This window comes from Haemorhous mexicanus, chromosome 2 (genome assembly GCF_027477595.1).
Source record: "Haemorhous mexicanus isolate bHaeMex1 chromosome 2, bHaeMex1.pri, whole genome shotgun sequence".
Classification (NCBI taxonomy): Eukaryota; Metazoa; Chordata; class Aves; order Passeriformes; family Fringillidae; genus Haemorhous; species Haemorhous mexicanus.
The window spans coordinates 28761169-28905347 of NC_082342.1; the positions used below are offsets into that span (position 1 = coordinate 28761169).

The 144179-nt window shown below is 45.6% G+C and overlaps 1 protein-coding gene across 1 annotated transcript; it reads right to left on the reverse strand.

Annotated features, from left to right (window-relative positions):
* Positions 1 to 10243: 10243 nt before the first annotated feature.
* Positions 10244 to 113181, reverse strand: IGSF11 (immunoglobulin superfamily member 11). Its single transcript, XM_059838038.1, has 7 exons — positions 113065 to 113181; positions 17559 to 17722; positions 16168 to 16375; positions 15201 to 15356; positions 14053 to 14175; positions 13671 to 13821; positions 10244 to 13063 (listed from the first exon to the last, which is right to left on the reverse strand). Exons 1-7 carry the CDS (start codon positions 113135 to 113137, stop codon positions 12613 to 12615), a joined length of 1326 nt encoding a protein of 441 aa, XP_059694021.1. The 5' UTR covers positions 113138 to 113181; the 3' UTR covers positions 10244 to 12612.
* Positions 113182 to 144179: the final 30998 nt, after the last annotated feature.

A 144179-nucleotide genomic window follows, 5' to 3' on the forward strand; every position in this document is an offset into this window, starting at 1 on the left:
GCGCTCTGCGGGACCCCTTCAGATCCGAGGGTCAGAGCGGCCAGGCCAGGGGAGCCTCTGCGGGGCTGTAGAGGTGACCCAGAGAGAAATCGTCATTTTCACGGTCTATTAAAAGTGACAACTCGGTGCCCTCCATTTATTTCCTGTCACTGAGATTTATTTTCTGTCCAAGGATATATAGATATAGATATTCCCCCCCCCCCCCCCCAAAAAAAAAAAAACCCTCCATCTGGCAGCTGAGCATCAAACTCTGGTTTTGATACCTTGCAAAAAGGATATGGTTGATAGTTGAAGCTGCTGCCTTGGCAGCCTTGGAGACCCAAGCTCCCTGTCTACCAGGTAACCATGTAGCATAGACTGTCCATACAGTATCATGTCTAGCTTCTTCCAAACACTGGCTCCTGCCCACTCAGCTCACTCCTTGTCTAGCACAAACACTCTGTACCAGCTCATGGGGCCAGCTGGTCTCCACGTCCTATCTGGCCTCCCTGCTAAGCCTTAGGGGAGGTCAGGAACACAGCTGGCTGTTTTCATTACTTCTTTTATTTACCATCCTCGGTCAGCTACAGGTGACATGAAGGCTATTTATAGCTCATGTACATCCCTCTAAGGAGGGGTGGATTTGGATGCAGATCTCATCATCTGGGACTTCAGGGGCTGTTATCAACATTTGGTCAAGGGATGTGATTCTGCCCCTCTACTCTGCTGTTGCAAGACCCACCTGAAGTACCATGCCAAACTCTGAGGCCCCCAGCATGGGAAAGATGTGGACCTGTTGGAGCAAGTCCAGGGAAGGGTCACAAACAGGATCAGAGGGCTGGAACACCTCTCCTGTGAAGCCAGGGTGAAAAAATTGGGGTTGTTCAGCCTGGAGACGAGAAAGCTCCAGTGAGATCTTGTAGCAACCTTCCAGTACCAAAAGGGGGTCAACAAGTAAGATGGAGAGGGTCTTCTTACAATGGCATGCTAGGACAAGGGGGAATGACTTTAAACTGAAAGAGGTTAGACTTAGATTGTATATTAGGACGAAATTTTTCACTGTGAGCAGGGTGAGACACTAAAACAGGTTACCCAGAGAAGCTGTGGCTGCCCTTGGAAGTGTTCAAGGCCAGGCTAGATAGGGTTTTGAGCAACCTGGTTTAGTGGGAGGTGTCCCTGCCACAGGCTGAGAAGTTGGAATGAGATTATCTTTGAGGTCCCTTTCAACCCAAATCATTCTGTGATGCTGTGATCCACACAGAAGCCCTGTACCTCGGAGGCAGGGCAAAGCCCAAGGGATAAGCCTATTAGACAGGCATCACCTTCCCTGCCAGCTGTGCTGCCACCACCATTGAATTACAGAGGTGTGGACAAGACTAAGCTGCCCTCTGCAGAGAGGGTAAAACAAAGCCATTGGGTGCTGGTGAGATCACTGAACTCACCATTGTTGCCAGCCATCCCCTGAGTTCCTACAGAGACTCACACAGGGGCTAAATGGACCTCCCACACCACTGGGAAAGTTGAGGGAGATGGAGGCAATTGGTAGGAGGCAGAAGATGGATGAACAGAGGAAGGATGGGTGAAGTAAAAACCCACAGAGTTGAAAGCCAGAGTGAGGAAAAGCAAACTGAACAAGAGGCTTCAGCCACACAGACTAGAGAGGACAGGACTAAAGGTGGTCGGAGAGAGGGAAGAGAGAAGGATTGGAAGAGAAGGAATAGACTCTACAGAGAGGGAACACACTTTTCAGCAGTAGGAGAGGCAAAGCTGTGGTGGGGAACAAAAGTCCTCTCCGAGGCCAACACCAAGAGAGGATAAAGGGATGGCAGAGGGGAAGAGATGGAGAAAACCAGAGAGGCCTGGGAGCGGGAGGCTGAGGGAGCAGGACACTGTGCCTTTGGGAAGTGGCTTGAAAAGACAACTGTCTTGGGAATATGAGGAGGGACAGCGCTGAGAAAGACGCAGCTGCCCCTGTCTGTGCTGTGGCTGTCACTGTATTCACTGTGAAGGCTCTCAGCAGCTCTTCTCACCAGCTCACCCCAAGCACACTCCATGACTGCAAATAACCAACATGGTGGGAATCTCTAAGTGCTGTAGGCACTGTCAGGAGCAGCCCAGGGAACAGAGCTGATGCTTCTACCTGGTATCCTGAAAGAAAGCTGGACCACCAGTGCAGCACTGATAAAGTCCTGACACCAGTTTACAGAGAAGACTGGGTTTTGTGCCACTCCAAAGAGCAGCAGTGCTCCTTCTGGAAGCAGTGCAAGTCTTAAAAGCCACCTGCTGCTCCCCAAAACCATTGGATGGTCACTCTTTCAAGGTCATGCAACATGAGAGAGCCAAACATGCAACAGAGAGCCAATGCTCTCTATTTTCTACAGGGAGCACCAGAAACCCATAATTTATGAAACCCACACCTTACTCTTTTTATCCAATTAGCAAAGCAAGTTTGTCTTTCCATTCAGGCTTGAGGAGGGCTCTGGGGTTAGCTGGGAGCCCAGAGCTCCCTGCCATACCTGAGAATGATAAGACTGCTGGCCAGATGTACTCTAATCCCAGCCCTGCCCTGTGGAGACTATACACAGCTCTCCTGTGCTCAGGGAACAGCTCTGGGACTGAGTTTGCTTGGTGCTAAATAAAACCAGCCCCCTCCCCCCACCTCATAGCTTTCCTGTCCACTGGATGAAGCCACCAGATATGCAAAGGTTACTACAACTGAATTAAATCCGTTCTCCCATCTCCTAAGAAAACATTTGAATGTGGCTGGTCACCTACTTTGAAGAGCTGCAATGCCAACAGAGGAGGTGAATGAACTAGGCAGTTCTTTGAAAATATAGGTTAGGATTAAAGAAAATCCTAGTCTCTGAGTACAAATCAATGAAAAACACAGAGTTCTGTGTATTCCTATCATATCCTCTCTGCAGCTTCTGGCAAAGCTAACACTTGGAGCTGGCAATGTGCATATGAAGAAATATGTAGATTATTGTTCAAATATAAAACTCTTATGAGGCAGTCAGTCAAAACCAATGTTGGAAGCATTTCCTTTTATCCTTGTGCCTAGTAAGACTGTGGAATCTCTGAGCAGAGATCTTTAAGAGCAAGCTAACCACCCTTCAGCAGGGGATCAAATATAGTTGAACCTCTTAGGTCAGACCTTGGGGGGTTGTGTGTGCACATGCATACGTGCATGTGTGTGTAGATTATATGTTGTTTTTTTTTTATATAAGTCATTCTCAATCCTGCTCCTTATGATTATATTCATTTTCCAGCTGGGGAACAAAAGTCTCAGTGAGACTAGAGCTAATATTTTCACTCTCAGGCTCCTACACTCAGATTAACCACCAGGTCTTCCTCTGACATGCACTCCAGGCATCCAGCTGTGGCCCCCCAGGATGAGTGCCAGCATTCCTACTTAGCTCAGGTAATGCAGCAAGTCAAAGGCAAGCTGAGAGTGAAACCCAGATCTGACTAGAACCCCAGCAGCACGTTTGCTGGATCATGAGCACCCGATCTATTTGTCTTCGTTTAATGTACTATTTTTTCTATCCTCTTGAGTAATTTCCTTCCCTTAAAGGACATAAATCACATACCTACAAAGTAAAGAATTATTTAAAGAACAGTTATACTTAAGCTTGAAAAAGGAGTTTGAATTTAACTCCCTAGTGGCTGAGATGTGACTGGCTGGTGAATATAACTTGGCTTAACTATATGAAGGTGTTTTATGGCTTCAATACCACTGGGCCTGCAAACCAGTGTTCCATACACTGGGGTGCTACTGTGGATGAATACCCTTGCTGCAAGTTAACTTAATGCTGCCTTCACTCATTTCCCCTAAAGTGACCTACCCTGCTCTCAGCCCCAAATGCACGCTCACACACACATTGGGCTTTGCCCCAAGTTAACTCAATCAGTTTAACAGCTCCATTTCATTGTGTGCCACTCTCAGGTGGAGGTTTCTCTTTACTTCTCTAAGTCACACCACAATTTCATTTTGTCCCTGATCTTATTGTTGATAAGACAGGAGGAAATGTAGGAGTGGAGCGATTCCCAATGGAATAGCATTGACTTCAACAGCAGTAGTGAGTGTTAAAGGTAATCTGTTAGTATGAAAAGGAATACTCTTCCTGCTTATTAAGTATGGCTTAGCAGCAGAAAATCCACCAAAACCTTTAAATGAACAGTGAAAAGGACATGAAAGAAATTGATACATTGGGAAGAATCATAGTGACCATGTTTTAAACAACTTAGCAACTGTTCTCTCCCTAAATACCTTGTGTAGCAGTTGCATTCATGAGGTCTATTCCCTTTCCTCTGTGCTTCAGTCTAACAAGCAATGAATTTGCTCTGAATAACACAAGTCTAATGCTGAAACTTCTGTTTATGAGAGCTGAAATATGATGCAAACCACTGATAACTTCCAAAAGCCTTTGGAAAAGCAAAGAAAACACAAATCTACAGTCCAAGAATCCTTTGTGGCCAAAGAGAACCAATTTAAAACAGGCAGAGACTGATTTGATCAATTTTAATGCAGACCTTGAACTCTGTGCTTAGAAATATGACAGAGCCTTCAGGAGCTGCAGCTCCCTCCCAGTCAGTGGACAAGGAACTTCATGTCACTTGAAGGAAAGGTTAGACATCCTGTGGGTCTGGTGTGTGCTGGGGACAGATGGGGCCAAAATGTCTATATTAAAACTCAGCTGAAAGGCTACCAGAAAAGCCCCATGGCTGAATGCTCTTGATTTGACCAACAAGAATAGAAATGAGGGCATGACACAGAAATCCTGATTATGAGCCACATTTCAAAGAAAAACAGTATTTTTTGGGTAGATAAACTTTAAAATGTGGTTTGGACTATTTTATACACCATCTTTAGTAAACACAGATCTAGAACAAAGTTTTGATTTCTAGTATCCCAGGAGTCCACTGCCTGGGGCTGGAGGTGGCTCTTTGTCAAATCCAAAATCTGTGAGGGTCATGTTTCCTTCTTTCCATCAACACAGAGCTGAAAAGAAAATCAAATTTGGGAGGTTTGCATGTAATCACCTTGCCTTCTGAACCAAAGCCTCGCCGGACTTGCATGAGCAAGTACTTTGCTCACATATCTGACCCCAAACTCTGTATGTCCTTGCTGTTGCAACTAATCTGGGCCCATTAATGAGCAGGGATATGGTTGCTGGTTTCACAAGGACGGTAGATCCTTGAATCCCCAGAGCTGGCTGGCAGGCACATAAAAGCTAGTTTGCAGTGGTTTTTCCACTGGGCGCTCTCCTAAGCTCTGAAGCATTGCCCCAGTATGGAGGAGGCAGAAAAGTCAGCAAGGCAGATCCTCTCAGCCTCAGCAGGGCAGCAGGACAAATTTAAGTCAGCTGTGAGCCTATAAGAAGCCAGTTGCACTGGTGTATACAGTTAAATGTGGGGCCAGCAGCTCTTTACACTATCCCCTCTGTTCCCTGGCACTGCCCCAGCACCAGCCCATTCTCCATGCCTTTGAAGCACAGACCATCGTAACAAGAGCAGCAGCTGGGAAGCGAAAGGCAGGCTGTGGTCAAGACCATTTGCCCCTGGGACACAAAGTATTCAAGCCTCTTCATCACAGCATAGCAGATACCGCAGTAGTGAGAGCATATCCTGAGAGACAATCGCAGGAGAAAAAAAGGAAGAGGTGCTCCTACTCAAAGGGCAGAGCACTTTATTCTTTGCAGGACCACGGCGGGAAAAGCCAGCCCGAGAGGTCGAAGGAGGTGCAGCCCTGTGCAGGCAAACTCAGCAGCGGATGGGAGTCGCTGAAGTTCTGCATCCCTCCAGAGGATGTCAGCGTAGAGCCACCGAAAAAGGCGATCTTTGTGACCCAAATCCGGCGGCGGTGAGGGAATTAGAATGTGCAGCTGCTCTGCGGACATAGCCCCGAAGCTCCCCGCCTGCTTTCCCAGAAGTAACCAACTTTCCCTGGCCAGTGTGCAACTGGTGGAATGACGGCAGGAGAGGCGAAAGCCACCGCGATTTGGGAGCTACGCAACAGGTTATCCCGGGAAACAAACGGGATGCGTGCTCTGGGTGGCTGGGCTGAGAAAAGCATGGGGCATTCTCACCCCTTACTGTCGTGCTTCCACCTCCTGCGGTGTCCCCGAGCGTGGATGAGCCAGTGGAGGATGCAAGCACACGCAAGGAAGATGGGCAAACAAAACGATGGAGATTGTGTTCGCAGATAGCAGCAACAGACTGCAGCCATTGAGCAAGTACCCCCTGGAGAGAGCTGGTGGGAGATCTGTGTGCTTGTGCACCTATTACTGACGTTTGTGTCACCAAAAGTTAGCCTTTGATTTTATACATATTAATCCCAGCAGTAAACCACAGCCAAAAGAAAGAGCTGCTTTCTGTCAATGGCTCATAATAGTTTCTATCCCTAAGAATCTTAATTTTGAGAGCCTAAAGTCACACTGGATTTTCTATGGAGCTAATTCTAGCCCTGACTGCCTTTGGTCATTCACGTGGAGCACAGGGGCAAATGTGCCACAAGCCTCAATCTAAGAAGAGGGGAGAGGATCGCAGGTGGAAAAGCTGTACCAGTGATGCCAAGCACTAAAAAAAGTCTCTGGGCTATTCTGCAACCTTAGAAACTGCCACAACTTAAAGAGTGCTGCTGCAACCCATATCTCACGCCTTTTCCCTGTCTGAAATGTCCACATGGACAACAACTGGGTGATTGCTTGCCAAAGGGTCTTGTGATCATTCAACAAAAATTAGCTACCTGAGAGAAATTCTGCAGATATTGATAGCATTCAGGAAGGCAGACTCTACCAAACATAGTGGGCTTAAATTCCAGCAAGAAACTACAGAGCCTCTGGGTTTTACTGTATCCAGTCCCTGAGCCAATGTTTCTCTTTGAGCATGCAGCACATCAGTTTTCCCATTAAAGCATATCGACTGGAAGCAAGTCATCATCCCTTCCCAAGTATGATTTAGTAAGTCCAAATCCAGGACCTGACCCAGGCTACATCCACTGCTAAAGCATCACTTGCCAGCCAACCACGCAAGCTGAGTCTTAATCTCTCTCCTTTACTGCTATTTGTTTTCTGGGGTTGGGTTTTTTTTGCTTGTTTTTACATGGACAGATTAAATTTCCTGCCAACCCAGTTTCTCATTCAAACATGTTACAGAGGAAGTGGGAGGAAGAAGAAAACCAGGAACAAACAACAAGCAGAAAATGGCATTAGAAGGCTTAGTGAGGACTCTGATCCTTAGCCACATGCACTGCCCCATTCCTGCACATCAGCAGTGGTCTTTACTACAGGGAAAGGAAAAGTGCTTTTTTAGCTGTCATTGTCCATGGAAACACATCAAAGAAAATATGCCAGAGCTCTAGTGTCAGGAAGTCCCAAGACTACCAAGTTTCTCCTCCCTAAAAAACAGCATTCACATGTCCAAAGCTCTTGCCACATATTATCTCCCACCCCCCCCCTCCATGGCTGTGCAGGTGACCTAAGGAAACCTTTCTCTGTGCTTTCCACCAGCCAACAAGATCCCTGAGATAGTGCCAAGGCTCAGGAAATGCCTTGCATGTGCCCTCCCTTACTTAGGAGGTCACAGACCTGGTAATTCTCAGTAACATCCTTCAGGCACGTGCAATGCATAGAGGAAGACATGGAGGGAAGCAATGTGAAGGAAAAGAGCCACAGCTTTTCATTCTCCCTGCTTTCAAGGCTTACTTTGTCCCTCATGTCCATCTACTCCCCAGCCAAGAAGAAGCATGTCTCACTGAGCTCAGTGACACTGTATTCCCGCTCTCAGCACCCATATTCCTGATCCTCACCAGCACCTCTTGCCTTTCTCATGGCACGAGCAGACCTGTAACAAGGGCATAGTGGGTAAGCACTGCTTTGCTGGCATCAGGAAAACAAGCTGCAGGCAGAATAGCCAGCAGTCCTTGGAAAAAGCACAGAAAGAGAGGCAACTCAGTCATGGAGAAACCTGACAACAGCTCTGCTCCAGGCCTCTGGAGGCCATGAGTTAATGTCAGTGCTTGGAGTTGCTCAGAAGTGAACTTGTGAAAGGCATGTACTTCCTCAGTTTTCTGCGAGCTAGAAATGTTCAAGACCATCATAAGAGAATCTGATGAACCATTTTGGGTTTGCCTGGTGCTGGCAGACACATGCACAGATTCATCCACCTGCTTACAAACCAGTGGTGCCATGGCTGGGAAGATCCAGGTTAGAGTGCAGACACTGAGAGACGCTTGCATGCCTGAAGTGAATGAGGCTAGGATGCCAAATGTTGCTTTCAAAAAAAAATCCAGTAACCTGCAAGAGCTTACCAATGTACTTGATGAAACCACGATAATCATGAACATTCCTTCAATATAAAAATATTTGTTTGATTTCCTCTGCCCAGTACCACCAATCACCCAGTTACCTCCTGGGTGTCATCTGAGGCTACCCTGATTTGATGTCTTATTAATGAGGGCCTAAACCATAAGAAAGACTGATGTCCTGAGCATCCCCCATCCTCATAGGGAAACCAGGCAGTTTGGACAGGATACCATCTGTTAGACTGGTTTCCGCTGGAAACTCATCTGTGTTTCAGCAAGAGTGTGTTGAAGTGCATGCATCTGAGTAATTTAAATTTTTTTTTAGTTCAGATGAATCAGCAGATATGAGTCCAAAAGCTGTGTAAGTTAAAAAAAACTTCTGGCAGTCTGCAGACCAGTTTTCCCAAATATTTTTAACTGAGCTCTCATCTACACCAGCCTCTAAAAAGATATCCACTTCTAAAGTGTGAAGCATCCTCTCATGGTTATTTCTGTCTCAGCACTCAAAAGTACAGTTAATCCTTGTTTCAGAACAAGTTCCTCTCTCATATTCTTTGGTAGAAGGTGACATAGCCATAGGTACCAACATTTAAAGTAACATCCATGGCATGTGATGGACAATCCCTCTGGCACATCTGGAACCGAAGGCTGTCAGCAAACTCGACCATTGCAATGGTGACTTTCACTTACTGCTGCAATATCTTGTACCTCTGTTTGATTTTTAGTGATAAATTAAAACTCTGGAGCACTATCAAGTTATCTAACTGGTAATGTTTTCTTTAGTTATTTGTATTACAGCAACGCCTCGCTAGGCACAATTTACAGGTTAAAACTCCAGCATTCCAGGTGCTGCACAAACCTAGTAAACCATCCTGCATCCTAGGAAATCCTGCTCTGGATCAACAAGACATGCAGAAGGATGATGTAAGGAGCAAACCAGTGGCAAGGGATGGATAGTATAGCAGAATACTGGCAGGGCTATCATGGGAGTAAAATGTAAAGATGCTATTAATGTCACATCAAGATTGCACAATCAAAAGGTGATAAATGGAAACATTAAGATTCCTGTGACAACTTCCTGAAAATGGCAATGCAGCTGTCTTATTTACAGTAAGGTCTATAGCTGAAAACACACTTACAAGAGCATTTGGAAGTAGGTTTTGAAAAATACCCAGGAATGAGAACATGATGCATGTGCAGCGGGATTGAGTTACCACTGCTGTTGGATCTGCAGGTTTTTGGTTTTAATAATCACTCTCAGAATATCTGTGGGATTTTAGAGAAGAAATAGGGAAAATGAAACATGAAGAGAAAAATGCAAAATCCCTGGCAAAACATCAGGTTGCCCTAACTAATTATAATCTTCTGGTAGCAGCTGTTGATACAGACTAAGAAGTCTATGCTTTGCAGTCCCCTAATGCCCTGAGAGTGTGAATGCTCAGACACTGAAACTTCACATGCTCTGTCCATGGGGATCAGCACTTCCATTAATTTCCTAACATTTTCCCCCTTCAAACTTATTCAAATGCCCAAGAAAGTCAGTGACTGCCTTAGATTTTGAATCTGGGATAAACATGCCGTGGTTTTGATTGGAAAACCAATACGAGAGCAAAATTTGGCAATTATAAAAAGCATTTTCCTACATCACTCAAGCCAGCATAGAGTCTCCCCTGCCAAAAGACAGAAAATAAAACTCACCTTTGTCTAGAGAAGTAGCGACCTTGCAAGCCTGGGAAAATGTACATTCAAGGGCAATGTGTCAGACTATTATGAATGAGAAAAACAAGGCTCTAGTACCAGAGCTCACTACCAAACAGGCTGGCCTAATAACATTCAGCTCTCGGTTGCGTGGTCACTGCCTACTGCCAGTCACATCAAGGATAAGTATTAATGGCCAAAGTCATTGTAGTTACAGAATTAGGTAGGAGGAAGAAAAAAGCAGCAGCAGGCAGGCAGAAATCCTTTTTTTATATGAATAAAATTTTATTGAATTTTATACAATTAGAAAGAACAAAGAAAGAGGAGCAAACAGTCTTATGGAGGGTAGGAACCAGAAGAGCTTTCCCAGTAGAGGAGGGCACCTGCTGAGGGCAGTGTTCCTGTAAATGTCACACTGGGGTTGTTACAAAAGCAGAGAGAATGTGTCTGGGCTTTTCTTTGATTGTTTTGGTTTTTTTAATTCCCACATAAGGGTTTCTAAAGCCACTCTTCTTCCCCCATCAATCCTACCACCCAGCAGCAAAGTGAGCAGACAGGCAGGAAACAGGACTGCACAAGTGAAATGCGTGCACACACAGAGTAACCACCTGCCTGCACCGCCAGGGGGGTTTGCACACATTCTGGATGCAGTGCTGTAGAGGGGGAAAGAAGGGATTTTGGATTTTTTTTATCTCCTTTTTCTTTCGTTTTTCCTTTTTTTTATTTTTTTTTTTATTTTAAGAAAAGAAGGCACAAAATCTCAGCCAAGCTTCAAACCTAGTGCTGCTTGGGAGCTCCCAGTCTCCCAAAAAGCCAGTGTGTCCACATGGGAACCCAGCCCTCACCTCTCCCTCCTCTTCCTCAGAGTCTGTGCTTGCATTTGTACTGCTCAGGTAGAAGGCCCTGCCCAAGGTTTGTGCACTGCTAGGGAAAGTAAAGCCGTGCCAGGACAAGGAAAGTGGGGATGAGGAAGAGTCTGTTGGCTTAAACAGACCCTTTTTTCACTGTGAGAACTATGGAAGTCACCTGTGACTCCCCACATTGTTTTTCCAAGAGCAGACCTGGGAGGGCTCTGGTGCTTTTTTGAGGTGATCGCTGCCTTTGCCTGTGCAAGGCTTGGTGTTATGCAGGAGGGCCAAAACACCTATCCAGGTGTGGCCCCTTTGAACCAGCGGTCTCTAGGAGAGGAAATCCCAGCCCTCAGTCCAGCCCTCCAAATGGCATCAGGTTCCTTCAGAGGTTTCAACTCTTGGCTTTGATTAAGGCTATTTAGTTGCAATAGAAAAAAAGTAGAGGTGCCAGCCACAACCACCTGCCAGGCTGCAAGGAGGTGGCAGGGCCACTGGCAGATGCCACCAGTACCCAGTCCCAGGATGTCGAGGGAAGTGGGGGAGGCTGAGAGATAGTGTGGGGGCTTTCATTAAGCCTTTGCATTCTAAAGCAGGAAACAAATCCTGCTAACATGTCTGTGCATGTGGGAGAGCAGGAATGAAAACTCTGATGCCTCTCTGTGAAGGCTCCAAGCCCTGCCATGCTGCCCAGCCCTGCATAGTCTGATGAATAAAATCCACCATGCAAACATCAAAGTTACGGGGTTTTAAGTCACTTGCCCCAAATCAGGGCAGCCCAGGGGCAACAGATGCCTCATGAACCTGCCTGGTGCTCCACCACACCACCCTACTCCTCTCTGCCTTCTGAATAACCCCAGCAACATCCCAAGAAAAGGAAAAAAGAGATCCAAGCCCTAGAGCAGCAGCAGCAGCAACAGCAGCAGCAGCAGTGGTGCAGCCTTGCCCTGCACCGAGTGTATCAGCGAAAGATGCTCAGACGGCTGCATCCTCCACAGCTTTAAATAGGGCTCTGGTGGCACTCCAACCTAGTGCAGGAGAAACACCCAGTCTGAGGATCTGCTTGTGTCTGTGTGTGTGTGCCTGTGTGTGTCTGTGTGTGCTGAGGTGGGGGGAAGAACTGCAAAAAATAAAGACAAATGCTTCCTGGCCCACACCCTCAGCCAACCATCCCCTTGCCTGGGCTGGTGGCCGTGCCTTCATCTCACCCCTCCAGCCTGTTCCATGCCTCCCCACACCCAGCCCCAGTGCACAGTACTCCCTAATCCAACAGCGGAGCCAGGGCCATGGGAAGCTGGGGCTGCCCAACCTTCCCTGCCCCAACACAGGTCATCATCCTCTTGGAAAACAAAACAGCAACAACAATGGAAAAAATAATATATATATATATATCTCCCCAACCTCCCTGAAAGACCCAAATGGATGGAATCAGTCCCCAACAAAACCAACAGGAAATAAAAGCAAAAGCTCCCCCCAGGGTCAGGCCCGAGTGCATGTCCCAGCTGGGGCCCAGCAGCCCGGGAGCATGCCCCGACCTCCCTGCTCCTCTGGCCTTGGCACATCTGTGGCGTCCATTGGCACAAGGAGCTCCGGCAGCTGGGGGGAAAGCGGCTTGGCCAGGGCTGTCCCACCAGCTGGCAGCAGCCTCGAGAGGGGAGGGCAGGTGGAGAGGTAAGTGAGTGAGCCCCCCACCGCCTCGCTGCCTTTCAGGAAGGAGTAGAGTCTCTTTGCCCCACCAGGGATGAGAGGCCCCTTGCTCAGCTCTCAGCCACCAACACGGTCCTACACCAGGGAGCCAGCCCGGCTCTGGGCGGGCACCATGACGGGGACAGCCCCGATCCGCTCCAGCGTGGCCTGGCTGACTGCATAGGAACGAGTGTGCGGCAGCCGTGGCTTCCTGCTGACCGAGCCATTGCTCCGGATCACCTCCTGAGGCGACGGCGCCGTGCTGGCCGTCACCACCAGTGTCTTAGTGGGAGCCGGGGACGGGTGGCCGCCATTGGCGTAGACGGGGCGGGCACTCGTGCTCCCTGAGCGGGAGAAGGGGGGCTGGTGAGCATCATTGCTGTTGCTGAAGCGGGTGAAGGAGTCTGTGGCGTGGTTGGCTTTGGGGTCGTTCCAGTAGCGGCTGTTGTAGGTGTTGGAGGAGGTGAGGGTGTCGTTCTCTGATGAGGACGCATCAGCGTGGAACGTCTTTGCGGCAGAGGAGCATTTGGGTGGCAGTTCATCCTCTCTGGGAAGAAGAAGGTATGAGGGCATATGGAGGACACTGGCCCACTTGTTCAACACCCCCACCCCTAACTACCATGCTGGGGTCATAGATTCAAAGAGAAGGACAGCACCAATGTGAATCAGCTTTGCTCCTTGGCCTGTTCACTCGTCCCTCTCTGCAGGACGTACCTTTGTGCTCCATGTGCCAAATTTGCCACTGAGGCAAATGACCCATGCTCATGGGTCTACAAAGAAAGGCAGTTCCAGACAATGATAGCTGTGACTGTAACCTCTGTGACGGGAGAATATCACAGCTCCAGAGCTTTTCAGGTATTACTGTATGGCATTATGTGCCGGAATTCCCACATCACTCTCCTACAGAGCTAACAACATAAAGTCCCATCCCTCCTGCTGGCAGAGGGATTAAAGGCATTAAAGGCAATACTGAAAACAAAATGTATTGTTTCCATTTTTCATTTTCTCCCTCCATTTTCTGAATATATATGGACATCTTCCCCTGACCCGGGGGAATGCACCCAGGATTAACAAAAATGAGGTTTCCAATTTCCCTCCTGTCAGCCACAGCTTAACTTGGAGGTCCCCCATCACCAGCTTTCCCTGACCCTTACCTTATCTCATTGGGAATTTCCTCCTCTTCTTCTTCTTTGTGTTTATTTTTCCAGTAGAACAGTGCTACAGCCACCAACACAATGCAAACAACGAGCACAACGGCACCTGTGGCCACTGCTCCTGCAATCAGGCCGATACTCCGTGGGTGAGCTGTGGAGATGATTGAACAGAGCATGGAGAAGAAATCAGGCATGGGCTGTGGCCATCTGTAAGCACGTGAAACTGATGTGGCTTGGGAGGGGAGAGTGGCAATATTCCCATTCCAGGGCATGATTGTCTCCTGATAGAGAGGCATGTGGTGGCTCACAGCAAACATGGTTACACACCTTACTGTCACAAGACAGAAACAGGTGGCCAAGCCTCCCCTGGCAAAATACTTACGTGCAATGACTTGCAGGTCCAGAAGGCAAGTGCTGGTTCCAATGGCATTTGAAGCCACACATTGGTAAAGACCTGAGGACACAGTGCTGATATTTCGGAGAGTGACAGTGCCCTGGACTTGGTCTAGTCAGAGAGAAAAGAAGGATTTAAATCCCTCCCCCCCTTGAGGAAAACCATGAAAAGGCAAAGCCAGCAAATAGAGAATTTTGGTGTGAGATTATTAAGAGAGAAATAAGTTAGGAAAAAACCTTTAGATGGAAGCATTGTGTGTGCACATACACACACAGAGACAAGATTAGGCCTTAAGGAGCTTACACTAGATGTTTCTTTCTCTTCTTATAGAGGAATTTCTGCAGATGAAAACTTGGGACTCTCAGCGTTGTGCGAGAACAGGGAAGAAAGAGATGGAAAATTACCTATACTCAGATCTACTTGTTGAATTCAGTCTTGCTCTGCAGAACCCCTACTCTCCCATCCCTGGGCTCCCCATCTCCTGCTCTGCCAATATTCCTCATTCCTGAATTATATGAAACTGAAAGGTGGCATATTCTTAGAATACAGCAAGATAAAGGGCAAAAGTACAGCTATCAGTATTTGATCAGGACACCTAGGCTAAGAAAACCTGACTTGTGGCCAGGAAACACCAGTTTGATCAAAGCCCTACTTCTACATACATCTGAAAAGCAGCTCTAATTTATTGGAGGCAGTAATTTATTGGAGAATTGTGGCATCGTTTCCTGATGGAGAACTGTGAGAAGCTGACTGTATTTTCCTGGGATGATTCTGCCTCTCTTTTCCCCGCTTCCATTCTATAGGTCTTTCATTTGGTTTAAAATGCAGGTGAGCTGGCAGCTGAAATTTCCAGCCACATGCCAACATCTAGAAATCACTCTCTCTCTCTTCCATTCAACCCAATCCTTGTTTTTCAACGGAGAACATGTTTCTGGACAAAAAAAAACCCACAAAAATTTAAGTGGCCTCTGGAGGGTACCCCATCCACCATGGGCTTTAGGAATCTTCGTTTCCAATAAAGGGACCATGCAAATGATGGCAGACGCTCAATGAGCCGTGCCCCCTCTGGCAGCTCAGACAAGGGACAGCCCAGGCTGCCACCTGGGAAATAAGAGGATAATCAACAGAATGAGCACCTTGTGTGGCAGTTGGGGGCAACTTGGGGACATTGTCCAGTTTCTCCCAGAGGTATGTTGGCCGGGGGATGCCTTCTTCCGAGCTGCAGGTCAGTGTGATATCGCTGCCCACGTCCAGGGACCCCTGGATTCTGCAAAGCGGGGCAGAAGGAGGAACTGCGAGAGAAGAGGGGAAGGTGATAGCAAATAAGGAAATGTGACCAACAGTGGAATGCAGGCTCACTCTGGACATGTGCTGCTGGGGAAAGCAAGGACAGTGGCTTGAACTGTCAAGGGGACAAGAAGGAGGCAGCAGACAAGAACTCATTATGGTTTGGGGGGAGACAATTCACACAAAGATTCCTGACCCACCAGCCCATCGGGGTTACAGACTAACTGCTGACTTTCACAGGACCCAGTTCTCTTAGATCCCTCCCTTGAAAAAAAAGTGACAATTTCTGTCTTTGAAATAGCAAGGATGGTGAAAGTTAACAGAACTGCAGACAAAATTTACTATGATTGAGTTTTGCTTTCATATCCCTATAATGGCATGCACTTTGGAGTATTTAACTTCAATGGGAGTATCCAGAACTAACAGCTTTAATGGAAAGGAAGCAAAGATATAAAGTCATTCTCTCCTCCTGTTGCTATGCACCAAACCCCTTGTGCTCCTTTCAGCCCTCCAGGATGTCCTCGTACTTTATTCCTGCTACTTTGCAACTCCATATCACAACACCACCACAAAAACTTTCTCTCCACCATATTTTAAAACTTCATTACACACTGCCTGCATATGAAGTCTATGTGCCCTACAGACTCCCACAGTATCCACAAGGCAGCCCATTCCTCACCACGGGATGTCTGTGGGCTCAAAGGCACACAGTACCGTGTTGATCATGATGCACTGTCATGAACAGAGGTCCCCTAATCTCTGCCCTTGCCCTACCCCCCCACCCCCCACCCCCCTCCATAATACCAATAAACACACCCAAGACAGTAAGTCCAATGACTCCAATATTCCTGACACCTCGGTCGGGAAGATTGTTGACCAAACACTGGTAGGTGCCAGTATCCGACAGCTGAGTGTTGTTGATGAAGATGGAGGCACTGGTGGTTGGCATTGTCACAGCAAACCCCACTCGCCCATAGAACTGGGGTGCACCACCAAAGATCTGACCCCCTTGGTAGAGAATAACCTGGAAAAGAAAGAAAGGCTCAAACAACACTTTGCAGGAGCTGAGAAAGGAGGAAGAACAGCAAGCAAAATATGAGCTTTCAAAGCCAAAAGGACCAGTTACTAAAAGATCTCTGAATAAGCAAACCTCAATATACATCCTAGCACAGATGTTTTTCCAAAACAGGAACACACTCTGTAGCTCATTTTACATCAATAAAAATGTTCATAAAGGTAACAGACCAGAAAGGTACCCAAATCTTCTGGCGTAGCTGGATTGGCAATACCAGCCTCCTTCATATGGTAGTCATTACCCACCTAGAAAGGATCAATGTACAGAAGCAGAGGCTCTCTGCAGGTCAGTGAATACCTTGATGAAAAGCATCTGTCCAGTGGACAGTATCACTTTGAGTCTCCGTCAGTAAGATCCTGCCATGATTTGACACTGCTTACTGAAGATCTTTGGGATGAGCTGGATGACAGGCAATGCAACCTTTGAACCTGCACAGCCTCCGCCAGTCAGACTGTGCTCAGACCAAGTCCCTGAGGAGCAAGTATTCTTCAGTGCAGGCTCTTACACTGAATACAAAATGTGATCAGGGCAGTGTGACCCAAGATGTATTTCAGAGAAATGGCATTCTTCTGTTGTCAGAGTATGTGGGCAAAAAACAGGCCAGCAGATCTCAGGTTATGATTCCTGTGCCCACCATTATATACTCTCATTTGCTAGTATTCATAAGAATGGACTTGCTAAAGCTAGTGCCTAGTAAAAAAATAAGAAGGGAAGTAAAAGGGATGATGAGTCTATGAGAAGTTATGTGCTAGAGGACATTTTACATAGATTTCACAAGTTAAAGCTGCAGCTACTCCCAGGCCCTCCAAATTCCACATCCAGTGCACCAAAACCTGGATTACATCTCCTGTGCTCTTTTGAACACACAAACCACCAGAGGCCCAGGGCAGTAAAACAGTTCCACACACACTTGCCCCAGCTGCACATCCAGACAAGGACACAATGTGCATCTGTTAACAAAACACTGAAGAAAACAGATTTATGTGATACCCAGATGGCATGTTCAGCAGTGAAGGGACAATGAAATTCTGGGACAACCACAGACTCAGCATTTTAGAGGCCCTACATCCAGAACACACTGGGGAACAGGAAAGCCCCAAGGAAATACCTGCTCCCAAAAGAAAAGACCTACCTGTTGAGGCTGGTTGGCGTTGGAAAGAGGAATGACCATCCAGATGACATTAAGGTTAGTGAGAGCAGCGTTAGTGGTGAAGGTGCAGGGCAACACTGCTGTCTGGCCTCGGGCAACCTGGATACTCCCTGAACTAACTGACACCTCCAGAGGACACACCAGACCTGGGAAGAGAAGGACACACAGTTCAAGCATTTCAGGAGAAGGACGCACAGTTCAAAGCACTGCAGATGGTCTCATACACTTGCAGGTCACAACTCAGTATCCCATTCCTACACAACTGTATCCTACTACATCAGTCTAAAAGGATTTATATTCCTCCCTCACAGATCACTCTGCTCTCATGCAGACTTTTTTTACAGACAAATGTAGATATGTGGTCCTTTAAAGTGTGGGCTTAACTGTAGTTTCAGAGCCTCTGAGAACAGCCGTGATTTTTTTTGGCAACAGGCAAAGGGCTATGAGAACAACCAAGCTGTGTCTAAGAGAAAGATATGTTTTCAAACCCATCAATCTTAATGATACCCAACACTAGGAAATGAGAAAAAGAAACTGCAATATTAACCAAGAAACACAGTTCTCCTCCAACTTCTATGCCTCATAAAGTACAGCAAGACCAGAAGTATTTTAACAATATTTTTAATTTAAAAGGTTAAAAGTTGAAATATTTTCCAGTCCAGTCATTTCTATTTAAGTGATGAAAAATTACTATTGCTTCTGGAGGATCTCATCAAACCTCATTTATTTTCCAGAATTTCCACCATTCACTTGTTTGCATTCCACATAGACAGCACAAAGAAGAAAGCCTGATAAGCCCCAGCTTCCCAGTACGGCTGGTCGAGGCTGCCGTTTTAAGACTCAAGTCACACAGGGAAATACCTCTGTTCCTACCACCAAAATCTTGTCAAATGAAACTAACCAAGGGGTCTCCACCACCACTTTGAGTTGCACTAAAATGCTTTAAACCATTTTTCTCCACAAAATCAAAATATTGACTACAAAAAGCTATGTCTCTATAAGATAGCTCACCGTTTTCTTGTTCAAAGCATGTGGGAGGGTGCTGGAGAAGAAGGCAGAATACTGCTAACATCCAGGTGTTGTCTGCAGACCACCCTATTCTCTTGCTGAATCCAGGAAGGGCTGCCTGCAAAGTTTCTATTTTCTGCCAAGAGACAGTGGTTTGCTGAAGGTGAAATGCTTCATGAGAAGAGTTTTCTATCTGAACTACCAAGATATTGAACAGGCTGATGTCTGAGGAAAAGGTGAGTGTCCGCACATGCTTGTCTGTGAGATCCTTCCCAGGCTGTCTAAAGTAGAAATGCAGCACCAGAGCCTGGAAGTGCTGAGCTTCAGACACTATGAACCCAAAGATTCTAGCACCTGCACAGCCTTCTGTGTGTTCTGGTGTTTGAACTGACTGCTCCAGAGTTGCAGTACTCCATGACTTGGCAAATACTCAGCTGCCTCTTCCAAACTTCCATTCCTTCATCCATATCTCCTACCTTTAAAGCCCCAAGTAGTTCAGGGAAGCTCAGAAATGCTTCAGAACAGAGTCAGACAAAATTTCACTTAACCTCTTCAGGTGAAGCTCACAAGTTTCTTACTTTGGGGGAAAAAAGCACCCTGTGTCTGACTTTCCTCATTGTCTTGAAACTTACTTAAAAATATGGAATGTTTTGGAAACTCCTAGGGAAACAGTTAATCTCCAGTGCTAACATCTCAGAGAATTAGGTGGCTGGATGAGAAACAGCTGGTGGAAGCTTAATCCATCAATCTCCTCTGCAAGTCTGTCAGTAGCAAGCAGAAGTAAATAACTTGAAGAGCCAGTAAAAAGCATCACCTTTATCACAAGGCATCTGCCTTCCAGCTGTGTCTGTGGGCAACAGGCTGGGAATGGATTTGGACTCCTCATTTTCTAATGGCTGGCCAGGCAGTGGCAGTAGCCCAAAGCCCAGAAGTGATCCACGTCAACTTTGGAGATCTCTTTTGCTGAATGTGACTCCAACAAGGAATTGTCTTTTCTGCAGGCTGAAATTTGAAGGCTGTCTTGCCATGACTACTCATCCAGTCTAGCATCATGAATGTGCTAAACAGCATGCAGGGAGTCACAATGATTTGAACATCTATTGCATTGACCTCTCTCTCCAACATGGTGCAGGAAGATCCTCTGTTATGTCCAGTGTACATTTAATGAGATCCTCTCCAGGAGAGGAAAAGAAATTACTCATCCCATTTGGAACAGCACTGTGTGTTTTTCAACCTCATTCCTTATCGCTTCCACTTTCCGTTCCATGAAAAACCCACACATTCAAATTCTTGTCATTCAGAAAAAGCAATACTTAAGTGTTCCAATTTACTGGAAAAGTCAGACTTTGCAGTTTGCTTTGCAGGATTAGTTACTTAAATCACTCAGTCATCAAGATGATGAGGTTTTCATGTCTAATCACCCTCTTCCTACTCCTAATATTTATTATTAGTTGATTGTAAACATCCTGCAGAATAATAAAAACACTAAAATAGAACATGCGTAATTTATTCAGCGTAAAAATACTTTTTGCTACATTTGAGAACTTTGCAATGCACTCCTGAGCAATTTTAAAAATGAAAGAAAACACATATTCCATTTTCCCCGCCAGTACCCCACTCTTATGCTGCAACACCCTACAGCCCACACTATCTCCCTTTCCTTTCAAGGCACCACAGCATCCCTTTTAATTTGAATGCCACAGAGCAAGGAAGCACTAAGGAGGAGCTGAGGGCTCCATTAATTTCTCTTGTCAAGGGGAGCTGCTTTGAACCTGGCCTGCAAGATGAGCTATCTCATCTTGCAGGCCTCACTGTGAGCACACCTCACTGTGCTATCTCTGCCTTGTTAAACAACCAGACAAGCCAGCTCCTCAGGCTTGCCTTTACCTCAAGCAGCCTAGGGCATGCCAACTGCTCCTTGGTCCTTTTATTGGCTCTTTTGGTGTATAAGGCAGGGGGCACTTAAAGACTCATTTTGTTAAGCTGAGTGACACCTGCAGGGCTACAGCTGGGGAAAACACACACAGCCACTTCTGACAAGGAAGAGTGAACAAGGCATGAGGAAACGTAAGCAAGGTCCTCTTCCAGCAGCATGAACAGGGAGTTAGGGTGGTGTGTTAGCACAGCACTGGGCAGGCAGTACTGTAACATGACTACTTTCCTAGTGAGACAGCCAAAAGAGCAAAGACCAAACCCTCTTCAGAAGCTGCACCATCTCAAGACTACCAGAAAATGTAATATTTACACATGCACTTGTCCATCTATGCAGGTATCTTTGTGACTGCATTCTTCCACACATTTAACAGTCATGGCCCAAAACACAGATGGATGCATGCAAAGTCACATACACTTAGAAACTTGTATGCCCAGGGTGACACCTACTAGGAAAACTCAACCAAATGATTTGTGTTTAAACATTTCAAAATTGGGCATTGCAAAAATGTGGGTTTGTATTAATGCAAGAGGAGGGAGGCAGAGGAGAGAGGGGAAAAGAGATTTCAAATTTAGCATATCTATTGGGATAAGGATTTTTCAATGCAGCCTAAGGAATGAGGACTTCAATTCCCTTGAGTAGATATAAATGCAAATATAGATATATGCACACACATACAGCCTACTAAGTCAAATTACATATAAGAGGTCAGAAAAATCAAGCAAAGGATATTGTAAGAAGTCTCCTTCTGCAAAGTTACACAATCCAGGTATTTTCTAAGCATTCAGAAGTTTAATGACTTCAGAGAGACAAAGAATCGATCACCACCAAACCATCTCTCAGAATTGGATTACAATGGCCATTACACCCTCTCTTGTGACTGCAGTCTCCTCCTTACTTAGTAATTAAGCAGCCCTGTAAGCAGCATGCCCAGAGGAGGAGCAGGGTACACCACCGTCAGCAGAAAGAGGAATGGGCCCTTCCTGTACGTAGGACACTTTGATCTTGGCTTGATTCAGCAAACAGCGTTCTCCTTTGATCCTGAGGCAGCAAGCTCCCATCACTAATTAGAAGGGATGCTCCATTTTTCTGTCCCCTATCAGCAAACCAGTCAGCAGAAGAATGTTTTGGCTGCAGAGGCTCTTTCAGAATTTCTTCACATTTTTAGGATCAAGTAATTATTCTGGCAACAGAACTGATTCCATTTTTGATGGCTCGCTGCTGCTGCTGCTTTTCCAAGTAGCTGCTTTTCCAGCTCCCTCCCTGCTAAGCATGAAGGAGTCTATGTAGGTAATTTATACATCATGACATAAGCACATAGGACACAGTCCCACAGTATGCATTGCCCTCCCTGGTGAGTGTAAGGAGGAGTCAGATGCTGCCACATTTTCTAGCTGCCCTAGAGGGGTTGCAAGTTTCACCGAGCCTTCAGAATATACCAGATACAGTGAAGCTGAAAGACATGGGCAAATCTAAGCACTTTGACTCATTCTAAGCTGGTAGAAAAATGTTCCCAGCTCCCACTCACTGCCTCGCCTTTCTTCCAGAGATCACCAGCAGAATCAGCAGCTTTTGGCACTTGCTAGCAGCAAAGTCCTGATACCCAAAGGTAGAGACCAGGGTACAGGTTCACTCTGCAGTGCTGGCAAGCCAGGGAAGAAAATGTCCTGGGGGAGGAAGGCAGGAAGAAGGTGTGAAAGGGATGAAAGAAACCCTCAACTGTGTGCATTCTGCATCTCCAGACCCCAAGGGAAAATGTGCAGGAATGTGTGTCACTGTGGGGAAAATGAGAATAAAGCTTCAAGCTGATTCAGCTTGCATCCGAAACCCAGGGAATGGCTGGAATGGCTCCTGCCTGTCCCAGCACAATTAGCAATCCTGCTGCCACATGCTGGGGAAGATACCTTTGGCAGTATGACATTTTGTGTCCCTTGTTAGAGAGGCAAAGATGAGGTCACACAGAAGTTTTAAGAATAGGGTAGAAGCACAGTGTTCCATCTGGCAACCGGAGGCAATGGAGGGAGAAACTGCAGAGCAGTCTTTTTCCTGAGATGAAAGGAAAAGATAAGTTGCTGTGCCTTTTGCCTGCCTCACATCTCTGAGTCTGGGACCAAAGCTGCCCCCTGTGCTAAAGAAGAGAAATGTCTTCCACCCTGAATGAGCTGAGGTACACTGCCAAATCAACGCACTGAGCAGCAGCAAAACCTACAACCCAGGAAGGAGTGACTCACAGCAGGAGGAGATGGGTACAGAAGCAGGCAGAACACCTGCCATAGGACCTGCCTCTGCAGCAAGCACTCAAAAGCCCCTGAAGGCGCCTGGCTTGCAGTTGCAAACACAGAAAACACCGAAGTCATCCGGCATGATATGACAGCATCCAAACTGGCTGCTCAACAAGATGCTTGAATACTGGTCTTCCCCATTCTCACCAGGGATGGTGTATCCTGCTTTATTCTGGACATGGCACACTTGCTAGTTCAGAGTCTATCTGACCAAACACAATATTTACCCAGCCTAGTGTCTGGAGGCAGCTTGCAGTAGACTCCACCCTGCTTGAGGAACCAACATCACCAAGCACTGCAATAGAGCACAGATCTGAATATATGCCCAGCTAGACTATTTCCAGTTCATTAAGGAAATTCTACCATGGAAAATCTTCCAGGCTCCAAAGTCATTGCAGGGCAGGTATTTGGGACAGATTCACACTGTCATAGTACACTGCATCCTGGTTCAAAGGTGCTCTAGCACAAATTTTCCTGGGAAGGATGCTTGGTAGAAACCCTCTTGGAACAATAATAGTGGGAGTAATGGAGTGAGGAAGGAAGGGCTCTAGCAAACAATAGCCCCTCTGCCAGCTCACAGCAAGAGGGCAAAGTTTGCTCCAGACATTGATAGGGGGATTGCTTCTGTACCCCAATTTGAGGGCACGTTACACAAGAGGCTGACAGGTTAGCAATGGGATAGTAACCTGTGGGAGACAATGGAACAGTGCATAAGGCAAAATAATTTCCCACACTCCTTCCTATCTTTGCTGGCTCTGCAGGACAGACTGGAACAAACAGCAGGAAAACCATCCCATCTAACATGGTTTAGAGCGAGGTCTCTGTAAAACAGCTATTAAAACTATACTGATGCTAACTTTTCCTCTGAGGTGTTTGTAGTGTTAACATTCCTGTTAAATGCAGATCAATAGGCACCTTTATCCCTGGAGAAACCATCAGATACAGCTGGTGGTATCAAGTCATCCCCTCAGCATAGAGCCTCCTAAGTAAAAAGATCCATTTTACTCTAGTAAGAGTAATCTCAGGATTGCTGCCCAACCTGTAGGATATGCAGGCTAGCAGACACTAATCCAGGGAGAAAACACAGTGTCAGGGTCTTGAAGTTGAGCCCTGCAGTGTTTCTTGCCAAGAACTGGACTAGCTGTTCAGTACCTCTGAAACTGTGCTGATCACACTGACCCTTCTTCCTTACCATTTATAACCTCATCTGAACTAGACAGAAAACTAACAGCGGAAAGTTCCAGCTGAGCCACTCCACTCTGGCTTCAGCTGCTGACCAGTCAGCAGCAGTCACTACCACCCCTGCCATCTTCTCTTTTGGAAATAAGTCTTTCTCTGTAGGCCAAATGGGAGGAAGATTTCAAGCAACTGACTGATTGGGATGACATAGAGCATATCTCCCTGTGCTGACCTCCCCAGTCTGCAGCCATAGACAGGATGAAGAATGGACTCTATGACCAAAATAAAAATGGCAGAAGAACTTTCAGCTTCACATACTTCCAGAATTGTGTCAGTTCCCTTCCATGTCCTTGTCAGAGGAGCTGGATTAGCTCTTGCAGGCGTAGGAAAGGGGGCTCTCATGACATACTGAGGAATTTGATTCTTTCCCTGTTTCTGGCAGAGACTCCCTGGATCCTGCTGAGCAAGGCAGACAGCTTCAGGTATCTTCAGAGGGTCCCCATTAGTGTGAGATCCTCATGTGCTCAGGTTTAGACCTCAAGAGTGTGATTTGCTGAACTGCTGAGTACTCAAACCTACCAGGGAAATCAAGAGGGGCTGTGCTCTCCAGGCAGCAGAGTTCACGTGATGTTAAGCTCCCTGAGCACCTGAACTGTGCTTTCCCAATAGATGCTTCTGTTTAATTAGTCACAGACTTGAAATGCAGAAGAAGTTTGTGAACAGTAAGAAGAATATAGTGTTAGAGAGGCTTGTTGGCGTGAGCTAAGTGGGAACAAGAACCCAAATCTGGTTTAGTGATGCAGCCTCCATGGGGCCAATGACTCGAATGCTCCTTCCCAGTTCTGGACTCCTGCTGTGATCCCAGTACAGGCTTCTCTTATGTGCTCCTACCAAGCCTTGCTGAAGCTGCCAGGAGAGCTGCCACCTTTGCAGCTCAAGCAAGCTGGGATGGATACCTTGCATCTATCTCTGCTGCCTTGCATGCAATATGTGTGCAAGTTAGAAGCAAAAAAACAACTGCATTGTATTATAGCAAGATTATAAAAATACAAAGGAACATTGAGAGGAACAAAAATAGCGTCTACAATGACATTAGCTAGGATGAAACTAATCAATGTCTGTGCACAGGGCATGCGTTAATCCCCTTTCCATGGTGTAGTGTTGCACTATTAAGTACATTATGGGAAGTTTAACACTTCCCTCCGATGCATGCGGCACTGGCTGGAAACAGAAACTGCTGTGATCTGAGCTGGCAGTCCTTGAATTCACAGCATTTGCAGAGGACTCAAGGAGCAGCTGCACTTCGGAGGTTGGGATTTTTTTTTTTGATGTAGCAGATGAGCAAGGCCAGAGGGTATTCAGGGGGGAACAGGAACTCAAGAGCTCCCTCATTTCTCCCCTAAATTGAGAGGGGAGGAGTGGGTAAGGCTATTTCAGCCCCCTCTGTGGGACCATTTGGTGTCAATTTTGTCCATCCCTGGCTGTGCTTAGAATGAGAGTCATCAATGACTCATACCCTGGGACTCAGGTGGGCAAATCAGGAGCAGGCAATCTGTCTACAGAAGATAGCTTAAGGCCACACAAAGCAGGATACCCAAGGTACAAACAGAGTGGTGCATCCTTGCAACAGGATGCCAGTCATTTCCCTCTCCTCAGGTCCTTCAGGGATGCCTGAAACACTATTTTCCAAATAGCAGGCACAGACAAGGAGGAAAGCAAAAGTGTAATTGGGCACAGAAAGTTATTTCCCTATTCTTTGTCTTTTACAAAACTGAGACTGGAAAACACAGTTCCATTTCCTTCATCCCCTTACTCCTGTGATAGATCAGCTCTAGGGAATCCTGCTTCAGTAACTTAAGATGTTGTCATCCTCTGCTGTTTGCCTTGCTGCTCAACACAATGTTATTGCCCCAAAGCCAGCAAAAGCTGAAAAGAAACAGTTCCTCTACCTCATAGCTAGGCATTAAGCAGCATAACCTCCTGAGGAAGGAGTGGGGACATTCTAACTTCCTTTGCTGTGAGAGGGGAAAGCTGCATTGCAGACACACTGTCCTGTCCTGCTCACTGCTACAGCAAAGGCATCGTCCTACAGTAAAGGATGTCTAGGAATGAGAACATTTTAAATGACCACAGCCTGTTACTTCAGCTGAAGTGACTTGGGGATGAAACTTTATCAAACGTTTCTATAAGTACATTTAAGGTAAGAAGCTCAGCTTGAGTTTGCAAAAAGCCTGCAGCAACAGCTCTGAGCTGCAGACTTACCCATTCATCTAGGTGGGATGCCAACATAAACCTCCCACATCCCTCCTCCTAATTATCTTACTGCTTGTCACAGCACACCAGAAATGAAAATTCACCTTTTACACGAAGATTGGTATTTATGTTTCCTGAAATAGAGAAAATGCACGGAACTGACTAAGAGCAGTGAAGGTACGCATTGGCTTAATTTTCCTAAGCAGGTTGCAAAACCTCACTGAAGTCAGCTCTTAACATTTGGGAAGCTCCACCATGGCCAGCCCTTGTCTCTGAAAGCATCCTCAAGCAAATACCCTGTGGGTATTTGTAACCACACCTGAGCCCACATATGAAAAGTATAGGTTGAGGCTGCATGGGATGAATTGAGAGCTGCATGTAACATGCTTACCCCAGAGTGGGCATCTAATTAGAGCTCTTGCCAGGCTCTAGAAGCAGAAACAGGCTTGAGTTTCCACCCTCCCTGATCCCATTTCTTTGCTAGTATTCTCCCAGCACAGCCCAGTCAGCAGAGATTTGTCACGCTGCGGATCAGTGCCAAGTGCAGGCAACAGCACGTGACACTGCTGACACAGCAACGTTGTCTCCTTGGGGAGAAGGTATCCACTGGTGCCTCTACAGGAGAAATGTACCTGCTCCCAAGACTGGGGAACAGAGAATCAGGGTTAGGAAGCTGAGATTAAAACAGGTCGGCAAAGCTTTACTAAGACACTCACTTCTATTTTCTGTTTGCCAAGATATAAAAAATACATTAACAGCCCAGCAGCTTTGTAAATGATTTATGGTCGAAAGAATAAATTTCCTCCTTCTCTTCTGGCTAAAAAAAAAAATACAAAAAAGATTGCAACAGTGATAAACTGCTTAATAAGGAAAAACAATTCAAGGTTTAAATATATTCAATGGTATATTGAGTGGGAAGGACAGAGCCCATAAGGAATAAGATTAAAGTCCAGCGAAGGGAGTTGGCACAGGGGAACGCAGGATGAATGGGTGGACAGGCTGGAATATACAACTCAAGTGGGGGGGAAAGGCAGCAGCATGGAGTGCATCTGCCAGACAACCATCCTTAGGTCAAACTCCAGTGCAAACATCCCAACCTATGGTTCATCCAACTAATTTCACCCAAAGTATCAAAAGTTATGTCCACCCTCCTCCAAAAGGAGGAAGAGCAGTGGGTGATGAACAAAAAAGGTGCAGGGCTTGCGCTATTAAACACAGGCTGGGTGAAGATCCAGGGACTTGCTGGATGCTGCATCTTGTCTCCCTTCCTGCAGACACCACTGACATCATCTGGGAGTCCTTAAGGAAGTCCCCTGCAAGGGTGGGGTTAAGCTGGACCAGACATAGCTCAGGTTGAAGGGAGGGGATGAGGACAGCTTCAGGAAGGAGAGCTTTAGGGAGAGCACTGTGAGGCTGCAGTGGTAGAATAAGAGATGGGATTGGGGTTTAGGAAGTTCAGGGGACTGTGGGCAGTGGGGTGTGGGGATTGGAAATAACTTCCAAGAAATGGCTTCACTTCTCCAAGCCAAATGCAGGGGAGCTCCTCCAAATGCTTCTTGGGACCACCTCACCTGTCTTCCCCTGTTACTGGAATATTCCAGCATCATCGTCAGCCCATGGTTGCTTATATTGGCCTGTGGGGGACTATGGTGGGGTCACCCCTTAACAAAAGGGTGCCTAAGACACAAAAAAGTAATATTAAATATTTTTAAATATTTGAATAACATAATTTAAAAGATTTAAATATATGAAAATAAAAGCAACCACCAAGGAATCAACCTCACAAGCCCTTTCTGGGAGGAAAAGTTCTCATTACTAGACTGATCCCATTTTCCTGACCATTGAGGTCAGGAGGGACTGTCACCAGGGGGAGTACCAAATTCTTGAAGGATCTGGTCCAGCAAATCATAAGTTTTGGCTGATGCAATGCCAAATAGTTGGCTGTCTGTTTTCCACACCCATTTTGTGTCTTATGTACGAAATGCTCTCATCCTGTGGAGTGCTCAAGCTTTGCAAGTGGAAGGATACTTGGCCAAAGTTTGTTGTTCATCACACCTTTGAGCTCCCTTAAAAGTTTTCCTGCTCTGTGACCTGACTGAGTCCTGCTCCACCAAAGCTGCCACCTGCATGGCCAGCAGGAGCCCACCTGGAGCCAGGGCTGCTCAGCCGGGCACTGATGCCTGGGTGAATTTGATATGTCCCAGAAATTCCACTAAAAGCAGCTAAGTCAGTGGAAATATATGTTTAAAAATTAGGCACATGTTTAAGTATCTTGCCAAACTGGGGTTTAAAAAAAAGACTCCTGTAGCTTGTTCATAGGAGAGAGAGCCTTTAAGGCTTAAGAATGTGGAAAATCACTGTGAAACTTCCCTGTCTCCAAAAAGACTGATTAAAGCAAAGTCTCTCAAAGCAGTCACATTGAAACTAGTTTACATGGGCATATTCAAAGACATTAGACCTCCATATCTTAAATTTCATTAATCCCAAACTACTTTGGATTTAAAATTATTAAAATCATTAAAAACAAGCAAAAAGAAAGGAAACACACACAAAAAAAGCAGAATCTTTTTAATTTAAATTGAAAGAAAGGAAAACCCAAATTTGTCTTTTGCTCTGGCAAATGTCAGGTCAGTAATTGAATGTTTCAGATTATGAGTTGAGCTGTCTAAAAAAGGTTGTAAAAGGACAATATTCCACTGGGAAAAGAAGAGTTTTCAATAAAACCAAAACAGGTTGTAAGACTATCAACTTTGACGACATTTTCAGTGAGTGAAGACAAAATGAATTGCTTTGACTTCCCCATTTAATTATGGTAATATTGGCACACTTCAGTTCAATAAGGTAAGAACACTTTATTTCAACCCATTTAAACTTTTGCCATCTATTTAGATATTACATAAATTCTGACTTTGCATAATTTTATGCAGTACCAGTGCAGTGAATACACACATGCCTACTTAATGTGCTATGGCCTTTCAACATCATGTGAATAGAGTCTTTTCCCAGTGGAAATTTACCCTGATTTTTGGTCCTTCCATTACACGACCTGATCTCTCACTATGAGAAAATGAAATGAAACAGAGAGGGTATATTAGGACTTCCCTGCAATAAATGTCCAGTTTGTTACCTGCTTTAGCTACAAACAACTTCATCACAATCTTCTCATGGGAACACCCAGAGTGCTGGAGCTGTAGATGTTTCCATGTGAAGTTTGGTCCCCATGTGGCTCAAGGTGAGAGGGTCAGGCACAGAGACTTCCACACAAAAGCCACGGCAACACATCAATTTAAGCACTTTGCAGTCCTTTCCCAGAAGGAGAGTCACTCCATGCTCTCTGCCCTCTGGAAGTGCAATCTTTTCAACCTGCTTGCACCAAAATCCAAAGCTCTGGTGTAAGTGTTGCTGACTATAAATCAGTTCCCGACACTCCAGTCATTTGGGCTGATCATTCCCACATTGTATGTTGGAAGCAGGACCAACAGATGAAATGTACACAGCAGATTAATACAAATCTGCTGTCCATCTGCTATGTGTCCTTTTGGCATGTGCCAGCACAGGGTGCAAAGAGAAACACATCCCAGAGCTGAGAGGCTCTCCCTGCTCATCGTGTACCCGGAGCTGAAGCATCTGCAGCTCTAAGCATCCAAGCCAAGATCACTGAGCCTGATTTTTCCCAGATGCTGTGCACTTTCCCCTCCAGCCAGTGCCAGCCCTCTGGCACTTTAGTTGTGTACACAGCATCATGTTGAAAAACTCAAATGCAGAAAGTTGCACTGGTAGCTCTAAAATATGCCAGGAAGAAATGCAGAGTCTCCATTTTGCAGTGAGGAAAACCAAGATGAAGCAAGGATATAACTCACCCAAACACCATGCTGCAGGTCAATGGCAAGACAGGAACAGGACTTTAGAACCTGATTCATGGGCCTTGCTCTGCCTATTAATCACTCTCTCCACCACTGTACTAAGTATTAGTATTGATTTCAAATTAACACACCCACACATCTTATCAAGGAAAAAAAAGAATAACCAAGAAGGTTCACTATGTTCAGCTCCATTGGAGGCCAACATGATTCTATAAGCAAACATTTTCTGTAAGCAGCCCTGGCCCAAAGCATTCCAGGCTGGGAGGTAGAAAGCAGGCACCCTCAAGGAACTATCAAATGCTTATAAAATCCTCAAAATCTTTGAGCAGCTTTGCAAAAAACTCTGAGTACAACCATAACATGCTTGCAATGCAGAAAGGAGACTTTGGGAATGCAGATGCTGCTGTTACTGTACCTGACAATGCAGCTCCCTCCTTACCACCTTATTTTCTGATGCCAAGATCTCGAGTTAACCCCAGATGACCAAGCCCCACAGTGCCACCTGATTTTATGCTTGCCCTCTCTTCTTCCCTTCCCATGATGTCCCGAATTCCCTTTTACAACAGCTGCTAACTTTTGCAGGCATAAAACTGCCATGAGGTTCCCTTGTCTTTTAGAGTAAAAGTCTCAGGAAAACATTTTGCAAATTTTCCCTCTGTAACAGATGTAAGAAGTTGCTTATGCCCAAGCAGCAAAGTACACAACTGCTCTGAACTAACATTTTTTTTCTGCACAGCTGGCTCAGTTTTTCACACAGATGTTGTTTCTCCTGCCAAGTCTAAAAGCACACAGAGCAGCATTAATATGAAAGAGCCCGACTGGACAAGGGTTTAACAACAAGTTGAAAATTCCCCAACCATAGCCTGTGTGTTGGTGTGTTGGGTTTTCCATTTCCTTTGTTTTTGGTTTTTGGGTTTTTTTGTTTGTTTGTTTGCTGTTGGTTGGAGGTTTTTTTGTTGGTTTGGTTTTTTTTTTTTTAATCTATTTTCTTTATATTTTATGCACCCAGCAAGGAGAAAAAGGAAAAAAAAAAAAGGTAAAATAGAACAAAACCCTAAAAAGCCACTGAAGAAAGTCTTAGCCTTTCAGGGGTGAAATCCCTTTCTGAAATTTGAAACACACGTTAATCTTTAATGTTAAACCATGGATTAAAAATTAATTAAAAAATCTCACAGTTTGGAACACTTAAAAGTCCACTGCATTATTAAAATCTCAGATCAATGCTACTCTGCATAATGAAGTCTCCCCAAACTCTTTCTTTTCTCTTTAAGCCAAGAGCAGGTACTCACTGCTCTCCCCAGGTATCCTTAAAACTAGTTGTGGTTCCCAAGAGCTGGAAAAGGCTGAGCCCTCAATTTTACTTACTTTTTTGTGCTCCTTTTTGTTTTCCTGGAAGGGAAACCAAGGGACCAGGCAGCATGTGCAGAGGTGTTGCATTTTCCACAAGTATTTTTGGAGCCATGGCTCTCTTACCAGCTGCTGCCTTACAGCTCTGCAGGAGGCTGAGCAGGAGGTTTCCATCTCTAGAGTGTGTGCTACCACGTCATTTACCATAAGGGGTACTACATTCTCTTTAAGCATCACTGTTTTTAACAGCTGCCTCAGCACAGTTATGCTAGCAGTTACCATCACAAAACAACCTCTCTCCTACGCACTTTTCTGCACTCTCTGGCTCATTTCTGTCCAAATCCTCCACCTGAGACCATCCTCAGGAGGCTGCCTTCACCTGCAGCCAGCTGGGTCCACGCCAGATGAACCACGGTGCCAGCCAAGGTGAGCGCTGCCCACGCACCTCCCGGGTGAGGAAGCTGCACGGGCAGCCAGCACAACTCTTGGAGGGGACTGTCCCCCTCAGGGACATGCTGATGCCTCTCTGACCCTCCAGATGTTGTCAGAGGAGAGGTCATCTCATCTGCAGTCAGGGCTGCTACCTGCTGTGTGATAGGTACTGTGTGAGAATGAATAGGCTGCGCTACCCCACATGTGGGCACCTGTAATATCACCAGGCTCTGGGTGAAAATGAAGCAAATCTTTCCTAGCTTTAAATCAGTGTTTGTATTCAGGGAGGAAAAGAAACAAATTAAAAAAAAATAATGCACAGAAGGGTTTAAACACCTACAAATCGCACTTATCTCTCCCTTGTTTATCATAACTTTTCCTGCCATAGTTGCTAATGGAAATAATAATAATCACTGTAGTAGAATCAGGCTTTGGCTTCTTTCCCAGATTCTCCTCTTGCTCACCAGGCAGTGAAGTCATCGTATCACCAAAAGTTCACAGACACCTGTTTTCACAGAAGTGCCACCATGAAAGGTTTTGACAGCTTCCCATGGAAGCTGAGAAAGCAGAAGAGTAAAGGAGGAGAGCCCTTGACTTGGGTGCAGGGGAGTGATAGGCAGGAGGATAAAAAAGCGACAAATCTCCACTATATTTGCCAACAGTGTAAAGCAAAGAAAACAATAATTATGAATGAACAGACAATTCAGCACACAAATAGTCCTGCTCAGGATGCCGGCGTGTTTTCCCAGCAGGATCTGAGCACCCCTGGGACCCAGGGGAGACAAGGAGCAATAAGCCCAGGTGATGTGCCTATGCTTGTGCAGAGCCAGACATGAACTCTCACTTTCTGGCTTGGTAGTTCATGTTCCAAATCATCTCTCCTTCCATAAATTCAGTCTTCTACTTTTAAACTCATGTGCCCATCAAGTCAGATTACAATTAAAACTCTGCAAGTATGGGAAAATATATTCATGAACATCTGTTTGAATAATAAGCCTGAATTTGCTTCGACAATATTCATTTGACTGCTTTCCTTGCCTTCTGCGAGTGCTCACACCAGCTCTCCCCGGTTCAAAAACAACAACATGAGGGAGAAGCTGCTGCACACACTCACATAAACATGAAGATGATTTTGCCTGGTGGAGGAGGGTTTTCCAACCTCAGGTGCACAGGCCTTTCAAGGGTTGCAGGCTGCTTCTCAAACTCCATAAAAACCAGCTAAGATAAGTCAGCCTAAAGTCAGAAGGCTAAAACTTATTTTGTCAAAGTCCAGCCTGCCACTGAGAAATGTGTATGTGGGTTTGAATGCTGGGCTCTGCAGTCTGCCTGCTGGGAGAAGAGGGGTAGTCACTCCTGCTGAGGCCAAAGCTGCTCCTGCGGCTGGTTGCTCCCAGAGGTGCAGAGAAGGATCCCTCTCACACCTCATCCCTCTGCCTCCCACTCAGACCTGCCAGGAACTGCTGGTCTAATAACTCTCTCTCCCATACAGTTCTGGCAAAAAGATAATGGGTAAGAGCAGTTTGTTTTCTACCATAGGCCACACTGAGAGAGTCAGGCTAAAGAACAGGAATGCAGGCGGCCACGCTGACACTCTGAACAGAGGGCAACCTCTGACAAGGGAAGGGGGTTAGGGACAGCCTCTGGCCTCTCCATCCGCCTCAGCAGCTGTCCCAGCAGTACATCTGACTGCCCGGCTCCTTTTGCCTGGCTGTGAACTGGGGCAGTGTCCCCTCAGCCCGAGTGCTTTCTGCTGCTTGGGCGTGCGGTGTTGAGGGAAAGCAGGAGAAAAAGCAGAGAGACCAATGCAAGGAGCAGAGGCCTACCCTGAGGCCTAGATGCAGGCTGAACACAATAAATGCTCCAAGAGATAGGTTGCAAGCTAGAATATGACCCTGGCGAAAACATTTGTTGAAGAGCAGAGAGGAATAAATGCAACAGTGTACACTTGATGGCTACTTCTGGAGGTAAATCAGCGTGGCTTGAAACGCACAGCCCACAGAGATACGTGGAAAGGCTACCCACCAGAGGCTTCTGCAAGAGCCCCATATATCCGCAGGTAATTTGCTTACCTCTAAGCAGGATGTTGAACGGCTAAAGAACAATACAGCAGGACAAGAGTAGTCTCTGAGCAGGAGGAACCAAGAGTTTGAGAAAGATGCTAGGTAAATCCTAGAACCACAGAAGCTCAGAAGGAGTTGTCTTTTGATACTGCCACAGGAATGTTCTGTATGTTGACAGTAAACATACAGAAAAGGGAAGGAATTCAGCTCTAAGGACAGGATGCTATTGTGGGAGGTTTTGCTGTACTGAGACTGGCACAAACCTGTTGCCCATACAGGGATGACTTCCACCAAAGGCACAGCTTTTTAGAACTGCGTGCCCAGCTCACAGTATAGGACAACCTACTGACAGGTATTTCTGTACCCAAGCCACAATAAGGTGAAGTCTTTTCCAGGCTCTAGGAAGCAATACAACAATGGAGTAAAGCACTTCTAGGCTGGAAGACAGCATTGCTCCAGACAGCACATACAGCAATAATCCATAACCACAGAGGACAGATGGAGAAAATACATCTACCTTTGGAAATGGGAAATCTGTGATATGAAACCAAGCTTCTGCTAGTCTTTTGACAAGAACGTTCCTGGCTGAACATAATTAAATGAGTTTGGGTCATACTTTTACTTTTAATCAGTCAGGCAGAATGGTGGTGCTGCCACCACATTCCCATTACATCTAAAATGAAACACCAAGCATGGAGGTGTGGGATAGCAGTGGAGGGAAGGCACTGTGCAAGGTCCCTGCCATGACAGTACCTTCCTCCCCAGCGCACCTGAGCTGACAAGGCCATGCAGCACCAATTTGGTGTTTTGCATCCTCTGAGAAGTGAAAAACAGGAGGTGGCAGAGTGGCTTTCCCCCTGCTTTCTGGATGCTTGGGTTTCTGACAGATTTCTCTGTGAAGGGCTACCCAAAAGCTCCATGGAACTGGAGTGTCAAACGTGAACATTCAGCACTTAATTTGTGGTGCAAATCCTGTCAAACTCGATTGCATCTCTTTGCCCCTCCAAGGCATCCCAGGCTCTCTCCAGTTCTGCAGGGGGATGAGGCTTTAAGGAATGACCAACTGTTAAAGCAAGCCTGCAAACCGGCAGGATGCACAGCGTATGCTCCAGAGCCAGGCATGCCCTCTCCTCCCGCCCGCCAGCTCCGCATACGCACGCAGAGTGGTCAGCCGGGAATACACCCCAGGAGGCCTAATTAATGAACATATTTGAAAGCTCCAGGCGTCACTTCCATCCATCTTCCATCCATCAGGCTGGAAGAAATGAGTGATAACATTAGCATCTGAGCATGAGCTGTTTAGATTGAGCGAGGGAGGAGAGGGAGGGAGGCACTACCTGGGAAGCATCCCAAAAGCACAGGACCCTCTGCAGGGCTCTGACAAACTTATCTGTACCAAGCACAAAGGTACCAGAGGGAAAGGAGCCTTCTCATAACGGGAGATCAGGCAGGATTAAGTAGGAATTCAAAAAGCGCAGCAGATGCTTCTTTCTGCTCCCTGTGAAAGGAGAAAGTGATAATAGTGAAAGAAGGAAGGTAGGAAATGAGATAGAGATAGGGAGATACATCAAAGGGATAGAAAAGAAACAGAAGAAAAATAGATAGAAAAATGCTAAAAGATAAATGTAGTATGCTTTTAATTTGCATGATAAAAATAGTTCTCTTTTCCCCACCAATCATCTTTATTAGCAACAAAATTTGCAGCGAGACCTCTGACTAGCTATCTAGCTGTGACAACAGCAAAGCTCTGTAACAAACTGCTCCATGGAGGCTGAAAACTCCATCTCAAGCAGTTTTAAATGCAGGGTATAGGGCTGACTGAGACTTAGCCTGCTACTTTGCAAAGCAGCACACATACCAGAATCATGGTGCCTGACCTTCTGGCCCACAATCCACTCTTATGTTTGGAGAGTGGCTGAATGAAATAACTGAGTTTCTATTTATTAGAGTTTACCTACTTAGTGCTCACCGGTGTCCCAGAACACAGTTCACATTTCACTGGCCTAAAAATGTGCCCCAAGATCTCAAGCTTTTGCATGTTTCAACTGTAGAGACAGTCTCCAGGAGATGTGAAGGAGATCACAAAAAAAGAAAAAAAGAGATGTATAGGAAGTCCACTTCCCCAGGGACCTGAAGCTTGTTCAGCAATAGTGCATGTGTTGTACGCAGCCATGCTGGAAGGGAGAACCACTCCAGCACTTCCAAACTCCCTTCTCAGCCCAGCAACACACATCCACACCAACATACAACACTGCGCCTGAGAAGGAGCACATCAGGCTGTGAACTCTGTCAAGTCAGGTCTTGGCTAGGAGCAAGGAAGTCAATGGAAACACCCTGGGCAGGGGAACAGACTGGTAGGAGGCAGCTCTTCTTTCACTTCCTTCATGACACTCCAGGGATGAGATACATGGGAAAAGATTCCTCATTGAAGGACTTCTTTCTTGGAATATCTGCTGCAACCCAAATTCCAACCAGGAGCCCAATCATGGGGCCTGAGTCAAGACCCAGCAAAGCCTCTGCCGTTAAGAGGATAGAAAAAGCAGTGGATGACACTGCTTTGTCAGACAGAAAAAAAGCATGGCGAAGAAAGCACCTGCCAAGAAAAAACATGTACCAGCTCCCCACAACATTTCTGACATATGGGCTAGCTCCAAACCCACAAGTATCTGTCCTCAGTAGACACAGCATGTGTCTGTACTAGGTTTAATCCAAGTTGCATGTTAAAACCAGCAAGAATACCGCACTGGAAAGGACATTGTGTGCTTTCCTGATGGCAGCTCACAGTGAGATCTGTGCTACCGCAGTCTCTGACTCTTACTCATGTTGAACAAAATAGAAGCAGCAATGTTATCACATCCTCCTTTGCCCAGACAGACAGAGTCCCTACATGCACTGGTTCAGGGCTATAATGTCAACCAGCAGGTATCAAAGCCCCAGCTCCCAACCAGAAGCAACAGAGCACCTCATGTGTGTGGGGCTGCTGTCCAAGGTACACATCTCTGACAGGTTTATTGGATCCTTATCTCCCACCTGCTGGCAGGAAGTCAAGGCACAAGAATTTGTGACAATGCTAATTCAGTATTTCTGCCTTACTGGCACAAGACCTGCACAGAGCCATCAGGAAAATCTTATGACTACTTTTTGGTTGCAAGTCCAATGCTCAAGCCCAGATCTTTTGAAGGTGCTGTCCCAGAGCACCAACGGTTGACACTATAGTACAGGTCATGAGATCAGCGCTACAAATGTATTGGGAAAAAGAGGCCTGCAAAGGACCTGCAGGACACAGCCAGCAGACACCACCACCCAGCCTGGCAGCCACACTGAGCAGGCAGGTGGGTCACGTTGGTGGGGGAATACAGGAGGCAAGCTAAGCAGAGTTGGGCTGCACCAATTTTAATGGGGTTCACATGTCCTCAAGTAGCTGAGTGCACCTCTTCATGTGTTTATATAAACAGCACTGTTTCCTTTGAATTTTCCTCTAAAGCACACTGAAGAGAACCAGGGGTCAGTTCTCACCTTCTCTTCAGTGCAGTGTTCTAGCAGGAGGGAACTGAGAAGGGGAGCTGGCACAAGGACACATCTTCCTGTTGAACCGATAAAGCACTGAGATCTCTGTGGCCAAAACATTCTGTTCTTATGTGGGGCACGTACTGCTGCACCCTTAGGCAGCAGACTCATGTCCTCCTCATGCCTCCTTCTCTCTCAAAAATACCCCACTTCTCCTGTAAAAACATTTACCACCTCAATTTCTTTCTAAGACAGCCTTTACTTCACCCATGAAAACACAAAAAGAAACTGAGCTCTGATAGCCACTGCACCATTCCCTTTATTCTCATCCTTTCCCTTAGCACAATTTGAAGAGTAATGACCTGAACCAACCCCAGCTTAAGACAATGGGTGTCTGTGTACTGGCTTCAATGGAATGTGGATTAACATGGGATTGCAAAATCTCCAAAATCAATGCAACTGTAATGCTGTTAAAATAATGGCTCGGAGGTCAGGAGATCCCTGAATTGAAATGTTTTCCTTGAAATTAGGCAAGCTATACCACATATCCTGCATTACCTATGAATATACCTTCATACAGAGAATGAAATAGAGTACTGCACATCTGAGACCAAAACCCAGGAATAGAAAAGTCTGTACGTCCAAAACAAATACTAAGAGTAGATAGCAACTGCTAGCTACTTTCTTTCTTTATCTCCCAGTTGGTACTGATAGTTTGTTCACTGCAATGCCTTTTGTTCTAGTGCTTTTCTTGAAAAATTCATAAAACAAAAATGTTAGAAGAAAACTGTGCATGTAGAACAAAAACTCTTCTGACAACAGTAATTCTACTACAAAAGAGCTCAGAGAGCAACAAATTTGGCCTCAGCCTTGGCTTCATGTAGTCATGGAATGCCACCTTTGAGCCTCCTTTCCAATTCACCAGAGGCCAGGCAAAAGCAAGAGGATGTTGAGCAATGTGCCACTAACAGTGACAACTCCTTTCAGAGCTCCTCCCTCTACAGGTAATGTCCTTGTGTGTATTATTGTCCCAACTGTCCAAAGAGAAACAGAACTGCCTGGCTCTAGTTTTAATCACAACACCCCCTAAATTGTGACTGCTGACAATTATGAATGCCCATCTTTGGACAAGAGATGGCAGCCAGAGGCTGAGTACTTGCAGTTTCTGCTGAAGGCAGTGAGGGATGGAGTAGCCTTTTCTCCAGGCAGTCATAAGGCCATGATAATGTCATGTGGATGGAATCAAAGGGAAAAGCAGACAGACACAATTTCCACTAGTTGTTCATCTTTTGAAACCTGAACTTCCCCAGAACTTCCCAGGGAAATCCTGGCTAGCTACATTTATTTTGGCTGGGGTACAAGGCTATTTTTAGGCAAATAAATAAACAGCTGAATACCCATTTTTAATTTTCATTTAGGTCTAGGATTTATATTTTGTTAATTTAGGTTTAATCTCCTTGTCCTTCATTACTCCCTGGCATTCACAGCAGGGGAGATGAGAGTTGCAGGGAGGAGGGTGAGGAATAGGATCCAGTGGGAGCAGTGATGAGGAAGGTACTGAAAGGGGGAAGAGAGTGAGGGGGAAGAGTATTGTTGACAGCATCCGATCCTCCGATTAATGTATTTCTAAGCAGATTAACCAAATCCCAACTGCTCTGTGCCAGGTCTTTTCTCTAAGCTTCTCTCTCCCCCATGTAAACAAAAAGACATTTCCTCTGAGAAAATAACCAACATACTGACCAGAACTCTGGCAGGCTCCCCACCCTCATGTAGCCCAACACTGTGGGGCACTGAAGAAGGGGGAAAGTATGGGTCTATGGGAAAAGTATGGGTCTATGGGAGTAAACTCTGCTTTTAAGCCTATTTTGTGCTTTTCCTTCTTTTTTCACTTCCTCAGGTGTCTGTATGACTCCTGACTTGTCCATGTCCAGGAAGGGTGTGAAAGATGCCATGATCTGGGAAGATGAAGACAGAATGGCTTCTGGTCTCAGAGTCACATGAGAACTCATGATCTCATTATATTCTGCTTGTGCATAGCTGCTCTCCATGGCATCCACAAAGGGAGGAAATGAGAGAGAAAGGTGGGTCAGAACACCCCAAAAAGATGTGGTGGGAACTACTAAATACAATCCACTTCTTCCTGCCCTGCCCCATAAAAAGCTTCACTCTGACTCCCTTAAAGAAAGAAACACTTCCATTTCTACCCAGTTTTTTGGAGCATTTCACAGTTAGGAGTTGGCCAAAGCCCTATAATCCTGCATCACTCTCTCTGTTTTAAGAGACTGGGAAACTGAATGTGGGCAGAGACTTTTCCAAGGTCATAAGGCAGGTCAGTGGTACAGCTCCATTCTCATGAGCTGAGTTAGAGACATTTTTACAGGTCACAATATCAGCCTTGGCTTAATAGTGGTCTTCTCTAATGAGCCTCTAAATTTAGCCTCGAGGTTTATTTGGTCCAAGATCTCCTGTAAAAAACTCCTTCACCAGACATTCTCCAGCCTTGCTGCCCAAGGCAGGTTTGCCATCTCTGGTGGCAGCAGTCACAGAGGTCATGGGACATTTCTGCCCACCCAACATGCTGAGGGAGCTCAGATACCACCATGCCTGTTTTCAAACACAGCACCCTTGCCAATCTGTCTTCAAGTGGAGTTTCCAAGGATGGAAAGGTCTCCTGCCTCTTCTCCCCTTTTACAGCCACTCAGTGTTTCAGCCAAAGTTTCCTCTTAGCTCTTTGCCTTCTCCTGAGCAGCAAGTGGCTGAAACACCCCCAGACCTCCACCACACACTTTGGGTTAGAACGACTCCCCTTAGAAAGGGAGCTTTTCTTATATCTCCTACCAGGGAAGGAGAGCAGCTCTTGCAATGAGCAGTCAACACAGCACAGTGCATGAAACCACTCAGACAGCCGAGGAATTCTCATTTGCTCAGCTGCCTGTCTTGCCCTGCTCAAGCCATGGTGAGCACTTTTAGATTTTAACAGAGAAATGCTTAAGCCAAAATGCTGGCTTTGCTATGCAGTGACTGCAACAAAAATTGACCCTGAGAAAGCTCCACAACACACAACCTTTAAATGAAACATTTCAGATCATATAGTAATGTACAGCATGGTGTTTTCCTATTGATGCTTTTCCATTAAGAAAATCTCCAGAAATTCCTTTGCTGCAAATGGAAGTGGGGGTTGTGACTAAACAAGAATATACAGTGCCAGTTAAGGATGCAAGGAAGAGATAAGGGCAAGGGAGAAAAAAAGCAAATGAATTTATGTTGCCTAAGGCATTGAGGAGAATAAGACGGGATTTACAAATTCATCAGGAGGAGAAGCAGCACCAGAAAGAAGGTGGGTTCATTAATAAGTGAGGATGAGGATGAAATGAATTGTTCAGAAATGTCTGAACAGCTTTTGTAAATCTGTCTCTAGCCATAAGAATAAAGAGAAGAATTTTGAACTAGAAAAGAGGGGGAAAAAGCAAGTTTCAAAAAAGCAGAAGCAAAAAGAACTTGAAGAATTATATGGCCACAAATGAAATAAAGCAAGCAACATCCTAGAACTTAATCCAGAAAAGACAGAGACATTTTTTAAAAACATTTTTCACATCAACAGAACTAATATAGAGCTGAATGTTAGGCAATCTATACATATAAGCACCTGCATAAATGTATGCAGGATCAGGGGCCTAATTTGTTATGGTGAGGCATTGACAAACATATTATCTCAGTGACAAATAATCTGACAATTTACATTGAGCTAGGGAGGTTCCACAAAACCAGCCAAAAAGCAAACATAATAAAGATTTTCAATAAGGAATAGAGCCAGCAATATTTAATTCTAAATCAATGTCTAGCCTTAGTGAAATAATGAAACAAATATGTAGGGTCATTAAGAATCCAAAGAATAAAATTACATCAAATACACAAGTAAAAATCTTTTGCTTTTTAATACACATACACATTAGCACACAGAGGAAAGATAGTGAAGAGAATTTGAAGCTTTACGAATTTGAAGGATTTGACACTGCCCCACTGGAACCAAAAGCCCATGGATCAAAATACTGGTCAGTGGTACCAAAAGAAAATATGCTTTGTTGGACTGGGAAATGACAAATGACATGCCAAGGGGTTTTTATCCCTGGTGGCCTAATTAAAACAGTGTCACAGGAAAACAACACTAACTGTCCATGAAATTTGCAGCTGCCACCCTACAGAAAATTTACAAATATAATGGAAGACAAAGAAAGAGGGTCTCAATGAACACATAGCTCCTTAAAATTGAGCATGTGAGGGCAATGGTCTGAAAGTTAAAGCAGAGAATAACATGAGTGGGACAGAGGATGATTGCATCTGGACTTACCAAAGCCACAAACTGAACCCATCAACACAGAAAAAAGAAAACATTTAACGTCTCTGGAGAGCAGTTATCTAAAAGATGGATATGCAGCAGAAGGGAGAAAACACAGAAACTGTTTCACTCCCTGAAACTTGAGGTTACAGAAAAGAAGCAAATAAAAAAAAATCCTGCTTCATTAGCAAATCAGGCTCTGGCAATTTGAGTGGGAAGCAAAGTGCATCCCAACACAGCAAAGGAAAGAAGGGAAGGGAGGGTGTCCACACCATTTCAACACAACCAGTCCAAGGATTTAATTTGGTTAATTCCATCATTTTTTCCTCATTATTAATAGATGAACAGCAAACTAGAAAAAAATCAGAGATGGTTGATAAACAGACATGCAAGAATGTGCACAGAAGACTAAGCAGGGCTAAATGCATACAGTTTATTAAGGAACAACCCTAGGGTAGTAACTGTAAGATACACTTGATGCATGTGAACACTGCAGAGTGAGAGGAGGTAATAACTAGGAGTTATGAGATTAAACCACAAAGAAAAAAAGTAGACCTTACACCAGGAAATAGGTTGGCCTTGTTCTGCTTCTGAATCAGTTTAAATCAGAAAAAACGCTACAAAAAGGAAAGAAAGAGCGCAGAAAATAGATACTACTGCATCCAGAGAGAGCATTTTGGAGATCCTTTCTCTGTCTCCCAGTCTTTGCACTGTCTGAGATCCCAGCTCCCAAGCTACAGCAGCACCCTCAGTTGCATCGATTTGTTCCTTCCTTCTAGGAAAAGCAGACGCTCTACCCAGCACACAAGCACTGGGCAAATTCAAACCACTGCCGAGCCTTGCTGGGGGTTTGAGCAGCTCTGGCTAATCTAATGCCCATTAGCAACATGCATGGTTACATAAAAGAGATACTAAGGCTCTAATTCCACTATTCATTACCATTACTAGTACAGTGACATACAAATACATAGTAAAGACCTCCTGCCCCTAGGAAGTTCATGTTTCCAGAAGCCTGAGCATAGGAAGGGCTGGGAGAGGGGCACAGATCCTGAATTTCTCTAAGCACTGCGTAAATAGACCTGACCTCTTCTGGACAATGACAAAAATAAATATTTTCATCTCTCACAGAAATTTAAGTCAGCTCAAACTGCAGGAAGACCCACAGAGCACTTAATGCATGAGAAACATCCTTGGGGTCATACATATTTTTAAAAAGCCAAATCCAACCCCCGTGTCAGATGTTACTTAAGAGCCAATGAAGGAGAAAACAAGAGTAATAGTGCTCAGTAGCCCTGAGGGCCTTCAGCTGAGCTGCTGTGAAAGGTCTGCCCTACTGCAGGCACAGGGGAGGACAGAGCACACCGGAGAGAAACATGCAGCTTGGTGGCAGCTTGTGACAAATTTGGCTGCCCATTATGCCCACTACTAAAGAATGGAGTGCTTTGGGAAGTCTTTGCCCACTTACTGGAACAAATAGGCATTGCCTGTCTGAGAGGTGTCTTCTGGAGGTTAGAGGTTAATACACTCAACATCCTTATTAAATTTAGTCCTCGTTTTCTGATGGCTAAATCCTGGCTTGCCCTGCCTTCATATGCCGCAGTGTCAAGCAGATGGGATGCACATATGTATTCACCACCATGTATTTTGGGCAGGGCCAGATGCAGCACAGCATTGAGTGTTCCCAGGTCACCCGGTGGGAACAACACTCACTTGCACCCCGTGGTCCCAGAGAAGCAAGCTCAGCTCTTGGGGGGCTAGGAGTGAAGACCTGCCTTCATCTCAATGCCTGGCAGAAGCACTTGAGGAACTGCAACACTTTCATCCAGCAGGCAGAAAAACTTCTATACGGCTCACTTGCCCCACCCAGAGGCATTTCGCTCTGCGTCCTGCGAATACCGAAGTTCTGCAGCCTCCAAATTCCGCTGGAGAGGGGGCAGACAGCAGGCGTATCACTGAATTAAACCCAAGAAACAGCAACGATGGTATTAAGGGACTCCTACAGATCTTGACAATTACCAAGTTCAGGCCCTCTGGAGCCTTCCTTCAGTCTCTCAGAGTTGTGGAATTGATCTGGAAACCACTTTATTAATGTTCTTTCTTTTCCTCCCCTTCTCCCCAAGCAGCATCATCATTTATTAATTTATGATTAAATGAATTATTGATTCTCACTGCACCTGCAGTATTCGGCATTGTCCTTCTTCCCCAGAGAGAGCTTTGACTGATGTGAGAATGGCAGGATGTCAGAGAGATAAAAAAAAGGAGAGAAGAAACTCGGTGTGTGGGGGACCTCAGACAAGCCTGCTCCCCATCAAAGTGCTGAGCTGCAGATGAGGGGCACAGTGCACCAGGGCACAGCAATGATGCCACCTTCTAAGACAGCAGTGAAAAAACCCAGAAAGCTGAAAGCCAAATTGCTTCTGATAAGGAGGGAATGAGTAGCAGAGCTATTCATAGGCATTCGCCATGTGGGGAAGCATTAAAAAAAAAAAAAAAAAAAAAAGTCTGACCCAAAGCAGAAGCTTTTGTTTTTATTCAGAAAAGTCAAGCTGCAGTTCTTTGAATACATCATTGAAAAAACCTTCCAGGCTTTTGGCTTTTGCCTTGCAATTACAATCAACAGATGGTGATTATTTCACAGGCTGGGGCATCTGGTCAGCTCCCAACCAAACATAAATAAAAGACCTTTGCATGATTGTATTGGGCATTCCAGTCCAGAAAAAAGCCAAGGTTGGGAGTTAAAGAAAAAAAGTGAAAGAGAAGAGTTAAGTTCCCTGATTTTGGAGGTATATTTTTTCCAGAGGAAAAGATGGAGTGGGACAAGAGAGAAACAAATACAGTATCTTAATAGAAACATGCCCCTTGCACAGATGATCAGAGCCCAGCACTCCTGAAACCAATGGAAATTTCTTAGCCAGATTCTCTCTGTCATGAATTAAACCTCAGTCTTGACCATTTAACTGGATTTTGCAGGCCAGATAAACCTTCACCCTCTTTGATAGCATATTTTACCCAAACATTGCAATGCAGCTTCCCCTAAAAAGCCAGGCAAGTTTTACTACATCTTAGAACGGAAGGAATACATCAAGGTACTGCTTCTGCTTTTCATCAGGGAAAAAGGGCAACCAAGCTACCACAGGAAAATGTCCTCTCCACACACATCTTTCCTGGCCAAAAGAACTACAATATTCTCCTTGAACTAACCACACAGAAAACACGGCTCCAATTTTTCCCCTTCCTGCTGCCCTCACATCCACATGAACTGGTGCTGGCCCCAACACCAAGCAGTGCAAGCTGGCTCTGTGTGCTCTGTACCCACTGCTCACTGAGGGGCTGAACCCACAGCTCCAAGGGAAGTCCTAATTGCAGCAGACAAAATAACTCCTTAGGTGGGAGGCACAAGCTGTGTTTCAGTGATGTGAATTCCAGGATGACAGAGGCTTTGGCCATGAATGTGTGCAAACACCCCCAGAAAAAAATGCAATGAGCACCTCTGCTGTTTCTGCACCCCAATTTTGCCTGTTTTGATCCCTGTTAGCCCACAGCTCTGTTTCATCCCAAGCATATGTGAAAGGATGACAGGTTTTTTCCTTGAGCAGTGCAGGCACTACAAACCTCAGGCAGGTAAAGGAAGTTATTACCTGCATCTCTCTCTGCACCTTGACAGATTCCCTCAGTGCTTTGCTGCATGTGAAAGCAGCTTTTTTGCCACCTCCCTGCTGTCCTCTTTGCTCTTGGTGGCTCTGCAGGCCAGCCTCACCTGATCTGCAGAACAGCTTCAGAGCCCTCATCATTATTTTGTACTGCAGGGTGATGGCTGAAAGTCTGAAAGGCACACAGCCAGGGCACAATTTTGTTAGGAAAACAAGACAAACACTTTGTGTTCCTGCCTTACAGATGCCTCTGGGTTACTCAGCCATTATCTGCCAAATTAAGGCCAGCATGGCTGGCCTTGAGAGCCCGCCCTGTACCAAAGTCACGGCCAGCCATGACTTCGTAGCCATCGCCGCAGGGCACACGTGGCTGCCTTGAACTTTCCAGCAGCTTGCGCAGAATCCTCGCCCATGGCTCCTGAACACGCAAGCCCTGCTCCTATGGCAGCACAAGGAAGGAGATGAGGATCTCCTCCAGCATCCCAGCTTGCATTACGACACACCGCTGGACTGTTGCTGACTCCCTCCCAGGGAGAATCCATGGAACCTGGCCATTTCATTACACACTCGGCAGGACTGCAGGCTAGAGTAGAATTAAATGTCTGCTCTCTAGCTGAGGAGGAATAAGAGGGACGTATTCCAGCCCAATTTATACAGCAGCATCAGAAGGCAATGGCAAAACAGGCCCAGGGTGGAGCAGGCAGCATGGACAGGTAACAAAGGAGTGAAATCTCTGCAGACAACATACAAACATCATGGGATGAGGAAGGAAATTACATTGCACCCTGTGTGTGCAGGGAACAAACTTGACCCCGCAAGAGCAGCGTGCTACCCCACCACCTCCTATTAAATTGGTAGGCTACCTGGCTGTGCCTGGGGCTTTTCAAGATAAAAACGTTCATTTCCTTAGAGAACAAGGTTTTGATCTTCACGACCTTACCTGGCCTGTGTGCGTTTACCCATTTTAATTTCAGATTAGCATCTCTCATTTTCAGTACCTAGGGGATTACTCGTTTTGCCCGTGCAGCAAGCACAGTTCATAAAAGTATCGGTTACCCTCCCCCTTGTTCAGAAAATCAAGGCAGATCTGACCAGATGGCACATGCTCCTGTGCTCTGTGTCAGGCTGCATTAATTCAGGGAAAATGCACTCTCCTCCAAAACTATATTTATTTCAGACTCCGCCATGCCCAATTGCTGGGCTGTCCTCAGGAAAACCTAGAGCCAGCTATTTTCCATGAGCTTAGCAGGAAAAAAGCAAAGCAAAGGCCTTGCTGGAAGTCTCAGATGCCAGGAAGGAGGAATACCCACAGGATCCCAGGTAGCTGGAAGTATTTCAGTGGCATTTCCCCAGGGCTTTGAGGCAGTAGCTACTTCCCTAACACTCAAAGCATCATAAAGCAGAAGGTGCTCCCACACCTCATTGGACCAACCTGATTAAATCTTAAGTCAGTGCTAATGGAGCAGCCCAGCCTTTTTGGGAGGGTTGCATTACACTTCCTTGCTAGGATCAGGAATGAGATCCCTCCAAGTGACAGAGGAAGGTGAAAGATGTTCTGGTATGGTGCAGGGTGTGCAACTTGAATTACTATCTTGATCCAGTTCTTTGAAAGGCCCACTCCTGCAGGGCATAAGCAAGGCATTTAATCTATTCATAGCTCTGCCTATGCTGCCCATTTCCTTCACCTTCTGCCAGAATAATTCTGCCCATTGCTGGAGACAATATAGTGTGAGTGCTGGAAAGAATCTGATTGGGTGAGAAACGCCTTTGGTTCTCTGTAAAATGTTATTTACCTTCTTAAACAGCACATATAACAACACCTAAGTGCTATACTATAATTAGTAAAATCATGCAGAGGAACTGTTCATGTGGATAATAATACTTTTCATCCTCCCATGTGGGTAGTTCAAGGTTGAATTAATTCATGTTTGCCCAGCTTTGTGAGATCTATGGAAGAAAGGCTATTGTTATGCAAATAATTATTAATAATGACTGCTCCTGTGCTGCTCCCCATTAAGTGTGCTCAATTTATAAGTCAAAGGGTGTTTTTCTTCTTGCTGCAAGACTAACCGGGTTCCACAAATTGAAATGTTGGTGTCAGTGTACCTGGAAACAGAGGATAACTCTGAAATTAGGGTGTTTTTCTCAGACTGAAGGTTCAGCTGAAGGTTCCTCCTTTCTGTCCTACAAGCAATATACATGACTCTGGAAGTCACTTGGAAGAGCAATCACACTGCTTTCCCAAGGCACCAAATCAGGCCCAGTTCAGAAGATCTCAACATAGAGGAAAGCCCATGCAGAGTGAAATTCAGACTACCAAATACCCTATAGTATGCCTAAAGACGAATAATTATCTTCATTTCACGGGGCAAAGCATGAAGCAATGAAGCAGCTCTCGGGGGTGTGGTGAGTACAAATGGACCATACATACAGTGCTCAAATAAAACACTAAATAAGGACAGGTGTCTACCAAAGGCAACTTTTAAGAACACTGGGGGTTCAATACAATGCAGGCACGAGGAGTGTAATATCACACCCACCATTCTTTGGAGCAGATAAGCAAAACTGCTCCACAGTGGTTTCTATGGTCCTTGAGAGGTCTCCCATTCTGGAACTGAAGGCAGGACCATACAAAGTAAGTAGATAAGGAATTTCATTTTGGGTAAGCTTCTTTAAATTTTCAGAGTATATCATGAGTCACAAAGGGGTCATACCAACACACCGACAGGACTATTGCATGACCAGGTGCCCCTCAACTAATTCTTTCTTTTTAAATCTCCTAAAACCGTGAGAGCAGAAAAAGAGAAATTAGGCTGTTATCATAGTCTTTTTAGAGCCCTGTGCAGGCATAGTCTGATGACTTATAAAAAAGAACAATTCGGTACACATGCTATGCAAGGCTGCTTGCAGCTAGGACATATCAGCTTTACTGTGCTACTTCCACACAGGAAACAGCCTTCCATGCAGCCCATCTAACATACCCCAAGTCCTAATGCACACTTACTTTGGTGAGGGATTTATCAAACAAAACCAAGGAGAAGGCAGAATTAAGTTACACCTGTGGCTCCCAAGGCAGTAGTTTGTGTGCACAGGGCTCCTGGGCAGGTCAGGCTCTGATGGAGGTTAATGGGATGACCCCAAGGATCACCCTCCGTCACTGATAAACATTTTCACAGGTTTCCCACTGCACCAAAGTTAGGTGCCTTAGGCAAGACTCTGGGTAGTAAGGTTTGAGATGGATGTCTCCTGCATCTTCAGCAGCTGCAGACACTGGAGAATCTGCAGTCAGAACTGTGCTCAAAGAGCATTTGAGGACCACAAGAGACAGAAGTGATGCCTGCTCATCTCCCTTCTGTTCTGCAGATGCAATGCAGCTAACCATCAAGGAAAATTGATTTGTGCCACATGAATGAGCAAGTATGAGGTGAAGGAACTCCTGGAACTGTGGTAGAAATAAGGTTCTTCTCCATTTTATTTATCTGCTACTCTGTTTTGACGGTAGCTGTGATAAACAGATACTAATCATTCCCACAGGCAGCCCAGTTCAGATGTGTGCCCTTCCCTGAGGCTCCTGGAAGAGCGCATGTTGTTTGCATGAGAAACGCAGCCAGCCCCACGGCCTGCATAGACTGGAAGGTTTGCTCTGTCAACCATCAGTCCAAGGCACAAACCCTGCAGTCCATCCACAAATACCAAAAACCTTCAAGAATCACACCAAGGTGCTGGTGTTGCTGCCATGAAGAAAAGCGCTTGCCCTAAGCCCTGCAGAGCAGCATGTCTAGGATCTGACACTTAAGGGATTCCCTAGCAATTTCCACAGGCTGATAGGAACATCCTAGAACAATTCTTTTCTGAACTGTAGCAAAGTTCACCTAAGAAAACTTTTTGTCTTATTTTCAGTTGAGGAAAAGTCAGGTCTCTGCCTAAAATCTTTAGTCACCAACACTTCTTGAGCTCCACCAGGCTTGGTGCTGTAACCACTTCCCTGGGGAGCCTGTTCCAGTGCCCAAACATCTTCTGGGGGAAAAACCTTCTTCTAATACCCAGACTAAACCTCCCCTGACACAACTTCAGGCCATTCCCTCGGGTCCTGTCACTGGTCACCGTAGAGAAGAGATCAGTGCCTGCCCCTCCTCTCACCCTCAGGAGGAATCTGGACCTGCAGTGAGGTCTGTCCTCAGTCTCCTCTTCTCCAGGTTGAACAGACCAAGTAGTCTCAGCCCCTCCTCACACAGCTTCCCCTCAAGGCCCTTCTCCATCCTCATTGCCCTCCTTTGGACACTTTGTAACAGCTTAATATCCTTCTTATATTGAGGTGCCCCAAACTGCACATGATATTCAAGGTGAGGCCATACCAGCTCAGAGTAGTACACACAGGGATTTTTATTCCAGCCAAAACAGCTTTTCCTTAGGCTGTTTACCACAAACAAGTTTGCCTTGCTGGGGTCTGCTGTAGTAGCCCACTTTGGCTAGGATAAGACATCTTAGATTACAAAGCATTTCTGTAAGTGCACTTCCCTAAGGACTGAGAGACTCAGTCTTTTAAACATCACACCTGGTCTCTTCTATAGAAAGTAAAGATCATAGGGCACTTTCAGTTGGCCAACAAGTGTCCTATGACTGGATGAGGAGTCCAACTAAAAATCTTTAAAGATCCAAACCTCTTCTACTTTGTGCGAGCAAAGCATCATGTTACTTACACAGCCACAAGTCATTAGCTAGAAACTTGTGTCTCTTGAGGGCATTAAAGGGTCTTTAGGTCCTTTTGTTGAGAAGAAAACACAAGACTGGCCCATGAGAGAACACAAAGTTGGTAAGTCTAAGCAGGTCACAAAAATGAGAACTTCACTTTATTGCTTTTTCCTCTCTTGGACACATTTCTCTACAGCAGCAAAGAGCATATTTATTAATGGGAAGAAATATAAGTAATTCTTTGAAATGACAGAAAAGAAGCCAGAACTCTGGTGCAATTAGCCTACAGGTAAACATCAAGGTTTTCAGAGTAATATCCCAGGTAAGGATGCACTGTGCTGATAAAGCACTGAAACAACAAAATTGCCAGGGTCACAACAGGACAGCTACTTCTCAATGCTCTGGTTAAACTTATTCTTCCAAAGAGGAACCAAAAGCTTCTTGAGCAGAGTATCTGAAGCCTGGTTTCCTTTAACTGTCTAGTATGTGGCTGTCCAGGAATTCATGTGAGTTTCTACAGCAGCCATCACAGAACCGAACAATACGCTTCCACACATTTCCAACAACCTCAAATTCCATGCCTTTCTTCAGCAAGTCACTCAAAAATGACTGACCCTCAGTGAATTCTTATTTAGTTCTTCCTTCTCCTGTAGAAAGTACCTCTTCTGCAGAGGTCTGTTCTGTCACTGGAGTTCATCTGCATCCCAGATCCTGCTGGTTTCACTGGCAGGGAAGAGGCATGCACACAGACACACTAGAACATGGGTCTGAACAGAAGCATCCAAGAAACAGAGCAGCATCCTCTTTCTTGGACACAAGTTAGCTCTCTGATTGCTATCTTGTAAGACTGGCCCTGGGGGATAGCTGTGACATATGATTGCAATGCAAACACTGCAGGTGTTCTCTAAGTTGGGGGTTGCTCAGGTCTAGTACAACTTTCATGTTACTGGTTATACAAGAGCAGCATCAGGAGAAGAAACACTAATTAGATGACTTATGATCCCTGAAAAGACCAGGAAGAAGTGGAACAAAAGACTGCTTTCCAGACATGGAGGCCGGTCACTGACAAGTGAGCTGGCATCTGCCTTGGCACTTGTGTCTATCAGCTTTGCACAATACAGTTTAAGGTTCATTATAAACCCTGTCATGTAACAGACACCTCCAGCACATATGAAGGCCAGAAATTTCCCACTACCATGTCTGCCAGGCCATGAGATATGCCAACACTTTTGCTGTAGCAGAGGCACATTGAAGAGGAGAAAATCAGTTTCCAAATTTTACAGTTCAGTGATCCCTTAGACTTGCTCAAGAAGAACATCTCTGTTCTCCAAAAGTTTTGAGGAAAAGAGAAAATACCTAAAATATCCCCTGCTAGTCCATCTGTGCAGGAGATCCCCCCCCCCCCAGCCTGGTTACAGCATGCATAGAAATGCAGGACTTAAAAGTATGGCCAGATGCTTTTCCAAGGGAGGAATGTGCAGTTGCATTTATTTGCAGCAATGCTCCACACTCTTTTCCTACTCTACTGGCAGCTCAAAAGACTCACAGTCACTATGAGACAGCTGTTCCAGGACTGGCCTTTGTCACAGAAAAGATGCTGTGGACAAATCATAGTCTTATATATTACCATGGCCAACAGGATACCCCAGCATAATTAACCTTCCCATTTTACAGACTGTTCAATTGAGACATGAAGCATTGATTTAACCTGCCATGATTCCACAGGCAAAGAACGACCAAGGCAGGGGCAGCAGCCCTCCCTAGCCTCACATGGAGGCACACAGACAAGCAGGAATGGAGAAGACATGTCTGCTTTCTTGCGGCTCTGCATCGTCTCCTTGAAATCCCTCTTTCTGAGTGCAGTCTTGCAATTCACTCTTGGCACTTGTGTCAGCCCTCCACATACAACATTGATCATGGACCTGGCTTCATAGGATGCTTCCTGCTTTTTTTCTCACTAATGGATATGATTTTTTTAAAGTAAGATGTTGGGGGGGAGGAAGGACAAGGGAAACCTGAGTGAAAGCTGCCACTGTGCTCAGTCTCTATGGAAATAATCCACAATGCTAATACATCCTAAAATGGTAATAAAGCCTGTGTTCTCTTATGTAATCCCATAGTAAGAAAGAGCTCTGTCGGCTTGCCTGACAAATGATATCTCTGTAACCTTGGAGGGGATTATTACTAAAAAACACAGGGTGGAAAAACAAAGCAACACCCACAGATGCACTCAAATCCATCAGATGCAGAAAAAGGACAGACAGCTCCAGCCGGCTCCTCTGCTTTGGCCCTATAATATTATGACTCTGCCATCAAACGAGGAAAGGATCTCCTGGCATAGCAGCAGCCCTGCCCTGACTCCTCCTCTGCTCATAGCCCCTGCTCCCTCCCCAGGCACCTCAGTACCAGAACCAGGCAGAGGGCAGGTTTTCCCCTTTCCTGTCCTCCCTCCCTCTCTCCCTCCCTCCCTCCCCCAAAATGAGCATTCAAAGCCACGGCAGCTGGCCAAATCCAGTTTGCCTGCGTCACCAATGCACGTGGATTCACATCTGTCCTGCCCAGCGGTGATGGAGCCAGGGCTACGTGCGTCCCTGAGAAGGATTCATGCCCCCAAATCCATCAAGTTGTGTGTCAGCAAGGGTGGGGACAGCATTTTCCTGGCAGAGCTGAGTGCCACTGCAAGGCTTAGAGCTTGCCTTAGAGGTGTAGGGAGAGGGGAGGTTTGGAGGTAGGGGACAGCTCACTTTGGAGCTGTCCCTAAGTTTAGCTGATAAACCACAAACCAAAGCCAGGCAGCTCTTTGTTCTTGAGCCTCAGGTGCAGAACAGAAATAAGGCAGCACCAGCTGCTTCACAAGGTGAGAGAGTGTACAGGTAGCTCTCTCACTGCCTCCCTCTACTCCTCTCTTCCTCTGGAGACTGTGCCCCTCTCTGAACACAAAAAAAGGTCCAGTAGGCCACTCTGGAAACTCTAGGAGGTGTAGGTTTGCTTGAGCAAACACACCAGTCCTCATGTGGAGCAGTCAGCCCCAAGCTCCATCCTCCAGGATGTGGCAGCCAGACAGTCTGGAGGCTGATCCCAGAACACGACTCATATGCAATAATATGAGCAGCAAGCTCTTATCTCAGTGCCAGTAAAGGATGGTGACTACCCCAGTATCTCTTTCCCACAGATCAAAGCATGGGAACACTTAGTGGAATGCCAGAAAACTTCTTTGGAAACAAGAGATGACATCAGGCGGGTTTCTATGCCTGATTGAACATTCACCCTTTCATGTTGAGCTGTGTTTGAAGGAACTTTTATGTTTTCTCAGACAGCAGAAGATGCATGAATAGGGAGTCTGGAGTCAAAGAAGATTCATCAAGGCTGGAAAATCACAATCCTGAAGAAAAAAACAGCAATCCTAACACTTAAAATGATGCTATTATGACATTTAAAACACATGTTTAATGGAGTAGAGCCTTTATCAGTCAGTGCATGTAGAGAGCTCTAATTCATACAAAATATTTGCAATGTGACTATCTGGAAAATAAAGGGTTACAATCATTATTCACAGCAGTCACATTTTTTTTAATTAATAACCTTGTAATTGGTATTGACTAAAACCAACTGATGACAGTCTTATGATGAGCCATTCCCCGCCAAGCTTCGTACTCAGTTGCCCTCAGGTCAGGAAAACAGTGAACTCCATTATTGGCAGAAGCTTTCTGCCCCACACCACTCTCCTTCCTGTGCCACAGGGAGGTCACCCCACGCCACCCACCTCTGCAGCCTTCCTCCAGCCCTTCCTTTCCAGCACCATGGCTCCATGCAGCATCTGCTGTGCTGCAGCCTGGATCCCACAGGCCAGCATCTAAAACGCCAGCACTTCCTGGTGCCTTGATTTATTTCTCTGTGGCAAACTATGGTTCCAAAAGGGGAGCCCACTGCCAGGACCACCAGAGCCCCTGTCCAATGGCACCCTGGCAAAGAAACCAAAGGCAAACCCACCTCCAGGCACTCACTTCTAGGAAGCAGGAGCAAATCCTGCTCCTCTGTTAAGACGTAGGCTCAAAGGGATGGAAATCCCCCCCACAAGATCTGCAAGATATGGTAATTTTGGACATCTCTGACATAACTGCAGTATGCAGCTTGGACATGCCTCTCTGAAGCAAAAAGGGCAGCACTGACAAAGGGCAGCCTTGCCTCTGCAGCAGCTCAAGCCATGGCCTCACCTAAGACAGGTCACAATTATAAATAAAGTCCTGGGGCAACATTTCTGACCCGGAGCTCTTTTACAGCAAATTTCGGGAGAAGTTTACTTCCAGAAAGAAAAGCCCATGTCGAGTAAGTACAGCAGGCACCACAGCAGCTCCTCTGCAAGGCTGGGCCGCCAGGCTGGCCTAGCGATTGAGAGTCTGACACCTCCGCTGCCATCGGGGCGTCCCTCCAAACTACGCCCTGCTTCTCCCCGCTCCCAGCGGGACTGAAAAAACCCGCTTTAGTCCCGAAGCCTCGGCAGGGCTCCCTCCCTTCAGCGGGCTCCCTCCGGAGGCTTCCCTCCTCCACTACCGGGGAGCAGCATTAGAGGGCAGTGCGCTGCCTTGGAAGCGGGATGTGTGCCAGTGTCCCAGCCCGGGGCCGGGCCGCGGGCACCCCCTCGGGCACGGTGTCTCCCGGCTGTCCCGCAGCATCGTCGCCGCAGGACGAGGCCACCGCCATCCCCAGGGACAGGCTCCCCCGAGCCCGGCCCGCCGCATCCCGCCTCGCGGGCGGCAAGCGGGAAATCCTGCAGGGGCTGCGCTTTAATTAGAAAATGCCTGGGTTTAATTAAATAAATGTGAAGCTGAATAATACAATCAGGAGAATTGCCTGAGCTCTTTTATTTTGCAATTCAATTTGGTTTGTGCTGTACCCACACTTTTAGTTTTCTTATGCCAAAATCTTTTGCATTGATCACTCGGAGCTGCATTGCAGAGTTTGCCAGGGACAAAGCTGGAAGCGCTGGCTGTTGAATAAAGGGCAGCTGGAACTTTTCACAGCTGGGGATGCATTGGACGCAGCCTGCCTTTGCAGCAGAGGAACAGATTTTTCCAGATTTTTGAGCACCAAAGTTCTCACTGACCGCCTGCAAGTGGAGTTCAGCAACACTCTCGCAAATCAGGTACAAAAGAAGAGGACAAGAAAATACCCTGTCCTATCTATAACCGAAGAGAGTGAGCAGGTTAGCATGCATGCACACAAGTATGCAAGCAAGAAGCCCAGAAACCAACACAGCATCTTCGTTCTGCAACCCTGCAAACACTGCATTGATTTCCTGAGCACGCAATTGTTAAAGTTCCAGAAACCAAAATTACTAACAAAACCAATATTTTTGCTTTCAAAAAGCCAGTTCTGGTTGCTAAGTGACTACAATATACTTCTCTATCACAGCATTGAAAAGCCCACGCACTAAGAGCAAGGGAATTGCTAGGTTAGGACATCAGGAATGTGCCCTAGCAGGATGACGAATTTTAAATATGTATTTGTACTACTGTAGCACTTAGAGACCCTGTGAAACCACTGTCTTTGGTAACATTAAGAGTAAAATATGATTCCAAGAGGTCTTAAGCTGAAACAGGGTACAAGAAGTTAGTGTAAAATGCTAGAGCACAGACCTGGAAAAAAAACGAGGGTAAGGAGGAAGCTCTATCAGGACTGAAAAAAGAAAACACATTGCAAACAGAAAGAACTTTAAAGGGAGATATCTAGAGGCAGAAATGGTGACTGAGGCAGTAATAAAATGTGTTTGGATGGAGAACTGGTGGAGTACTTGGGGAAAAGAACACAAAAAGGTAAAAACATGCATGAGGGGCTAAAGTAGGAAAGCTTAAAAACCAACAACAGAAGTTTGAGAGAGCAAGAGACACCAGAGTAGCATCCTGTAGGGGGAACCACATAATGTCATAGGTTAAAAATCTGGAGGAAAAAATATGAAACTTTGATAGACTGCAGACAAAGAAGCAGCAAGAGCTGAACCTATCTCTTGAAACAGCACAATAAGTAATAGCTGCAAGACAGCAGCTCTAGTTTGGGTTACAGAGGCAATATATAAAAAATGCTCAGACTGAGAAAGTATGACTCCTCTGCGCTTTATCAAGCATCACACAATGAAAAGTATGAAACAACTTTACTTCCCTTTCACCAATAGCTCTGGAATTCTTAAAAAGGACTATTGATTTTATTTCCTAAATACTCTATTTTCAAGACTACTTGCCCATAAAAATTATTGTTAGTGAAAAAATTAATCAGCTGACTGTGCTTGTGAATAGTCTTTCTGCTTGTGATTCTTAGGAACGCTGGCATCTCTGTCTGGTGTAAAGTCTGCATGTAGCCACAACAAATCCTGTTGTTTTGTAAATGTCTTTTTATTCATGAAACAGTGCAATGCGTTCCCATACGGCTCTCCTACGTCCCTCTGAAATGGGAATTGCACGTGCTGTGCCAGGCAGGGAACAAGGACAAACAGGCACAGATATTTTGCCATGGGCTTTGGAGCCTCCACACACAGGGTATGTGCCTGAGGAATGGGGGCTGGCCCACTGGGCCCCTAGGTGGGTAAAGATGTGATGTGTGGGGTCACCAAGCCAGAGTACCACAGCAGCCGTGAGACCAGAGCATGGTCCAAGCACAACTGCCCACTAAATATCCACCATAGAGAAGCTTAAAAAAGACCAAGAGAGTTTGCACAAGTAATTCAGAAAGAAAAATGTCAAAACTTGACTGGTAATCAAATTAGAGATGTGGTCTTGCTTTTAAGACAAAGAGCTATGATTACTGTCTATATATACAACACTTATGTCATTTCTTGAGATCACACCCAGAGTTTGTGTGGGTGTACATCAGTATTTTGTCACCCACACCGTTTTCAAACCTGCTGGTCAGAAAATTTAACAAAGCAGCAGACATCTCTAAGGTTTCTTTCCTGTAAGATTTGTGACATTGAGGAGATGGGTAAATTTGTGACAAAGTGTTGTAACAACTCAACAGATAGCTGCCTGGTTTCTCCTGTGAGGGAGTCAATCACCACACACAGATCCCAAAGCCACACACTTGCCAGACCTGTACCTGGTCAAGTGAAGAGGAAGGAAAGGAGAAAGAAAAGGATATTTCTAAGGGTCAGAAGAGATGTAGGAAGAAGCTCAGTGTTAACAGTTTGGACAGGGGTAGGGGTGGTTATATGGAATCCTTTGGCAGGGCATGAGGTGTCTGAAGATGTGTGCACTCTGCAAGTGCTGTGGTGCTTGATCCTGGGGATGTCAGCAGAAGAAGACAGCATTGCAGCAGTGTGGGATGTAGGACAAGAACCTGCAGGCAGACAAGTTTCCCAAATGAGCTTTTTTTTGTGTGTCAGCAGGTGAAAATACCATTTTCTTTAAAGGTTTCTAAAAGAGGGGTAAGTGCAAGGCAGGTAGAGAGAGATGCAAATTGATATAAGAAAGCTCCTTCTAGGCATGCCCACACACTGCACAGTGACATTAGACACACATCTAGGTGCAGCACTGTCCTCATTCACCCATATGTCACCAGCAAGCACAGAGAAATCAGAGCAAGCCCAAGCTGAGTACATTAACTCATCATATCCCTGCCTTGTGCCTTGCTCCTAAGGCCATGAAGTCTCTTTTTCCAAACTGAGCTTCTGTACCTGAAGAACTTATAAAGTGTGCTGAACAGCACTTGACATGTGAATGATGCCTTATCATTATCTGTAGATATCCAAAATACTGTATCTAGAAGCAGTCTCTGCAACACACATTACCATCTAGCAGATAACTTACAGATCTACCAGGCCATCTGTGACCCAGGCTTTGGTCATCCCTGTGCCACAAACCCCCCACATCCTCAGATGAGTCATTTCACCATGGCTATCCATGCAAAAAACAGATCTGTATCCTCTCCCTCACTGCCAAGGAAGCACGGTAGTGGGGAGCTCAGGAGAAGGAATAATTTAAAGTTAATAGATGAACTGCTGTATGTTTCTTCAGTGCCACTGCTTCTTGGTCTTCAAAACATTTCATCTCTGCAATCATCTGGGTAAAGAAAAATGGGTCCTGCAGCCTGGCAGCTTCTTAGTCATGCTCTCCTGTTCCCATGGTGCAGCTCCTGCCCCCCTGCCCCAGTACCACACGTCTCCCTGCAGCGATACCCAAGCGTCTCTGGCATGCCACGTGCTCAGAGTGGTAACCAAACCCGGCTCCTCAGAATAGACACACTCCCCCCCTGGCTCCCACCCCCCTCCATCTTCAGTAACCTTACCCCAACAGGGCAGGGGCTGGAGGCAGGAAACCAGGCGGGCCAGTAAAACAGGAGATGCTCAAGACTCCAGGGATTAACTCTATCCACCAGATGCAACTGTTACCCAAGTCCTCACCCCCATCCTATCCCCAAATCTTCGAAACAGGTGGAGAATGAGGGGGTGGCGACCACCCTCACAAGAATCCCTGCATGGATGCCAAAGAGCTGGATATAACCAGGTACAGCCAGAGGCATCCTGGCAAATGGAAGAAGACGGCAAGCCAAATAAAGACATGGAATTCAACATCAAAGTGGAGATAAAAATACATGGACATCACCCCTGTTCTGAGTATAAGGAAGGGCTGAGAAGTCTCACTGCCAAACCCAACCAACTTCATTCTGCCCTTCCTGAAAGATTTCAAAAAACACAACAAACTGAACTGCTACACACAAGTCAGGCCAAGCGTGCCAGGAGCCCTTTAGCAGCGCTGGCAGGCACTGCTCACACACGGTGCCTACAGTGTGTTTGTATGGTGGGCAACCTGGGCCAGCCACAGGGGCTGCGGGCCAGCAAAGCCAGCATTACTGCTGGAACACAACTCACAAAGGGCAAGACTGGTGCCACATCACAGGTGAAATGAAACTGAGCGTACAAGCCCTGGCAGGTCTGCATGGACTCAGTGGCTGGGTATGTGCACAGTGCCCCAGGAGGCACTGCTGGGAGGGAAGAGTTGTTCAAGGCTCCTGGAGGGCAAGGGAGGTGAGGGCAGCCCTGGGCTAGCAGATGAACATGCTGAAGCCTGGGAGATGGCCAGGCTCCTTGGACAGGCATGACTGAAAAAGGAGCCACTGTCCTTGAGCACCCTGCCCCAGACACTGGGTGAAGGCAGGTGACCAAGAGGACAGTGTGTCTGTGTAAGTGCAAGGAGACACACAGAGGGAAGCGGTAGGAGAAAGGCAGAAGAGTAAGACCCCCTGATTGTGCATGGCTTGGAGTGGGGCAAACTGGGAGACCAGAGGGACACAGGAAAAGAATGAGACTCAGAGAAAACTAAAAAGAAGCAAGAGCCACCAGAGAGAAAACACAGAGTCCATTTTTCTACACCACTGAACAGAGTCACTTAAGTCTTTTATGAGACCAATGATGTACTAGGAAAAAAAATATAAACCTTCCCTCTGCCTGAGCAGATGAGGCATTTCTAGAGCAGAGCACAAGGAAGAGGCCAGAGGGCTACCTTACCTGAGCAGCTCTTGCAGTGTGGCACAGCACCATGATGAACACTGTTCTGCCATCCAGCACAGGCAGGATGGCAGAACAGTATTCAAGACAGCAGGACTACAGCGGTGATAAGACTGATCACATCTAACACACTGGGAAGAACTGGTGAAAGGGCCAGTTTGGTGGTCTGGAGCCCTCCATCCAGGAGCCCTGGGGGTGTTCAGCCTGATCTGGGTTTCGGTTCCTCACCTTTCTTGGGGAGCCCTGACTATGGCATAACACCCCGTTATGGTTCAGACAAGAATCCCACGTTACACCTGGTCTGCAAGAGACAGAGCTCAGCTGTGATTGCAGCCCTTTTGATGAAGCTGCTCTGCTCTGCTTTACCTTGGGACAGACTACAGATGCAGAAAAACCCAATGAGACCATGAATAGGAAAAAGGAGGGGGGAAAAAAAAAAGGAAAAAGGCTATAAAGCTGTATTTAGGTAACTCTAGGTATAATTTGTGTGTGATGTACCCGACCCAGCAGAGCAAAGGATCAGCTCCACTACCCAGTGCCCAGTGCAGGTCTAGCATAACAGAAGGCACTTTCACAAATATAACAGAGCAGTCAAGAAATACAAGGGAAGAGGAGAAGGAGAAAGCCTGCCAATAACCTGGAAGAGCACAATCAAGGTGTCACTTGTGCAATGCATCTTAGGCACAGGGAATGAGATGCATCATTTGGTAGGAGAGGGTACACTTTTAGGCTGAGCTCTTCAGGAAAAAAACAACCAACTTTTGTAATGTGGCAATAAGTGCAATCGGTGCTGATTGCTGAAGCAATCAAGTTGTGTAGATGATCCAGTACCTGTGGATATCATGATCAATAATGCAGGATTCTTTAAATACCTCAAGAACAAGAAAGTTGAGTGCCTAGATTGAGCACCATGGTTTGCTGGCACTGCCTTGCATTGGAGAAACACAGTCCTTTTCATGGATAGGGTTACAGGAAACAGGATTACGTCTAAATTTCACCAAACAATCTCCACAGGCAGCTTCCTGCCCCAGACACCTTCAAAGCATCACCAGTGTTACAGCTCAGAGGTGCCAAACTGGATGGGGCAGAGCCGGTGTACTGCGCAGCCGCTGAGGGCCATGAGAGCAGGCTGACATGGCAGCAGCTGTGACACCTAAATGCAAGACTTGAGCAAATGGAATGCAATGAGAATCACACACTCAGGGTCGAGGTATCTATGCTAACCTATGCTTTTACATAAAATGTGCTTTAGTTTGGCTGCTTCCTGTACTCCACCCCCACCTTCCATTGTAACTATCAGTGTCTTTACAAGAAGTGTCTGAAGCAAAGAAGCTGTCAGGATGCTGTAGCAGCAGAGCATGAGACAACAAAGCTCTTCACACTTCAGCAATACATTAGAGACAGTTAAGACTTGGGGCATTCACATATTTGCTGGATATTATTGATAGTGATCAAGGAGTTAACTCCACCAGCAGTTACATTTTCAGGTTAGGTCACCCCTCTTTGTACAAATAGGTCTTCTTGCCCGTCTGACAGCGAACATTGCAAATGCCTTTTGCAACTCATTGCAGAAAACCTGCTGCAAATTCGGAGTCCCCACCACACCCTCAAGCTCTGTCTCTGATGTTTGCTTTTCTCTCCTGTTTCTACCCTGTGACATGCAGGCAAGTGGGGCTGGCAGTGGGGCCTTCCTACATAGTGTGAAGCAGCAGTCATTTTGCTTGGAGCAGGATCCCAATGCTCTCACATGAAGGAGCTTCTTTATCTACTTAGTTCTGACTGTGAACTGTCCCTAGACAGGAAACAATCCAATCCCTTTCTTAGGAGAATACTGAAAACCTTTGAGCAAAGCAAACAGCCTGAAGATATGAATTCAAGAGGCAGAAGTACAAGAAAGAAACCCTATAAAAGGACAGCAGCACAGGGCAAAGGGCTCATCCCATCACCAACATGCAGCATGTTGGACTGCTCAGCTTTCTATTTCTCAGTGTCTCTAACTCAGTAACCCAGCTGCTTAGGGGAGCCCAGAGCCCCTTACCTCCCTCCCAGACAAGTATCTTCACTGCAGAGTAATCCTTAGCTCTTCTGTGGCTGTTGTCCCAGCCCCACACACATTTTGGACCTGACATGTGAGCCTAGTCCTTGCTACCAGCCTGTGTTAAAGCCCAAGTGCTAGTTCCACTCCTGCAGATAACCCTACACATTCAGCAGTGAGGGCAAGGCGTCCCCCAGGTCCTGCCCATAACTCTACTGACATGGCAACCCCCTGCCTTACCTACACACTCCTAGCATACCCATTATCCCCTAAAAACCTTTCTTTCCCACATCCATCTTTAATGAACACATTTTGCAGTGCTGTTCCTCACATTAACACTTTACTTCCAGAGCAGCAGGCAAGCTGATGGGAAATCATTCACTCCCTCTGCCACCACTTTACCATAGGTGAAGGGGTCAGAGACCTGCTGGACACCCAGCCAGGAGGGCCTTGAGTTCAGAGATATGCAACTGAAATCTGCCACTCCGTGATGGCTTTACGCAAGTCAGGTTGCCAGAAGGATTTCAGGCCAGGAAAAATTTAAAGCCCTCAAGCTATGTATCAAAAAAAATGAAAGACCATATCCTTCATCCTTAGCGTTTATAAAAACATGTAGCACGCTCAGCAGCAACTTCCAGCTGAGAGACTGACTGATGACCTGCAGTGAGGACAAAGGCACCTGAGAAATCACACAGAGCACAAGTCACAACACACAACTATCTCTCAGCTGCTGACGATTAAAGAACACCATCATTTGGGGTATGTAACCCTCACTTAAGTAAACTTCCTTGCACTATAGGAAATCTCCACAGCAGGACCCCAGCAGGTACTGATTTACACAAGTTTTTGCTGAAGTTCTTTGCAGAGAAATCCTGGTCTGCCATTCAGATCACATGTCTGCGAGACTCTTCAGGAGCATGTGCATTGCACTGTGTGTACAGCATGCACAATGTGTAGGCAGGGTCTGTAAATGCAACCTCTTCTGCTGTTCCTACTTCTCTCAGTACAACACACAGCTGCCCTGCTGCCCGTGCTGCTGACAGACAACCGCAAAACCAGTTGGCTTGCAGTCCTGCAAGTCCCGAGTGCCTGACAGAGCAGATCTATACCCTGTAGCAGAGAGACAGCAGTGCAGTAAGAAATGCCATACTGAAGAAGAGGTTATGAAGTCACCAAATATAGCTGGGAAAAGGCACACATGCCCTTGAAGAGAAGGAGCAGAAGGCTGCAAGGTAAGAGCAGGGCAAGGACAGTGTTTACAAGGGTCAGCCTCCATCAGAGCACCAGTTCCTGCAGCACACAGCCACTGGGCTCAAGTTGTACAGGTGTTTTCCTCTGGCCATGGCTTTGAAGACTACCCATTCATCAGATTTGTGAGTTATGTAATCACCAGAGGAAAATAGGGTTTGCTTGTTTGCTTTTTGCTTTAATAGAAGTCATGTAATCACTTTAGGTTTAAGCTCCAGTCCAAATCGGACTATTTTTACATTTCAGGCTTGATCTCTCTGGAAAGAGGACAAGTCCTTTTGCCTGGCTCACAAAGAATGGGCCGTGATAACATAGTGACTACAGGAGGACTACAGGAAGAGCAGCGTGTCCCTTCTCATCCTGACCCCTGGGGTGCACTCACTGGTTGCTCACCCCACAGCTCTCAGGTAGAGAGATCTGTGGGAAATGGTGTTGGAACCTGAACTATATGGGCCTGGGCAAACCTTGATTCATTTACTAATTCTTGCTCTAGCTTTCTTGAACTCATAGATCACACTTCCCCTGATCCCCAGAAGCAATTAATTCTCTATTTCATCCTACATTTTGAGCTCAGCACATTGTTCATCTCTATGAAATCCAACAGCCATTGCTTTTATGACACTTCCCTTAGCATTAGCTGTCACTGTGCATGCTACCTACCAGCTGAGGTTCCTTCAACCAGAGGAACAGACAGAAGATTTGTACAGTTAAACAAATCATCCCTTCCATTACCCAGGTGCTATTTTGCACATAGACCAAGTCTGGAATAAAACAGGTTTCTTCACCTATTCCTCACTACCAGCCCATTTGTCCCCATTTGCACCAGAGACTGCCTTCTGTTGAAGACAGTGTACACTTCAGAGATTTTTAGACCGTGGTCCAAGCCACCATACAAACAAAATCTGTGTACAGACCTTCCTCAAAGCAGAGTGTTTACAAACTGATTTGTTGCCCCAGGCCCCATCAGTAGCTGGTTTTGCTCCTTGTCAAACAATTTGGATTTCACTCGGTGCTCCTTCCCAGGCAGAAATGCCCATCATGTTGGCAGCAGGATTAAAATGGCATGTGAGCCAGCCAGGGTGAAAATGTCCCCATTAATTTTTCATCTTTCCTCAGGCAACTCTGCCTATAGATCTACACAGGTATCAAGACAGCTTTGTCAACAAAAACTGCTAGTTCCTCTTCCTCTCTGTCCCCAGCGGGCAGCCAGCAGAGCAGCAACAGGGTTAGAAGGCAATGACCCTTTCAGAGCAGCTGTGCCCCTGCCTTACCTGGGGGCCTGGGGCACCTGCTGAGGCTGAGGGCAGGTCCCCATGCACTGAACACGTGACTTCAGTCAACCTCCTTCCACAACAGCCCTGGGAATACCTGAGTTGGTTGTGGCCAGTGAGCATTTGTCATGGGGAGTCTGCTGCCAGGCAGCCCTTTGTACCAGCTACCTTTGAGGAGCCATCACTTAGAATCAAAAGTGCTTACAAAGTCTAGAGCAGCCCTCCACTGCACTGCCTCACCTCCTTCAGCAGGGCCCACAGAGGTCAGACCACACTAGGTAATCATGTCTCTGTGAATGGGCATCTCACCAAGATACACAAAGATTCTGTGACTGAAATCATCCCCTGCTCTGCCCCAGAGCTCTCAACAACAGCAACAATGGTGACAACCACCTTCAAGTTCAGAGAACTGCATTGCTCCAACCCACACTCAATTCCCTCTTTTCTGACTTCAGGTTTCCCTTCAGTCCTCCCAAACAGAGATGTCAAAAACCAACAGACATGTCAAAAACAATCATCCCTGTAAACACAAGAAACCTGTAACCAGCCTTTCTTAACAGCTTCCACAGAGCCAGGCTCCCACTCCTCCCACACTCATTGAGCTCAACCAGACAAAAGCCCATAGCAAAGCAAGGAGACCTTCATGGGGAAAAAAACAGAATGCTGTCCACGATGAGTTTTCAGTAGACTGTTTTCTCTGCAAGCCCAGGCTTCCCACAGAAGAGCCATGCTTTTGGATACCTTGGCTTTCAGACCAGAGATTAAGCTGAGAACCAGATCACTTCTAGTTATCGGAGGTCTTGTGGTCCTGTTTTTTAATAATATTAAGAGTGATGAGCCAGAGACAAGGCTTAATTCCAGCTCAGGTGCCTACATGCTCCCTATGTTAATCCCCCCACTGCCCTTCCACAGGTCTGACTGGATGTAGGAATAGTAAGCCAATACCTGCTCAGTAACTTATATTCATTTTACAGGGGAGGCACAGCAAAAGCAAAAACCAAGTTCAGGGAAGATTCTGTTCAGATGTATTGGAAGCCAAAGAGATTTTGACAAATGCCAATAAGGAAAAAAATATATTTGAAGTCTCTACCAGGCAGGATTCTCTCTTCAAAAGCTGATGTAGAGGTTTGTGTGCATTTGGTTGCATGTCTGGTCATATGTCCTATTACTATAGATCCAGTCTTAAAACACTGCTAAGGATGCAGCCTTACAACACATACTTGATGTGAGGACCATTAGCAAGGAGAACTGTGTAAGTACTAGGCTTGACCAGATGGCTGAAAGTTTTTTTTTACATTTTCTCATAATACAGTTACCGATGGCTCTGCATCATCATCATAATAGCTTTGTCCTCCAGCTGCATAGGCATAATTGCATTTTATTTTTGTATTTCTTTGCAATTTAATGCTAAGCACAGTTCTCAAAATGGCTGCTTTTGTTCCACATAGGACTCTTCCCTCTCTCTGCTGGCTTTGACTTCTATTTTGACAATATGTTTGTCTTCTCTAATATTTGTTTACCTTTTATTATTCCATCTATTTTCTTCAACATACATCTTTAATTAGCCGCACTCCTCTGCTTTCATTGCCTAATAAAACATTCATTTAGAAAGTGTGGTGCTCACTCCTGCTGGAAATCTCAGCTGTACACTTAAAAGGTCAAGTCTATTTCTTGCAATAACCTTTCTCTGGCCAAGTAATCAGTCATATATCAGAGATAAGGTGGCCCCTAAGGAGGCAACTTGTATTCAAAATGCATTGAAATATTTTTCCTTTGGCAACAAAGATTTGTAAACATGATAGGTAACTATCACACTGGTACAGTAATAATTATTTTCTACTTTGAGAGATAATACACCTTTCGAAATAGATGCTCTTCCTTCTAGACTCATAAAACTTGAAATCTCTGGAGATTTTGTTCGACATGTTGCCTTTCTCTTGGAACTAACACTCACTGCTGAGCCTCTGAGCCTCCGAGCCTCCTATGGGTAGCAAGTTTGGCCACCCTCTGTATCTTTCTCTGGAATTGTTCAGAGAACTGGGAAGAGCTGGAGCCACTTTGTTCAATGCTCCACCACAGACATTTACCTATTAGTTTTCCCCAAGCTGGTGCCTGGGATGAAGGGCAGAAGAGAAAGCAGCAGTGCTGGGAGATGAATGCTTGATCTTCATCTTCCTCCAGCCCTGCAAGTGGGACAGGGGACCACAGCATGTCTGGGGCACTCCAGAGACAGCTTTAGCTTTGCAGAACAAGGCAAGCACCAGACTTTTCCAGACTACTGGAAAGCATCTGGGGATACAGTGAGCAATACTGACCACAACAGCAGTTTGTCCCTCTCTGCCCACAGCATGGAGAGGTGATCCGTCTTTGCCCACATCAGTGGCAGAGCTAGAATCAGGATTTGGTAAGGAAGAGGACTCAAAGCAGACTGGAGCATGCTTTGCTGATGTCCCGACTTTGCCCACACCTTGTCATGCGGCCTTCACATCAGCCCCAGAAATTGTGCAGCTCTCTAAGCTGGAGGGTGATTTAAAATGCCAGTACAGAGGAAGCAGTGGCAAGTCATGAATGGGGGGCAGAGTGTTGCAGATGGTCTCAATGCAGCTTACAGCACCCAGGCCCACTGCTTGAGCAGCCCTGACTCTCAACCTTGTGCATTTGCAGCCTCCTCAGGTGTGCAGCAGTTGGACTCTGTCTTCAGCCAAGTAACTGAACCACTTCCAGCAGAAAGCCAAACTCTCCTCAGCACTGCTTCAGCACTGTAATTAATTCACAAGCCTTTCCCTTTCCCCTCCCTGTGCCAGGTCAGCAAATTCACTGTTATGCCAGTAACTAAAACTGTATCTCACCTTCTTTGGCAATTTATCAGTTTTATTGGCATGAATGTGTCTTCCCTGGCCAGCCAGTGAAGTAAAGGTATGGCAGAACAAACAACTGAAGTGTGTGCAGGACAGACAGTGAAAAGCTTGTGTGATTCATGGGGCAAGAGGCTGCCAGGGTAAGCTGAGCCCGTGCACAAGGCGGGGAAGGAAGCACACCTGAGCAGAAAGAGAAGTCACCTGTATCCAGAGAGGCCGTGACGCTGCTCCTCTGGAATTAGGGGTGGGCAGGACTGCTGTTGCTTGTGGTCACAGCCATGTGGTGGTTCATAGGAACCCAGGGCAAGCCATGCAGTCCAGGGCCGGTTTAAGCCAGCCTCTTCAATACCTCTCAAAGCACAAATTTTTGCAGCAAGACTTTTCTGGTTCCTAGGATGCTGCAGGAAGCCTACTGCAAAACACAGCAAAAGAAGATGCATCCAGGCTGCCTGTGAGTTATCAGGCACAAGTAGCCCTCCTCTATGATGGAAAACAAGTTGCTGAAATAAAGATACCAGCTCTCCAGCTGTGTAACCAGGGGTCCTCACTGTGAAGGCACATGTATACCAGCCTTCTCCACTGTCAAAACACTCCTCAGATTTCACTGTCATCTCAAAGCTGAATATATTTACCCTCCAGGTATTGTCTGCATTGTATTTTAATAATCTGCCCACCTGGTATTATTTTCTTTCTCAAATCTATAGCTCTTCAGCAGTGCTGTAATTTAACTCCAGCTGAAGGCTGCTTGGGTTTGGATGACAACATTTTCTCCATTAGTATCTGCCAGACACAAAGCTGAAGCTCATCAAATGATAAATGATCATAACTACCTTCTGCTTTATGAGATTTGTATAGACCATGATGCAGAGGAGAAATAAGTTGTTTGGCCATCATAGCTCCACTGTGGGCAAATGTTGGTCCCCAGTCATGACATGACCACCAGTCAGGGATGCCCACTGGCCTCAAAAGGCTCCTAATGACAGCTGTGGCACTAGCATACATATCCACTGTGATATTACTCCCATCTCTTCCCTCTCAGGAGAAAGTGAAAACCAATACCAGATGCTGTTTTTCTGTCAGTATGGTAAAAAGGAAAAGAGAGATGGTCACCACATGGTGTATCACATCCCCATGACATCCAGGCTCTAATAAAAGAGGACTTCATTCTACCTTGTTACACCAAAGACAGTCTGAAATCTGGTGAAAATACAAGAGACAGACCCCTCCAATAACAAATATAAACCTAAATGGGAGGAGATGCTAGGGAAAACTTCTTCCTGGACTTTGTGGTAGACCAGCAGAAGCTTCAAAGTATTTGGGTTCCTTTTGCAAAATAAAGCAAACTCTAAACTACTATGATTCCAGAAAGCCAAGGCCCCTGAAAACTCACATTTAAACTAGCTTTTCTGTGCAGGACTCATATTTTATTTGGCCAGCATCTCCTTGAATTGTGCAACATGATATTTTACATACTCAGCAATACCAGTCAAAATCTGTAGCATCTCCTTGCTGAGAGAAAAGCAGAGGAAAAAAACAATGAATTGCTGCATTGAAGTAATTCTGATCTGGCCTGGGGGTACATTATGACGAGGTTTCACTCTCTGGTATGCTTCCAGAGGTTTCCATTTCCTTGCTGTCACTTCCTTTCACATAAGCATTGTCTGCATGGTGTTCCCAGCTGTCAAGCTCTCTAGAGATGCCAGGAGACTGACAGCCACTTGCACAAGTGCACTGTCCTACAACACAGCTCTCCACCCTGGCCCCACAGTCCCTGCCAGTGCTGCCACCTCCCTCCAGCACGACACCAGCCACCAACCTGCTCCCTGCAAGAAGGACCCAGGCAAGGAACTGCCTCATCTCCTGGCAGGGAGCAGGTGAAAAGAGGAATTGTCTCTGTGCACAGCTCTGTTCCCTGGTGTGCAGACTCAGTCCAGGGTTGCTCCCTGCTGGCAGACACATCCTCAGCACTGTGTGGCCACCCTGAGCAGCCTCACCAAAGCAGGCAGTCAGTGGCTCCCTGAGTTGATAAGGGATTGCACAAAGATGGGAAAGGCTACTCTTTTTCTGTATCCACACTGTCCCACAAGGTCTTGTGGGTTTGGAAATGCCTTCAAGGAAAGGTCTTTACCTTTGCCTGCCTGGGCAAGAAGTCCAGGCTTTTTCAGGGTTCCAGGATCCTTTGCTCTTTAGGCAATCACCTGCCTTCTGTCACAGACACAGGATGACAATGACTTGATGACAATCAAGCAGCTTTTTACTACACCTTGTCAGACAAGGAAGGCAAGACCCAGTAACAAGACCCAGCCAAATTTTATCCACGCCGGTAGATTGAGAGGTTCATTAAGCATTGCTGGAGCCAGGACCAGCAGCTCGATTGCATCTCCTGAAGCAAATTAGGACCAGGCAGTACCAGAAGTGGGCCATAACACAGAGATGGGGTCTTCCAGCACATCAGCCTAGCTGCAAGTCAGCAAACATTTTGGTGTGTAGCAAGTGTGTATTGGCTGTGAAATAGCTGATACAAGTCTGCCTGAGAGAAAGATCAGTTTCTCAAGACACCAGCTCTCAAAATTTGTTTGTCCATGTCAACATAATGCTACAGACCCTGACTTTCTACATGCTGTCATAGACCATAGCTGTTCAGAGTTGCCTGCCTGTGGGGAGGAGGTAAAGGATCAGTCCTACAGTTGCCATTGGTTGCCATTATCTGATTATTCAGTCAGTGCCTGCCAGTGGCAGGATTCTCCTCTCTAGAGCTGTTCGGAAATTTTCCAGGCTGAAAGCTTCTACCTCTTAGCTGGTGCTGTTACCTCCCCAGAAAGACAAGGATGCACCCCTTTGTTGATGGTTCCTGAGGTGACAGCAGCTGACAGACCCCAGCAGAGAAAGTGGATTTAACAGCTGAAAGAAACTGGCTATTATTCTGTCAGGTAAAATGTCTACATGGATGCTGAAACAGCTTGACTGCTCTCCTGTCAGTCTTGTTAGGAGCTCATTTTATTATGCTTTGTTATTGAAAGACTGAGTTCATTTTGGGACCTCTTAATTATAATGTTGCCTACTTTGGAAATAAAACCTGCAGCGTTGTCTGCAAGCAGTCACAGAGCAGAGAATTATACAAGGCAAGCTAAAAAAAGATGTTGGAGGCAAACCTTCAGTGTAAAGGTCTCCAATTTATGGCGAGGCAGGTTACTGCAGGGGCAGTGGAGCCGAGTCACTCTGTGTTAGGATGATGAAGATGGGGAGCAGCTGCCCCAGGTAAGAACCATGGTAGAGCACAGGCACTCTGTCAGCATTTGCCATGCTAGTACCTGGTGTCACAGCCTTTGGGCAGCAGGTGTGAAAAACAGGAATACAGTTAGGGGATCATCCTGCAGGTTTGGAGAGAAAGGCAGGCAGGAGCAGGAGAACAGATCAGGTACAAGGTGAGGAATTTGTGTGCATTACAGATAGCATGGGTAGCTGCAAACTTAGTAAACACATTATTGTGGAGATCATTGAGGTGAGATGCTTGCAATGGGAACACATTCTCAGCAACATTTCCAACCACAGGTCCTCTAATGCTTCCAACAGCACAGACAGGGTTTGCAAACCCCTCATAAGGAAACTCAAATCCTTCACAGCCAAGATAAGGGGGAACCTCCCTACACTGTGACAAAAAGACAGGTCTGCCAATTTTAGGCCTTAACTGTAAAGCAGAGCACAAGCACTACAGCATGATGGGCACACTGATTCGCCGTACCAAGCTCTACATACAAAATCAATACAGGCATGGTCTGATGCTTTTCTATCTCCAAACAATTCAGCACCACCAGGGCTCCCCCCATTTCACTGAGGACAGCTGCTCTAAGCAGAGTCTGGGGGCGTTGGGTGCTGCTAATGTCCTCCAAATCCTTCCCAGACCTTATCAAAGAGACATGAGGACTGACACCCCACTGCAGTTTGACAGCAGACAGATTTTACACTGACAGTGTGGGGTAAAGTGTTACTGGGAAATGTAACATTTGCAACATGTCTCCACTGAAAATCACAAGTGCTAGTGCTGTTTTTTCCTCCTAGATATATATATTTGTAAAGAACAAAAAAGATGTGGAGAAAGGAACAAAGCATGCATGGACACAGGCAGTCCAGCCCTTGTTGTTACAGGATAATTTACTACTAGAGGGTCTCTCCTTGAGCATTTTTCTGTCTGTATAAATGCATTCCAAAAAATCGTATCCTTACCATTGTCACTCATTACCAAAAAATGTAATTAGGAGTTCGCTTGATATTCTACCTACATTTCTTTCCCTGAGCTGTATTACATCCCTCCTACTTGTATACCTCCTGCTACCCTTCTGATCAGCTCCTCTACCTCAAGTTCACACCCTTCAAATTACAGGAAGACAGTTAGGTTTCCTCCTTAATCACCAGTTTTCCATGATAAACACACTTAGTTGCTTTAATCTTTCTTCATACCTCGGCTCCCCTCCAGCACCCTAATCGTTGCTGTTATTCTTTGAACTCCTTCTACCTTGCCTGCCTCTGTGCCAATGAGATGTGTGCAGCTGAGCACCGAGGTGTGGGTGGGATCTGACCAAAGCTGCACGCTAATTTCACCATTAGGAAGATTAAGTGTCTCTGGCAGGACGCGGGTGTTCCTTCATTCACACATCTCATTGCTCCTGGCGGGGCTGTCCTCCAGCCGGCTGCGGTTTCCTACTGCCACTATCATTTGCTGGTTTTATTTAACCAAGGGATTAAAAGCTTCCAGGATGGTAATTACAATGATCGTTCGAGTGGCATGTCCTCTGGCACGGGAAGTGCCCGCGGGGATGGGTCAGCCAGCGCTCCCACACTCCCAGCCTCTGCAAGGGGATCCCCACCTACGGCCAGCTGAATGCAAGTGCCAGGGCACATGGCCTGAATGCCGTGGCCACAGGCAGAAGAACCCCGGGGGAGTGTGGAGGGACTTGGTGCCCTTTGAAACTTGGGGCCCTGCAAAGGGAGGCTGCCTGAGCATAAGTCCGATAGCACTATCCACAAACACAGCCTGAATCTAGGGCAGGAGAGGCAGCTAGGGATGCTCTGAAGTGGCAACTGCAATCTTTTACTGTCAAGGATATGTAGCATAAAAGCCACCCACACGTGGCTGTAGAGTCACATTAGCTCTAGCATCCTAAGCCAGAATGAAAAGAGTTTCTGGTGATGCATGACTACAGTATGGAATGATAGCCTGTCAGCCTGAACCACTGAGCACAGGCTGGGACATGTCCCACAGGTAAACGACAAAAGTCACCTGGACAGAAACACAGGGATGTAATATTTTCAATTTGTTACCTTTCTGCATGTGTTCCAGGAACAAATTTCCATAAACAGAGGTAATAAGTCTTGCCTGGTTTGAGACACAGACCTGAAAAGCCCTCTACGTAAGGAACAGGCAGTATTAATAATATATTAGACTTCTCTTCAATACCGTTCTCATAGCTGGGAACATACATGATCCTGCACAAGCTTCATCATCTCTCATCTCTGTGCCTTGGGGGCTTGAGAGTAATTTCAAACTTTGAAAGTCTTCCCCTCCACTTGCTCCAGTTTCTGTTGTTCCTCGAGAGCCGTCTGAATTTCACAACATCACCTGAGCAGCAGATAAGCAAAAATTGCCTCAGCCGTAGAGGAGAAATCTAGGTTAATTATGTTGATAACTTAACCCCCAGGCTAATCTCTAGTCCATTAAGGTAAGCAGATGGTCAGCTCACTGCAGGGAAGAGGAAGGGAGGACAGAGTAGCATCTCTCATTCACAACATGCAGGATCAGACGTGTCCCCAAGAGGATGGGCATTCCCAGCCCGCTCCCTTCCCCCACAGACAGGTTTTGTTTGTGCCATAGCTGGCAGGGCCATGCGGAAAGGGGAGCACAGAACCACAAGCAGGAAAAAAAAAAAGCCCACACAAGGTGAGAGTTTTATGATTCCAGTAAGCAGTGCACTGGCATAGGTTGAAAGCAGGGAGGGATAGGGAATGGGAAGCGCATAAGGATGGGTCTTGCAGGCTGACATACTAGAAATGGGGTGGTGAAACAAAATATCTGTAAGAAATACAGGTCAGACACAATGTCATTGCAAGAATGGAGGAGACACATCTGCAAAAGAGTCTCCTGACCAAAGCAGACACTGAAATCCCTCCCAGGAGCACTGCTGCATGGGCTATGTCCCTCCCAAGGTGACAGGGAGGGAGGACCTTGTGGTCAGTGCTATGAATAGGTGTCCCAACTTCTGTCCTCAATTCTTTCAGTAATGAATGGATCAAGCAGCAGTGAGGCATTTTGTCTCAGTTTCTCCATCTGTAAAAAAATTCCTCCTACACCTTGCAGGGAGACTTTGTAAAGCTTAAATGCCTGTACAGTGTTTTTAATCCCTTGGATGAAAAGGAACTGCGACATCTCACATCTCTCATAGCAGTCAGCCCATTTCTTCAGCAGAGACACAGGAATGCCAGTCGCTGTTCTGCCTGCTTAAAAGCTCCCTGCCTTCCATTGAAATTGCAGAAGAATCTTTATTTGTTCTCCTCCATATAAACAGCAAATCCCAGGAGGAGAATAGATGATAGGTTTGTGTGCAAGCAACTGCAGTGTATAGAAGGGACTCTCCAAATCCGCAATTTTGGGGATCATTCCTCAGGGCAAACCCACCCCTTCTGAACTTAATCCTCCAACCAGTGTAGCAAGTGATTTCCCAAACACTGACACTCTGCCGGCCATCTGCTAGGACAGCAAGGGTGTCCACAGCACGGGAACATTCAACCTTGCAGAGAAATAGAAACTGGGATCTGCAGTCTAACTGTTCTTTTAAAAGGTGCAGTTCAAGACAAACAGTCATGCTGCAATGTTGCACAGTGATATTTGGGATTCCTGGTTGAGCCACAGCACGACTGTCAAGTTGCTAAGCTGATGTACAACATGTACATTAAACAATTACATCAGAAGGTGATGGGACCAGCTGGTGCACATTAGAGCCATTTTACTCATTTAGGGGACAGCCTGAGTAGCCTTCCCTTAAACACACACTTGGTGGGCTCCAGGTAAGCTGCACTTTGGGAAAAGGGGAGGGTTATAAGCAGAAGGTGGCACCTGCAATGCCACAGGTATATTTACCCGGAGTATTGCAGGCAGAATCACTTGAAGGAGGAGCAGTGCTTTGGATTCAGCCAGGATGAAGCTGCACAGCTGTGGTTGGAATGCTGAGATGCAAGGAGCATGAGCCTATACCCAGTCCTGCACTGAAGAAATCTCATGGCTTTCAGACCAGTGCTGGCTTTCATCCACAGGCTCAGAGAGAAGGTCAAGTGAGCTTACTTCTGCCTGCAGTATCTCATGTAGGCATTGTCCCCATCACCTCCCTGTGAGCCTGTAAATCCCCTGCTTCTCATCTTTCCTTTCCCCTCTCTGTTCCCCTTCCATAGTGCAGGTTCTTTTGGGAGGCAGGGACATATGACACTGAGTGGCAACTCAGAACCATTTACACGGGCACACACAGAGCAGTGGTTCACAAAAGGAACTGCTGCTTCCCTGAGGAAACTGCACACAGCTTCACCTCCCAGCAGCACCCTCCAGGCAGTCATCCTCTCTGCACTGCACCTCACAGAGCAGCAACGAAAGTGTAGCTTCTGTCAGAAAAATAATTGCTACCAAAGGACCCCTTCTCACTGCTGAGATGTGCTGCCTCTGTGTGCACCCTGCTTTGCTCACCCAGATACATTTTAATGGCTCCCTATTCCTTCTGGTACTGCATAACCAACTAAGCTGTTCCTCTTCTGGTTCAAATTTCAACATTAATAAAACACATTCTAAAATAATGCCTATAACCAGCTGCACCAGCCTTTTATACAATACTATTGGCTTATGACTGGCCTGAGGAACCAGGCATCTCCCTGGATCCTCCAACTGGGACAGCTCACTGCCTCCTTCCCCACCATCCCAGCCAGCACACTGACTTCTCTAACTGAGGGACCCTGGGCATGTGCTGTGCCCCTTGGCATGTCAGCACTTCTGTAGGTAGGCAGATGTCATACCCTCAGTGTCACTGACAGGTGCTTAAACCACAGGTTCCTAAATACTCTTCCAGATACAAGATACAACTGGGAAACCTCAAGAAAAAGCTAGCAGCACTCACTCTGCTAAAACTGGCAGTACCGGCAGTGGGGTAGGAGCAGGAAAGCTGCCTTATTGTGTTCCAGAGACCTGGATGCATTTGTGGCACAAAGGCACTAAGCCTGCTCCAGTGTCTGGGTGACACCAGCAGCATCATGCACCAATCACTCTGTACTGAGCCTTACCACCCCATTTTGTGTCCCCTGTGGAAAGAATGTCTTTGGTGCTGAAAGAAGAGGCAAAATATTTTAAGCTGCAAGGAGGCATCTGACAATGCAACACTGATAACATGGACATTAGAAACAGTACATGGAAAGGAAGTATTTTGTCTCACTCCTCAAAATATCTGGGCTTGTAAAAACACAGAGGAAAGATCCATTTCTCCTTTGATTCCAGAAAGACTGATAATGAGCAAGTGCAGGACTCAGAACTTCTTCCACATGTGCACAACCATCGAGCATGTTATTTAGCAAAGGCCAGACTAGAGGAGAAATTAGCAGTTGTGTTCCTCTCCCAGCACTTGTCCTGCTAAATCACGAGTGCTATCCCTTCTACCCCTGCACATGGCATGGGAAAATATCAAGACACAAAGCATAAATCTAGCTCTACCATTCCAGGATGCTTCAAGATGGGCAGGTGTGACCCTGAAGGGCCCTGAGGAGGAGGGAAGATACACCACATTTCAGCGAGGCTTTCCTCTCCTCAATCACTTGAAGGAGGAACCCTGCTTTGGATTCAGCCCAGCACTGCATAGTGATAATTTCTAATCCAGCAGCTGAAAGATTACAGAAAGCTGAAGAAGACAGATGGTGTGGCAAAGATGCAGAAGTCCTGATTGCTTGGCTACAGCCTGTCCTTGCCAAGGTTAGGTGCAGGATTTCAGAAAGCTCCAGCCTCTGTGTAAGCCACCACTTGCCTAGAACCAGCCAGCCCCAACATACCACTGAGTTGCTGGCTCAGTGTGGGAGCAGCAGAGGCTGCTGGCAGGAAGGATTGCAGATGGCCTGCAAGGAAGAGGGATCCCTCCTCTGCACAGCCTCACAGGGTTTTTGGTTTGGGACCAGACAGGGAATAAAGACATTTTACATCCATCCAGCACTTCACAGAGGCACAAGCACAGCTCCCACCAATTCACACACTGCCTCCTTTTACTACGAGCAACAGTCACCCTTCCCAGTTTTATCTGCTCGAAAAGGAGGCGCTCAAATTTTGTAGCAAGTCAACATCAGAGCCTGGGACAAAGTGATGGGAGCTGCCTTGGCTCCCTGCAGCTGGCTCTGCTCTCCTCTCTGCAAGGAGAACCCACACCCGCCTTGCTCTGCCCAGCTGGGGCACAGTGGTGGCACAGAGAAAGCTCATGTGCCAGCCAACACCAGTCTTGTTCCCAGCAGGGCTGCAGGAGAAGGATGATTAGGTCTTTGGATTTTTGTTTTTGTGGGTTGGCAATAGTCTGAGGCCTAAGTGAAAATTAATTTATGGATGGGGTTTTTTTACACCTGCTCTTTTAGTTGTTTTTAAGACACATTAGAAACATTAGATGTCAGCTTCTTAATTTTTGCCAAAGACATCTCCAGTGTCACATCACAATCAACAGAATAGAACCTTGAGCAAGGAAACTGAAAGAAACATTGAAAACTCACCTTATGCTTTATGTGAACACTTAATTAAACCAGTTGCCTGACAAATGCTATGCAAAATAGCTCCTTTCCTGAAAGCCAGTGCAATTTTCAGACAAGGATGAAGAAACTTAATGATACACTTTTTCAGTTTTCCAGGAACACTCCAGGAAAACCTAGGAGACAGCTTCCTGATATTTCTCACGTGAGTAACAAGTAGAGAAAAAAAAAAACAAATGTACTCCAGGAGATTTCAGGCACCCACAGATAATGGCACAGGCATCAGCAGCACTGCAGTAACCTCAACAAACCAGCAATGGATCAGTGAAACATGCAGAAGTTTGACAAAAGAAACTTCTCTGCTCCTGATGGCAGCATCTATTTCTTTTTATAGGACACCTTTTAAACAAGGCAAAGCAAATAAACCTGAGTCATGGCATCCAGTTCTGCTCTTAGATCTCTGCAGGCTGCATGAACCTTGGCAAAACCTTTCCTATTCTTAACTCCTAGTCTTGCCTCCTTCCAAACAAGGATCTCAGGGACACTTTGGATGTCAAAAGAGGAAAATTCATTTTGACAGATCCAGGAGGAATAAGTGGCACTCCCAGATTTGCACTGGCATAGCCAGGGCACAAGTCCCCCTTCCTGCCCACTGAGTGAAGATGCCAGTCACATCCGGGACAAGGGTGACACAGGCTTCTTGCACAACTCCAACCATCACAAACTGAACATGCACCCATGCCCTTGATTTAATAAATAAAACATTAGAAAGCCCACATAGAGCTCCCTGCCCCAGTTTCAAAAAAATCAAAACAAAACAAAAAAACAACAACCCAAAACTTAAAGCTCAGTGGACCGAGGTCCCATTGCTGAATGTGAGCGTGGTCTGAGGGCAGACAGTGCTCTATACCTCCGTCTTCTGCTTCAGTGGAATGTGCTGAGGGCGTTATTTACAGCACAGGCATTGTTGCACACCAGTTACTCGTTTTTTGGGAGCTGTGGAGGCTGCAGGAATAATGAGATAATTATCCCCATTTTTCCCAGCAATGGTGGGAATGAGACGCCTTTGTCCCCTGCTCCAGACTGCACAAGCTTGGACGGATTTGCTCCACCAGCAGAGCCACCTCAGCGGAGGCGCCCAGGACACTTCAGCTGAGGCAGCACCCAGTTGTTCATGCAGGGACACAAAGACCACAGCAAACACTGGATACCCCCACACAGCAGAAATTCTCTGACAGGGAAATGTCAGCCCACGGAGAGCCCAGCATGTCTCCACTCCCCTCAAAACACACGCTGTGCCCTACTTGGGTGAGGATCGTCGGGAAATGCAGACAGCAGATGGGAGGGAATTAAACTCAGATTGAGGAGAGACTCAGGCCCCCCAGAATTGAGACTTATTCCTGGCAACACACAGCTGAAAAGCACTTAGATATCAGCAGTCCTTGTTAATTCACCAGAGGGTATTATCCAAGCTTGTTACAAGATTGATGTTCAGTGTGCTACAATCATTTAATAGTTACCCCCAGCACTTGGCCTGGATAGGCATGCAAAATCTAGTAGCCAGAAGTTGTTTCTCATCCTTGCTTGATCATTTTGCTGATCTCTTGGCCTGAGCATAGTGGATCAGATTAGAAGGCTTTCTTTCTTTTTTTTTTCCTTTGGCTTCTTAGTCTCCTTAAACTAGATTCACACTTCTGTGGGCCACTTGTCACCAGTGCCAGGAGCATTAATTAGAGCTGATAAGAGCCTGCATTACCTGCTGTGGCACAGAAATGGCATTGTGGAGGAGCAGCTTGAACCAGGAGCTCGATAGAGCAGACACCCTCCCTTACAACTCAGCACATTCAATGGCTCCACACACATCAAGGCAGTCTAGAGCTCACTGGGAAGCCAGAGAAAGGCAATGCAGTTGCCAAACCTGACAGCAAAAGTGCAGCTGGAAGTCATTAATGTAAAGCTACAGGCTGCACTGCTCTTGCCTGCAGGTGGACTAATGGGCCTTTCCACCCTAATTCTTTTCACCAACCTTTATTTCAGAGAAGGAACAGGACTGCAGGCTCCATAGACGACAAAGCCACCATCATTAGGTAACACCTTGATGCAATATTCCCCTTATTTCAGATAGCATGAGGGCTCACTGCTCTCCTATGGCTGAAAGCTGAGCAGCAGCCATAGCTACACCTCACACGCAGCAAACCTCTCGGCTGCAAGGCTATTTGCAATGGACAGCAAATCACCATTCTTGCGGCAATCCTTTCCCACCATCACATCCTCTGGCTTTCACCAGCCCCCAGCTCAGAGGAGCCCCTGTGGGTCTGACGGCCGCCTGGGCACAAGCACAACAGAGCCACTCACTCATCCCCGGGCCGCACACAACAGCTGCATTGACAGGGACTGGGCCCGTGACTTGTTGAAGCTATTTCAGCTGGAAAACAAAACCCCTTTTTCTGCTCCCCCTTGTTTTTAAGTGGGCATCAAGCACAGGAGAATGATGCTGGCTTTGCACACAGCTGTGGCACCCACACCCTGTACCACGGGCAGCAGGAGAGCTGCTCGCTGCGGGACCCGCTGCAGCCAGCACTGAGCTCTGCAGGCACATGGCCCATTTACACCCTCAGCTCCCCAGAAAAGGGCAGCTCTCCCTGAGGGCTCCCACCTGCTCACCAGGGAAAGCTACCAGGCACCAGGGTCCTCTACCTCCCTTTTCTGGGACAGCAGAGGCAAGCAAATGAGGAGGGACTCTGCAGGGCAGTGAAAGGGAAGAAGCTAAATATTTTTGGCAAAAAGAGAACACAAGCTGAAAAAAATTGTACACAATGTGTAGATGATTCTATGAAACTAATTTAAAAAGAAAAGGCAGGTCTAGTAGGTCAGAATTACTTCCCCCAGTACACCTAGGTTTCTCTGTGTCTTCCAAAGTAACTGAAGAAGAAAATAAAATCAGGTCTTTATGATATCCAGGTGGTAAATAGCTCATGAAGGAAAGAGGTATAGATTGTAGGGATGTCAGGAACAAAATAGGATATGAAACTCGTAGCTTTGTTTCTATTCCTCTTTCTACTTCCTGTCAGCAACCAAAGCCCAGGTAAAAGAAAAGCCCACAGATCACTCTCCTAGCCTGCCTTTTGTCTCTTTCAAACTAGGTGAGAGCCATGAGCCTTCCAGCTTGATTCCAGCAGGAAAATCCAGCCCCTGTGCCCAGGAGAGGGCTAGCTGGGATGGGTCTTCCCCACCAAAACTCTCAGCCACCCCAGCCTACAGCTGTGCTAGCCCTGCAAAGCCGGGCTACTGACCTTTTCCTGGCACAAGCTTCTCCAATATTTCATGAGAGGATTGTTGTTTTCTCATGGGTGCCTCATTTAAGAACATTATATTTGGAGCTCAGATAGAAAGGATCCATTTAACCAGATCTTTTATTCCCTCTCTCACCCACATATACACACGTGCTGCTCCCCCATGGCCAGCTGTCTATGCACACACACACACCACACATGCCTTTTGGCTGCCTCCCATCACATTTGGTTTAATTAAACACCCTGGAGGCTTGTTTCTAAACACGTATTATTGATAGATTTTTGGTTTTGTTTTTTTTAAAAACCCTGACTGCTGCAATTCTGAACTAAATAAGGTGAATGACAAAATTCATGGGGGGAAGAGAGAGGGAGGGAGGGAGGGAGGGGGAGGACAGCAGCCCTTAGATCTGAGCAGCTTGAGGACACAGGCTACATTTGGAGTAGGTTGCAGGAAAACTTGGTGGCAATCCCCAAGGAAGCTGGATCCCCATCACAAACTGTGAGAACCCTGCCAGTCCTTGGATGAATTGCATCCCAGTCTCTAGGAAGGAAGGAGTGGAAACACCGTGTAATTTCTGGCAGTCTGGCAATGGCCGTTTTGATATGAAAAGGTCCAACGAAGAGAAACTTTACCCTCCTCTTGGTGTCCTGTGCTGCTGAGCTTTAACTGCAGAGTGCCCATGGACAGGAATGCACATAAAGCACTCCACTGACACCCTGCAATGCTCTGCCTTCACCATCAGCAGGAGCTTTTTAGGCAAAAGTGCCCAGAAATTTGAAAAAGTAAAATGTGCCCCAAAGTACTGAGAAGGAAGAAAAACCCCACCAGATTGCAGCAGATCTGCCATACTGATCAGAGAGAGAAATGCCCTCCTGACCCTAGGGATGACTAACTGACAGTCTGAAACATGAGATCAAAGCATGTGCAAGAAAGGCTAAGCTTATGACTATTGTCCAGGTAAACTGAGAAAGCCTAGAAGGAAATCCCTCCAGGGATGCCAGCACTCAGGCTGGAAGGATCCTTTCAATTCCAGTTGGAGCAGGCTTGCCTGTCCAACTGAGGCTCTGGTTTCCAAGACATCTAGTGCAAATGACACAGTGAGATGAATTGGGTGTATTATTTACTCCAAAACTCGCCCAGGTTTTAAGCTGGCTGCTCATCTTCATGCTGTATCCAAATCCAATGCCCTTGCTGAGCAAACACTGAAACAAGAAAAAGGTTTTACTTTGTGAGAAGGCAGAAGAAAGAAGCAACAATAAACCACATGTCACTGCTGAATATCTCTGGGAGAACTCACATGATCCCTGAAAAGACAGAGGAACAAGAATACAAGGATGGGGGGGGAAGGGAGAAACTCCAGACTAGTTTTGCAGTGCTGGATAATTGTGTAGCAGGAAAAGCATTTCATTCCCATGCAGCAGCTGCTGCTGCACAGGTCAGGAGGGCAGGTGAGGGAGAAGCTGCAGGTTGGAGTGATCAAACCATCGTGCCATGAATGCTGAGTCTGAATGCTGCAAAGAAAGGGAAACTGCCAGGAGTCTGCCCCTGTTCTGCCCATCCTGTGACTCCACAAGGGTGACTCCACATGCTCCCCCAGCCTGCCCTAGCTTGTAGCACACTTGGCCCATCTCCTGGGTTTGCTGCCAGGCTTAACTCAGCATCTGCAATGGCCCATGATGAAAAGCACTGTCAAAAGCAGTGCAAAGCACTGCATACACTGGTCTCTGACAACACTTGCCAACTGTTTTGCTGCATCACAGGGCAGACAAAGGCTCACCACACACAGCACTGGGAGTCAGGCTCAGCCTGGTCCAGCACCCATGGCAACAAAAGCCCCATGCCTGAGCTGACACTGGGTTTAGTAACACAACCATAATCTCCAGTTCATGCTTTTGCTAGGAAAATGACCTAGAGTTCAGCTCTGTTGGTTAGAGCCTGGTGCTGAAACAACCCCAGAATGCCAAGGCTGTGGATTCAATCCCTGTATGGGTCATTCCCGTAAGAGCTGGACTTGATGATCCTTGTGGGTCCCTTCCAACTCAGAATATTCTATGATTCTCATACCAGCCTGCACCTTATCCTCAGACAGCCTTCCTATTCCTCCCACTTCTCCAGAGGACATGCCTCTGCTATTCCAAGTTTTATTCCTTGAAATAATGGGGATAGCTTTGCTGAGCACAGGCACAAGCCAGAAGCAGCACTGACCCATGGTATGGCTGAGCAGCACCTGTGGGAGCTCTGCCAGAGGGAGCATCTCAACTTACCCCTCAAGGGAGGGCACAGGATCTCTCACTGCCCAGGGGATTAGCCCACAGTTGTTCCTTTTTGATGAGGGAGGAGGCAGGCCTGTGAGCTCAGCTCAGTGTGCCAGGTACTCTCCATCAATCAAAGGGATGAAAGTTGCAGTAACCAAGGCCAGAAAGTGCCTCAGCTGAGCTGAGCTACAACTGGTAACCACAAAACTCGGCAACATTCCTGCTCTGTAGTCCTGTACAAGCTCAGAGATATTCAGCTTTACACGCCCACCCCCATCCCAAATACTCAAGGAATCCCTGAGTAGCAGCACTGAAGCCTAGATTCCTGCAGCCTGTTGGCTTGGATATTCTTATGCCTAATACTCTGCCTAAATCCACATGATAGACCTCCTCTCCCTCAGTAGGTTTTCCTTTCTTAATCTGGCTGTATGATTTGATGACTTCTAGCAAATGCAGTATTTTGGAGACTCCTGTCAAACAGGGCTAAAAGTGGCAACAAGGTACAAAGCTAAAGGGGTGAAGTAGACAGTGTAATTCACAATTCTTTCCTCAAAGTAAAACTGGGGTAAAAAAGGATCCTGCAAGTTCACTGTTTAGTTACAGCACCAATAAAAGCCCTAGAGCCTCAAATCCTGTCTGGAAAGTTTGGGCTAAATAGCAATATCTATTCTTGGCCTAATTTGGGCAATAGTTTTTTCATTACTTTGAAATACTTCACACATTTGAAGTGAATTGTGTCAGAGAATACTGATGTCCTTTTCTTCACCTGACTTAATTCCTTCCTGCCCATTCCAGGCTACACATGCCCATTAGGAGATTGGAGTGCAGGCAAAAATGAAAGTGCTGCAGTGGCAATCCAAAACACTGTTCCTCACCAAAGGGACAAGCCAAGACTGATGCCTGGGCTGTAATAAGAAGTCAGACACATCCATGCCGGATTCCAAAGGGTTGGAGAGGAACCTCACACCATGGCACAGGGGCAGCACCCCACAGGACACCAGTGGGGAAAGAGGGACAGCCTCCTTGAAAGGAGCTTCAGCCCAAGCTCTCCCACTGCCCTTCTCCCTTCTGGAGGTCAGGTCCTACAGCACAGGCATCCCAGCCCTGTTGCTGTGTAGGCACTGGAGCCAGAGGTGAAGGCAAAGAGCAGAAACTATTTCAGGTTATGTGAACCCATCTCCACCAAATAGGATTACCAGACACAATCCAATTGGCCGAGGTGGGTCACAGAGCTGAAAATAGTTTTGTACTCTTGCCCTCTTAGCTGGTAAATAGCTTTCAGGCCCCAAAAGTGCTGAGTTGTGCTATGCATTGGTGGAAACAGCTTGCACAAAAGTGAGACGGCTTGAGGACAAGGAAGGGGAAACCTGGGCACTGGGTGAAATGCTGCTGTGGCATGTTCGGGTCAAAAGGACACCCTTAAGGATGGGGGGAAAAAACAAACAAAAAAAAAAAAAAAAAAAAAAAAAACCCAACCAAAAAACAACACCAAAACAAAAAAAAAACCCACACACCCCAAACAAATTAGTTTGAAGTTGCAAACCACTCAATTAAATCTATGATTTCTATTTATGCACATCTCATACAAAAGCCCAAAGAGTTAATCTGGGACTAGAAATACAGGAAGCAGCATAGAACAGAATTTACTGGCACACAGAGCCTGTTCCTCTTAATACAATCCCCTTCACAGACAGATCAAGACTCCTCTTAAAGCCTGTCTGGGGGTTTTGTTCCTGTTGTTCTATTTGGAAGCTGCACTCCAAACTTCCCCCACCTAACAGAATGAAACTGTGGTTTAATTCCTGGACTAGATTACCACAATTGATTTATTGGAGCCTGTACTGTTGCAAACACCTTCCCTTAGCCTTTAAAACTCTTTTCTTTTCACACTGTTTACCTGCTAACATATTTACAGAGCACTCTCATACTCCCCCTACCATTTTCCTTAGGCTAAACAGTCCAAGCTCTCCTAATCTCCCCTTGTAGGACAAGATTTCCATTGCCTGATCATCCTGACAGGCTTGCTTCAGCACCAGTGCAGCTTCTGCCTAGTAAGATGATCTAAGAGCAAGTCCCTCTGCTCAAAGGAAAAGTCAAGGTTTTGAGAGGCTTCTCCTCTGTTGATGTTCCTTACTTTCTTTCTTGGTTGGTTGTCGGTTGGTTGTTTAAAACAAACTTTCTCTCTTTGTTTTGGTCACCAGATTTTTCAATGTCAACATTTCAGCCTTCTCTGGTCTCAGGGGATTTGCATTCTTCAAGCTTTTTAAAAGCTCCCTGCACTCAGCTATCAGGACAGCCCCAGTACAGCCCACCAGTTGACTGTCCTGACACCATGGCCATTGAGATGATGGGAAGGAGGGGTTGAGGCTGGAACAACTTCATTTTTGCCCTTGGGCACAGGCAATTCAACCAGGAATGACAACCCAGCTGTCAGCACAAGGCAAAAGAAAAACATGCTCACAGCAACCCTGAACAAGAGCCTTTATCCCACCAAACTCACCAGGATGGAGAGGCAAGTGGGGCTCAGCAGGGCTGTCTTCTTCCTCCTGTTCCTGCTCTGCCTAGCACTTACAGGATGCTCATGGCACAGGCTCACTCCCTCCTGCTCCATTTCTATTAGCATGGGATGATGCAGCAAGACTTTTACTGCAATTTGCTGAGGAACACTGCTGTCCAAACTGATGAAACAGCAATTCAGCAGAGGACGCAGGAGGCACTTTAGAGAAGTGGCAGGGACACCAGACAAGCTTTCACCACATTTATCAAAGTGCCAGCAGTTTCATTTCAAGGCAGCAACGACAGTTATAAATAATGAGAAGAGCTACTCTGCATCTAGAGCATTTTAATAAATAAAAATGCAAAAAAGAAGCCTAAACAGCATAGTTAGTTCTGCTTCTGCAACCTTTCAGGTTTTCCAGCAATGTATATATCAATGATTCTCTCCTTTGTAGTGCCTGACAGCACAACTCCCCCTGGATGACAGACCTTTAGCACAGACATGATCTTTCATATGCAGAGGGCAGTTACTGCACTTTTACTGGCAAATGCAGAGCTCTGTGTTTGTGTGTGTGCACACACGTGTGTGCTCTTGTATATAATTTCACTCAGAGCTGCTTGCTTGGCCTTCAGGCACAGAACAAACCAGACCAGGCACTTTGCTGCACACTCTAAGTTTATGCACACTCCTTTCCAATCACTAGTGGTTTTGAGGATGGCACTTTTTGGAGAGGATCCATTTCCTATTTTGTCATCCAGTTTTGACCCTTGTGAGGAATGGCAAAGGAAAAAGCAGAAAATACCTCCTGAAACAGAATGCAACAGCTCAACCAATGTCCCCCCTTCCTGCCCAGCAGTATCCCCACTGCTTTGCTCACAAGGCAATTTCAAGGACAGATGACACAATGTTTAGCAGTCTTCCAGCACAGGCTCAGAAGGCAACACGAAGCCCGCTCAGAGCATCAAAGCAACCTTTCAAATACCACATTTCCTCACACACTATTAAAACACAGCTTGACCTCAAAGGACAGCAGGACCACCACACAAGTTCACACAGCAGCACACACACTGCCCGCACCACATCTAGCTCTAAGAGGATTCCAGAGCACTCACACACATCTCTAGAGGTCCAACACAGTTGTGGTGGTGCAGCCTGTGATCTCACTCACTGGAGGTGCACCACTTCAAATGTTGTGCTTCATTCAGCCTTTGCAAGTCTTGGGGAGCTCAGTCTCTCTGCACACCCTGAGGCTCCTGCCCTTTCGCGCCCAGCTTGACTGATGCCCACCCTGTGGCATGGTAAGTATGCCCTCTCTGCTAATGTAATTCACAGCCTAATTAAACCCCTGCAGAAAGGAGGCAATTTCTCTGTGACTTGCTGCTAGTTGTCTGCACAGACTTACTGAGATGCAGCAGTGGCTGCTGCCACAGCATCCTCCCTGCAAGAGAGACAGGAAGGTGCAGTGGGGAAGGAAATGGCTTCTGATGGAAAAATTTACTTCACTGATGCAGACTTAGAAGTGCCAGTCCACTGGAGCTTCCCAGTCCCCCCATCCAGCATGGCAGGCAAAATGAGCTGGGAGCCAGGCTGCAGCATCTGTTGCCAGAGTCCTGGGTGTGATGGAGAAATACACCTGCTGTGCCAGTGGAACCCACCTCTCCTTCCCTGGCTGTTCAAACATACCTGGATCTGAAAAAAGCAGCACACTTACCAAACTCTCTAGCAGGCATAAACTGTTTGTTCTCCCTCACCTCCTACTCTCAATGGTAGTCACTGCAGGTCACGCAATAAAGTAAAAGAGGCACAACAAACAGCTCCCAGAGCTCTGCTCCTTTATGGATGTAAAAGACAAAAAAAAAACCTAAACCCCAGGGAACGGAGCAAAACGGATGCAAATGTCACAAAAATAGTAATTTTTAAAAAAATTTAAAGGAAGGAAAAGTAAATAACCTTGAGTCAAAGTACCCAAGTATCACCATGCAGCTGAAGAGTCTGCTCATCTTGGGAAGGGTTTCTTTTCTTAGAGAATGTGCCCTGCTGAACTGCACAGAGATGAGCATGAAGAGATACTCCCTTCCCAGCAGAGGAAGTGTAAATTCAGAATGCAGCTGTCAAGAGAAAACACTGAGCTGTTTCCAGAACCATATTTATAGCTGAATTTAGAGGGGTTTATATTTAGAGGAACTGTTGGGTTTGTGTTTTTTTGGGGGGTAACTTCTGCATTTCCTTTTACTTAATTGAGAGTCACTCAAGTCACCCAGGTGATAACCTTGTGGAGATGCAGTCATAAAACTAAAATGCAACAAGCTGAGCTGAACTATCATGACAGTCTCATAGCTAAAGACTCCTAATCTGGAAATGAAATGCTGAAGGTTCTCATAGCAACATCATCTAAGGGTTTTATATCCTCAATACCCAGCAAAACAGTCTTCTAAAAATAAATTTTAAAAACAAAAACACAAAGAAATATTCACACTGAAATTATAGTCTTCTCCAAGTGCAAAAAAGACAAGATATTATTTCCTAAATGTCACAATTTAGAAACCTATTCATCTGTGACATTTTATTACAGTAACACATGCATCTGTATTTTTCTCTTCTTGAGTTCCCAAGAAATTCCACTGAGTAAAAAAATAAAAAATAAAAGAAAGAAAAAATATCAGCTCAGTTACATATTATCTCCTACACATAACTGGAGCTGCTCACTCTGAACAAGTTCCAGAAGCTGCACCAGAGCAAACTCTGTAAGAGGGAGTGCAGCATTCAAAAGCTATCTGGTAAGACGGTCCCCTCATGCAGGATCCATACACGCCAGAAAGACTTCAACAACTTGTTGGCTGTGTTAAAACTTGCCTGAATTTTCCATACTCAAAATTATCACAGGAGTCCAAGAATTCCAGTGGGACTCAAACTTATTTTTTTCTGGGCGCCATGCACTTCATCATTTGGTAATGTTAATATATGGTCTGATCCTGCTGAGCTCTGAGCATCCATGGTGCTCCCTAAGGAAGTCTGTGGAGGCTGCCAGCTGAAGTGCTGAGCATAAGAGCACTCCAGCCCCTATAGCCTCAAAGAGCACCAAGTGCTGACCTGCCTCAGAGCTTGCTGCCACTAACAGAAACCTGGAAACATTTTTTTTAATCAGTTTGTTTTTTCTATTTCTTTTTGTTCTTCGTGGCAAAGAGCAAGAAGTGCTCTTTGCCATGAAGTTGTGACTGACTTTCCAGAGTAATTTCCGTCCTTTCATATTACAAATAACTCCTCCCAAAAGTTGAAAATAAAGGCACCATCCTTCACACCACCATTCAGGGCACCAACCCCCAGAGCTCAGGGAGTAGGGAATGCTGGATTTCCAGTGCTTCTGCTGGCAGCAGAGAAACAGTCTCTGACCTGCTCCAAGCCTCCACCACTAACCTGAATGAGCCCCACACTGCTTGAAGGATTCAGTGCCACTCCTGCACCATCAGTCCTATCGGGCTGCCAGGATGGGATGGAAGCTGAGGGGGTGAAGACAAGACCTCCAGACCCCTGCATATGCCCCATCATTTGTGTGCTGCAGAGGGGTGTAGCTCACTTGAACCAAGGTCTTCTTCAAAAAAGGGAAATCAGAACTGCAGGAACTCAGCATTCAAGCAACAAATGAACAGTACTCAATTGAAGAACCAAAAAAGCTAAAGAGGGTGCAGCTACATTAAAATTTATGTTACCAGAAGCAATGATTACCTTTGCTTCTGAGCAATTTACCCATACACACAGAAGAGAAAGGTTTCTCCTTCATGTCTGCTGTGAACTAGCAATTTAACACATTGTAACCCGTTTTAGTGGGCTTTGTTTGCTGCCAGCCTTGGCAGAGGTCTGCCTGGCCTCATCACTGTCCCCACGCTCCAGCTGGCTCTTCCTACAGCAGCAGAGAGGGAAGCCTGCTCTGCTGCTGCCCCTTCTGTGCCTGCTCCACTGAATTTAAATGTCATCAGTGTGACACTATCTGGGGAAGAACACAAACAAACATGAAATCCCTTACCTCTGCCCACAGAGGAAAAAACAACCAAAAACCAAAAACTGATTCACAAAAGCAGCACCCACAGTCAGCCTGGGACATCTCAGTGTCTGGAGCTCCTTCATGGCTTGCCAGTTGGGGTTTCTCATGCCAACAAGGGCTCCTGGATGCTAAAAGCAGCAGGAGAAGTGGGCAAGTTATTCCACACCTTGCTGGGTAGTGGAACTTCCCCATGGTGGAGGGTGGAATCCATCATGACACCTGCACCAGCATCATCTAGAAGGAAAACTCAACAAAAATTAGCCGAAAACTCAAAAAAAACCCTGCAAGCAGTTCACTGTGGAGACAGGCCTGACAAAGGCTCCGAGGGGTGGGATGGGGCAGGAAGCTTTGCCCACTCTTGGCAGTCCCAGGGCAGGTCAGATGTTGCTCCTCTGTCCTGCCTTTACCTTGAATCTTGGAGTTGGGGAGGTGCACCCACATGTCTGGAAACAAAAGACAATCCAGAGAGCTTGCTGCATGGCGAAACGTGGTTTTTAGAAAGTAACTTCAGGAGCAAGGCACAGGTCAGCTTTGACCTGAGACATCAGCATGAACTAAGGAGAGAGAAGCCCTGGCCAGGATACAGGCTCACCCCCACGCACCCGCTCATCCTTCAAGCCTTTGGCAAAGGATCCCATCTCATCCTATCCCTGGCTACCACTCCAGTCTGACTTATCCCTCCCTTTTTTTATTACCTCGGTGCCGCACGAAAACCAGCTGCAACTCAAACAAGCCTCTGCTAGACCATAAAGGCAGAAGTGGGAACAGGCTGGGACTGCTTAAAATGAGTGGCATGTTGCCCAGAGCCGGGAGCTTGTCCCCCACCAGCCCGGCGCCCCGGGCTTCAGCGGAGGGGCTGAAAAGCCGCATTGAGGACAGCGGGGCCGTCAGGGCTGGCTGAACATCCCGTCCGGGAACAGTGGGCTCCTTGTTCACTCGCCGGGGCGGTGGGGAAGCCTCGGCAGAAAGGCTGCTATTCAAATGGAAATCAGGGCCTTGCTCCCAGCCGGGAGGAGGAGGAGGAGGGTTGCTGGCTCCTCACAAACAACAAGAAGATCGCTGGGAGACTTTGGATTGGGAAAATGATGGAGGAGGGGGGAGACGCTCTCTGGCACATACACAGCACAAGTGGATGCTGGAAGGGGGAGAACAAGTGAGAACAAAACCCTTTGCTGGTGAGTGCCCAGTGTAACTTGCCCGTGAGAAGCACATGCAATAAGGCTGGGCGTCTAACATGCTCATGATCCCAAAACCACATCCCAAACTCAAATGAGCCACATTACACATGGAGGAATAGCTGCTGCAAGGAATAAGGTCTTGTGCCCATGGTCTTGTAGCAGACTGGCACAGAGACACGCTGATAACTGAATGCAAAAATGGTTATCAAGTTCCAAGAAATGTCTTGCTCTTCTTTAAGCATTAGAACTTGTGGATCCATTCCTTCCTCTTCAATTATTTTTCCAGGGGTGGAGGAGTGGAACAAGGTGAGAGGAGGGAGAGAGTACCATCAGGAATTTGTGTTTGATTATTACATTATAACACAACTTTCCGGTCTGCAAGGGAATGCACCAGCTCTTCACACAAGCCATCTGAGTGAGCAATTCAGCAACCAAATAAATCAAGGCAAACCCTCAATTAATTAAACCAGAATCAAATTAATTAAGAGGAGACATTATGACTTCAATCACAGGAAATTCTACAAGCCAACCTGTGGCTTTATTTCAACAGCTGTGCTTGTGCTACTCTATGCTGCTATCAGTCAAAATTAATCCTAGGTAGAATCATAGAATGGTTTGGTTTGGAAGGGATATTAAAGATCATCTAATTGCAGCTCCCCTGCCATGGGCAGGGACACTTTCTACTAGACCAGGTTACTCAAAGTTCCATCAAACCTGGCCCTGAACACTTCCAGGGATGGGGCATCCAGAACAACTCTGGTCAACCTGGGCCAGGGCCTCTCCACACTCGCAGTACAGAATTGCTTCCTATTATCTAATCTCAACCTACTCTCTTTCAGTTTGAAGACATTACCTTTTGTCCTATCACTACACACCCTTGTAAAAAATCCTTCCCCAGATCTCTTGTAGCCCACTTCAGGTACTAGAAAGTGCTCTAAGGTCCCCCTGGAGCCTTTTCTTCTCCAGGGTGAACAACACCAACAAGAGCCTGGGAGACAGCAGCTGTCCTACAGAGCCCAACATCTCAGGTCAACTTCTCTGTCTTCATCCCAGTCTCCATCCTGGGTCAGGGTTGACCAGGAAGGGAAATTTCTTTTCCCCAGTCTTGATGACATCCCTTTCCCATGCATGACTTGTCCAGACAGGGCACTGGAAAAAGACAGAACCTAAAAGTGACCTTTAGCTGGCATATTTCTATTTTGGTCATGAGTAAACACAAAAAGTTAGGGTTTGGTGTTGTTTTTTGTCTTTGGTGTTGGAGTTTCAGAGTTATTCACTGGGACTTACTCCAAAGCTCAATTATCACAGAACAAGATCACAGGCCACAAGAAAAAATAAGTGATACATTGAGCTCTGGTTTTTAATTGGGCTCGCTAGGAACTGCCTAGGTCATCCACAGGGCAGATATTCAAAATGGAAGTGTAAAAAGCAAAGATTAAAGAAACAAATAAAACGTGTTTATCCTGCCCACCTTCTCCTTCCACTTTAGTAAGTAATCGCTCACTACGTTTCTCATTCATTCTGTTTCTTAGCTATCTAATGGACAACAGGAACATTCTTGGAAGTAGAACTTTGGACAAACACAGGGAAGCTTCATTTTCCCAGAAGTCTGTCATTCTCCAACTCCACTAGTAGGTAAAAAAGTCTTTATCTAAACCATTTTAAAAAAAAGTATAAAATGTCATGGACAGAGAGAACAGAAGTACATCTTTTCAAGGTTCACTGAGGTGGTAGGGAGGTTGCTTTGGTTAAAAAGCTAAGCTTCCATACTGGAAGAGACTAATGTGTTCTGCAGAGAACACTCTCTCCAGCTGTGTATTCCACAAGGAATTAAGAGCCACACAAGCCATATATTCAATAGCTACTTACATGCAAGTAAAGCACGTGCAGATCAGAGGACAGGAAAGGAGAGAAGGATCTCTTGCTGCCATTGATTCTTGTAGGAGACAGCATCTCAATTATCTCCAGACAATGCCTGGTGTCCATTCTAGCCCTTTTACCATCTGTGATTGCTTCACAGCACACCATTTAAAAAATTATTTATTCTCAATTCATGATCCATTTGAAAATAATTCACTCTTAATTCACAGTCACTTGGTGAATGATTTAAGGAAAAAAATCCCTTTCCATGTGAGAGACAGTCTGCCAGCACCTGCTCTTGATGTGGTCAGTAACCTTGACCACAGGGTGCCATGTCTTGTCAAAATCTGACACCAAGAAACCAGGAAAGCTAAATAGAAAATTTTCCTCCTTGCTCGAAGGAATGCCATGCAGTAAATAGACATCTCCCAAATAACTATGCAACTGACCTGCCTGTAAGAAGATTTAGGAGCAAGCAGCCCCCACAGCTTCCCTGCAAATAGTGAAGACTATTTACAGACCCCACTGAGCAGCAGGATCCAGCTCACTGGAGCTGACAAAGCATGGTGATCTCAGCATATGTCTGAAAGGCCTTGGTGTCTTTTCTTCACAATGGAGAAGTACAAATGGGAAGGGAGGGATAGTGCCATGGCATCAACTGCTATTGGAGCCCTGTTTGATCAGCTTCACCCCTCTTCTCCAGTACCCCTGCTGCAACCCCAGGTACTGTGAGAGGCAGGAGGAAGGTGCTCTGGGAACTTCACTCTCCCTCATGCTGTACAGGTGGCACTCTGCCCAAACCCTGAAATACACAGTCTCTGAATTCTTGTCTCTGAATTATGGATTCTGAGCACAAGCCTGTTAAGTTACTGTAGGTTGGGGGCCCAAGTTCAGGTTCTTTGAGTCATTTCCATGCAAAAGGCTGGGTTAAACAGCCGCAACAAAATACACACGGCATCCAGGCAAGAGATTGTTTTTTGTCCTCAGCTTCCACTCTTTTGAACAATAACAAAAGCAGGGAAGAGCACTATTGCCCCAAAAGCATCTTTAGACCCCTGCCAAGGTAAGCAGTGTCTCAGCACAGAAGGGACAGGAGCCATTTCAAAAATGTAATATTCCTGAAGGGAAAGGATGAAAGTGGCAATCTACTTCACAGCAATTTAAACTATCCCGATTTTAAAAATTCATTGCTGCTTCTTGTAACTAATGTAGCAATTATTAATCATTATTACCTTCATATTATGTTAATTCACCTCCTGTTTAACCTCTGCGGTATAAGTACCAGCCTCCATCAAGGCAGTTTATAAACAAACTGTCTAATCACTCAAGTAGCAACACAGCTCAGGTATTCAGCCCAGAAGCTGCCAGAAAAGCAACAGCAACAGCCGCCAATCCACTGGCACTGCTAAAATATAGCTGATTATGTACTAAAACAAACAAACAAATAAATAAATCACGTACTTTTGCTTCTCCCTGATTCTTTCAACCTCCAGGATAGACAGAAACTGAGACTATACTTAATCATATGGTTTACTGGCTTTACAATAAATGTGTGACTGTTGGTTATATTTGTGGTATACCCTCAAATCCCAGACTGAAGATAGAATTGCTGAGTCCCTAGGGAAGTTTTGAGGGTGCTCATTTCTTCCAGTTTTTCAATTCCTCTGGAATGTGACACAGCCAGGCCCAGACTCATCCTGCCCCCCTCTCCTCTGAGCCTCATCAGGCCAAAGGGTACCTCATAAAGGCTCCCAGTTCCAATCCCTCTGGATGATTCTTGTCTCCCCCAGGAGAAGCTGGGAGAGGTGATTTTCTGAAGCAGAAAAGGCTTGGGGGGCAGCTCATTAATGTGATTCACTCCCAGTGAGTCCTTCTCCATTCAGTCCTATATGGATCTGCTTCCTCCCTTCTTTCCCCCACCCCTTCAGTGCATTCCCATTCTCACCATGCTCCACAGTCTGCAGGCACCCCTGCCTTGGTCACCTTCCTGACCAGCTCCCTCTCCCCTTGGACACGAGGAAGGTGGCTTTCTTCTCCACCACCTCCAAGTCTGACAAAGAAAGTCTCCCAAGCAGGTAAGGGAGATGTGGGTCCATTCCCTGCTCCTAGTGACAGCTGATGGTATCTGCAGGGGGGTTCTGGGTTTGTCCCAGTTCACACAAAGAAGCTACAAGGGGTGAAAACTCTGAGGCTTTTTCCTCAATGAATTGTGTTGCCTCTGCTGAGCACATGGACAATCACATTTGATTTTTCAAAGGCTCTTTATCTAACCTAATTCATGTGGATTGTCTCAAAGGTGACAAAAAGCACACAGATCACCCTTATGCAGCATTTCAAGGCCTGGCTACACAACATGGTGGAAAGGCAGCATTCAAAAGAAACATTCCCCTTTTCATATTTGCAGGAACCCATTTGCCCCTCAAACTTATTCTCAAAAATAGGAGAAAGGAGGGTAAATTTTCCATGCAAAGCCAGTCTGAGCTAGAATACAGGGATAGGAAAGTTCCAGGCAATCTCTTTCAAACCTGGCAAAATAGTAAAGTGACTCAAAGCAAAGACAGGATAACAATCATGAAAATTACAACTGCTCAGGGGGCAACAACTGCAACCAGGGGGACTTTTACCAACAGTTATCAAGAGTGAAACTGAGGCAAGAAAAGGTGAAAAACATAACTAAAAATAACCAGGCAACCTTAAAAACAAGCAGCACAACAAGCCTCGGATTGCAGTACCATTATATTTTTAAATCCTAAAAATGCTGTTTGAGTCCCTAGAGAGGATCCAAGCTAGCTGTGGGTTACCCATGCCCTGGGTGCAGAAATAACCCTGACGGTGGCTCCGTCAGGGTTAGCACAGCCTGGCTCCAGCAGCATGCACGGGGCACAGCCATTGCGAGGGACAGAGCCAGCGTGCAGGGCTGGGAGCCCAAGCGAGGCAGCTCTGCCAAGCAGGCAGTGTGCAGGGCCAGCACAGGAGTGCCTGCACCCCTGAGCTGCTGCTGCTCAGGAGTACTCAAGTGCACAGCACGGAGATGCTCGAGTGACCCTGTGCTGTGCCAGCCAGGTTTGATAGAGCCACTCGTGAATCAGAGTGAAGAAACCCTGCCAAAGCTCCTCTGCTGCAAAGCCAACTAGGTGCCTCTCACTGTGATCCCCCATATGCAGTATCTGCAAGAGCTTGCCCTGAGCCCTAAGCAAAGGCGTAGCACAGGAAGCTAGCACAGGTCTGCCACTGCATCCAGGCTGCAAAGCCCTTTTCTGATCCAGGCTCTAGGGGACACAGTGCAAATATTGAGCACAGCCTCAGCTGGGCTTATTATCAGTGGAATGATTGCCACCATGTTAAACCAAACCATTTCCAGGGGAAGCTTCCAGATGTATTTATTTGCTTTCACCTCACTACCCAGTATCTGTAGCACCTGCATGCTTCACACTCCAGACAAGCCACTCTGCATGACCTCAGTGTAACAAGAGAAGCACTCTATCCTGAAGAGACACGGGGTAACAATCCCCTGCACTGCAACCTCAAGAAATCACCAGCTTCATCCTTCTGCCCCAAGGCAGCATATCCTGCAATTCTGTCACCCTGCCAGCTGCTGGATGAACTTATTCTTAGAGACCTTCTTCAACGGTACAAACTCCATGCTTTCCCCGCCAGCCTCCCCTTAAAGCTGTTGACCTCTCCTGTTGTGGCAAACCGCCAAAGATGATGCAAATCCTACAGAATCCAATAGTACATACGGTACGGCACTCTGGCACCTGGGGTGAAGGTTGCAACTGTTTGAGTTCTGCAGGAGAGCATGAGCACACAAGCAAAATGAGCCCTGGGAGCTTTAATAAACTATATGCTAGCCTTATATGGAGAGCAGCCCATAAGATAAAGAACCTCTTCAGAGAGTCTCTGAAGTCTTACACACAGTCTGTTTGTATATCTGCACTGATGATAGCACAGATACATCCACAGAGCACCACACACCCTTGTACATAATGACAAGGGAAAAACATTGCAGTTCTGCTTGGCTGGGCCCCAAGTCAGGGCAGTTTTGCTTCTCACCTTTATCCTCATTATTTTGGTTCATGGTTACAGTGATAGCAGTAATACAGCACCAACACAATGCTTTTCCCTGACTGCATCCTGAAACATCCAGAAAAAAGCCTTTGTCATTCATTCCCTTCCTAGAGGTGGAGAAAGCGAGACCCAGGTGTATGCACTCTCCACCATGCAAGTGTAGAACAGGGCAGGGATCAAACACAGCCTCACACTCCTCTGCTATGTTGTACAGGCAGCACCTCCTCCTGCCACCTGCTCTCCAAGACGGGTCAGGGAGCAAAAGCCTGATAACAGGTACAAAATGCAGCCCCTGGGGCAAGAAAGAGCAAAAGGAATCTGAAAGATGAATGGAAAACACAGCATTGGTGAGGTGGTGTGTTTCCCCACTGGAAAAAAAAAAAAAATCTGAATTTTCCTATCCAAGTCCTCAGTACAGCAAAAGAAGTCAAAAAAAATCACACAAAGCACTGCCCTGCTGCTACTTTGCTGATGTCACCTACTGCAGAACAAAAAGGATGAGGTTGTTCAGGCACAACCAGCCTGCTGCCAGAAGACATCCCTCCAATATCTCTGCATGCTGCAAAAAAACGCGAGTTGGTACATGATAAAAAAGCAGATCCTGCACCTTTCTACCCCATATCTATCAGTGTGCTTGTGCAATGATAACCAAAATAGCTGTGAACTCCTCCAGTGACTTGAAGTACTGCTACCCCATCTACTCACCAAACCATCTGCAGGAGGAGGCAAGGATGTGTAGTTCTTAACCATATTCTTTGGTGTTTATTTACTCTGTGTATTTGCATAAGTACTGACAGAATTTGAAATAAAAGCCTCTTCATGCACACATTCATATTCTCCCACCCCACAGACAGGACGGCTTCAGCCCCTATCATTCCCCACACTTCCAATGGAAAAAAATGTGTGTGGGCAGGGTGGGGGGATAGTCATGAGCAGAAGCCACAATCTGATTCTGTCAGCAGATGACTTCTATTTGCACTCGTTAGCACTGCCCTAGCGTGAGCTAACACCACCCCCTCGGGTAATTTAAATTTATAAAAAAATAGAAAAGAAGGGAGAAAAAAAAGACTGTATTTCTATATTTAGGAGGTTAGGATAATCGGGGTGGAAGAGCCCATCTGTTTGGCGTTCACTCCAGCTGCTATGGATGCGGAAATTTGTCTGTTTTCTTTCCTTTTGCCTGTTTTGACTTGTCCTGGCTGACTGTGAGAGAGACACGAAGAGCATGATGTATGGCCACAGCCATTTAGGTCTGCAATTGTGCACCATCCTATTGGAGTCACAGCAGAGCCACTTGGCATAACCAGGGTCCTTCCCACGGGAATGTAAAATAGTAAATAATAATAATAATTATTGTTGTTATTATTATTATTATATTATATTTTTATTGATACTATTAATAAGTCTATGTTTATAACACTGAAGATAGAACAACACAGAAAGGCACAAGACAAGACACTTCTTAGACCTCTGTAAAAGTCAGCTTTTAGAAGGCAGCATCGCATCTGCCGCATGTTTCTTTTGGGAGATCACCCCATATAAAACTAAATTTCTGTGGGATGCCACCTCGTCATCATTGGCACTAGCTACTGGATGGAGACATAACCACGCTTCTTCTCAAACCAACCTCTTCTGCCATTTTTGTCCCAAGGCTCTATGAAAGTGAGCTAAATTCAGAAGTGGCCTTTGATCTCCCACCTTCCTGAGCTGGCCAGGCTCTGGTCCCAAAATACTGAGGATGCAATTACTTCAAGAAGTCTCTTGATGCTGTTCCTGTCATAGACACGAGTGCCACAGCCCTTGTGGGGTATAGCATCACTGCCCTTGTAAACCTAATGCAGTGCTACTTCTTTTGCTGCTAAAGGCATCCCTGCAGTGTGTTGGGGCGCAAGGCAGACTGTTGGGACCATTTGCTGTTTGCCTTGTTTAGTACAGGTGACTGCTTTTTAATTTCAATGTTTCAATGTTTTAACATTCATCACTGAGGTCATAAAAAGTGCCAGGGACGAGCAATAAGTTTGGATATATTTCATGTGGTTAGTGTTCTGAAAGCCTTAGTAAGAGAAGACTTGGTGAAATATTCAGAATTTCATTGCCAGCTCTTCCAACAGGATCTTCTCCAGACTTGGGGCTGGAATCACAGTACAGTACATAGAGGAGGACAGGTCGGTGAGGAGCATGGATCAATAAATAGGAATATAGATCAGGAAATGTACAGCCCAGGCGCTCCCCAGTCCTCCCTGCAGCACATAGTCCTAGTCCAGATCTAGCCCTCCTTTCTGATGCCTGACGAACATTCCCTCACCTTCCCAACCACATGAAGATGAAACTCTCCCACTGATTTCCATGTGTAGAAAATTGGGATCTAGACCATCACCTAAAGGGCAATCATTGTGTACAGAGGTCCAGAAACCCCCTCTTTGGAAGCAGCCCTCCTCTCATGGGTGCAAGTTCTTTGCATACAAGCACCAATGGACATCGATGACCACATCTGGCAGGCTTGTCTTCATGGTATGTTCAATCTGGGGGTTTGGTGCACAGCATGGCTCGGGTGCATTTCTGATCACTGGCATGAGGAACAACACTTTACTCCTCTGACTCTCTGGTCCAAGGGGGTCATTTTAGCTCTTGCAAGTCAGCAGGGACAATAGCTCTTCCTCACCCAAAACTGACTGCCTGTTTCTGCAGTTGCATCCCACACATCATCGATCACCCAGAGATGGCTCTTTCTCTTCTCAGTTTCTCAGACCACCCTCTCCTGAACTGTCTGTGCTCTTCTGCTAGCTACTTCAACTCAGTAAGACCATGGGCCCTGTGGCCCAGAAGCATTAGTTCCCTTGGGACACAAAGCCCCTGCACCCAGCCCTCCTCTGACAGAAGAACAAAGGCCTTAAACATGTTAATTTTTTTTTCATAAGGTCAGGACGTTTGATACTCACTGCCATGCTCCACCCTCTACTACACATAAGAGACCCCACAGCCAAAGTTTAACTGTGCCTTCAGGTTGGCCAACGAAGCATCACCTGTGTTACAGAGCTGAAGGGTGTCTCACGCAGCCTCAGAAGCTGCTTTCCACAAAATGCACAAAAGTTGCACACAAAAATGTAGACCTTCAGCAGCTGACATGGTTGCAACTGTTCTTTAAGTAAGATGCTAAAGTAACTCACACCTATTTCTTGCAGACCCAGAGAAAGTTTTTCTTTCTGTGATGCATTATTTGCATTACTTTTGTCAAGCATTATTCAATACTTCCAAATTAATTTTTTTCTTAGAGGGATGATAAGCCAATAAAAGTACATGGAAAATATTCTGAAATCTGAGAAATCTTAAAATATGAAGATATAAATAAAAACTGAACCTAATGGCTGAGGTTTTGTTTGGTTGTTTTTCAATTTTTTATGCTATTTCTTGCAATTTTTAAGGGGGAAAAAAGCACAGTGACATGTGTGAGAAACTTCAGATAAACTGCCTCGTATTGGATGAAATCAGAAATACTGCAACTTATTTCAACATTTATATCATCACTCCCCCACACTCCCCATCTGAAAGATGCAGTGCCCTGCAATTGTAGATGAGGAAACAGAATTCTCTTGTATGTTCACTTTCATTAAAGATAAATTTGCTTTGTTCTCTATTTTGGTCCCTAATTCAGAAAACCACTTAAACATATGCTGAAGTTCATAGTTTGCCACTCTACCACTTATGAATCTACTCAGGAATATGCCTGAAGTCAGGCATATGCACAGAACACTGCTGACTGTGGACCTTAGAGCATTCTGTTCATTTCTGCAGCTATTCTAATTTAGTGACGTAAATGTACAAGGAAGTAACACATTTTGAGCAATTTTAGCACTCACTGGCAAGAGTGAATTTTGAACTTGCCTATTCCCACAAACAGTCTGAAAAATTATTAAAAATTAATAGCTAATTCTTGATACATTTCAGAAACTGCTTAATTCTAGCAATTAGTTTGAGCTGTCAGGATAGTGAAATACTATAGCATGAACTTTCACTTTGTATCATTGCTGAGCAACCAAACCTGGAGCTGAAATGCTGCTCTTCCTCTTAGGAAACTGTTAAAAAAAAAACAACAAACCTTCTTATGAGCATGTGGCATGTCAAATATTATTTGTAGAAGCTATTCAGTAAGTAATTTCAAATAAGTAAAATGCAAAGAAACCGCAGGATGTTCACAAACAATTTTCAAATAGAAATGGAAGAGGAATTCATTAAATAAATTATTTGCTATAAATTATTCACCTACCTCTAATCTTACTACCACTTAGACTATAAAATTCATGCCATAAAAGATACAGGATTCATGCCATGAATGATACAGGATACAAAACAAGGCATCATTAACTTATGCATTTCCCAGGGCTGCTTTATTTTGACTGTACAGTTATATGTGCATTATTATATATTATATATATATATATATACACATGCATTAAGACAGCCTTTTGGCTTTTATGGACTTTGAGTGTAATAAGTTTCTGTTTTTAAAGCTAAGCTAAGGAGACCTAGTCTGATTTTAGCCTCTAAGTTGATTTTGAGCTCCAAGGCAGAATAACTCTTCAAATCTGAGAGAATAATCCCAGCTATACTCTGAACGAAGCCAAAATGAATGGAAGCCTTACACAGTTTGCTAATTTAATGAGATTTCCACAACTTGGGTCCATTTCACATAAATTCACAATGAGAGGTGGACACTCCTTTGTGTCCAACAAGTCACACAGTGAACATTTTCATAAAGGTGAAAGGGGTGAGAAGAAGCTGGAAGCAGATCACTGGCAGGAGACAACAGTGGCCTTCTGGGACCCTCCGGCCAGTACTGGATCACAGGGTCAGCAGCAGCCCCACCTGAATCACTTTTCCCCTCCTGCAGCTGCAAGAGAAGCTGCCAGCTGTGCCCTGGCTATATGGCCAGAGGAACAAATTCCAAAAAGAAACCTAAATTACACTATGGAATTAATTTTAGCCACGAAAACAAAATCCCAGAAAGGATTCTCACTCGTAACCAAGGATGAAGGCAGCTTTTTCTTCTTGTTTGTGTCCTGATTTATTCTAAGTGACAGCTATATTCCATAACTTGTTTGATCTCCAGCAGTTGTTTTATTATTTTACATCATAACTGTTTATTTTTAATTAAAAGTACGTACAATGATTGTCACTGAATTTCTCCATTTGTGGAAAATGGATACAAATTGTCATTCTTTGGTTATGGAGAAAGAGAATCAAAAAGGATTCTTGCAGTTGTCAGAAGAATCTCTCAATTATCTCCTAAGCAAATTCTATTGCAGTGAGTTGCAATTAAATGCTGCTCCTTACCATCCATGCACGTTTTTACCCCTTGGAAAAAAAAGGAGAGTTCGTTGGGCAGAGTTTCATCATCCTGCCTGGCTCATAGCAAGCTCAGTCCTTGGCCCAGTGGATGCCAGGTGCATTTGTCCAGCCCAGCCCAGCCCAGCAGCCCTACATAGAGTGTTAATTACACACTGGTATTTCCACAGACCTTCTGAGTGCTTGAAAAGGCCCCCAGAGGAGGCAAGAGCATGGGGTCCTCTCACACCAGAGACCTCTTGAAGGCTCCAGTGTCAGGTCCTGACACACAGACCTCAAAGCTAAATAAGCTTTATCACAGCAGTTTCTATATCAAACACAGGGAGAATAGCTGTGGCTCTGCTGACAGGACTGCTTCCACTCTTGCTTATTGCCAACATAAATTCACATCAGCTAGGCTGTTTAAAAAGAACCTGAGGGAATTGTGTGCTTAATTCCCATAGGTATCTTATAAAATCCCAATTGTAACAGACAATGCTCTATTTTCTTCTATTTTCAGGGTGAAGCCACACCATGGGTAGAGAGTGGATAAGGAAGAAGGGCTGCATTAGACCCGATGGAGACCAAGGTTCCCTTACGCAATGAAGAAAGTATTTCACAATGCCTGAGGACCAGACTCACTCTTCTCTATAGGAGTGTGCTCTGGCTAGCACATCTCCACCGTGCAGGGCAAAAACTCACACAGAAAGCCAACTTGAAGGCAGGACAGTCATGGCTCAGACCATCCTGGGCCTCCCAAACCAGCCCTGATCTGATCCTGATTAGCCCTGGCTGATCCTGCAGCAGAACCCAGTCGGAAAAGATTTCCTCCAAAGCGTCCTCAAGGCACAGATTGTTTAAGATTGCCACCAGTGCACCCAGCAAGTGAACAGGCAGCAAGCTGGAGGCGAGGAGGACAGATACCTTGCACACACAGTCCCCTCACCTGTGACCCCAGGGCCACCCCTCTGGGGCTCCTATGGAAAATATTCATCATGAACATGGTCAAGACAAGGATGAGGGAAGAACTGTATTTGATTTAGTCACTGCAGATTTTCTCTAAAGACTCTAAATCGATAACCACCCATGAGCCACTGAATTTTGGCTCAGGATGAAACTCAGGACAAAAACTCAGGATGAAAAGTATCCAGCAGGCCACTGAATAAATCAGTGGCCAGGCAGCATTGCCCAGTGGAGAAGGCATTGGCTGGCAGTCAGGACATGCAGGCTCCAACCCCAGGTTGGCCATGAGAGTCCTGCATGACCATGGCAAAGGCACTTCCCTTCTCTGGGCCTCAGTTTTCCCCATCAGCTGCATGGTGATCTAGATAACATGGCTGTTACCTGAGTCAGTGAAGAGAAAGATTATACAAGGATTAGCATTAAAAAAGTGGGTGGGCAGAGTGCAGCATAGATAGGAAGGGTTCTGAAAAATACATGGGCCTCTGTCTTCATGCATCTCTTTCCACAAAGTGGTTACTAAAAGCAAAAATAGTATGCTCTCCCTACAAAGGCAGCACACAGCAGACATATATTTAGATCACTGTGAAAGAAATACTGACTTTTGTCCAAGGTAGGAAAAAGGTACCCTGTGCTACAGAGAGGGAGAAAGACAAAGGCAACTGAAGTCACCCTGAAGCAAGAAAAAAAGAAAGAATCCAAACCACTGGGACAGATTCAGCTGTGGTATAAACATTGATGTTAGCCATATTCAAGAAGGTCAGGAATAAATGACAAAGATCTCATGAGCCTGACCTGGATGTCCATCAGGGGGTAGACGTGTACGGGACAAGCACTCATTTTCCTTCATGTCAAACGAGTAATTTCAAACCCCTAAATAAATGGTAGGACACTGCAGCAGAAACAACCCTCAGGAAGGACAGGACAGAACACCTTTTCAGTAATTTTATTTTGCAGCTTTTTCGGCTTGCATAGCTATCCCCCTTGCCCAGCTGAGGATGTCACATGCTGCTTTTCCTCTCCCAGGAGACATCAATCTGTCACTAGGGCCACTCTCTCGACACTATCCCCCAACATGTGTTCTCTACCCCTTCTGCTTGCTCGGAACACAGAAATGACAGCACAAAAACCCAGTGGCAGCCGGTGGGAATGGAGCCCACATCCCCTAATCCCAGTGCTCTCAGCCAAAAAAAAAAGGGAAAAAGCAAAAAATAAAGAGCTCCCCCGATCCCCTGGTTTTTCCCCTACATGCATAGCATCACTGCTGCTGGATTGCAGCCTCAGAGAAAGGAAAGAAAGAGGCCCAAAAGGCAGCTAGGAAACCCACCGTCCATTGGCTTCCCTCCACACGAGGCGATCGGACTCCTTCTGCTGCAGTGACTTGGCAAGCACACCTCGCTCTGACTCAGCACCTCGCCGGCACCTCCTGTCAATTATTCCCACAAACTGCTGACGCCGGAAGGGCTATTTGCAATTAGGATGCAACACAAGCCGGTGGCGGTGGGATGCCTCAGCTCCCCCTCTTCACCTGCAGCAGTGCCCTCGCTGTGAGCCCTCTGGCTCAGGGCTGGAGCTCCCAGCGAGGGTGATGCTGTGGGGGACGGGGCACGTAGTGCAGGGGGGCTGGAGGATGGGGACCAAAAGGGTGGGGGAAGCCTGCCTGTGCTGTACTTATTCTGTGCATAAACAGACAACTGCTGTCAATGTGGCAGCTGAAATGAAGTCTTGCAAAAAAAAAAAAAAAAAAAAGCATAAAAAAGGCAAAATAGCCACTGGGAATAAGGGCGAGAGCAGCGAGAACGATGAAACTATGCAGAAAAGCTACAGTAGAGCTAGCATCGAGCATTCCCCAAAGAACAAGCGAAGAACAGCCTTGCTGCAACTCCGTGCAGCTGAGATGTACAAGGCTGCTCTCCCTGTCTGAGGCATTTCCAGCACAGGAGAGGGAGGCACTGATTGCAGATGAGTCCCGTAATAAGGGCCCAGGGCGCAGCAGCTGTTTCAGGGGCAAAAAGGAAGGGCTGCCCTTGACAAGCCAAGGACATGACGATTCTGCAGACAGACTGAGGCCATTTTGTCCCTCTGCCAAGTAGCCAAGGTCCTCCCAGCCTCTCCAAGTCACTAGCTCACACAGCAGAAAGCCAAGCAGGTCTGCACACAAGCAGCTCCACAACCCATGGAGATGTTCAGACAACAAACCCCATCAAACGGTGAAAATCAACCCCACAGTTAGTTATGGAAAAGCAGCCCAGAAATCACACAAGCTCAGCAGTGCCCTGCAGAAGCCCTCCATCACCTTCTGCTTCCCTAAAGCAACCCATCTTCCACCCATCCCTGCCTCCTTCCCCAAGGGTCATGGGGAGCTCTATGGCCCTTCACTGGCACAGGCGGTGAGAAGCAGCAGAGTGAGGGATGCACTCCTTGCAGGAGCTCCCAGGGACCCTTTAACCAAGAAGCAGGGCTACATTTGCTGAGATATCACCTCCAAACCAAATATTCCAGAGTGCAGCTAATGCTGATAGACCACATGGGAGCAGGTGGTGTGGAGCTGGAGCAAAAATTCCAAGAAGCACTTTGGGTTTGATGCAGTGAACCAGTCCCTGCAACGTGATGCAACAACCTCTTTTTACAGCCATATCAACCAACACAGTGTCCAACATGCCTTGCAGTCTGTGGGCCCACAGCTGCAGAATTCATCACAGACTCTTGCCCTGCCTGGAAATCCAGTGTGGGTAAAGAGGCAGAGACATCAAACTGCAGGATGGGCAATACACAAATCTTATCTAGATAGCCAAGGCTGAAGAGGGAGAAAAGTTAACTAAAAAACAACTCTACCTAAAGCAACCTGTATTTTCCAATGGCCTCCTGATCAGGTAAGAATATATGCTGCACGGTGTGGAGTGAGAGCAAAGGAACAGATTCAAAGAAAACAGAAAAAATAGTGACTTCAGCAACATGTGCAGGAATTAGCTAAGAGTCACAGCAGGCTACAATTCTGCAGCGTCTAAAAGAGCGTAGGTAGGACTTGGAACAGCCTGTCCCAGCACACTTAGAAGCTAAAATCCTGCAATTGATATAAAGATACAAAGTAACGGTGACTGCTACACAATCAAATTTAACATCCCTGTGAGAAATAGAGTAGCTGAATTTTGCATTGTGCCTCCTACATTTTAGGAAAAAAAATTAGAATCAGAAAGGGTCAAAACAGCCTAACTCCAAAAACAGCGGACCTAAAATTGCTACACTGTATGGTGGCGTGTTGAAGCAATCTCAGCATCGTCACTGAGAAGGTACTCAGTGCTCTAAACAAAAAACTGCTGAGAAGCAAGAGAACACATTGTATGGCCAAACAACAGAAACAAGAAGTGATTCAGTCTAAACAGTTGCCTCATAAAATGGTAGACAGGACTGAAAAAAAAAACTGAAGGCCAACTGTTAGAGCCAAAACCCAGTCACTTCAGTACATTTAAGAGACAAGTCCAGAAGTGCAGAACAGTCGAAGAAAGAAATTTCTCAAGTGGCTGTAACTAGCAAAGACCAGCAAACTCTTGCTAGGTGAGGTGGTTCTTGAAGTTGGCGTGCTTTTCATAAGGGAGGCTACAGGCTAACCTCGAAGTGTCAGCAGGGTTGGTTAAACCAACCCAGTACCCTAAGCCCATAAAAGTACACAATAAGGGACAAACCAGCTGGATCTCTGCTCAGGGGAACTTGTGGCCCTGCAATCCACTCTAATTTTGGAAGGAAAAGGACAGTACTAAGTAATTAATTTTCTGTCACTTCAAAGTGCACCTGCTAAACTGTTCTGGGCAGGATGCCAGACCAGTGCCAGACCTGTCCCCTGCTTGCCTGGCGTGGGAATTCCTCCCCTTGCCTTGCCCCCAGTGGGGTTCAGGCCAGCTGAGGTCAGGCGGAGTCCGGAGCTGCTGCCCCACTCCTCAGTGCCCAGGCTCAGAGGCATGGCAGCCCCTCTCCCCTTGCCCTCGCTCTGGCCCTGATTACAAGGGATTACCCCCAGGTTTCTAACCAGTTCTGGGGTGGTTTAATCTATTCCTTAATATCTGGAAGAGAGACAGGAAGCTGGCAAAGTGATTTGGGCTGGCTGAGACAAAAGAAGATTGAGAGAGACTTCCAAGGGATCTGACAAAGCTGAGCAAGTGGGCAGCATAATGCAGGATGAAATTCAACATTACCAAACGGACAGTAATAAGAACTTGAGAGAATAATCTGAACTACTCATATACCATGGGGCTCTAATTCAAATGTAATCGCTTGAGAAAAATATCTTGGTATCACTGTGAACAGCTCAATGAAAACATCTGTTCAACATACAATGGTGGTCAAAGAAGCAAGCAAGCTGTCAGGATGTCTAAAGGCAGAGGCCGAAAAGAAGGATGCTGGAAGTATTCTAATGCCACCATGAACACTGAAAGTGCACCCTCAGCTGGAATTGCTGTGGTTCCTTCTGCATGGCACATTTGAAAATGCAGAAGGCAGAGAAAGGTTTCATCATTCACCAGTCAAAACACTTAATGGTCAAACACTGTTAAAATTGGGACAATTTAACTTGGAGATGAGTTAAATAGAAAGAAATTATCAAATGGGAATGAAGAAGTGAAACAGGTACATCTCTGTGAGTTTTGTTTGCTTGTGGGCTTTTTGTGTTTGTTTGTTTTTTTCAAGAGAAAAAAAGAAAGGTTGTTCAGCATAACTGAAGAGCAGGAAACATGACCAGACAGAAGGTAAATATAGCCATTTTCCTTTTCTGTTTTTACTTTTTCTACTTCTAAGCAGAGACAATAATTAACTACTAGGAATTAGTAGCCCATGTTATAGTCAAGTAAAGAGCTCAGCAGAAATCACAGAGGCCCATGCAGTTATAAGGATACTGAGAACATCCACAGATACATCAGGTAGAATGAAAAAACCCCCAAAAAGTAGAATGAAAAAAGCATAACATCACTATCCCTCATGCTCCCAGGCACTAGCCAACGTCTAATTAGTGGGGATTAGGAAGTAATCCCCCCAGTGGGCCTGCAGAGAGGGTGTGCCAACCCACTTGCTCCTGGCAGAGCTGTTAATGTGCCAGGCAGAGGGAGAGCTGAGCCTGCAGCCCACCGCAGCCCCTCTGCTCAGGGGGCTGAGGGGTTGGTGTGTCCTGGGCCATTGCACACCCACTCTGCTGGACACCAGCTGAGGACACAGCACCAGGGGGCTCGCTCAGCCCAGCTCAACCTGGCCCCTGGCAAGGGGGAAGTTTTACATCTGCTGCTCTGCAAGTGGTGGAGTTTGCCTGAGGAAGGGGAGGAGATGGATGCTTTACTCACTCTGCAATGGTAGAAGGAATACACATGACTTAATTCATTTTATAGTAAGGAAGTGGAGAGTGCTCATACCCTAAAATTAAGAGAAAATTAGATTTTGTAGGCATTGAAGTCCAGAGCAATGCACACACCAGCCTACTCCTAGGGCAACCTGTAGCACAGACATGACACCAGGCTCCTCTATGCTAAATGTTTGGCACCAGTTGCTCACTGAGGAGGTTTTGGCTCCCATTGGAGCATCCAGATTTGGCCGTGGCAGCAGAGACCAGCGGGCTGACCTGGTCCAGGACTGCTTAGACAGGCTGCTGCAGAAATGCACCACAGATTGTAAACAGCGCGTCATTGCCTCCCAACAAACAACACTCCTGGCTTCAGCGCTCCTGGTAAAATCAAAGCCCAGAGGTAACTGGAGTAAGTGGAGTTCAGATATTGGCTTTGTCCTGCTGATGCTTGTGAAGCAGAAGCTCATGTTCTCATAGCTAGGTTGGCTCATGAGAGTATGAGAAAATAACTGCACAAGTTTTTGTCCCTAAATAAGCAATCTGATCAGCATAATACCAAAATTACACTTGAAATTAGCTTCATGCAGAGATGCAAATGTACAAGTACTGCTATGCTGCCAGGAGAAGAGCTGTGGCTCTGCACATGCACAAATAATAAGGGACTGAGCTCAACCTGCTAGTCCTGTTCTGATTTCTCCAGTGACTCTTCCAGGAGGAGAAACAAATATTAACAAATATTTGCTGTATTTCTCAAATAGAAACTTGACTTTTTCAGTACAATGCTCTACAGCACAATGAATAAGGAAAGGACAAAAGCAGTGCACGTGTACATGGTGTTTGCATACATGTGTCAAGATGGCAAAAATAATGGGCAAAGACTGTGCACAGGTACCACCAATTGCTGCAAGTTGGTTTTTATCTCTGCTCTTTTTAAATGCCCTGTAAAAATAAAAAAGCAGCAACTACTAAAGCTTTACTGAAGTTACTTCCACTAAACCAAAACTTATCAAACATGGGATTTTTTGTAAAATCATAACTGTGTTTCAAAAGAAAAACAGGGAGGAAAAAAATCAAAAATACAGAAACATCCAATTTAAGCATCTTTGGTATGAAAAAATGTTAACCTTTCACATCAAAATATCTTATAGCTTAGGGTACTTCCTTGTATTATAACAATATGACTCCACAAGTAGAAAAAATATCAGTGTCCTAAGACACTGGAATTTCTCTCAAAAATTTCCTTTCAAAACCATCAAAGCATTTGACTTCCACTTCCATTCAGAATGAAGCCAAATTCCTCATCCTGATAAAATAGAGCAGTGCAGCTCAAGCAGTGAAAAAAAAGGCAGAAGCCAGGACACAAGTGACCTCCAAAGCCAAAGAGACGAAAACTTCCAAGAAAAAAAAAAAAAAAAATCAAAAGTTCACTCGGCACAGTTAAAAATGTTGTGCTTTCTCCCTGGTGCACAAGGCATGAAACAGTTGCAAGAATAAATCAGGGAGGCATATGACCAGAAGCCCTGTAATTGTGACTTCTCTAAAGGAGAGGCTGGGCAAATGTTCTACCTGACAGCAAGAAAATAATTTCATCTCTGCACACATCAGTTTTCCATGCTGTAAATCAAACTGACTGCCCTCACAAAGTAAGTTTGGAGACTCTCAATTAGGTAATGTTCATAAATAACTGTGCAAACACAAGGTAGTAATAACCAGAGAACTGTCTTTGCTACACTGCTGTCTGTTAAACAACCAGGAGCTAAATTTTTCTCTGAACACTTACAAAAGGGAAGGCAGCATTAATGCTCCACAAGGAGGAAACTACAAAGAACAGATTTTCAATGCATGCACTTCTCCTTGAAATAAACTGTGTTAAAAGCACTTTACTTAAAAAGCACGATGATAGTAGCATCCTGCTAAATATAGATGACTCACCACAATTTAGTAGTGAACATCCCTAAAGAGGACCATTACATTATTGCTTAACCTGCTGCATAAATTTAAGCATCCTCCTGCGGTTACAGTTTGTTCCAAGACACTCAAGACTACTACCAGCATCCACTGACCTTCAGTGGGTCATGAGGTCTCTCTGAGTCTTGCTTTCTCCACCTGTACTATTGGTACAAGAATAAAAACACTACTCCCCCAAGAAGGGAGGAAAAATAATTCCTAAGTTTCCTAAGTTAAAGAGTTGTTTATACCATATTTTGTATATCCATATTACTACTGAGCAACTAAATATAGCTGCTCCTGAGGCACTCTGAGATCCCTTGAGAACAGCATCTTATAAAAAGAAAATTGCAGTTTAGGCAATACTGAAGAAACAGAGATAAAGAATTGGTTTCCAAAATAAGGGAATGATGCCCACTTCAAAAAGAAGTGGTTAATGCATCTGTGCCTACCGCTGGGGACCAAGGTCAGGTCACGAGCAAAATGATTTATCTACACGTCACAAAACCACACAGCTTGACACAAATGGCAATCTGTTCCAAAAAAAACTGCAAAAGCATGGAAGGGCAAGGGACTGACACAGTACTCCCTTTCTAGGGCTGAGGACCTGGTGCAGGGCTGGGAAGCACGGGTGGGTAGGACAAGGGTGCTGCAAGGCCAAAAGAGTTTCAGCTGTGAGAACCTCAGACCAACAGGAGGGCGACTCCAAAAAGTCATGTGAGGAGTTTTAGACCTGTTGTTGCATTAATCCACTGCAGCCAGGCACCCTCACCCCCCGGTCTTGCAAGGTACATCTGCAGCGGACTGTAACACACTGAAATCTCACCTGTTGCAGTTCTGTGTCACAGGATCCAAACACCATGCAGTTAAAAAACACGTCAGTTCTGCACTCTGACTGTACCCGATGTGTGATTTCTACCACATTTGACAATTTACAGGATGCTATTTCTGGAGACATAGGAGGATTGATTAGCAATCCCAGGTTTAGTTTCAAAGCTCTAAAGAGAATTCCCTTCTATCTTTCCCTAGATTTCTCCTGGGAAAATATTATTTCCACAAAAAATTATTACATTTAATAATGTTTTAGAGGGGAAACATAGATGCTGCCCTTGGCCCGAGACATTAAACACGGATATAATAGGCCCAGAAAATGGGCAACTAGCACCAGTTACAAAGACTAATTGTTATTCTACAAATTGCAAAACAACATGAGAAAATGGCTCTATAATAATAGACTTAAATATCACTATGAAGTCTAATTTTATTTTATTGTAGGTATAAAGTGTGAGTATGATGAAGTGACTTTCAAGGTCTTTTTTCTCCCCAACAACTTTCATTTTCTTGGCATTAAGTATTTTGCCTGATTAAACACTCTCACAGTTTCAGATCCTTCTTCATTTAAATCTTACTTTTCATTTAGGACTCAATTTGCATATGACCCCTCATTTTTCTTCTATCTTCTAAACCAGTCGAAATCTCAAAAAGGGGGAAAAAATTAAAAAATCAGTCTTCCTAACCATACTTGGCAGCCCAGAGCAGAAACACACTTACTAATCTTCTGCAAATGTTGTTTAGAAAAAACTCTCCCAATCTAATTTCAGCTTTCCTGGGTGTATGTCTGTTCCTTATCCCTTAGAGTGTTTTCTTTTCAAACTCAAGAACCACTGAAAAATATGGCCATGCTGTGTACCACAAAAATAACTGTGTACCACAGCTATTTTCATCTACCACCATCTTCTAAAGATTTTCCTTAGACAAAATGAAAAAAAGCCAAGCTTGAGACATAGGTGTTTCATTCAGGTAACCATGAAATCTTAAAGGAAATTGCAAGAAAAACCATTACACTATTGCAGATAGTTATTTCATGGAAAAGTGTGTTTTCACACCTAGTTCTGTCCAATGTCACTGTCCCTGTGTGCCCTCAAAAAAAAAAAAAAAGTGAACATTGAGTCAATGCTTAAAAGGATGATTAAATATCCCTTCAATTTTAACCTTATATCTGATTACTGTTGTATGTTTTTGCAGTGATATCACATCAGCAGAAGGACTTCACCACTCATATGCCTTTAACTGGAGCAAGTCCAGTAACTTCATAGACATTTTTACCTCTGCAATATCTGCAGGCAAAAAAACCTGTAGCATCGAGGACCTGAAAATAATTGAACTTGCTTTCCAAATTGGGAAACGGACAAAAAGCAAATCAATAGTGTGAAGGATGAAAGCTGAGATTATTTCTTTCAACTTAATGCTAGTAAACTTTTTTTTTTCCATAATTCATCTCTTTGAAGTCAGCAGGTGCAATTTCCAGTTAATCCATGAGACTCAGACTCCCAAACATTTTCTGAGGACAGGAGTGCAGGGTACATTTGAGGCTGAGGCATTTGTAAAAAGTTCATTTATCCATCACAAGGCTTGTTTCTAACCAAGTCCTGGATAGAGGGGACTCACAGGACAGTAACAGCCTGGCACAGCCACCCAAGCAGCAGACTCCACCCAGATACTGACTGACAGGAGGTTTCATCTAGACCTTGCTGAAACATCTCTGGTCTTCCCATAGGAGATCCCATCATGTCATACTGTCCTCCCGCTGCCTCAGGGACCTCTTGCAGCAAGTTTCCCAGTTTCCAGCAGTGAAGGTGGCCCAGCTATGTCAAAGCTGTGGGCTGCTCACTGCTGAGATGAGCTCTGCAAAACTGCTTAGCAAGTGTCTGCATTAAAGGCCAGACCTTAAGAAAATTGCCATGTGTACCTCTGTAAACCGTAACCGAGCAGGCTGCCCTAAAGTTTAGCATTACTTGAAAGGAGGCATTGCCACCTGATCAACAGATGAGCCTGAACATCTTGCACTTGGTAGTTTCTTCTGCTGCCCTTAATGCAGCACCTCCTGGTGCTTCCCGGCAATGCACTAAGTGATGTGAGTAGCATCTGTCATATGCAATTTGTTTCCTCTCCGCACAGAGACCAGGGAACACACCTTACTTCGGAAGGGCTATAGGGGGCGGGAGGTGTTGGAGTCCCCACGTCCCAGGGGGCAGGCACGTATCTTAGAGCTGAAGCGGTGCGCCGTGTGCCTGGAAGGAGGAGGCAGAGGAGAGGATGGGGGGGACACAGGGGGCTCCGAGCAGCCTGTCACCATCTCTGCGGAAAGTTCCCTGCTGCTTCGGGGCCTGAGGGATAAACCAGAGTTTTCCACACAGGTGAGCTTACCAAGGGGCTAGGCCCAGATAACTGAGCCTAACGTGAAGCCCAGTTTCAAGCAAGTTTAACGGCACCGTAAAAAATAGATTAAATAAAATATATATATATATAAGAATAGTAGGAAGGATGGTGCAGCGGAGGCAGCAGAAGGAGCCGAGCAGAGCAGCGCTCCTTCTCCACGTCTGCCTGCAAAAGCACTCGCCCGCCGCCGCATTCCCGAGCATCCCCGGCGGGACCGCAATCAAAACTTCCCCACGCGCGGGGCACCGCCGTGGCACCGGCGGCGGCGACCCCGCGGCCGCAGGGCGATGCCCCTGCGCGGGTGCCGCGGACCGCTCCGCCCGTGCAGCACTCACCTCTCAGGGCCAGGAGCGCGGCCAGGGCTGCCGGCACCCACCTCCCGCCGCCGCCGGGGCGCCGCCGCGTCATGCCGGGCCGGGCGAGGGGCGCGGAGCGGGCCGCCGAGCCCTGCCTTTCCCCGCCGCCGCAGGTGCCGCCGCCGGTGGTGCCGCCGCCGTCCCGGGACCGCCCGCTCGCGGCGAGGCTCCGCCGTGCCCCAAGCCCCGGTCGCCCGGGGAGGGCGGCAGGCGCGGCGGCCGGACCGAGAGCGCAGCCTGGCGGCCCCGAGCCGCCCCCGCAACCCGCCGGGCTGCGGCTGTCACCCCCCGCGCGGCACCGTCCCGGCGCGCAGCGGCACGTCCCACCACCCTCCTCCTCTCTCCGCGCAAATTGGGGGTTCCCCCCTCCTCCCGTTCCCCGCCAACCCGGCGCCGCTGCATCCGTAGGGATGCTACACGGGCCAGGGTGAGGAGGTGCAGTCCAGCGCAGGGCTGGAGACTGCACCCCCACCGCTCCTCCGGATCATCGCGGCAGCGTGGGGGCTTCTTCTTTCCGGAGCCTGCCTACAGCTGCATTGAAGACGACAGCGGCAGCACACAGCAAAATATTTGGGATGGTCCGCATGGGACCGGTCATCGCTGCAGCGCACGGTATAAACACTGCAAAGGTATGAACCACCCTAACTCCGCCATGCAGGAGCCTGGGAAACACGAGCATTCCGCACTCCTGTAAAACCGACCCAGGTATCTCCAAAGGGTGTGAGGCAGTTCTTGGAGTTGGGGAACTGCAATACTGTGTAACGCAGGAATCGCCAACAAGTTGTATCACAAGCTTAGGTCAGTGCAGTTCTTAAGGCTGCGCAGAAAAATTAACAGTTGAAAATCAGCACACATCAAGTGTGTATGTAGAGGGTAGAAAAGGAGGAAAGGAGCCCTTTATGAATCTAGGGTGATCTTCTGGGGAAAGGATCAAGCAGAAAGCTTGCACAGAATGACTCTTTGTGCACAGCCAGCTCCCTGTCCAAGTCTGATCACGGTAGCTTTGCTTTGTGAAAATAAGCAGTTTGACAAGGAAAACTCTCTAACAATCCTGTCAAATGTCTAATTGCTTCATTCCCCCACTCAACATTTCCTCCCCACCAAAGCATAGCTATGCAGCCTTTGCGTCCTGCAGGCAGCAAATCTATCTTGTCATGCTTCTCCCCACCTCCTTCCGAGTCACAGACCCTGGGAGCATCCCCCTGCCCAGACAACCCTATTGCTCAGCACTGTTCAGGTTTCTGCCTCCTCAGTTGCCTCAAAAGGTGCTCTGAGCCTTTACATGGGTGCACTACCCCTGTGAAGAGGCGTGGGGGAGAGCTGCACCCAGGAGTGAAGAGGGCAAGGGGTAGAAAAACAGAAATTACTTTAAGAACCATAAAAAAAAGCAAGCTGGTGCCCCATAACAACAGTATGTGGAAAGCTAACTACCATCTCTCCAGCCTTGGCTAGCCTACGTTAAGCTCTGCCTTGGACAGCATCAAGCTTTGGCAAACTTCTATCAGAGGACTAGGTAAAAATGTCACCCCAGCAGTCCAGGTTTACCAGGTTCTGAAATAAAACTACTAATTCTGTTTACAAGGAGCAATGGTTGACCAGGTAAAAATGTCACCCCAGCAGTCCAGGTTTACCAGGTTCTGAAATAAAACTACTAACTCTGTTTACAAAGAGCAATGGTTGACCTACCCTTATCAGGCAGCAAAATTGCTCACTGCCACATGGGCTGGGATTTCATTCAGCAAGTGGTGGCTCAGAGAGGTGAGAAGGCATCACATGGTGACTCAGGGGATGTACCCTCTGGTCTCTTTTCAGGTTGGTCTGGTGCCTGCTGCATGTTCTCCAACATCAAACCTGATGATACAGGTGTTCTGACAGCTCTCGCACTCTTGCAAAGCACCCTCCACCCCAGCCCTGCCATGGGCAGGCAGATTAAAGAGGGTTTTGCTCCATTAAAGAGCCAGCTCTTGGCAAAGGCTCAAGCAGCTGAAGCATAACAGTTCAGAAAAGTATCGAAGGGAGAGTCATAGCCCAGCTGTTCCCCTCATTCTGTGGCAATATGGGAATTGAAGTTTTCTCAGACTCTCTCAGACTGCTTTTCTTTTCTCCAGTTGACTTACTGCATTTTTCACCAAGCAAAAGGACAAAGGAAAATGATGATTTTATGATCAGAAGCAGTTACAGGAAACCTCCATCCCCGTGCATACACACAGTGGCCACCTTGAGGAATAAAATGAGTATGCCCACATGTTCACTTACAATGAAGGCCCACAAACATTTCTTGCCAAACATAACCTCCTTCAGCAAAGTCAAGGGCAGAGAGCACAGAGCACGTTTGGCACAGTGGCCTGCCACTGCCCTTACTCCTGCAGATCACTTCCAAGAATGAAAAGATGCAAATACAAATCAAGTGAAAACCAGAAAAATTGTATATTCTCCCTAGGACTGCCGCACTGCCTTCCTGATCTGCAAAGACTTGGAAGCTGTCTTGACCTAATGGAAATAAGTGTGTTGTTTTTTAGTATAAGGGCACATTGCATTTAGCAAATGCCATCCCAGCTCACTTTGGACTGTTCCTTGCATCCTGCTGTGCATCAGCTGGCAGGTAAACAGCAAAGATCAGTTCACCCTCTACAGTAAATGAATTAATGTGCTTCCTAAAAAGTGCAGTGAGCATAATGTGAATTGAGAGCCTGGTGGAGAGAGAAAGCATTTCTGCCCAAAATGGACCCAAATGATTCCCTCCTGATGCAAACTGCTAGGATCAGGGAGCATTTTAATCAGCTTTCAGATCTGGTCACCACAGCAGATACTGTACCATACCTACAAACCACAGTGACACAGCAAGTGACTTTAGCTGCTTCTTGCAGCAACTGCAAGTACAATCTGTGGCCACACTCCAGAAGGATGGAGCAGCCACAGGGAATAATAATCTTCAGATGCACCAGTCAGTCCTCTCACTCTGGCTCCCTCTTCACCTTATCACCACTTCCAAAAATAGGTTGCAGATTGTACAGAAAGGACGTGGCCGAGGAGATACTGTTCCTGGAACTCTTTAGCTGTCCTTGAGCCTTCCCCAAAATATTAGGCTTATGCCAACCATTTATCCAGCGAGTGCAGCACACTCCAGCCGGTTGGACACTAGAGCTATGAGCTCAGATATTTGCTGCTCTAGCAGTCTATTTTCCCACCAGTGAGTGTCTATACCTATTCCTCGGCATCCATGGAATAGTACATCATGGACAGAGGAGATGTGCTTTGACATATCCCAGGAATCAGATCATGGCAGATAACCACTGCAGGACTCAGTTGTGGTACATTGCTCAGAAGAACACACACAGGATCCTTTAACTGAAGGGCTAAGATACTTCCAAGATTGTGCGTGCTAAGCTGGGCAAGGATAGAAAAAAAAAAAAAAGAAAAAGAAAAAAAGAAAGAAAGAAACCTCGCCCACCTTTTTCTTTTAAAAGAATTATGATAAGTAATGTAATTCTCATGTCTCAATGAAAAACATCTTTGTGAGTCAAATTTGAAAAGAAAGCTTTTTTCCAGGATGATGCTACTTTTTTTTTTTCCCTTTTGCCTTAACATGGTTCTAAAAATCCAGTGGGGATGCAGTTGGGTTCAAGGGCTGCAACAGATGCCAGGTCTTACATCACCATTGCCATCTCCCAGCTTGTTACTGGGTTATCTATTGTCAGATGGGAATTTATTGAAGGTGACATTGCTTACAAATTGATCAAAATCAGCTTCAGTGAGGTGTCCTTCCAAGATATAAAAAGATGGATAAAATTCACTCAGTTGATCATTAATAACTTCAGTCTGTGGAGCTGGTTATCTCCCTTTGACAGACGAAATAGAGTTTGCAGATTGAACTGTTTTAATCCTGTCTGAGAAGAAATATGACAGCCCTTCAAATATACACCAAATTAACTATGTCTGTACCTTTTCAATAAAACTAATTCAAACAAACCCCTGGATTTATTTTGCTGAACAACTGTGTATACGAAACAGAGGTCACTAAATAGAAGAAAAACAGTGATAACCGTGTCCACACATCTATCACAGTTTGTTTTTTTTTCTACTGGCCACAGGACTGGTTATGAGGGAATACTGTCCCAAGTGTAAAGGTTTGTGCTTTTGAAAGCCTGCGTAGTGGAACAAGCAGGAGCATCAGGAGGGAGATGTTCCCTCACCATTCAGCACCAGGTGCACTCCAGTGCAGGTGCTGTGAATCCAATGCATGGCCAGCATAGGCTTTTGGGTGAGCCCTGTCCATGTGCTGGTCAGGATAACCTGATCCCTGGCACAGCAATGGCCTATGCTTGCATGTCAGCCACATAGTGAGACCTCCAGAATATCTGAGGGAAACCAGCCCTGAAACAACAAGCAAATTTCCACACTCCTTCGATGCCAGATGGCAGGAGCGGATGTGTCCATGGAAACCTGGGTGGATTAGGTGTACTTTCAAACTTCTCAGCACTGAAGTAGGCCATTGCGTTGTTTCTTCCTCCAAGGCCACTTTGACCCACACGTCAAGAGCCATCTCTCTCTGCTGTCCCCATTTCATGGGCAGGGAGCCACATAACATAACTGCAGGACCTGGGCTGAGACACTGCTTCCCCTAGATCTTTCTACCCTCGTGGCCACGCTGGTCTGGCTGGTTTCTTCATCCCAGGCCTGTAGTAACTGTGACATGCTGATTTTGCTTAGTACACTGCAAGGTGCTCCCTTCCACACTAGTATGCACTTTGAGATAATCAACAATCTAACCAATTCTCTGCATATTTTTACATCTCCTGAGTTTTCCTTGGCTGATCCCACAGTAAAAGCAAACCTCCTCAGCTATAAAATTGTCTTCTCTCCCCTCTTCTCCTGCCCAAAGTCCCTCAGTGTTCTGGTGTCTACAAAACTAAAACTTTTAATTTAACATTTTGAAATCCTTCATCTCTCATTCACTCCCCCAAATTCTGCCCATGCAGACATGTTTGAAACAAATTGGTCCCCAAGGCTCTGACTAAATCTTTCTTTGGACACGCTGTTCTTGCTGTGGTTAACAACTGTCCATTGTACCCTCTCAGACACACACTGACACCCCTCTTAGGAAACAGGGGATGCTGCATCCACATAAAAGCATTTCATAATGCTGCCATTTATATAACAACTCTCTAAATTGTACATCGACACATTTCCCCGAATCGTTACAGTAGGTGAATTAAATCTTCCACTAAACATCAGCAAATGGTGGTAATGACAAGTCTTCTAAGGAGCATACCCCATAAAGCCCAGAAAATGGAAATCAATCACGCTTCCTTTTTTTTCCTCAGAACTGCAGCAATTTATTACACACAGCTGTGACAGAAAATAAATAGATGACAAAATTGAGAAGAAATACACTAAAGTTAGGACTCATGTGGATGTAGTCCTGCAGTAGAGATACAAAATGGGTCTTTGAGAATCTTGTTTAGTAGCAGTGTTGCTATGGCTGTGATGGTCTAAAGATATGTGAGGGGCAATAACTTCTATGAGAAGCAATAACTTTTACTAGACCAGCTGATGTAGCTGAAAATACCAACATGCTTTTGGGTACATTGACCTGAAGAAGAGCTTCCACGGTTGAAAACTAGTCTGTTTTTTTTCCTTATTACATCTGCTGGTCTAATAAAAGATATTGCAGTTTTCTGCATTTCTTAACTCTCTGTTTATTAGCAACTAGTACCACACATAATGTTTTTTTCAGCCACTTACTTGCTTTTCCAATGAGGATGGAAAATGGATAAGGAATCCAGAAACATAAGAGGTTCAAATCCTTGTGCCAGTGGACATATGGCCACTTCTCTTAATTTTGATATCACTAATGGTGCCTGTATCCATAACTTGCAAAAATAACTTTTAATCCACAAAGTTACCCACAAAGGCCAGAGATATCTCACGTAGTAGTGAAAACCCTTGGGATATACAGGACAGTTTGGAGAGAACAGGACAGGAAGATCCACATTGCAGCAAACACCAGCTTTCCAAGCTCATAGAGCAGTATAAGTCTCTCTCTAACACCCTCAGGGCTGTTTCCAGTTCCAGATGGTTGCTTGGCTCAGGGACCACAGCAGTGTCTATGTTACTCTGCAGCTGAGCAAAGCATCTCTCTTGGACTGATGGAGAAGAGAGTTCAGATCTTTGATATCCACAGTGCAATGTACCCATGGATGAGACAGGTGAGCTATGCAATGATGAGGGGGATACATAATACCGGCCTAAAGGTCAGTTTGGGCAAGGTTTCTCCCCTATAAAGCATGATGGTACTTATTACCACCACACTGAAATGGCTGTTAAATACACCCCAACTCCCTCCTGGGTGTTTTCATGGGACAAATGTTCATCACCTTCTGAGTCTGACTTAATCCTTCAACACAGAGAGCCAATGGCATCCCAAGGGTGACTCCTACAAAATCTCATCAGCCACGTGGCAGCAAATGTAGTCTTCTGTTTAGAAGTAACATAAGAATGAAGTCATATCAGAACAAAACTAAGCTTGCACTTTGACATGACCTGTTGGCTAACATTTCTGATTTCCCCTGCTCCACTTCAGTCTCAAATCTCTCCTTGTTGCAGCATTTGCTAGGCTGCTGGGAAGCTGCTCAGAGCCCTGCCAGCTGATCTTCCCTTCACCTGTCCTGCAAGAAGTCTAGAACATTCTCTTAATCACTGCTGACAGGAATGCAAGTTCCCAAGCTATTATTTATAGCATTTCTTGCTGTTGCCTAGTGCTAGCCATGGATCACACAGTATTTATTGAGAGTACAGAGCACCTGAAGAGTTAATAGTGTCCTGGATGTGCACAAATTTAGCTCTGCTGAACATCCTGCATTGGCACAATATGACATGGATGCCTATGCAAGGCAGGGTGTACATAATTCACGTTTGCCTGGGCCAGAAAGGATTTGTTTCACAGCAAAAAGACAGAGAGCAGAACTTCTCTTCTCCTAGGGACCCTACCATTCTCTACATAATGAAACAATCATCAGCTGAGTCCATCAGAGCCAGGATTTAAGCCAGAGGAAGAAGTCATCAGAGCTGACTTAAGGACAGCAGGAAGGATTAAACTCTGCCCTCACCAGACTTAAGAGCCAGGATGTCTTATGGAACTGAATCAACAGCCACTGTTGGAGAGTTAGAAAATAGCTCCATGTATAACATAAGGCAGATCTGCACCTCCCACCACTGCCAGACAATGACAAAAGTGGAATTTTCAAGAAGTGTTCACCAATGCTCTTTCTAATGCTCGTTTGGGGATTTTAGCTCCAGGGTCAACACCAATTAACTAACATGGGTCAGAGTAAAGAGTCTCTCTCCATTTTGCACTAGAGTTTTTAAATAAGTTGGCAAGTAGGGCTCTTAAGCACCATTTTGATACTCACATAAGCAGCCCAGACACTATGGTCCCAAGTAAACAAAAATTCCAGAAGGTTTTTTGCTGAGTCTACTCACAACCAACTTCTGCTTCCCTTTATGTACATAGCAAGGCATTTTCTTCTTCCTACACTGCACAAAATGGTCATTATAACTGGCAACTATAGCACCAGCACTAAAAACTCTACAGGGTCATGGAAGGTAGTGTCCTCTCTGTCCACATCTTGTTTTCTCACGGACAACACAGGAATGCAGCTATAGTTCAACCACTTGCCTTTAATTGTGAATGCAGGACTTCAGTCTCCAGAGCAGAGTTGTCAGTCCAGCACCTTCCCTCATGCCTGCCTTCATTTAGTGGTGCTTAAAAAATGTATGCTTAAAAAGCAAAGTTGAGTAGTCTAAGTGCAAAGGAAAGCCTTTTAATTAGAACTCAAATCAAAACAAAAGGAGGGAAAATGAAGGAAAAGCATAAAGTGATTCAACATTTCCAAGTTAATTTCCCGGACCTTCTCCCTGCTCCCTCCACCTCTTTTATTTTTTATTTTTTTTCTCTGAGTCTACCAAGACAACAGCCCCTTTTGGGCCAGTTGGACTGGAGGGTTTTGTCTGTAAAGAACTGCATTGGGACTGCCAGTTCATTTCACCCTGGTGGCACTGATTTATACCAGCGCCCAGTCAAGGATTAAGCTCTTCATCAAATTTTAACAGCCCTTGTCCCTTTAACAGTATGATTTCAAGCAGGAACCCTTCCTAGACCCTGGGTGTCTCTATGGTAACAAAACAAGATCGTTTTGTTCTAGCTCACAGCATTGTGTGCATATTGAAAAGCACAGTTAAGATATTTTGAAGTGGAGAGTCCAGATCAGCCAATTCTGAAGCCCTGCAAGAAAAAATGATTATGCAAATTAAACTCCTAAAGGTGAATGGCAATGAATGCTTTCAACGTAGACGGTTACAGTATGAGAAATGAGAGCAGCAGTCTCAGCAAGGTGCCTCACTCAGCAGTACAAAACACACCACACCAGTTGCCTTTCTTTTTGCTTATTTTAGCAAAATGGTCTGGGACAGAAGAGGTCACACAGACAAAACTATTTCTGGGTTTTGTAGCTGGTTGCTGCAGTACAGCCAAGACTGAGCATAGCTCCTACATGGAGAAATTAAGTCTCCAGGAATCATAACAGCATCCCTCTCACATTAAGAGAAGGGAAGTAAAGATGCATCACTGAGTTCAGGACTGGATTGGAAGAGGCAGTAACTTAGAAGTCTGCTTGATGACTGCTTTAGAGGAAAATTTTCCCTAGTGCAAATTGACTCATGGTTGGCAGCAGTCTGTGGTATCTCTCACTTGCTGGCTTCTCCAGAAAACATCACAAGAGGAGCTTGGTCTTATGGAATGCTGCAAGTTGGAAGAGCAGGAGAATGTCTCATGGTGGAGGCCTATGGAAGTTATTCCTTCTTTCATTCATTGTTTCTTTTTTATTTTTTCATGGCTATCACTCACCTGCTCACAAGGTCAAGTGCCAGGTCATGCACATTGGTCACAACAACCCCAGGCAGCACTACAGGCCAGGGGAAGAGCAGCTGGAAAACTGCCTGGTGGAAAAGGACCTGGGGGTGCTGCCTGGAGGTGCTGCCTGGGGGTGCTGACTGGGGGCCAACAGTGGCTACACATGAGACAACATGTGTCCAAGAAGGCCAAAAGCATCCTGGCCTGTTTCAGCAACAGTGTGCCCAGCAGGACCACGGCAGTGATGGTCCCCGTGTGCTTGGTACTGGTGATGCTGCACCTTGCTGTGCCCAATTCTGGGCCCCTCACTGCAAGAAGCACACTGAGGTGCTGGAGAGTGCCCAGAGAAGAGCAACAGAGACGGTGGAGGGTCTAGAGAGTGGCTGAGGGAGCAGAGGCTGTTTAGCCTGGAGAAAAGAAGGCTCAGGGGGTGACCTTATCACTCTGTACAACTCCCGGAAAGAAAGCTGCAGCCAGGTAGGGGCAGCCTCTTCTCTCAGGCAGCCAGTGACAGGAGAGGACACAGTCTTAAGCTGTGGCAGGGGAGGTTCAGGTTGGACATCAGGAAGATATCCCTTTCACAGGGAGAAGCAATGGAGAAAGGATTGTCAAGCATCAGAATGGGCTGCCCAGGGAAGTGGTGGACTCACCACTCCAGAGGTGTTTTGGAAAAAATTGGATATGGCACTTTGCACCGTGGTTTAGTTGACAAGGTTGGACTCAATGATCTCGGAGGTCCAACCTAAAGGATTCTGTGATTCTGCTGAGTGGTACAGTTACACTCAAATCATTTCTTACAGGCAATAAAGAAACAAGTATTATATACAAACCTAGGAATTTACTGTTAGTAAAATTGAAATCATAACAGTCTAATTAAGAAATATTATTTAACTAAACCTAATTATTAGATGAAAAAAAATAAAAACTATTATCTGGAAAAAATCAGAGTAATAATGCAGTTGAAATCAGGTTCCACGCTTCCTGGCAAACATCCAATTTTTCTCTTTGCAGGGAAGAACATAATGCTGATATATTCTTCCTCCTCCACCTAAGATTTGTATGGAACAGAGTTTATACATTTTTTAGCAACATTTTATATTTCACTCCTCTTTCTTTGGCCTGCAAGTCCACACTGAATCTAGATTTACTACACATGGAGAATTCTTACATATATTGAACTTTTTTTCCTTCTTTTTTAATACTTGTTTTGTCCAGCTCTCATGTCCCCATTTCTATATCTGATCATTAGTGAGCTGTTTGTAGAGCTGATGTCCACATTGGTATCCTGCACCTCTTTTGTCATCACTCCAATTCCTCTCCTCTGTGCTACATCCTCTGTCCCTTCTTTCAAGGCCTCTGTTATCACAGCATGCCTGCATTTCCCTCTACTGTATCAATACAAGGAGCAGGGAGCACATTACCTCATCTGAGTTTGTCTTTTTGAAAACAGGGGCTTCCAAAAAGATACAAAGTAGTAGCAGCTGTGTGTAGGTCAGCCAGAGAGAGCCTGTTCTGCTGGGGAAACACGTAGAACTTCCAACCCAGCTAGAGAGCTACGGAGGATCAGACTTTTAGGAAACCAATTGGAATTTTCAGTGTGGTAGCACAGATTCAACTCAATTTAGCTAAATTAAGCCCTTAATAAAAAATTCACTTTTTTTCTTCATTTGCCTGTTCTTCAAAGCCATGTGGACCAACCTATGGGGGGCTCCATTACCAGTAGGCCCTTGGGTGCAACTAGAATATGAATATGAAATAATTCTGAACTCCTAGTTGCTATCCCCAGGGTTGTTCACTTTGCCTAGACACATTTGAAAGTAAGCATAGACCTCAACCAAGTTTTTCAACCAAAATTCTACCAAAACTGTTTTCTCCCTACATCACATCTTTTTGTCAAGAGATTCCAGTTCAGCTTCTACGTTTGAGCTTCTCAAATACTGAAAAATTTTGAGAGATTTTTTCCTTAAAGCTTTGAAGGAATAGTGTTGTCTATGAGTCAACTAAGTTTAGCAAAAGTAATCAAAAAACCCGGAAAAACCCACCAAAACAAATACCCCTCACTTCAAAAAAATAATTAGCAAATTAACAATGTCAGTAGGGTCAAAATTTAATTCAGACTGGGTTGCTTGGAGCTCTGACCAGTCAATTCTTCAAATTCTACATGGACACAAACTCCAAAACTTCTCGGCGCTTCTCCACTATCTGTCCTCAGTCTACCTCCATATTCTTTATTACTTTCACATATATATTGGGAGACAGGTGTCTGTTCCCCTATCCCCTCTCTCCTCCAGGCTGAAAAAGCCCAGCTTCCTGAGCTTCTCCTTGTTTTCTTGTGGTAATGGATCAAGGTCTCTACATCCTTGCACCAGTACTTCAGCTCAATCCGATTTAATCAGCAGAGGATGACAGCAAGCTCATTCTGCTAACAGGGCATGCTAACCAAAGCAAGTGTTCTCACAGTAGCATCTGCATAAACATAGTTTAACAATTTAAAGTGCCTGTAGGACAGGAAAGGTCCAAAAGAGGTTCTTTCAACATACCAGCATTTGAAAGATGATGCAGGTATTACTGAATTTGGTGACTGGGCTTACACTTGTGTGTAAAGTTGCATTTACTGGTTTGTAAAGTTACATTTGAGCACCTCACATGGCCTCCTGATCCTCTCTCTAGTGCTTCAAAGCAGCTTTTTTTCTGAAGTTATCCTCCCCCATCCAATCAACTCCCAGTTTAAGATGGCACAGATTTCTTCTGCGTATCAGCTCCAGTTACCACGGATACTATTTTCTATAATGATTTCCAGGAGGTGTCATCTCCAAGGATGAATCCCTCTTCCAAAAGAGAAAAAAAGCAGCTAGATTTCTCTAGGATATTAAACAGCTATAAACCAGATTTTTCTAAGGCATCTCATAAAATGGATTTTGATGTTGTAAAAGAGACAAGAGCACAGTCTTTATCCATACCTGGATCCCAGAGCGACCCAGACAAATTGCACTGTTGATTCTTTCCTCCTTAGCCCCATTTTCATTACTGACATGTTGCTAGTAAGGAAATCAGAGGACTGTACAATAATGTATTCATGTTTTTGGATTGAAATTTTAAAAGCTTCCCCATTTAATTAAATAAATGCAGCAAGCAATACGCAATCAAGGGCCAAAACAGTCCTTGGCCCGCAGCCCAATAAATGAATCCTTAAGGAGCTGGCATCTCACTTCCACACAAATATAGCTCTCTGCTCATTACCAATCCAGTCTGAAATACTGGGGAAGGCTACAGGAAAACAGACACCTGGCAGAGATGCTAAGTTAGTTTCCTGCATATTGATTTATACAGCGATACTTCTGAAATCACTAACAAGGGGAGCTTGTGAGCAGCAGCCCCATGGTGTGCCAGAGGTGCAGAGCAGAGCTCCTACAATAGCCTTGCAAGCCCTACAGGTAGGATAGCAAGATCTTCAGTGCCACAATAGCAACATGGGGTTTTGACTGACATCCACTTCAGAGTCATTGGCAGGGGGTCCTGGCCCACTGTGTAAAGGGGCTGGAGACCATTTTGAGCATGCTTTTTCCCTTCCCCTGTTTGATGTTGAGAGATGAGCCCACAGCAAGGGCAGCTACTGTCCTTACAGGAGCCAAAAGCTCCAGCCTACCTGGCTTTCCTTATCACTTGGGTCATGTCTACAACAAGGCACATTAACCTGTTCCTGCCTGGGATAGACCCTTTCCTTTACAGGCAAATTCCCTTTCTCTTCTATCGTTCTGTCTTACAGTTTCAGCTCACCAGAAGGCAGGAACCCACACATCCCTCATAAGCAAAACTCTGGTAACCCTGGCATCCAAACCCCACATCATTTACAGCATCACTAGACATCTGCCTTTGCAATGCTTGTCCTGCCCTCTCAGCTTATTTCTCCTTGGAATCAAACTTGGCCTCCATGAAGGAATGGCTGCAAAGACAGAAACTGGGACATTTATGGAAATAGTCACTAGGCACGAAAGCTTCAATAGTTCAATATTTCACTGATGAGCAGGATTGCCTCCCAAAATAGTCTCAACATTATTCAGGTGTGCTCTTTCTCTTTCACATTGTACCTTTATTTCTGTACTTCTGTTTGTGTGCAGCACCAAGCACACTATGGCTGACATTCAGGTTTGGTATTCCTAGGCTCTACAGTTGTAGAAATAAAGAATGTGATGTGCCTAACTGAAGGTGTGATCCAGGCTATAAATTATACAGTCTTGTCAAAACTGAATTAATCATGTACCTTTCACCAGCTCAGCTGTACTCTACCCATTAATTCGTCTTCACCAAATGTATTCTAGTGTTACAAATAACTCATCAGTTTCAAAGGCATTTCTCCCCAAACTATCCCCACTCAGGACAGACAAAATTCAGATTCAGCCTTGGGCAAGTGATGCTTTTCTAGGCATAAAAACCATGTTCAACAAAAACCCTCTCATCTTTAATGCCTGGTGGTTGTGAAGGGATAGAAATAGGAGCCTCGCTATTAGGGAAGGGCAGTTCCCAGCTGCACAAAGGGGACACATGTCCTGAAAAGACTTGAGATTTTCATGCTATGACTTCTCTGCATAGAAAGGCATTTGAGTAATTTTTAAATGGTTGCACAGATAATTCCCTTTGAATTTTACACAGTTGGATTCATTGAAATGGAGGCAACTTTGTTCACAGTAGTAGTATTGTTGTAGTAGTGAATTCTTTAGGCTGTAGATGAGACAATGTTTCTAGGGAAAAGAATTAATTTTTATTAGTTTGCTAAGAGATGAAAAATATATAACAGATAATCTTTTGCAAAGCTTTCCAGATTTAAAAAAAAAAATCTTTGGATCTGAACACTAGGGAGGCAAGGAGGAAGAATTTTTCCAAACAACATTTTAAATTCACTACATTATTCCAGGGTTGGGTTTTTTTTTCCCAGCAGTTGGCATATAGTGGGCTAAAAGTTTATCAGGGCTTCTTCAAGATGAGCCACATAAACAACTTGTACTTCAGGACACATTAGGAACAACTCCCTTGTCAACTCATTCCAAAACAAAGCTTACCAAGCTTACCTGCTCCCATCCCCACATCACACCCTAGAAAAGTCTTTCCAGCTGACAGCTGGCACCTGCAGTTCACTCTTAGATGAGAGAACAAGTAGTTACATCCAAAGAAAACCTTTGCTGCTGGAGTTTTGTAACTTTCTTTAGCTGATTTGGTTTTTTCCCCTAGCTGTTTCTTAAAAAAAAAAAAAAAAAAAGGATAAAAATTAATTCAACAAGTGATGACATGAATAGAAGTATTATGAACTGAAGAGGCAGGAAGAAAAGCTAAAGCAGCAGAATGTCACTGCTTCAGCTGGAAGAAAGCCAGGATTGCCAGCCCAAACTTCCTCAGCAGTTGGAAAGTACATAACATACCTAGTTTAATGTTTCTCCAAAAGAGAACAAGCTCAGCACTCCCTAACCTTCAAAAGAAGCAAAATGAGCTGTTTCTTAGGGTTAGTAATGGCATGAACTGCAACACTTGTTACAGAAAAATGTGCCATTAGGAGGCAAAGGCAAGAGGGCTTAACTTGGGAAGATCATTTAAGTATGCCCAAAGACAACCTGAGCCAAAAGTTTCTTGGTCTCTCACAAACATAAGATATTTGCAGTCACTGCTAACTTTGCATCCATTGGGCTCTATAGGCATTTTAAGACCACAAAGAAGGGAAGAAAATATCTCATTCAATATGATCTTTGAGCTGAATTAAACTCCAAGAGGCCCACTGGAGACAGACAAAGGTAGAGACAAAAATCACTTCCCTCAGTGCTCTAGAGCTCACAAAATTTTTCAGGCTGACTGGGAAAGCACTGCCCCAATTTGGGGCTTAGATAGGTCTGCACAGGCTGGTTCAGATTGGTCACCAGTGAGTGTCAAATAGGCACAGTGAAACAAGGCAGAGCAAAGTTCTCATGAGCACATTGCAACAGAAGGCACTTACCCCCCCTTTTCAGAAGTAGATAGTGTAGTAAAGCTTATCTGGGATGGAAGAACATCAAAACCCATAAGAGTCAAGCCTTTTTTTAATTTACTTTTAGTGGTTTTTAAGCAGACCTGATGTCACCAGAGAATGACCCAGCACAGTGCCCCAACTGGCCCTGTTTATATAATAATAACCATCAGCAGGACTGCAAAAAAAAACTTTGAGGCCCTGCCACTTGCCTCTATTAACAGCATTTCCTCATTTAGCTCTCACAAGTTTCCTAGCAACATCCTTGCATTGCACATTAACACATTCATTAGATTTTGCACAAGCACCTGTAGAATAGTCAGAGCTGAAAAACTTTATTTTCATGCTGACTCAGAGGGGAAATCAATTTGCTTCAAGAAGCGAACGCTTTCAGGGCAGCAAAGGGTACCACCACACTTATGACATGCTTGTGAAACCTTGCAGCTCCTAGTGAAGGAAGAACCCACTGCATTCAATTTCATTATTGGCATTTTTCATGTAAGAAAGCAGTGGGTAATCTTCTCCCTGCAGCTTTCAAAGAAGGGAAATGTCAATACACAGCATAATGCTCTGAATAATACAGAAAGAAGTCCAAATAGCCAGAGAGGCAGACACTGGACAAAGGGTCAAAATGTACAATATTTCACTGCTACACAACCTGTGTCAAACTCTCCATGTGTCTAATATCTGCCTCTTCAGGCACATGGATGCTACCCTTTTTTCTCACTGCCTGTGACAGTGGCTTTCTTGCCCATAGCAGCTAGTTGACTGATTCACCCTCCCCAGCACCATCTCAATGAATTCATAATGGAAGAAGGACTTGTCCCAGTCTGCCAGGTGGGTTCAAACTTCACACTTTGTGCACCCACAGTGCCTGCACAGGGAGATGGGGATTCACCAAGTGCCCAGAGCAAAATCTTAGTAACTATCGGGAATGAGAAAATCATCCTTGTTAAATCACACTTGCAGCAGTGACAGAGGGAAAAATAACACCCTGGGCTGGGGCAGGGCAGAAATCGTGCCAAGTTCCTCATACCATTAACTTACACAAGCACCTCCCAGAAGTAGCAGCAGCATTTACCTACCACATTTTCTGTGTGAGCACCACAGAGCTGCGTGACTGACTTGGCCTGAAATGACTTGGAGGCTCTTGGACAAACAAGGAGCATTTGGGACATCCCTAAAGGTGATCTGGAGGGCTTGGAGGTCACAATATTCCCAGTCCTCTTCACCCTGCACTCCCATTTCCTTTCTCTGCAGCAGTAAGTTGAACTGCAATTTTTCACTTGTCTGAAAAGTGATTTGAAGCACACTTTGAAGCCCAAGTGTACCCCACATCTTGCCCTGATGAAGCTTCATGCACTGGAGACACTCATGGTGCGAGAAAATTGCCTTGAGACAAAATGCACACTTTGGGGTGAGCACTTTGCTTTTGAGGCAAACACAGCCTTGTCTTGCCTGCTGCCTAAAAAGAGTCATGATAAGCATCCCAATTTCCTGCTGCCTTTCAAATGGGGTCCCCAGCCCTGGTAAAAGCTAATGCCAGTGTGCAGAGCTCCTCCAGACTCAGAGGGAAGCTGGTGCCCCGCAGGGCCGTACCCTGTAGCAGGGAAACGGCAGGGAGCTGGAGCAAAGCCACTGCTGGGAAGCGTGCATCTCTCTGATTAATGCTCTCAGGCTGCCTGTTGACAAAAGCAGCAAGAGGATTTGTAATGCCTAAGCTTATCATCATCACACTCTGAGAAAATCCTTCACCAAGAAGCAGCGTAAATAAGTAAAGTTTTACAAGTTGGTGGACTCTCTTAATTGAGTAGCCCTTGTAAATTAATAACATTGAAGTAAATGTGCAAAGACTTTGCTGACTTTCTAAAAGATGTCTAATAAGGTCCAGGTTACTTAAGCGCCTAAAGGGGCAGGTCTCCAAACCTTTTTGTAATTTGTTGAGACACTAATGATAACTTCTACTGGTTTATTCAAGAACATGAGTATGAGGACAGCAGAACAGTAAGTCTTCCCTCCCAACACAGCCAGGTGCCAATCCTTCCATTCCTACTATCTGCAGTCCTACAGGAAACGGTGTGAGGGGAACCTCTCCTTCCTTCATGTGGGTCCAGTGAAAACCATCCTTGGAGCACCTTTCAGACCAAAGTGAAAAGCCCCAGAGGTATCTTTGTGTACCACTGCTCCTGCCTGAGGGCTTCATACCTCACATCCTTCCATCTGAGCAAATGTGTTTAATAGCTTAGTCGCAGTAGCTAAAACATGAAAAAATACTTTGTTTCCATTTCTCTTGTACTTTTTGCTTTGCTTTCTCCCATTACAGAGACGAACAGCTTGGTTTCCCTGAGAAGCTGTGGTTGGGTGAATAATGCAGAGTGAATATACTTTTTTTATTTCTTTGAAGGAACTTCATCTTTCTCTGTTCATGGAGACTGACAGCAGTTCCTGCTACTGCATTGACTGTGTGAATCTATTAGGTTGCCCACACTGTATTTATTTTGACTTTAATGGCTGTGAATATTCACATGTCCTCAGTCATGTTGAGCAGAGCTTGCCTACACAGAAAATTGTGCTGGTGCAATACGCATTTAGTTGAAGCCCCTCCCGACTTCACTTGTACTCCACAGGATTGAGAAAAGCTTATGATGATCCAAGTTAAGTCTGTAAGGAAATTATGAATTAAAAAGCAGATGTAAAACACTTTTAGACTAACATGGGAGAGCTCAGGGAGAGGATTGTGTTGCTTTAACTAAACCAGGGTAAGGCTGTGAGTGAGAAAGGCGTCGGGTAATGAAGAGTCCTTCCTTCAGGTTCAGCCATGCCAGTGGAAGAGCAGATGTACCTCAGTGCCTTCTCCCAGCCTCCGCAGGGATGGAGCTTGCACAGCACTGCTGGGAGAGCAGTCCACAGGAACCTCCCAAATACAATCTATGGGTTCAACACATTACTTAAAGCTATCAGAATGGCTGATGTGAGCTAAGCTTGAGGTTTGTGCACAACTTGGATGAGGGAGGGAAACTTGAACAGCTTCCCCAGGAGATTGTGCAGGGCTGGCAACTTCCAGGCAACTTCCAACAGGGCAGCAGTTCCTGTGAGTTGGGACAGCCATCCTTTCAGCACCATGGGACTTTGTCTGCTTGTATTAAAATGACTTAAACTGGCCATCCCTTTCTAATTTGTGGGCAGTTTTGGTCAATGAAATACATGAAATTTGTGGAAAAAAAATACCAGAGCAGCCCTCATGTGTGCACCTTTCTCAGCATGAGACAGCCCCAGGTCAGGCAGTGGCCTATACATGGCAGAAGTGCATTCCCACCTCATGCAGTATGATCAGCACCATGCAAATACACACCCCTCTCCACACAGGGCTGGGAGGCTGCTTCCCATGCTCATAGCTCCTTAAGCTCTTGCAAAAAGGAAATGGATGCTAGGACCCATGGAGCAGTGATGCCTACTGGGTTCTGGCCTTCTATAAATTCACTGGAAACTCACCACCCAGAGGGCAGGAAGACCTGCTGTTACCACAGACAGCAAGCATTTTATGCAGCCTGGTTACACTCAGTCCAGCAATCTCTAGGACTCTTGACTAGGACCTCGTGAAGGCGGTATAGCAAAGGAAAAAATTAATAGACATGGGGACAGGGATTGATATCTGAGCCATGCTTCTCATAGCCCCCAAATACCATTCCCTTTGCCCTCTTACACGCTGGGTATGTGCAGTAAGCTTCAGATCAAGCAGAAAGTGAGAGAGAAGGGCTTGTTTCCAAAAGACAAGTCTGGCACAGCACAGCACAACACAACACAACATCCCTCTTTTCCCTGACCACAAGAGAGAAAGAACAAGCAATGCTGTGACCTTTTGAGGAATATGGAGTAGGATGGGGATGAGGGACACAATGCACAAGACCATAGCACTGTTCTCTCAGGGGTCAGCTGAGCTTTGGTGGACACACAGCAATCACAATGCACCAATTGCTGCAGATCATAGGGGCTGTCACTGGCCAACAATAGCTCAGCTTTCTTTTGCACAAACAGGTATAGTGGGCAAGAGACCAAGACTGTCTTGCTGCCTCCTAAAACCTCCTGGCCTGGGTAACCCTGCACCTAGACCAGCCCCTGAGCTTCGAACTGCTGGGGCAATGCAAAGAATGGCCTGATGGTGCCATCATAGCTACCAAAACATCTGCTACAGACAGGCCTTTGTCCCTTAAGGAGTGGCATGGCCCTCACAAAACCATCCTTCTTTTTCCTCCTCCCTGTTCTTCTCTCTGAGTTCCTGGTCTCTTCTCTGCTTCTTGGTGCAGCACAGCTGATGATCCTCTCCCCAGAGGAGTCCTAGAGGAGCACTCCTGCACTGAGCCCAGCGCAGAAATCAGGAGTGAGGTCTTCAACACCACAACAGGACACGCAATCTATGTGTTCAAAACAGGAGAAAAAGATCCCTTTTATCCTACCAGAAGCTAAACTTACTTCTGAGCTAGAGATACCGTGCTATGGCAAGGTCTTGTTCTTAATATTTAAATATGAGTAACATGCCCTTGGCAAGTAAGTGCCTGTCTGGTAGAACAAAGAGATTTTTTTGCCAATCATCAAGCAGAGGTGAAATTTTTCTTGCATGCATCCCCAAGACAGCACAAAAAATGCTCCTGAACTTTGGGCCATATTTAAGTTTTAAAGCCAGCTCTCTGCTAGTGCAATTCTATTCCAGGTTCATGGCAGCTGCACACCTATAAACTGGTGTTTCACAGGAGAGCACAGAGGAGAAGATGTTCATATGTGGGAAATACACACTCACAATGCATCCACATTGTGCAGCTGCACTGTGTGTTATTAGACCGGCTTCTCACTTTATTAAATCAGATTACTGCAGAAAGGAAAGAGCTCAGATGGTCTAATGAAACACCAAAATATGAAGGTTGCTTACTTTAAGGAAAAAAAAAAGCATGAAAGTTGCTGATAAATCCCACAAAATTGACTGGTATATGAAATCATTCAAGTAAATAGATATAAAGGTGAAGGAAATAGTGAGAAACAGCTGCTAAAGGTGCCCATAGACAAAAAAAAAAAAAAAAAAGAAGAAGTTAAAGAAGCATCTCAGTAAATTCAGTAGTGCTTGTCTCCTCCCTGAGGAGCTCAAGAAGGCCCCAGAGGTCCTCACAACCTTACGCTTCAGGTAACCAGGACCCTAAGCCAAGCCAGATCCCAGGGCTGTCCTAGTTCTCATGAAAGCCCAGCCATGCCACTTGCTGCTGGTTAGATCTTCTGCTTGGCTTGTTTGGGGAACAGGTCCTTGTTGTCCGTTTGCTGGATCTTGGTGCAAGGCAACTGTGGCACAAGCAGGTGACACAGGTCAGACATTTCTGCTCACAGCCATCCAGTCCCCCACAGCCCCTGCCAGAAAAGCAAATCAGATTTATCCAGGAAAGTGAGGCACCACGCTTCCCCAGTTTTCATGATACCAGCTGTTCTAATTTCTCTTGACGTTTCTTCTGTAACAGCAACAGCAATGTGTCAGGATTAATTAAGCCAAGCAGTGGGCAAGTCTCAAAGGAGAACACACATCTGCCGTGACCTACCCCCACCTAACAGCCAAGGAGTCTTTCCTGCCATGGGGATGGAAGGGAAAGGGAGAAGGAAGCAGGAATGGTGAGGTATCGTCCAGCGGAAGAAGCACAGTGAGCAGCTTGGACCGCTGGTTCAGATGAACACCAGCACAGCTAGAGGACTCCAACTCAGAGCAAGCACCTTGGGCCTGGTTATTTAGTCATTTAGACAGACCCCCAGAAGATTTTGCAAGGTGTGCATAAGAGGTCCGGCACACAATTAAGGCTACCTCTCCCCAAATCTGAAAATGGGGCAGTTTGTTGGAAGACTGTCAGTGAGAAGGTCAGAGATCAGTGTGTGCCTGTTGTCTGGAGACAGGCTGACCTTCCATTCACAGCCCAAATGGTGGCCTAGCAGTGAGGAGCACAGCTGTGTTCCCAGTTTCAGGCTGGGAAGGAAAATGGATCCCCAGTATAACTAAAAACAAACACATCAGGTAACAACACCACAAGACATTAAGTGCACAGCAGCTGCTTTTTGTGAAGTCAACTCTCCCTTCCTGGCTGTGGCCTCTGGATAGGTGCAATAGCAAAGCAGTGGCACAATATGCAGCCATTTCCTGCGGGCCCCTGTTCCAGCTGGAAGGTGAGACATGGATCAGCCCCTCAACTTAGTGGGTCTCAGTGGCAGTCATCTTGCCAACTAACAAGAGAAGATGACACTTGGAAATGGGATGTTCTCACTTCCCCTTCTTTTTAATTGCTTCTTTCAGTTCCAGCCCTCCTGCCACACCTTTCAGGCTTCCAGTAGTCAGATGAGGAGCCATAGCTAGTCTCCTCTGTGCTTTCAGCATTAATTCACACAAGCTGAGCTCTGTCATTTTCATCTAGTGGTAGGTGTCTCGGTAATAAGACACATTCCCACAATTATCATAATGTTTTCAGGCAGGAAAGGTATATTTTAGTTATTAAAAGAAGCTGTCTCGGTAACTGGCACTACATGTAAGATACAGATGTCATAACATCCTTTACAGACATAATTACCTAAACACTAGTGTTGGTTGATTATCAAAAATCCTGATCCATGAATGAGCCTTCTGCTCGACTCAGTGTGTGTGATGTTGTATGTCAGTGTCTGGATAACTGCAGAAATACTGTGCTGAATGTCTTCTAATTTTAGCAAAGATTTACATTTGTCCAAAAGACTTTAATGTCAGTATATTTATTATCATGCTCTTAAAATTAATCTCCTCATCAGAGACCACCAAGAGAGACTGCTGCATAACCAAGGAGGCCAACTACAGATAAAACAATGAAGAATGTGTTGCAAGACCTGAAACTTATTAGTTGAAATTGTTTATTAATAACTATCAAGAAAATCTACTGCGAGAAAAACAGGATTGAGACACAATTCATGCACAGAAAAAAGTGTTATATAAGCACTGCACCATTGAGCCCACTTTATTAGGTAGTAATACCAGAACAACAATCCCTGAGCTGTGTTGTACAGATGTTACAAAGCAGGGTGTTAAAGGGTTTGACCTTATTTGATATACTCTGCATTCTTCAAGTACTAAGACAGAGTCTCAGATGAGATACTCAGCCATACTTCTGCTCCTTTTCTATCAAAATAAGGAAAACTATTTGGTAGAAGGTACACCAATCAAGTCAGGCTGGGTACATTCTATATAAGTTGTTCTTGCAAACATCCAAAGCAGTGGATTCTCTCTCTGAAACACTCTTGATGTATCATGGCCTATACATTATGAATACAGATATTATAAGGGTGTATACAACCCTTCCCAGTAAATCTCTCACACTCAGACATCTCTAGATATACCTGGACTGCAAAATTCTAGCCTGGCTTCAAATCTAAGTCCTTCCCTGCCCCACCACTGATGAAGAGCTCCACGTCTGTCAGGGTTCATAATGAAGAGGCACTATATTTCCAGAGACATGGCATACAATTCTCAAGGTCACTGTTTGTCCTTAGGAATACTCCATCTGCATCCACACCCCACAGCTTATTGCACTTTAAGCCTGTCCACATGGTAAGTGGTTTTCTAATACCAGCCATAATTTTGCACCCAGTTGGCATGTGGAAGGCTATATTAAGCCCAGACGATTAATGCTGTCTTTGCTAAGAAGCAAGAAAATAGTCTCTGTGCTATTATACTTTGTCAGCTTTCCCAAACACTTCAGGCAACTAATTCTGAGGACTTTTTGACTGAATTGACATAAAATACATCCTTCCCCTCCAGCTGCTTTTTAGCTGCTTTAGGTTAATTTTATACTGCAATCTCAGAGGTCATTGGCAAGAGCATGTTCTGCTACCCACCAGGCACTTGAGGAAATTTATGAAGAAGGTCAGGTACCATTTCTTCTGGTCATCCTTGGTGGGTTAACATGCCAGCATATTGTGTGTGAACATCAAATTGCTCTTTGTCATGAGAAGCTCCCTGGATCTGTCCATTGGGAGCTGTTTTGGAACAGATATAGTGGTCATTGCCTTCAATAGACAGGAAGAAAATGTGGTCATCAGTAGATGTGAAACTGGAGAGAGGCCACCTGGTAAGAAATAGGAAAACTCTAGGAAATCCATCAGAGCAAAGTCAGGAGAAGAAGTCATTTATAAGAAAGACAGGGTGAGCAAAAGATTTCCCTTTTGCAAGGGAAATACATTTATATATACATTTATACATTCTTGACTTCTGCAATTGAATGTTTTGTGAAAACACCCTTCAGAAGACATTCCAACTCAAGACTCAGTTTCCAAATACTTTCTACATTCTTATGGTGTGAAATAAGGTGGAAGGACTGGTCTTAAACACTAAGCTGATATTATTCCCAGGGAATTGGAGATTATTCATTGGCAACCACCTTTTCTAGCTGCTTGCTTTTGTTTTTGACTGACATAGTGCACACCAAGGTGAGGTTTGCAGCTCAGGAGTGAGAAGAACTGTGTGTACTCACAGACAGTGTGAGATGTGGCTGTCTGGACTGAGGGTACCTGCATGTGACTTTGGGGCCAAATGTCTGCTTTCAGTCAACAGAAAAGGAGTCAATGCAGGCTGCAGACTCTGGAGAGCCATTCAACCCATCAGCTGTGTCTACTGTGTCTAACAAGAGCAGCAGAACTCTCCAATGCACCACTTACCACCTGCATTGACTGGAGCTCTGCTGATCTCTGCAGTGTCAGAACTTTCCACATACCTGCACTTTAGCAATGCAGCTGGAGGTAAATCTTGCTGTCAGTAAGAAGTTTTGGAAATTCACTCACTGCCAGATTCAAAGTGAAACATGCTTCAGTCACTGCATATTTAGTTGGCCTTGCCTTATTGTTGTAGTCTGCTTTTCCTGTAGCTTGCTCTAGCCTTAGGTATCTGCCTTCAAAGTGTCAATTGCAAACACAACATGCCCTGATATCAAATTAGTATGTTATTCTTTTGCAGACTCAGATTGCCTTATAACATCATTATCGGTGAGACTTTAATTTCTCTGACTCATATCATCCAGGTAATGGGGCTTCAGCAATTTTGAACAAAAACCAGTCCGAGGGCAATCAATCAGATCATTGATTTCTATGCACAAAATGAGATGTTGCTCAGCTGCAACATGTTGACTTTCACTAAGTAGGAGATGCAGTGGTACGGAAGTGAGAACCAAATGTTTCAACTCCTCACTGTAGATAAATTCTCTCAGCGGCATTTCTCCTGTCCACAGAGTTGCCATCTCTTAACCAATAAGCACTTTCTGTACGGACACTGCATTTCACGGGCTGCCTTCCCATGAGATTTGTGAATAGGTAGTTCCAATGGTGCAAGCTCCTCACTTGGAACAGAGAGTGTCTCTGTCCCCCTGAGAGCCTTCTCAGGAACCCCCGGCCAGGCCCAAGTCGGCACAACACATCCAACTGCGGGGAGACACTTTCTCATGCCCCGAGGGTGCTGAGGGCAGATAAACCTTTGCAGCAGAGGAGACACTAGAGACATCAGTAGGAGAAAGGGGCAAACTCTCAGCAGGGGTTAATCCAAGGTTTTATTCAGAGCTCTGGGGAGTTCCTGCATCTCAGGGGGCCTCCTGCTGAGAGCCCCGGGGGGGGGGGGGGGGGGGGGGGGGGGGGGGGGGGGAGTTGTGCCAAGGTTACATATAAAGGGAGGAGGAAACCAAAAGTAGGTAATATTTTACCAACCAATAAATGGCCCAAAGGGATGGGCACTAAGGGATAGACACTTGGGACAGCATATAAAACAAGTCTCGGGGGGCTGACCCCTGACCTCTGGCTAATCGCTCGACGTCTTGAACCAAAGCTTCTAGATGAAGGGGATGGGATGCTGGGTGATTGACAGAGAGCCAGGGTGGGGATTTGGGGATGACCTCATCAAGGGAGAGGAATTCCATAGGTAAAGGGAAGGGGGTACAATCTGGGGTAAACAATTTGGGAAAACTACAGTGATTCAAAACCAAAACTACTTCAAAGTATTACAAAGTATAAAAACACACTACAACAAGAGAGGGTGTGGATGAAAGCTGCTTTCAAATCAGTTCAACCCCTCTGGGATCAAATGACATTTGGAGACATAAGACCTTCTGTTATATCAGACAGAACGAAGTTACCTGTTTTACTGTGGTTTACGATGTCAGTGCAGCCATGTGCAGAACACAACCAACAAAACCACTGCTGTTGTGCACCACCATTTCACCAGGAATACTAGAATCTGTGTTAGTTCCTTGGCACATGACCTTCAAAAAGGCCAGTGAATAGTGGAGGTTTAAATCTCATCTCTGCATCTGCTCTGAAGTTGTTGTTTTTTGTTATGGAGAGACCTAGCAGCACGCTTTCTACAGCATCCAAATGACTAAATTTCCAGTACTGGACAATGTAATCTTTGATAAGGCTGAGTTGCCCATGCAGAAAACAAGCAAAGAACAGTAAAGATATCATTCTCTTGCTATCCAAGATATCCTAATATCAGAAGGGATTATGTACTCAGTCTTTCTCATTCCTGACACATTTTGAATTGGCAAAGAAGTCCAGGGACCCATTTCCCCTCTTGTTGGATGGATTGCAGGGCCAGCTTCTCAGGTCAAGAGTTTAATGGTGGGAACTCCTGGGGGTTCAGGTATTTCATGCCTAAAGACTATTGCCTTCACCAGTCTCATAAATAACACAATAGGAACTTCAGTAAGATAGACTGTATCTTCTTCTTCAGGCAGAAAATCACACACAGTTCCATGATTTATACAAATGCAGAGAGGCCATTTGCCTTGTAAGACAGATGAACATTATGGAGATCTTTTCTCACATGCTGTTGGAAAGCTGAAAGGCAATATACCACACAATCGATAGTAAGGCTTTGCCAAAGAAGGAGGAAATAGTCTGTCCTCCATATCCTGGCTGGAGAGGGCAATATACTGACAAGGTGGATTATGACAATGAAACACTGGAATAGTTGCTCAGTTGTGAGGGTGTGGAGCCTCTACCCCACAGAGGCTTTGGGAAATGGTTTTACACCTGTCAAGAAGGACACTAGAGAAGCTGTTGCTATCTTTTGAAGGAGAATTGATTAGCCTAACTTCCCAAAATCTGTGAAGGCCTACAGCTCAGTAAAAGCTACAGTATCTGGTCAGGATCAAGGCCACACAGGCAGGCATTGTTAAGCCACGCCAGACAAGATGGTTAACATATTAATATGAGCCCCCCCCCCAGCTCACACTGCACTGAATTCTGCACTGCAAAACTCTGCTGAAGACAACAAGAATTCAGATATGAAGAAAAGCAGGACTTGTCCTCGATATTCAAATAGCAAGAAGCTCCTATGGTTTGGGCAGAAAAGAGCACTCTGTCTCATACAAAGACATTGCAAAATCCTTCACTTGAGTTACTTGATGCCAAATATCTCTGCTCATTCGTGCTGGAGCAGCTAAATTAAGTGTGTTGCTTTCTATAAATCCTTCCTGTTGTCAGTGGGTTGCCTTTTACTTATGGCCATTGTCCCTTTTGTTGCTACCAAGGAAAGAAACATAGCAGAGAGCTTTTGTTTAATGAGCCATCACATTTAAACATCATTTGTCTCAGTTGTTTTCCTTTTCTCATCTACCTTTGCTCATTAAACTCCACCCTGCTTGGCTGTTAACAGCATAATCATGGGGAGCAATAGCATCACGAGATTCCTTGTACCAGCGTGATGTTGCTACCCCTGCTGCTTTCCCCCTATTCACCAGCTCTGATGGGGCTGTGCTTGCCTAGCATTACAGCCAGGGTAGCAGCAGCTTCAGAGCCAGCTTACTCTGAAGGCTGAACAGCTGGAACTGTACTTCCCCATATGGAGCAAGGTTTCAGAAGGATTTTCTTGGTGCTGCCTGTGACGTTCACCTTGTCCTTCTGCCCGTCTGTTGCAGCCAGTTGCTAGCCCCTTGCCTCTGCAGAGGGCAGAGGGCAAGGGAAAGAGCCATCAGTCTGCTCTGTACAGATGGCATGTCAGCTGTGGCAACATTCACTGGGGACAGGGACAAAAAAAGTAAGGTCGAAGACTGGCATTTGTGCCCCTCTGCAGAGGTGAGGCAGAAGAGTCTCCAGCATAAATGTTCTCTTGTACTTCTTTCCCAATCCAGGAACTTCAGCAATCCTAACCCAGGCAACCTAAGCCAAGAAAGCAAGGGAAGAAGTAACAGGACAAGGCTTTGGGATAAGGGAGCTACTTGCTCCAGTCATTCTATGACTGCAGAGGTCTTAGCCAGAGCTAGAGTGAGCAAAGACAAACATCATTTCCACAGTTCTTCATGTGGGTGCCGAAATATGAGCCAAAAAATTCCCCTTACATCTCTGAACCTCTTTCTTAGTCAGTTTTGGGGAGGAAGGGTACATCCATTGAATCTTACCATGGCTCGATTTTAGCACAAAGAACTACAATGAAACTCAGATTCAGAGTCTGTTATTTACCTCTGTGGCTTACGCTGCCATCTCTTGTCAGCTGCCCAGCACAGGAACAATTAGAACCTGATGGATGCCACTCGCTATCTGTGAGGGTAGTACTAGGACCAGGAAGCTGCAGCAGTATCCTGCAGTACCTGTTGCTTGTCATGTTACCTGCATGAAGGAACACGTGATGAATTTAGCCTGCAGCTCACAGCAGCCAAGTCCAGGAACCAGTGGTGGGAGATGCCAACTGTGGAGCTGTCACCCTTCTAGCTCATGGGCAAACAGCTGAGTCTGGAATAGCCATGAGTGGGACAGTGACCCACAGTGCTAACACGTTAACCCTGTCAGGAAGGCAGGTCCTCAAAGAAAGTGTCCTTCCATCTGCACCACCATTAGCTGGCTCTGTTATGTTTCTCACCTATACCAGACAGACTGAGGGTTTGCATGGGATCTTATCAGAGGACAAATCAAAGACCCGAAGTTCATTAAAACAGGGAAGAGTGGATACAAGGAAGACATTTCTGAGAACATTTTGTAAGATCAAATCCCTGCAGAGATGGTCAAATTTGAATATTCTTCCCAGACCTTTAGGAATACTCAGTAGACCCTGCAACCTCCCACCAGTGGGAAAGTTAACATCAACCTCAAATAAAGTCCACATGCCAGTTCTCCAGCCACTCAACCTTTCTGTGAAGTGAAGGCAGCCAGGACAGAAAATATTCACACATTTGGATGTGCATATTACCATTCTACACTAAGCCACTCCGTGCAAGCAACTCTGCCTTGACCCCTGGGTAACCTGAGCCCCTTTTCTCGGGCTGAAGCTCCATTACAACTACCAGGATCAAAAGAAAAAGTATTCCTGTGGCAGAATGAGGAACCAAGGGGCAGAACTTTTCTAATGGGTGCCAATTTCATTCCTTTGTCAGCACCCAAATCACACAACATATACATGCACACAGTGCTGGGCCCATCTTTCTCAATTAAAATTGTGGCTACTTTCTTCTGCAGTCAGCTCAGCCTCAGCAAGTCAGAGCTGAACATCTACTTCTCCAAGGCTTAACCCAGGGAGCACTGTGAGTGGGGCTCAACCTCTTTCACAGTGCAAGACCACTCTAGACTTACAGAGAAGAAGAGTTGCGACTCCTCCATACTCAATGTTCCTGATCTTCTTCTCTCCTTTATTCACCCACCCAGGTTGGAAAAAACTCTACTGGCCTTCTTAATTATTCTGTGTACCTTTCTTTCTCAGGAAAAATGGCACTTTCATAACATCATGCCCAACTGGCACAGCACAGCTGATTTCTCTTTTATGAAGGGCTTGATCCAGAGCCAGTGCAGTCTCTCTTGCTCCTCTTTGATTCTTGTTGTCCAGACCCAACTCATTCTTCTCAAGCTAAGCTCTTTATTCAGCAATACCCTCTATTTAACAGTGCAGAGAAATTTTACCAGTATAAACTAGGTTATGAGATTGAAAACTAAGTAGTTTTACTGGTGAATATATGGATAGAAACTCCTTTGCCCCTTTGTTTTAGTGATGTTTTGGAAGAGGCTTAAATTAAGCCAAAAAGTCATTTATTCTAAAAGAATGCCTGCAGGGGACATAAACCAATAGTGCCTTAATTATGCCTGTATGCTCATTTTGATTGCTTTAATGTTTCTAATTACAGTGTTAACACTTCTCCCATTTGACAAGCAGGGAAGACAATTTGGCTCAACCAAGGAAGCTGGAGCATGGGTTATGGGAGATGTACATCACCTTCCAGAATGGCTTGCTCCTGCCAGCTTGGAAAGAAAGGATGCTCTCATTGGCATTCTGTTATTTCAGCTTGTTCTTCCGCTGGGGCACTGATGGGGCAGCATTTTCAATGGCAATGCGGTGGCAATGAAAATGCTGCTATTGCCACTTTTGGCAAGAAAACTTTGTGGACATTTGCAGAATCATAGAAAACACAGTTGAAAGAAACTGCAAAGAATGATCCTTGCTTTCCTTGTGGGAGAAGACAAGATTCAGTGTGTTCATCCAAACTTCTCTACAGGCAGAAGGCCTCAAGCCATTTATTCCTGTGCTTAATTACTGTACCATTAGTAAAGGCTTCTTAATGTCTAACGAGATCTTCCTTCTGTTTAAGCCAATTACATATTGTCCTATCCCCCTGGAGACACAGCACTGATTATTACTTCAAAGCATGTTAAGGCCAATACAAATTTAACAGAAAAGGCTGGATCGTGAGTGAAGTATCTCAAGACTGAAACTTAGATACATTTGGATGAAAGCCATTGCCTGGACAATTTTTAAGGGGTCTCCATAGATAATATAAGTGCTAAAAAACTTCACTAGAGAAAATTTTAATCCAATTTGTTTTGATGGAAGAAAAGGATGGGAGCTTTTAACTATTGCCTGCAAAAACATGTTTGTCTTATGTCCAGAAGAATGCTAATTCAGGTCCCTTAATAAAATAATCTGAACTATAATGTAATTGGTAAGCAATAGATGATATTTATATCTTAGTAAACTTAATCAATGTATTGAATGCAGGAAGGGCTTCTAGTCTCTCAGCTCTAAGTTTGCAGTGCCCAAGATTTAGACATAGCCTCATGATCAGACAAGGTTTTTGTCACCATGTTATTCACTGCTGAACCAAGACAGCCCATCTAAAACAGCCACAAGCGCAAGAGAAAGAAAAAAATCCACAGAAGTCAATAAAGTAATGGTTCAGATAACCATATCACTCTCTTAGTAATCAGTTCCACCCTATTTTTAGTCTCAGATTTAGCCCCTATGTGTGCGCAGGGCCAAAAATAAACCTTTTTATTTCCCTCTGAAAACACTGAACTTCTAAAGGTAAGTGAGTCAAGTTCTCCAAGTCAACATTTCCTTCCTGGTTCATTATCTACTGCCCTCTTTGACCACATCCCAAGAAAGTGCCAGTATCCATGCTGCCCCTTCCACCCGTCATCCTAGAAGATCACCTGTTTGCAGCATCTGGCTCCCCCTGCTCCCAGGAGAGCACATCTGGTCTGATTTCTGTAGGCTCCAGGTTTTCCAGGAAAAGTAGTTATTCAGAGCCACGTGAAGCATGCACTTCACCAAACCCTGCAGATTAGAACATTCATGAAAGTAAAAATAAATTACCAAAGATGTGATATGAGTGCACAGGAAAGCATGTTAAGCCCTGCATGGATATATGGAGATAAAGTGACCTTTGCTTTGCTTTTGTTTAATTGACACCATAGTAAACCATGGCTATTTTCCTTCTGTATCAGAGCCCCCATGCAGAAGTTAAATGCAATTCAACTTCTGTACATTTCCTCACACCTCAAACTAATTTGTCTCAACTGCCCATTTAAACAAGCCCTCAGAGGACTGGTTTTTTCCTCTCTCATGTGATGGTTCCCTTTGTCACAAAGTGAAATGCATTGGAGAAAACCATTTTCAGTGAATTTTCCCTCAGTTGTGCCTGGAGTGGCATCTTTGTTGTGAGTTGCTGCAAAACTTCTCCCTCTGCCTAACCTTATCTGTTTTTTTTCTCTTTCACACACCTATATTAGAACAGCTTATAATTAGTAAAACACCACCCCTCTACCAGGGAGAGAGGGAACTGCTAGCCTGGTCTACAGGTGAGGTACAGAGATGATCTAGGGAGATTAACTGCTAGGCTAAGGATCACACAGGCTGTCTACATCTGAGCATAGAAAACATCTAAACCTAGACTTCTTCTGCCCCTG

What these genes read in the sequence shown, in the direction of transcription:
- IGSF11 (XM_059838038.1), bottom strand. Translation starts at nt 113,137, where the DNA reads ATGACGCGGCGGCGCCCCGGCGGCGGCGGGAGGTGGGTGCCGGCAGCC. An exon ending in ACGCCAACCAGCCTCAACAG is followed by an intron (nt 16,376 to 17,558) that starts GTAGGTCTTTTC and finishes TTTCTTTTCCAG; the next exon opens with GTTATTCTCTACCAAGGGGG. An exon ending in GAAATTCCCAATGAGATAAG is followed by an intron (nt 13,064 to 13,670) that starts GTAAGGGTCAGG and finishes TCTTCTTCCCAG; the next exon opens with AGAGGATGAACTGCCACCCA.